Genomic DNA, 134,134 nt, shown 5'->3' with positions numbered 1-134,134 from the left:
GAGAGGGGAGGGGGAGGAAGAGGGGGAAAAAAAGGAGGGTGGGGCTGGGGCTGGGTGGGGCTGGGGTACTGGAAGGATGGCTCAATGGTTAAGAGCACTTGCTGCTTTCCCAGAAAACCTAGGTTCAAATCCCCTGAACCCACATAATGGTTCACAACTCACAACAATTTGTAACCACAACTCTGTAATTCCGATCCCAGGGGATTTGACACCCTCTTCTGGTCTCCGGGGCACCGCGCGTGCACATGATTCATAGATATGCAGACAAAGCACCCCAAATACATAAAGTAAATAAATAAAACTTTTTTGAAAGGTATGTATTAATCAACAATCAAATGGATCCCCCACCCCCAATTTCCAGGAAAGTAGTTGAGAAGGATAAAAGAAAAATCAGAGGGAAAAGATTAAAAGAAAAATTAATGACCAATCTAGGAAGGCCAACAGTCATATGCCAGAGTTCTAAAAACAGAGAACAGAGAAAATAGAGGGAGGTAAATTACCAGTGATGTAATTCAATACAATTCCCAGAAGTCAATAACTTAAATTTCCAAACTGAAAGGACCCAGTGAGTACCAAGAACAAGATTTAAAAAATAATAATTTCACAGACAGGTGGTGGTAGCATATGCCTTTGATCCCAGCACTCCAGAGGCAGAAGCAGGCAGATCTCTGAGGTTGAGGCTAGCCTGATCTACAGAGTGAACTTCAGGATACCCAAGGCTACACAGATAAATTCTCAAAAAAACAAAATAATAATGATAATAAATAATAACAATAACAATAATAGTTACTATTATTATTATTTCACAATAAGGTATGAAGTTTCAGAAAAGTAAAGACTAAGAATATTCTGTGAATTTTCAGAAAGATAAAATAAGGCATACACAAAGATTCTGACATCAAGATGCCTTAAGTCTTCTTAATTATTACTCTGGAAACACAGATAAGGGAATGATGCCTTCAAATCCTATGGGAAAAATAATTTCCGTTCTAAAATCTTCACGGAAACAAATCATCACAGGGTGTCTATTAGCTTCCCAATACTGTGACAAAATGCCTGCTGGAAGTAACTCAAGAAAGTCTTAATAGAGCTGGAGAGATGGCTCAGCAATTAAGAGGACCTGGGTTCAATTCCCAGCAACCACATGGCAGCTCACAGCTCTAATTGCAGTTTTAGGGGATCAGACATCTCATTCAGACATACATGCAGGCAAAGCAGCAATGCACATAAAGAAAGTGCTAATGATTAATCTTGTCATTTTGACGGGATTTAGAGCCACCATAGAAACCCAGCACTCAAAACGTGAATCTCTGAGTAGGTAGGTGAATCTCTGAGTTCCAGGCCAGCCTGGTCTACAGAGTGAGTTCCAGGACAACCAGGGCTGGACAGAAAAATCTTGGCTGTGACAAAATGCCTGATGGAAGTCACTCAAGAAAGTGTCAATAGGGCTGGAGAGATGACTCAGCACACTGCCTGGGGTGGGAGTCGGGGACAAAAACAAAGAAACAAAGAAAATTTCTGTCTACAATGTAAAAAATCAGGAGAAGACATTACAGGAAAGTTATTCAGAGACACAAAAGCAAATAACTGAAAACAGGTGCTGAGCCTGAAGACTGGATGAAAAGGACCAAGAAGGTCTGTTAGTTTTTCACAGGAAATATTTTATCCGTTTTGTTTGTTTGTGTTTTTGTTTTTTGAGACAAGATTTCTCTGTGTGGCCCAGGCAGTCCTGGAACTCACTGTGTAGACCAGGATGGCCTCCAACTCACAAAGATCCACCTGCCTCTTCCTTGTGGGCCACTACTCTGGAATTAAACTAGGTAAACTTTGATACAAAGTAAAACTAAACTTAAAATGAAGACAAAATGTATCAAATTCATTAGCCTCTGAGCTGATCCTGATAAAAGCCAGCACAAACTCTTCTCCCTGTGAAGGAACTTTGACCCCAAGGTCAAATGAGTCCAGTCAGGAGATTGGGTCCTAGCATCCACGGTGGGCTGAACAATAGCCCCCTCCAAGACTCCTAACAGGACCAGAGGTCACCGCCCCTCAGGTGACTCATTGTCCAGTGGGGTATCCCTACTTCAGAGGCTCCTGGCTACATGGGAGGGAGGCAGTTACCAGCCGCAAGAAGATTTGGATATCACACCCTCATGGGAAGGTAGAATCCAGTTCTCCACTGTTGTAACAAAGCGTCTGACTCAAAAAGGGAAAAGGAACTGACTCCTGTCACACAGCAAGATCCATATAGCAGGAACTGGCCCCCAGAGGGTGTCTGGTAGGAAGCACACAAGAGCTCTGTCAGAGTCCCTGAGTCCCAGCCGGGGCTGGTTGGTCTAGAGAAAATGCAGCACTCTGTAGCATCTATTTTCCCCACAAACCCCCAAATGCTCAAGCTCCTGAGTCTTATCAAAAGGACCTAGGACCAACCTTGAAGGGCCACCTGCGAGCCACAAACAGAACAATGCAGTAGAATAATTTGCCTGCCTCTGTGGACGGAGTTGTGGCTCCATCCCAGGTGGCCAGGGAAAGCTCTTAATGGAGACGAAGCAGGAGAGAAGATAGAATGTGAGGTTACTGGAGCTCAGCTACCACAGCATTTGTCTAGTGTGTACAAAGCTTGGCAGCATTTGACCCCAGGACCCCATAAGTAACCCGCATGCTGGCACATGCCTGTAATTCCAGAATTCAGGAGATAGAGGCAGAAGGGTGAAAAGTTCAAAGGCACCCGGTGTGGAGGCACACACCTTTAAATCCTAGCGCTGGAGAGGCAGAGGCGGGTGGATCTCTGAGTTCAAGGCCAGCTTGGTCTACAGAGGGAGTTCCAGGACAGCCAAGACCACACGGAGAAACCCTGCCTCAAAGAAACCAAAAAACAGAAGAAGAAGAAGAAGAAGAAGAAGAAGAAGAAGAAGAAGAAGAAGAAGAAGAAGAAGAAGAAGAAGAAGAAGAAGAAGAAGAAGAGAAGAGGAGAAGGAGAACAAGATTAAAGTCAACTTCAGATAAATAGCAGGTTTTTTTTATAAGATTTCTTTATTTATTTTATGTATGTGAGTACACTGTAGCTGTCTTCAGACACACCAGAAGAGGGCATCATATTCCATTACAGATGGTTGTGAGCCACCATGTGGGTGCTGGGAATTGAACTCAGGACCTCTGGAAGAACAGTCAGTGCTCTTAACCACTGAGCCATCTCGCCAGCCCCTAAATAACAATTTTTGTTGTTTTGTTTGTTTGGTTTTTGGTTTTGGAGTTTTTTGTTTGTTTGTTTGTTTTTTGGTTTTTCTAGACAGGATTTCTCTGTATAGCCCTGGCTGTTCTGGAACTCACTCTGTAGACCAGACTGGCCTTGAACTCAGAAATCCGCCTGCCTCTGCCTCCCAAGTGCTGGGATTAAAGGCATGCACCACCATTGCCTGACCAACACTTTTAAATATTTATTTATTTATTTATTTATTTAATCTTTTGGTTTTTTGAGACAGGGTTTCTCTGTATAGCCCTGGCTGTCCTAGAACTCACTTTGTAGACCAGGCTGGCCTCAAACACAGAGATCCGCCAGCCTCTGCCTCCCGAGTGCTGGGATTAAAGGCATGCAACACCACGCCTGGCTTTCATCCTGGTTTCTTATAGAACCCAGAACCACCACCCCAGGAATGGCACCACCCACACAATTCGCCATGCCCTCTCTAGTTGACCACTAATTAACAAAATGTTTTACAGCTGGATCTCATGGGGGCAGTTTCTCAGCAAGGCTCCTTCCTCTCTGATGACTCTAGCCTGTGTCAATTTGACACAAAAACCAGTCAGTACACCCTGTATCTGATCTATCTGCCCCAGACAAGGGAACGTCTCTCCTTTGGCCATTCATTTGTTCAGTAACTGATCCAGGCACTTAGGATACATAGGGACATGGTGCCCCTACCCATACAGAGGCAGGAAAGCAAGCAAATTATATTATGTGTTACATAGAGGTAAGCGTTGGTGCAGAAAGAATGCCGGAGAAGCAAGAGCGGGCCAGGTTGCTGTGTTCACAGGGAGTGTGAATGGATCTGGTTGACAAGATCAGGTTCAAGCTCAGGCTTGAAGGAGCTAAGGCAGTTACAGCCTTTCTGCAGAAAGGAAGCTCCAGGTGGATGTTGCAGCCAGAGCAAAGGCTGCTTGTGATACTTTGTTGTGGTTGGAAGAAAACCCAGGAGGCAGCGTGGCTGTACCAACCATCTCCATTTCTTAGGCTTTGCTCTGAAAGCACCTGGGAGAGGCCTTAAGCAGAGAAGAACTCTTTTTTTTTTTTTTTTAAACACCCACCTCAAATGGGTTTGTGTCTCTCTTTTTTTTTTTTTTTTTTTTTTTTTGGTTTTTGGAGACAGGGTTTCTCTGTGTAGCCCTGGCTGTCCTGGAACTCACTTTGTAGACCAGGCTGGCCTCGAACTCAGAAATCCACCTGCCTCTGCCTCCCGAGTGCTGGGATTAAAGGCGTGCGCCACCACGCCTGGCTTCTCTTTTTTTTCTTTTAAGATTTATCTATTTAGCCCGGCTTCTCTTTTTTTTTCTTTTAAGATTTATCTATTTAGCCCGGCTTCTCTTTTTTTTCTTTTAAGATTTATCTATTTAGCCGGGCTTCTCTTTTTTTCTTTTAAGATTTATCTATTTAGCCGGGCGTGGTGGCGCACGCCTTTAATCCCAGCACTCGGGAGGCAGAGGCAGGTGGATTTCTGAGTTCGAGGCCAGCCTGGTCTACAAAGTGAGTTCCAGGACAGCCAGGGCTACACAGAGAAACCCTGTCTCCAAAAACCAAAAAAAAAAAAAAAAAAAAAAAGATTTATCTATTTTTATTTATATGAATACACTGTAGCTGTCTGCAGGCACACACCAGAAGAGTGCATCAGACCCCATCACAGATGGTTGTGAGCCACCATGTGGTTGCTGGGAATTGAACTCAGGACCTCCGGAAGAACAGTCAGTGCTCTGAACCGCTGAGCCATCTCTCGAGCCCAGAGAAGAACTTTTTATCAGACTTGTACTTTAGAAGGCTGGCCATGTCTGTTGCATTGAGAATCTCAGATAGCCGAAAGGCCTCATGGGACAGTGGTGATGGTCAGCAGGGAGACTGACTAGGGAGGCTCTACTGTAGCAAAGGGCCTCTAGGTAGTCCCAGTCTCTCTCTGGGAGAGAGAGCTGTCTAGTCTCACCCAGCCGGAGGGGCTGGGCTGCTGAGTCCAAGTCACTGTTAGGATTTTCCCACACTCTATATAAACAATTTACAACCTGGGGCTCCCCAACTTTTCCCAAGTGAGAGGTGTCATCTGGCAGGTAGGAAGGAAGAGGGCACGATCCTCCAGACAACTCTTGAACCTCTGGGATTCATTCATTCAACTGGTGAGGCAGCAAGTCTATGCCAGCACCGAAATGGGTCAGAAGCAGGGTCAGGAGGCCCCAGAGGCCCTTAGAGGCTCAGGCATCCTGGTGGGGTAATAGCTGAGTCTGTCCAGAAATCAGGTACTAACTGTGGCTCAGGGTCCAGGGGCTGGAAATGGGCCCCGGAAATCAGAAGTCTGTCCGTGGCTCCTCAAATCTAGGGAGCCTTCAGGAGGCCTTGGTGAGAGGCTCCCATTTAGAATGCAGAAGCGAGGGAGAGTCTAAGGTCAAGTGGACTGACAACAGAGACAGAAAGTGGGATCTACACTCCACTGAGTCTTCTTGCTTGGGTGATGGAGAAGGTGATGCTTGCACAAGCAGAAAGTCCTTGCCATATTTGAGGAACAGAAAGCAGTGCTGTGTGTTTGAGTGAAGCGAGCCAGGCAGGGGGAAGCGGGAGGAGGGGAGTCTTGGCTATTACCAATCCAAATCTTGAGCCTTGAGTCCCTGCTAGGTTATTTAAAAAACCATCGTAAATAGAGGAGATACTGGGCATGAAGGTTCTGGGTCTGCTTCGTGTGTGAAGTAGATGTATGTGACGTATAGGTCCAGGGAGGGCTGGAGGGGGAGCCAGGGACCAGAGAGATGGTGCTGGATTCAGGTAGATATGGGGAGATCTGGGGGGAGGGGTTCATGGAGGAGAGTAAGGGAGGGGGAGGGGAGGATGGGGGTTCCATGATGATGGCATTCCCTGAAGTGGGGGACAATGGTAGTGGGTGGGACCCAGAGTTCTGTTCCATAAAGGTTCTGCTATGTCAGCTCGGTGCACTCGGGAAATATGGAGCAGACAACGGAAGGTAGACACCACGATGAAACTCAAGAAGAATGCTGTCACCCTGCCGATGGCCTCTGAAGCCATGAGAGAGGAGCCTCTCTGCCTTGAGACTGGAAAAATAGATCTGAACAGCGATGAGGGAGGGGACAGGGTACACTGGGGAGTCCTCACACAAGCCCAAAAGAGGGAATGGTCACCTGTGTCAAATACTGACCAGAAGACAAGCCAGGCAAGCACAGGGAATACCTATTGGACATGGCCACTTGGTGACAATGATGAGGGCGGGTCTGAGAGTGGGGGTGAGGGGTGGGAGGTACAGGGGTGAGGGGTGGGAGGTACAGTGGTGAGGGGTGGGAGGTACAGGGGTGAGGGGTGGGAGGTACAGGGGTGAGGGATGGGAGGAGCAGGGGTGAGGGGTAGGAGGTGCAGGGGTGATGGTAAGGAACTCAGGTGTGTGGTGTGCTTGTCTGTTTGGAATACACCAATGGATTGGATGGCGGCTAAAAGCGGGGGACTCACAGGTAGATCATAAACCCAGCTAGGAGGGCACAGGAACAGCTCTAGTTGGGCCCTGGAGTATCTTTCCCAGCAGCCAACCAAGATGTCTGCCACCCTCCACATTCCTGATCCCAAGACTCAAAACATCTCCATGACTCATTCCCCGTGCTGCCCATGTTGAAGGGACAGGCAGAACTGTGGGCTCACGCAGGCTAGCTTTGGCTGCTGTTCCCTTCTGGGGAGCTCATGCCTGCTCCTTGGAGGCACGAACATGACTCCCTTGTGCTCTTCTCCTTTCCCATCACCACAGCCCTGAGGCTGTCAGCGGAATCGAGCTAAGGGCAGGAAGCAGAGAAGTAGGCGTCTGAGGCCAGGTCGTGGGGCTCATTGTGGAACCCACGGTGCACACTGCCTTGCATAGGCCCCTTATCCTCTCTGAGAATAGGGAATTTCTTTCTTTATTGTTTCTATTTCCATTTTTAGATCCTGGATGGTTTTGTTCAGTTCCTTCAGCTGTTTGGTTGTGTTTTCCTGTAATTCTTTATTCTATTGGTGATGCTTGCATCTATGACTCCTGGTCTCTTTCCTAGGCTTTTCTATCTCCAGTGTTGTCTCCCTTTGTGATTTCTTTAGGGATTTCTTCCTTTTTCATCCATTTATTGTGTGTGTGTGGATGCTTTGTTTGCACATGTATTTAGACACCACATGTGTGCCAAGTGCCCGGGGCAGCTAGAAGAGGGTTTCAGATCTCCTGGAATTAGAGACGGTGATGAGTTACCTGGGTTCTAGGAATTGAGCCTAGGTCCTCTGGGAGATCAGCCAGCTCCCAGCTACTGACCGTCTCTCCAGGCAGCCTTCTCTGAGGCCCACCTAGAGTTGGGGAGATACTTGGGAGGGAGAAGGAAGGAATCAGGCCCACAAGTCTCTAAAATGGCTCTCATCATTTGTCCATGACGTTCCTTCTCATAGACAGTGAGACAGTGAGCCTCACAGCAGAGGAAGTCCAGCTTCTCAGAAAGACAGTGGAGACAGGGGCTACCACAGAGCTTGTCTCCTCTGTGGGTTCCGATTAAAATTGCCTTCGTGCTTGCAAGGCAACTTTACACCCCGGCTATCTCCCCAGGCCCTAAGCTGTTCTTTATCACACAAGCATGATTTCCCTGGGATCATGATTTCTTCCTTATGGAGTCTCTGGTTGTCTGCCAGGCAAGCTCAACTTTGCCAGATACATGAGGGAGGTAAAGAGCAGCCTCAAGGCCTCCTTCCTGCCCTCACAAGCCTGCCTGTCTGTTCCCAGCACCTGCAATCCCTGCTTAGGATCTCTGCCAGCAGGCCCCATTGACTGCATACCCTAAGCATCTACTGTGGGGGCAAGACCATGCTTGGAGGATAAGAAATAAAATTAAATAAACAGTTCAAGACTCTGCTTCACGTGGTAATACATGCCTTCAGTTGCACTTGGCAAGCAGAGGCAAGCGGTTAACTGAGTCTGAAGCCAACCTGGTCTACACAGAGTTCCAGGATGATCAGAACTATAATAGAGAGACCCGCCCCGCCACCACCATCTCAAAGACACACATACAGGCACACAACTTAAACTCAATATACTATATTGGCTACATATTGTGGAGGTCAGAAGACAGCTTGCAGGAGTTGGTCCTTTCTTTCCACCATGTGGTTCCCAGGGATTGAACTCAGGTTATGGACGTGGCAGGGAACACCCTCACCCACTGAGCTATACCCAAGGCCCATATTTAGGCCTTCGTAACACAGGGTCTGGTATGTATACAGGTGAATGTACTGTGTAGCTGAGACTGGCCTCAACCTCTGTCCAGTCTCTACTTACTGAGCTGAGATTACAGGCACACACTTATTTATTTTTATATTTGCATTTTGAGTGTTTTTTTAAAGATTTATTTATTTATTATATGTAAGTACACTGTAGCTGTCTTCAGACACCCCAGAAGAGGGCGTCAGATCTCATTACGAATGGTTGTGAGCCACCATGTGGTTTCTGGGATTTGAACTCAGGACCTTCGTAAAAGCAGTCAGTGCTCTTACCCACTGAGCCATCTCTCCAGCCCCGCTTTTTTTTTTTTTTTTTTAAGATTTATTTCATGTATATGAGTACACCGTTGCTATCTTCAGACATGCCAGAAAAGGGCATTGAATCCCATTACAGATGGTTGTGAGCCACCATGTGGTTGCTGGGAATTGAACTCAGGACCTCTGGAAGAGCAGTCAGTGCTCTTAACCACTGAGCCATCTCTCCAGCCCTTGAGTGGTTTCTAAATTTTTATTTTGTTACACATGTGAGTGGGCTGAGATGGAGAGGTCAGATGGTAACTTTTTGGGAGTCCTTTTCTTCTGCTGTGTGTTTCTGGGGATCAAACACGGGTTGTCAGATGTGAGGCGAGAGCTTCTAGCCACTAAACCATCTGGCTACCCCTGCCTTACGTTTCTTTTGGTGCTAACCCTGGTGACTTTTCTGGTTTTTTGGTAGGAACGAAGAAAGATTTGAATTTCACTGGCTTCATCTGTTTCTTGACGCTTTCCTCTTAAAAAAAATTTTTTTTTTAAAGATTCATTTCATTTTATGTGTATGAATGTTTTGCCTACACATATGTCTGTGTACCCTATGCGAGCCTGGTGCCCTCAGAGGTCAGGAGAGAGGGTTGGATCCTGAACTGCAAGAACAAGTTCTCTTGACCCCTGAGCCATCTCTCCATCAGCCCCCTTTTCAGACGATTTTATGTTATAGTCTGTGTATGAGTGATTTGCCTGCTTGTCTGTATGTGTGGACGTCAGAAGAGGAGGTAGATTTCCTTGGAACTGGAATTATCAACAGATGCGAATTGCCACTGTAGGTGCTAGAAACAGCAAATACTCATTAACTACTGAAGCATCTCTCCAAACCTTTCTTGCTGCTTTTACAGCTCAACCAAAAGGGCTCTTTGTATATTACACAGCCCCAACCTCCTCTCTGAAAAGACAGGAAACTGAGGCCCACAGAAATGGCTGTGCCCCACAGAATCTGCGCTACAGTGCTGTGCAGCACTGGAAACTATTTCCTGTCGGGACAATGCTGCCCCCTGGTGGTCATCCGCAGAAACCGGCTACCTGCACCGAGCAACTGGGCTCCTCCTTCAGACTTAGAACTTCACTCCCTTTGCCTCTCAATCCCCCAGAGGCTGCATCACCAAAAGTCTTTCTCTTCCATAAATTCCATGGCAGATTTTCTTCCCTAAGCCCCGCCTGCTAGAGATGAGCTGGTACGATCCATGACTATGAACACAGAGGTTTGAATTCTGGCTCAGTCTATTTCTATTGCTCATATTTCTTTTTGTTTGTTTGGGGTTTTGTTTTGTCTTGTTTTTGGTTTGAGGGTTTTTTGTTGGTTTTGTTTTGTTTTGCTTTGAGACAGGGTTTCTATGTATAGTCTTAGCTGTCCTGGAACTTGCTTTGTAGACTAGGCTGGCCTCTGTCTCCCAAGTGCTGAGATAAATGTTGTACACCACTACTGCCTTGAAAAACAAAACAAAACAAACAAAAGAACAAAGAAAAAGAAAGGAGAAGAAATAAGGAAGGAAGGAAAGAAAGAAGAAGAAAGAGAGAAAGGAAGGAATGAAAGAAGGAAGGAAGGAAGGAAGGAAGGAAGGAAGGAAGGAAGGAAGGAGGGAGGGAGGGAAGGAAGACAGGCACATCTTCAAGCCTTTCTCCCAGAGTTCTGAAGATAGAAGCTGTGGCTGAGGCTCAGGTATCAGGATTGTAGATAGGTTATTGTACAAGAAGCGTGGTGGCGCACACCTTTAATCCCAGCACTTGGGAGGCAGAGGCAGGCGGATTTCTGAGTTCAAGGCCAGCCTGGTCTACAGAGTGAGTTCCAGGACAGCCAGGGCTACACAGAGAAACCGTGTCTCGAAAAACCAAAAAAAAAAAAAAAAAAAAAAAAAGAAGAAGAAGCAGCAGCAGCACTGGGCTTAGTGAGAGAAACACGTGTAGCAGGTAGACTTAAGCACAGTACACAGGCAAGATAATGGGTAATTGCTTAGGAATGACATCATGGGGAAGGGGTACTAATGATGACCTGGTGTGATGGTCAAGGAGATCCTGCTAAAATAACAAGCTCAGAAGAGATCTGAAAGCAAAATGTGTGTGTGTGTGTGTGTGTACACAGACACAAAAATTTAGAGGACATCAGGTGTCCTGTTCTGTCACTCTCTGCCTTATTCTCCTGAACGTAGGAGGACTGGGCTGGTGGTCAGCAAATCTCAGTGATTCTGTCTCTGCCCTGCTCAGTGCTGTGATTACAGGTGTTCATGGCCATGATCAGCTTATGTGGGTGCTGGGGATTTGAACTTTGGTCTTCATGCTTGTGTAATAAGCACTTTATCCATCTCCCTAGTCCAACAACGGCTTATATCATATAAGCTACACCTGACTGCTTGGAGAGATTGAGAACTGCAGTCTTTATATTTTGGCATTTGGAGGAGGGATACAGTGATCAAACCCAGTGCTATATAAGTGAGTTGCATCCCAACCTGCAGTCCTTCATATTAGCCATAGATCCAGTTAAAAATTGAGATTCTTGGACTAGAGAGATGGCTCAGTGGTCAAGAGCCCTGACTGCTCTTTCAGAGTCCCTGAGTTCAATTCCCAGCAACCACATGGTGGCTCACAACTGTCTGTAACCTCTGTCTGTAACTGTCTGTAATCTGATGCCCTCTTCTGGTGTGTCTGAAGACAGCTACAGTGTCCTCATATAAATAAAATAAATCTTTTAAAAAAATGAGATTCTTGTTAGGAATAGTGCATGTTTTTCTAATCCCAGCACTTCAGAGACAGTGGTAGATGGGTCTCTGAGTTTGAGACCAATCTGTGAGGTTCAGGCCAACCAGGGCTACACAATGAGACCCCCATCTCAAAACAAAACAAAACAAAACAAAACAAAACAAAACAAAACAAAACAAGGGGCGGTGAATGGAGGGGTGAGAGGGAAGGAGAAGGAGGACCTATCTACAACAGATGATCAAGGATTGTCTCTGCCACAAAACTGTTTCTGATATCACTAGCTTTTGGTGACCTGGACTATGCTTGTATTGCTGCAGTGGTGGTCACTATCTCATGAAGTGATTTTCTTTCAAGAGTATCGATGATCAAGTCCATTCCTCTATAAGCTCCTGTCTGTGCAGGCTTCTACCACTTTAGAACCACATGCTGCAAGCTGCTGCATTTCTTCAGGGCTGTTTCCATCCCATATGCATCCTGTGCAGAAAGACAGACAGCTTTGGTAGTATTTTTTGGGATTACAGGGGGCTTTATGGAGGCTACGTGAAAGCCTGGTGCAGTCAGCAAGCCACGCAGAACCAAAGCCCATTCCAATTCTGTTGCAATCTTCTGCTATTTTATTTTCAGTTAAGCTATTCTTCTTTTGGCTAGCGCTAATCTACCATTCAACTCATCCATGTGTTTAATTTTTTGTATGTGTGTATATTTAATCTCAATCAAATATTGTTCTGAGACTTTCCTTTTGGTCTTTTTCAAATATACTTTGATGGGGTTTTTTCTTTTCTTCTTCCTCTTCTTCTTCCCCTTCTCCTCCTCCTTCCTTCTCCTCCCCTTCCCCTTCCCCTTCTTCCTCTACTCTTCCTTCTTTTCCTCCTCCTCTTCCTTCTTCTTAAGACAGAGTGTTAGGCTGCAGAGATGGCTCAGAGGTTTAGAGCACTGACTGCTCTTTTGAAGGTCCTGAGTTCAAATCCCAGCAACCACATGGTGACTTACAACCATCCGTAATGAGATCTGACACCCTCTTCTGGTGTGTCTGAAGATAGGTACATTGTACATAAATATAATAATAAATAAAGCTTTTTTGTTTTGTTTTGTTTTGTTTTTTTTGTTTTTCGAGACAGGGTTTCTCTGTGTAGCCCTGGCTGTCCTGGACCTCACTTTGTAGACCAGGCTGACCGTGAACTCAGAAATCCGCCTGCCTCTGCCTCCTGAATGCTGGGATTAAAGGCGTGCGCCAACATGACTGGCTTGGATGTCCTTCTTTGATTTCTTCAAAGTACTTGAAGGTTTCCTCTACTTCTCTGGAGTTATGAAATGCATAGGGGTTTTTTGTTTGTTTGTTTGTTTTCTTTCATTTTACTGGAGATCTAGGGAAGTCCTTCAAAGTACTGACTTGGGTGAGAACAAAGGTGGGAGACCCTTCCTCTTTTCTTTTTTTTTTTTTAATTTTTTTTTTTAAGATTTTTATTTATTTATTATATGTAAGTACACTGTAGCTGTCTTCAGACACTCCAGAAGAGGGCGCCAGATCTCGTTACGGATGGTTGTTAGCCACCATGTGGTTGCTGGGATTTGAACTCTGGACCTTTGGAAGAGCAGTCGGGTGCTCTTACCCACTGAGCCATCTCACCAGCCCCCCCTTCCTCTTTTCTTTCCATGGCTTACCAGTCTCTGTCACGCCGCTGCTTTGTGCAGACTAGGCTGGAAGCTGAGGTGGCAAACCCAGCGCAGGGTCTATCTCTGCTTCCAGAGACAACACAGTAGTGGGGAAATGGGCTATTGCAATAAATAGGTGGCCAGAAATCCACTCAAGAAAAAAAAGGGACTATGGGAATTCAAGGGAGGAGTACCCCGAGCAGCCTCTAGTCCAGGGGTTCTTAACCTTCCTAAGGCTGTGGCCCTTTAATACACCCCATGATGTGGTGACCCCCGACCATAGAATTATTAGTGTTGCTACTTCATGACTGCTGAATGCAGAGTGGAAAATTAGAAGGTAAAAGGGACTAGGCTTGGCTTGGGCAGAGGAAGAGAGCATGGGTGTGGCCATGCTATATCAAAAGCCTGGGAGATTCCCTGAAGAGAAGAGATTCTATCCTGGGAAAAAGCCAAAGGGATAACTAAATGGGACAAGACAGTTTATTTTGCAGAGCTGAGAGATGAACTGTCATATTAAACCCTTCACTGAGCACCCCAGCCCCTCAGTTCCGTTTCTACATGTTACAGGAAAAACGGGGTGACTGATCAGGAGAGAGGCCATTCCCTGAAATCCAGTGAGTAGGTAGCCAGATGCAAGGCAATGCTGGGCGGTGGCCACCTCCAGAGGGATGATAGCATTGCCAGCTTCTGGTTGAGCTTCTGAAGTTGGGCTCCTGTGATCTGCAGAGGTCAGGTCGGTAACAGCATATGGCTCGTCTCATCTGCCTCCGAAGCCCATAGACTGCTAGGGTCCAAGCTGACCACAGCTTAGCTGTCCTTGGGGGGAAACAAAAAACAAAAAAACAAAAACAAAAACAAAACCCAAAATACCAATCCAGAAACTAATCAACCCCGAAAGAGCACTCAGTGACCCAGCTGACCGCATCCGCGGTTACCAGGGAACAGGACGAGTCGCAATGTTCCATCTCAGGAAGTAAGAAGAGTGCTCCAGGAACCGCAAGCGTGTTTCCACCAGGCTCCCAGCCAGCTGTCCTTTATACGCTTGGCACAAGAACCGAAGAGGCTTAAGAATAGCAGCAGCTTGTCTGGTGCTAAACACTTCATCCTGTGATCCCTTCCGAGACACAGCATCCCCAGCAGTTTTCACTAAAAGGCTGAGCTGAAGTTCTTAATCCCAACATTGCAGACTGAAGCAGTGGAAAATGGCCACCTCCTGACTGCGTGCGGCATACACCTAGAAGCCAGACCGATGGATGGGATGAGATCACATCCCTTCAGTCACCTCATTTGGTAGTCAGTTAAAGATAACTTGAGTGTTCTCGTCTACGACACTCCTGCCACTTCCATCTGCCACTGCCCTGATATATTTATCAAAAAAAAAAAAAAAAAAAAAAAAAAAAAAGACACCGGTACATGTCCTCAATCTCCTCCAGTCTTGTCTTTGATATTTGCTATTCGGATATAACTATGATGCTTATGAGTATTTTTTGGTTTTTTTTTTTTTTTTTTTTTTTTTTTTTTTTGGTTTTTCAAGACAGGGTTTCTCTGTATAGCCCTGGCTGTCCTGGAACTCACTTTGTAGACCAGGCTGGCCTCGAACTCAGAAATCTGCCTGCCTCTGCCTCCCAAGTGCTGGGATCAAAGGTGTGTGCCACCACGCCCGGCATGAGTATTTTTGTAGATCTAATTCAGTTTCAGGTTTCTCTTGTCTAGGTGGAGGCTATGAGTCCATTGGAAGAATCCTGTGGCGAGTGAGGTGCTCTTGATGTGTCAGACTGGAGGACCCACCCATGCAGGACATGATTTCCCAGGTACTACGGCTTCCTTGTTACTTCTAATATCCCTCTATCATATTCTGTTCACTGGGATGTGAGTCACCAGCACAGTAGAGGGAAGAAATTCTTCCCAGTGAACTGATCTTAAATTACTTTCAATTCTTTACTTAAGGAAGATTCATGCCCAGCCACCCCTACTTTTGAAAACTTAAATTCAGCATGGATTTATTTTATGACCTGGGTTTAGCCACACACTATTTTTTTTTAAACGTGCTATCACATTTATTTATGTGTGTATGTGTCAGGGTGCACATGTCCCACAGTATTTTTCTGGAGGTCAAAGGACAATTTGTGCAAGCTGGCCTCTTTCCACCATGAGAGTCCCAGGGACTGAATTCAAGTCGGCAGGACACCAGTGCCTTAACTTACTTGAGCCATCTTGCCAACCCACACCAAATTTAACATTTTTAAACATTTAACTATTCATTTATTTTTATTTTCATGTATGTACCTACTTATACATCCATGTGCTACTGTCTGTGGAGATCAGAAGACGGTGTCAACTGTCCTAGACACTGAGCTGCCATGTGGATGTTAGGAATTGAAGCTGGGTCCTTTGTAAGAGCAAGTACTCTTAACTGCTGAGTCATCTTTTCAGTGCCCCCAACACTCTCCAATTTTAAAGATTTTATTTTGTGTGTGTCTGCATGCACATGTATAGGAGGGCATCAGACTCTAGAGCTGGAGATACAAGCAGCAAGGCTTCTGAGCCCCTCACACCCTCTAAATACTGTGAACTTTGGTTCTTCAGAGGAATAGCGCTATGTTCTTAACCCGAGCCATCTTTATTCCATGATTATTTTTCTCAACTTTTATTTTGAAAATTTTTTGTGTGTTTTGCCTGAATTTATTTCTGCACTCAGTATGTGTGCAGTGCCCTTGGAGGGCAGAGAGACATCAGATCCCCTGAAGCTGAAGTTGCAGACACCTGAGAGCCACCCTGGCAGGGTTGGAATTGAACCTGGGTCTTCTCAAAGAGCAGTCAGTGCTCTTAACCACTGAGCCATCTCCCCAGCCTCCATTTCAGTAAAAGGTGTAGTAGTTTATGCATCCAGACAACTCAGTATTACCCAACAAAGGAATGGGGCATGTGCACGTGTCACAATACGGATGGATCTTAGGATACTATGTCACCTGCATATGGCAGGACACTCCAGTAATCCCAGCACCGAGGGGCCAAGCAGGAAAATCCAGACCAGCCTGTGCTACATAGGGAATCCTGTCCCCCAAACCAAAAGAAAACAAAGTACAACTCAGGAATCACATATTTGGCAGTGGGCTCAAGAGAACTCAGCAGTTGAGAGTGCTTGTTGCTCTTCCAGAGGACCATGAGTTCAGTTCCCAGCACCCAGGTCAGGTGACTCACAACCACCTGGTCAGCTCCAGGCTAGCAACCTCCTCTTCCAACACACACACACACACACACACACACACACACACACACACACACACACAAGGACAAAACCAAACCGCCTTTGCCAATGTGCTAGGGGCATTTATCTGAGACAGGGTCTCAGTGTATACATAGTTCTGCCTGCCCTTGTCTCCCAAAGTGCTGGGGTTAAAAGCATGCTTCCACAACTTGCTGTTTTTGAGGCAGATTTCAAATTGTAACCCAGGATAGCCCCAGGTGGGTAGCAACCCTAACTTTACTAGGATTACATGTGAACCAAGAACAACTCTGCCAAATTACTTCTCATAATGGCTTTCTTACCTGTGTTTTAGGAATAATAGCATTTAAACGGTTTAAGACAGATCTTTATGTCTCAGTACATTGGGGGGTGGGGGGTGGGGAGCGACACAGACGGACACAGCTCAGTGGCTGAGCACTGGCTGCTCTCCCAAAGGACGCGAGTTCAATTCCCAGCACCTACATGGCAGCTCAGAACTATGTCTAACTCCAGTTCCAGGGGACTCAGCACCCTCACACTGACATACTCGAAGGCAAGACACCAATCCACATTTCAAAAGACTCAGTGCATCCATGGTGGCACATGCCTTTAATCCCAGAACTAAAGCGGCAGAGGGAGGCAGTTGGATCTATATTGAGTTCCAGGCCAGCCAGGGACACACAGTGAGGCCGTCTCAAAGAAATAGAAAAGCAAGCCCTCCCAGAACACTCAGTACCATCTGATAGCACCGTGTCCTTGGAGCTCGATGCAAGCTTTTACAAAGCAAGAACCGTTATCTGTTTTATTGCCGATGAAAATAGGACTTGGCATTTGTGGGGTGACTGAGTCTTAGGTACTTTATGTACCAATGTGGAACAACCTCAAAGAACTGCTAAGGAAAGCAACAAAAGCACAAGCTAGCCATCTTGCACAGCCGGTGTGGGGGGAAGCAGCACACCCACACAGCTTTATATATGGCTCAGGCCTGGAAGGCTCTCTTCAGCTCAGGCTACAGTTGGATCAAGATGCCCCTGCTCTGGCCCTTTAAGAACAAAACAGGAAGTTTAGGGGTGGTATGTGCCTTTAACTTCCACCTACTGGTGGAGGATGAGACAGGCAGATCTCCGTGGGCCAGCCTGATATATAGAATTTATCCCAGGACAGAACTACATTTGAAAAAAACCAAACTGGCTGCTAATTTACACCTGTAGCCCCAAAACTAGTCAAGAGAATCATTAACTTTGAGGCCAGCCTGACCTACAATGAAACCAGTCAAGAGGAATTGGCTCATGTGTAGACAATCCGAACAGCTCCACTTCTCTGGTGTTTTTATTTCCCCATGTGACCCTGGCCTAGAGGTCCCTATGTAGACCATACTGGCTTCCAACTTGTGATCCACTGGCCCCAGCCTGCTGGGATTAGTGTCCCATGATGCCTGGGTTATGAACAATTTGGAGACTGGCTAGCAGATGCCACAGAGCTGCAGCCTCAGCATCTCAGGTGCCCTTTCCCAGAAAACCAGTTTATAGAACCCAGGCTTGCCCAACCTACAGTAGAACTCGAGACAACCCGGCTATGGTCCTATATAGTCTGCAAGTCCTCTCAAACAGTATACATTTCCCTTGATGTGTACCCTGGTGACAAGAGACAACACCAGAACTGCTGGGCATGGTCACATGCACCTTCAATCTCAGCACTTGGAAGGCAGAGGCAGCGGGATCTCTTTTTAGTTTGAGACCAGCCTCATCTACATAATGAGTTTAAGGGTAGCCAGGGCTATGTTAAAACCCTGTCTCAAAAACACCTGGACAGATGGATCAGCAGGAGGACCCTGGTTCAATTCCCAACACCCACACTGACAGCTCACAACTGTCTAACTCCAGTTCCATGCCCTCACATACATGCAGGTGAAACATCAAAGTGCATAAAACACAAACACCAGAACCAAAATAGCTTACACAAAGCAATTTATTAACAGAAAATAATTTGAGAAGTCCTGTTCACAGACGGCGACCACGACGACCCCCCTTTCTTCGAGTGCTGTCAGAGGGAATGGGGGTGACATCCTCTGTGAGAAAAAAAAAAAATCATTGTAGCCACAAGTCTAACTAGCAGTAGACTTTATTTTTCCCCAAATCTATCTCCAATGGTCAACAATCACGGGGTGCCCCACCTGCCAATTTCTCATCCCAACCCCATTTGGAAATGGACACAGGCTCTGAGAAGGTGGACAATCAAAGGTGAAGGACACTGAGTTAACTCAGAGCCTACGGACTGTAGTAGAAGAGACCCTACAATGAGCAAGTGTGGCTGTTTGCTCTTTACACCAGGTGACAGGAGCCACTGTTATGAAGGTCAGCAGAGAAGAGACTGAGGGCAATCAGTGGTGTCACCTGGTAAGCCACAGAAGGCTCTGAAATCCGAGTCAGAACGTTTTTAAGTTATCCCACCATGGGGAAGAATCGTATCCATTACAGAGATAAGCCTCCCATAATGCCTTTTACATACTCCAGTAACCAGACAAAGCTAACCCATTAGGCACACTGCAGGGTTTGGAAGGGGTCAATGCTTGAAAGCAACCCCAAGTGTAACCAGAGGGGACACTTACCAATCCGCCCAATCTTCATCCCAGAGCGAGCAAGAGCTCTGAGGGCTGACTGGGCTCCAGGTCCAGGGGTCTTGGTCCTAGAAAATGAAGGATTGTTGGCCTAGTCAGCAACATTTCTAATTTTAATTCACTTCTAAATGGGGAAGCCAACAGTTAAGATACTTGAGGGAGCCATACTTAAATCTCCAACTTCACAACACAAAATCCTTTTCAAAATTGCTAAATGAGGGCCAAGAGACGGCTCAATAGTACTGCCATCTTAGCAGTGGGCCTGGACTCTTCTTCCTGCCCACTTGGTGGCTTACGACCATCTGCAACACCAGTGCCAAGAGATTCATTGCCCTTTCTGACCCCAGGTATGCACATGGTACACACACTCAGGTAATTTTTTTTCTACCTTTATTTTGGTGGTGGTAGGGAGGAGGGGACAGGGCAGAAACATGCTGGGATCCCAGGCCCCCATTTAAGTCCCCTACCACCAACTCCATACTTCCTAGTATTTACCACAGACTGAAACCATGTAACCTCCTGCATGTTGATTAAAAGCCCGAGTTTCCTGCAAAGTGAGGTGCCACCCAAGGCTATCTCAGTCTTGCTTACTACCTGGTAAGCCGTGGTTATTCAATAAACACAAAAGGACAAACACAAAGGAACACATTACCCATTTTTTTGAGGAACTGTTTAGCCCAGGCTAGCCCCAAACTCTAGCTCCTCCTAATCTATTCCCTGCTATCCCTAACTAGGAACATACATACATGCCTAAAATAGCTTGCTCTCAGACAGAACAGATGAGATCGCAAATCCACCCCTCATCTTCTGTACCTGTTTCCTCCTGTGGCCCGGAGTTTGATGTGCAGGGCGGTGATGCCCAGCTCCTTGCACCTCTGGGCCACATCTTGGGCAGCCAACATGGCTGCATACGGAGAGGACTCATCTCGGTCAGCCTTTACCTTCATCCCACCAGTCACTCGGCAGATGGTTTCCCTGGGGACAAAGGCAGAACCGTGTCATTTTTCAACAAGGGTACACAGAACACTTACTGAACCCCAATGAGCACAGTCTAACAGCATCTTGAGCATATATTCTGGGTCTGAACAAGACAGTCGTAAGTTGTGTTTACGGGGCTCAAAGACCCCTAAATAGCTAAACTCCTTTGAGTCAGCAAGCCCTGGTTGATAAAATCCCAGCAAGGGGGCAGAGACAGGAGCATCCTAAGTTCAAGTTTACTCTCAGCTTGGTAAAACACAGTGTTTTCTTATAATTTGTGGGAAATTAAGCAAAACAGTAATTCTTTAGGGCAAATCCCATCAACTGGTCCAACTGGTATACCCTTTCTTTCTAGCTCAGCCCCCCCCCCCAGTTTTATGCCTTTCTGCAGAAATACTCACTTGCCAGAAAGATCGGTAACATGGACAAAGGTATCATTGAAGGATGCAAAAATGTGGCAGACACCGAACACATTCTCTCCTTCAGCCACCTGAGGTCCCAGGCTGATGACCTGCTCTTCCTTCTTTTCCTTCCCCTTGCGAGGTGCCATTTCTAGGTGAGGAACCTCAAGGTTAGCAACAGGAAAAGGGTCCCCCCAAAACATTTTCTTTACCTACTAAGGGAAAACCTAAGTCTTGCTTCTAATAGCCTGTCTCTGTTCTTGGCATTTATCAAGTTTTAAAAGGTGCTGAACGCACCTTTAGGACGAACCCACGGTCCCAGCAACGAACCACATGCACAAGTTGCGATGTGTAACAGCATGGAAGTCAGGTCTCAAGCCTGAGTTACCACTCTAATTCTTCCCTTAAACTTGGAAGTTCTATTTGTTCAGGGTGACCCAGCAGGCAGCTGAATAGCAGACACAACTAAGTTAGGGGGTTCTCTGTCCATACACAATACTTAAACCCAACTTTCCTGGGCCTCAGATAATTTACAGTTTAGGCTCAAAGCTGCCTAAATAGACAATGTCAAAGAACTTTCCAGCTTATCCTTGCCACCAGATGCCTTCCCAACACAAGCCCTCACAGCCTGTCTAGAAGCAAATCTTTCAACTTTGTTCTAGTACCAAACATTAAAAGCAGAATGTGGTGTAACTCCAGCATGGGGGGAAGGGGTCAGAGGCAGGAACATCTATGTAACAAGTTCTAAGACAGCCCGGGCATGCCTTCCAGGAAGTCTAATGGAAAAGGGCTACACACCAGCGTTGAGATCCCCTAACTGTAGCCTGTAATCAAAGTACACTCGTGGGAACTAGGGAAAAGGCACAACAAGGAGGCTGACTTCTTTTTTCTTGCCAAAGTCCCAGGCAGTCCTTTGACTAACCTGAGGTGGAGTAGCAGAACACACTATCGCTACTTTCAGAACAAACTAGCTATTGAGCAGCACTCAAATTAAACTAGGTCATCTCCCAGCAACTAGGACTACTAAGCAGGACAGTCTAAGATACCTGCCTTGTATTCTCTTCCTGGTACCAAGATGTCCCTACTCGCCACACACACACACAAAAAGCCCCAAGCACCACAGGCCTTAGAAATAGGTTTCAAGTGTCCCTGGCATCTCTCTCTCCCTCTTGTGCCTTCCTCATAGGGTCCAATCGCCAGAAGCACAAGGGCAGGTCTCGAACGTCCAGTCACCTGATCTCATCCTCAAACTAGGCAAACATACACGATTCGGTAGGGTCTGGGCCATGATGGCTACTCAATGCATCTTCGCTCTGCTCGGTGGGAGTGAATATCCACGAGAATATAAACATATGGCATCCGTCCTACTCCACCACGGAGGAAGCCGACAGGCAAATGTGTCCGACTCGGGAGTAGCCGTCATGGGTTAGGATTAGAAGCACTCCACACAGGACCAAGGTTTTATGGTATCCCTTTTAATTTAATTTTGGTTTACAGAAAGGATCGGTACGAATCCTATTCGGGGTTTTCTCGAGAGGAACGAGGTTCGGTGCAGGCTGGCGACTGCCCGAGGTTCAGGCGACGGCCCACACGCGATCAAGGACCGGCTTCCCCGAACCACTTCGTGCGACGGCTGTGGCGAGAGGCCCAAGGCAGGACCCGCACCCATTCCCACTCCCGACTTCCTCCATCTCAGGCCAGAGGCCGCCACCGGGACACGGCGGAGCCCTGGGTCCGGATGGGTCGGGCCGGGCGGGCGCCTGCTCGTCTCCACCACGCACTTGGCTCGGCTACTGCGCACAGACCCCGGCCCCGATCCCACAGATGGCCCTGGTCAAAGGATGCCGCACGATTCTCAAGGCCCAAGCCTCCCTACCTGATCGTCGTCTCCAGACTCCTCCACCGGAAAGAGAGAGGCGGAAGGGGCGGGCGGACGGGTCACATCCGTCTTCCGGAAGTGTACCTCTGAGGTCACGGAGAGATGGGCAGGCTTCCGGAAGAAATCTCCATCACGGTTTCTAGCGAAGCTAAAACCGCCGGTACGGAAGATGGCTTATTAAAGAAGCCGATGCTACGTGTTGCTGTGACCGAATCTGCCTATGAGAACTCACGGAGCGGACACGAGTGGGAGAACAGGCGGGCTCGGCCCCAGGTCGCGGGTGCTGCTGCAGCTTGACGGACTTCCGCCATCAGAACCTCAGACTAGGCAGCCTGGAGGCGACAGCGCTCCTCGTGGTACGGAGGTGAATAACAACAACAAACGACCTTGTTATGTAACTTTACCCCGTTTTGCACACTACAGAGCAGCTTAGTAATAAATTATTCAGCACGTCCCTGTTACCCTGCATTATGCATCTTATATTTGGTGCTTCAGTTAGTGTTCACAGCATAAACTAGATTGATTTTGATTTCCATTGTACAGATGAAATGAGACCATATGTGTGTGGCAGATTTCGGGCTATGACATAAAACCCTTATATCTAATAGTCATTTCATATAACCTTCTAATAACAATACTGCAGGACATTGAATAATTGGGAAACTTTGTAGATGGAAACACGGATGTATACTTAGTAGAACTTGAAAAACATGGGTACAGTATTCACACACATACACTGGCATGTATGTACATCTCTAGATTCATATTACATACATCATGACATGTATATCTTTCAGAGCATGGCGAACAGTAGAGCTACACGTATACACTATATATTGCATATAGCTCTCTGCGTACTGGAATTGATACCATTCCAAAAGACTTAGGCTAAATTTAGGGAAAATTTATTCTTTGTTGTTGTTGTTGTTTTCGATTCAGTTTTCTCTGTATAGCCCTGGCTGTCCTGGAACTCACTCTGTAGACCAGGCTGGCTTCAAGTTGTTGTTGTTTTAGATTCAGGGTTTCACTGGGTACCACTGGCTGCCCTAGAACTCACCCTGTAGGCCAGACTGATCTCGTACTTGGAGATCTGCCTGCCTCTACTTCCTCAGTGCTGGGATGAAAGACATCGTGCACCAACACCTCCCAGTTACACTTTTATTCTTTTGAGACAGAGCCTCACCGTGTTACCATTCCTGGCCTGGAACTTGCTATGTAGACTAAGATGGCCTGGAACTCCTAGAGATCCCAGCCACCTCTGCCCCTAGACCACTAGGATCTAAGGCATGTATTACCATACCTGAGGGAAACTTTCCTTAAAAAAAAAAAAAAAAGTATTGTTTTCTTTGTGCTTTATAAAAGCAGCTACAGAAAACCTATAAAACAGACACACTAAAGGAACAAGAAAAAAAAAAAAAAAGGAAGCCAAGTGTGATATGATTTCAGCACATGGGAGGCAGAAGCAAGCAGATCTCTGTGAGTTCAAGGCCATTCTGGACTACATAGTGAATTCCAGGACAGACAGAAGTACATAGTGAATTCTCAGAAAAACAGAAGGAGAAGGAGAAGGAAAGGAAGCCTTGTCTTACCCACTATTGTTTACTTATATTTTATATTTACCTGTTGCCCTTCCCTGTATCACTTAGGGATATTCATATGGGGAAGGACTTTGGGGGAGGGAGACAAGGTCTCCTGTATCCCAGGCTAGCCTTGGCTGTGTAGGTGAGAATAACCTTGAATTCCTGACTCTTTGACCTCTGCCTCCTGAAGGCCTCCATCATACATAGCTTGCTCCTCCTTTCCTTCTTGTTTTTTTTTTTAAAGATTTATTTATTTATCTATTTTATGTATACAAGTGCTCTGTCTTTATGTACTCCAGAAGAAGGCATGAGACCCCAGATACTGTGAGCCTCTATGTAGTTGCTGGGAATTGAACTCAGGACGTTTGGAAGAGCAGCCAGTGCTCTTAACCACTGAGCCATCTCTCTGAGATGTTATCTCATGTAGTCTAGACTGGTATGAAACTTGGTGTGTAGCTCAGACTGCCATTTAGCCCCTGATCTTTAGGCTTCTACTTTCAGACTTCCTGCATTACACCACAGCCAGCAGGGTGGTTTCAAAAAGCCATGTTTATTATAGACAATTTACACAAAACAAAACAAGCTAGGAGTGGTGATGCACACCTTCTATCCCAGCATTTAAGAAGATCAAGGCGAGCCGGGTGCGGTGGCACATGCCTTTAATCCCAGCACTCGGGAGGCAGAGGCAGGTGGATTTCTGAGTTCGAGGCCAGCCTGGTCTACAAAGTGAGTTCTAGGACAGCTAGGGCTTCACAGAGAAACCCTGTCTTGAAAAAGCAAACAAACAAACAAACAAACAAAACCCCAAACCCTTGGATTTGCTCCCTAGTACTTCAAATATAAATAAGTAATAAACTCAGCTATCCCCTAGTCTCCCTCTACAGATGCCACTATTACCAGATCTCACAGTTCATTCTAGAACCTTCCTGTGTTTTTACTTGTGTTATCTATAGCTAACAGAATTCAATTTTAAACTATTTTTACTCAGCATTATTATGGACACTTTTTCCTAACACTAGATATCTTCAACATTTTAGATTTTTTTTTTTTTTTTGGTTTTTTGAGACAGGGTTTCTCTGTGTAGCCTTGGCTGTCCTGGAACTCACTTTGTAGACCAGGCTGACCTCGAACTCAGAAATCCGCCTGCCTCTGCCTCCCGAGTGCTGGGATTAAAGGCGTGCACCACCACACCCGGCCATTTTAGATTTTTTAAACGCATAATTAGTGGTGGAGCCCACCAGGTGGCTTCTGAGACTCAAACTCATGTCCTCAGGCTTACAGTAGAGTGCCTTTCTACTTGGACATTTCTCTAGCCTATGAGTTATTATTATTATTATTATTATTAAAAAATGTTTAGCTGGGTTGCACACTTTTAATACCAGCACTCAGGAGGCAGAGGCAGGTGGATCTCTGAGTTCAAAGCCAGCCAGGGCTGTCAGAGAAACCCTGTCTCAAAAAACAAAACAAGAAGTTTAGATTTATTACTTTATTTTACATATCTGAGTATTTTGCCTGCATGTGTGTACACTGCATGTGGGCCTGGTGCCTATGAGAGTCAGAAGGGGGAGTCAGAGCCCATGGAACTGGAGTTATGGATGGTTGTGAGGCACCATCTGGGTACTGGGAGCCAAACTGAGTCTCCACTAGAGCTAGAACAAGAGCAAATGCAGTAAGCGCTCTTGTTTGTTTTGTTTAAGATTTATTTATTTATTATTATCAATAAGTACACTGTAGCTGACTTCAGATGCACCAGAAGAGGGCGTCAGATCCCATGACGGATGGCTGTGAGCCACCATGTGGTTGCTGGGATTTGAACTCAAGACCTTCAGAAGGGCAGTCAGTGCTCTGAACCACTGAGCCGTCTCGACAGCCTCCCAGCCTGAGACTCTTAACCTAGATTTAAATGTAGATAGTAGAAAGCAAGGGGTTCAGAAACGGAGAGAGGAGGGGACACAGCAAGTGTGTGTGCATGGCTTCTCAGGAGTCAGTCATTTGTAGTTTGGTTTGGGTTGCATTTTGTTTTGTTTGGATGTTTGTTTAAGACAATGTCTTTTTTTTCCGTTTTTTGCTTGTTTCTTTGGTTGTTCTCTAAGTAGCCCCGCCTGCCCTGGAACTCTGTTTGTAAACCAGGCTGGCCTTGAAGTCAGAGACCCACCTGCCCCTGCCTCAGGAGTGCTGGGATTAAAGGGGCGTGCCGTCACCCACAAGGTCTGAAGTAGCTGAACTCCTCATTTTACCTCTGGCTCCCAAAGTTGTAATCGCTGCTGTCGGTCTCCTGGTCTGTAGCTGAGCCTTCTCTGTAAAGACTGGTTTATCTTGGTTTATCTGTTTTCATCTTCTCTGAGCTGTTCCTATTCTTTTTTTTTTTTTTGAGACAGGATTTCTCTGTATAGCCTTGGCTGTCTTGGAACTCACTCTGTAGACCAGGCTGGCCTCTTACTCAGAAATCCGCCTGCCTCTGCCTCCCAAGTGCTGGGATTAAAGGCATGCGCCACCACTGTCCGACTGTTCCTATTCTTTAAAGGTTAGGATTCTTTGTTCTGTAGTAGTGTGTTGCTCTGTAGAAGGAGGATGTTAACAGGGATGTGAGCCAGGGAGTGAGCTCCTGCTTTGAGTCCAAACTGAAAGCGGGCTGTAAACCTCAGGGAGAGAGAGGGGAGGCTTCCTGGAGGGAGCAGCCTACTCGGTCACCCAAAGTGGCCTCCAACTCCCACTTCTCCCGCCTCAGCTCCCTGAGAGCTGGGATCACATGCGTGCACCACTATGCTTGGTTCTTAACCTCTTCTTACTAACTAGCTGGCCATCTTGCCCACCGAGGCCACTTAACTTCCGTGTTGTCAACATTCACAACCTGTTAGTCTTCCCCAAACCACCATCACGCTCTTGGCCCCTAGACCCTGATGGAAACCAACAGGCAGGGTGTTGACTTTAACTGTCCCTTAGTGAGTGTATTCCACTTAAATGCGAAATCCGTTCTTCCCACTCTCTCCATGCTGTCCCTCGTGCCCCGACATCCCTCCAGCTTCCCAGCATGCTCAGTCGCTCTCACCATTTCCTTACTCTCACTTTCTGTTCCCTTGTCTCCTCTTTAGAAAAACCATGGCCTCCAAAATCTATGAGCTGAGGAGATAGGCAGATCTGAGGGATAGACTGCAGAGGGCCTGTCAGGGCGCCCCGGGGACTAGCATGTGGGCAGGTAAAGGTGCCATGAGATGAGTGAGTGTGTTCAGTGGGTAGTAGTGGGGACTGCTGGACTACCATCACAGCCAGTGACTTGCTTACGCATCTAATTGAACTTTCCTGGTGACTGGTAGAGGCAGGCTGTTTCAGAGTCCTCATTTTACAACTTAAGGAACACAGAAAATGCCATGAGGGTGTGGTGGCACGTGCCTGTTGGTCCAAGTACTTGGAAGGCTGAGGGAAGAGGATTGCTATGAGTCTAAGGCCAGCCTACCCTCCACGGTGAGCTCCAGGCCAGCCAGAACTACACAGCAGTCCCTGTCAGAACAATAAAAAACAAAAGAGTCTGGGGGCTGGTGAGATGGCTCAGTGGGTAAGAGCACCCGATTGCTCTTCTGAAGGTCCAGAGTTCAAATCCCAGCAACCACATGGTGGCTCACAACCATCCGTAACGAGATCTGGCGCCCTCTTCTGGAGTGTCTGAAGACAGCTACAGTGTACTTACATATGACAAATAAATAAATCTTTAAAAAAAAAAAAAAAAAAAAAAAAAAAACCAAGAGTCTTAGCTTCCCTCTGTGTTTCTGGGATTAAACATCCTGACGGGCCAGGCAGTGATCACACACACCTTTACCTTTAATCCCAACACTCAGGAGACTGAAGCAGGTGGATTTCTGAGTTTGAGGCCAGCCTGTTCTACAGAGAGAGTTCCAGGACAGGCAGGGCTACACAGAGAAACCCTGTGTCAAAAAACCAAACCAAGATAAAACAAAAACAAACAAACAAAACCAAAAGAAAAAGCAGCCCAAGGAGGAAGGGTTTATTTCAGTCTACAGTCCATAAATGTGTGGAAGTCCCAGCTGCAGGAGCTGGAAATCACAGGTCATATCGCATCTGTGTCAGGAAGCAGAAAGCAGTCAATGAACGAATGCTGCGGCTCATTCGCTCTCCGCTCTTATCCAGCCCAAGGTCCCTGAGCCCAGAGAATGAAGCCACCCTCTGAGGAGGGCTTCCCAACTAATGTAATTAAGAAATCTCACAACCAGGTCTGCTGGTGCACGCCTTTAATTCCAGCACTTGATGCGCAGAGGCAGGCAGACATGTGAGAGTTCAAGGCCAACCTGGTCTTCATGTGAGAGTCAGGCCAACTAGAACTACATAGTGAGACCCTGTCTTTAAAAAGAAAGAAAGCTTTAACAGACACTCTCTGGCCTCTCTCTCAGGTGATGCTAGGTGGTGTCAAATTGATGATTAAAACTAACCATCCCTACTCCACCCCTTATCAACCTGTCACGCTACCGTATCTCTTGTACAGATAAGCTCAAAGGTCACCTTCTAATACAAAATACACCAAGCTAAGTTCTAGAGTTCAATCATTTAATATCATAATTATTAACAGTATTAACACTTTAAAAGTCCAAAGTCTCCCGAGTTCCGATAAAATAAAGCACAAGTCACGTCCTTCCAACATTACATATCCCTACGACATAGAGAGACCCTGTCGAGAAACATTTATATTGCTGTACTTGTGTGCTTGTGGGTGCATCAGCAAATACTGTTGTGTAGATGTGGTGATCAGAGGACAGCTTGTGGGAGTTGGTTCTCTCCTCTCACCATGTGGATCCTGGGAAGTGAACTGAGGCAGTGTGGCTTCCACCTTGTCCCACTGAGCTCTCCTGTCAGCCCTAGGTTTTTCTTTAATGGTGCTAATATCTCTCCCTGTCTCTCTGTCTCTCTCTCTGTCTCTCTCTGTCTGTCTGTCTCCTCATCCCTCTCTGAGACAGATACTCACTATATAGCCCTAGCTGGCCTGGAATTTGCTATGTAAATTAGGCCAGGCTCAAACTCACAGAGAACCATCTGTCTTTCCTCTCAAGTGCTGGGATTAAAGCATGCTCCACCACACCTGGCTAATTTCTTATTTAATAGTTACAGCTGTTTTGTTGCCTACATGTACCTTGTTTGAAACGTTGAACTTACCTATGCTACATCTCCTTCTGTTGAACATATTAATTCATTACTTTTCTATTCAACTTCACTCAATTCTCAGGACATAGGCAAAATACAGTCACGGTTTTCCCCAAAACATCACACACAGATCGCCTCTCCCTCGGTTCCTGATGCCATTCCTCTTCTCCTCTGACACCTTGTGAGCCAGGAACTCACTATCCAAATTTATGTCATAAGTTTTGATGTACATTGGTATTTTCCCTGAATGTCCATCTGTGTGTATGAGATTGTCAGATCCCTTGGACCTGGAGTTACAGACAGTTGTGAACTGCCATGTGGGTACAGGGATTTGAACCTGGGTCCTCTGGAAGAGTAGCCAGTGCTCTTAACCACCCAGGCATATCTCCAGCCCTCTGTCAGTATTCATATCTTCCAGGCTTCTACCAGAGTGGTCCCCTAAGCCTTGCTTCTAGCATTAGCTGTTTTCCTAGCCCAGTGTTGCAAAATGATCCTCATTCCTCCCCCAAACAGTTCCAAAGGCCTAAAAGCCCATGAACAGGTTTATCACAATACCCACTCCTAGTACCAGTTTCTGTCTTAGTTTATTTTCCTGTTGCCATAATTAAATAACCTGACAAAGGTAATGTAAGGGAGAACAGATTCGTTTCTTCTCACAGTTCAGGTGTGGTGAAAATGTCAGGAAAGCAGGAGCTTGAAGCAACTGATCACACCAAGTCTACAGCAGGAAGCAGAGAACAATGAATATGTGCATGCTAGCCTTCAGCCCCTTCTCTACACTTAGACAACCCCAAATCCCCAAGCCTAGGGAATGGTGCCACCCACAGTAGATAAGTCTTCCCATATCAACTGGTTTAACTAAGGCATTCCCTTACAGACACTCCCAGAGGCCCTTCTTTTAAGTGACTCTAGATTGTCTCAAGTTGATGATTAAAATTAACCCCCATAAAAATAAAGCAAAACAAAATACAAATAGCTGTAAGTTGGGCACGGGATCAGATCTTTCAGTGATTGAAGATGTGAGGCCAAAGACTGGAGGTGTTGAAGACACAGAAGCAGGGCTTCTTGCAGGGCTCTTAGCTGCAACTCTGAGAGCTGCAACTCAGAGTAGTGACTCTTGTTGCTGTGTCCTGCCTAGCACCTAGGAGGTTCTGGGTTCGATCTCTGGCAACAAAACAAATAAAACCCAAAGATAGTCAATGGAGCCTGGCATAGCAGGATGTACTTGTAATCTCAGCACTTGGAAAGTAGAGGAAAGGCCAGGAGAATCAGTTCAAGGCCTGTCTGAGATACATAGTGGGCAGCTGAGGCTACATGAGATTCTGTTTCAAACAAAACAAAAGATTATCAATGAGTAGGACTGACCTAAGATTAGATGAAAGGAAGCTAGGCCATTGGGGTAGGAAAGTCCTGTTCTTACTCGAGCATCCGCTAGATGGCGCCTGGCTCCACGATGCTGGTAGTAGGACCCGGTGCTGGTTTTAGCTCTGGAGTTTGTTTATCCCACTTAAGACATGTGATGTGACCAGGGCTGTAGCAAAACTGAAGCAGTGCCCAATTTTACTTGCCAGCTTCAGAGTTGAGCAAGTGGAGACGTTTTTGCATCCGTGCCTTTGTGCACTCAGTCAAGTCATGGGCTAATTTACAAAGGAACCAGCCTCCTTTGCTCTTTCAAACGGAAGAACCACACCCATTGGGTTGTCTGTACTAGGATGTATAGCTGTATGGCGTGTTCAGTCCACATATTCAGTGAGCCCTCTTTCTGTGATGAATGACAAAGCAGTGGGTAGGGAAGTTGTACATCTCTCTCCCCGTGGAAAGAGCTGTCTAATGTGAGTGGTAACAGGGCATTGTGTAAGTGGCCTGGCGATAATCGGGTCTTTACAGATCATGGGAAGTGCTGGGAAGGAAGACGACCGAACAGGCCTGGGCCACTGTTGGAGAAGTGGACAAGGACTGCCAGGGCAAGGAAAGCCTTGCAAAAGACTTGGAAGAGGGAGTTAGGGGAGGGGGGGATCTGGGAGGGATGGCACTGAGAAAACTGAGGAGCAAACCCAGGCACTCTGCAAGAGAAACAAGTGCTCTTAATCCCCGGGCCTCTCTTCAGCCCCCTCCACCCACCCCCCAATGATATCTTTATAGGCCTGTTCTAGAGGCTGGAGGTGAAGTTCAGTAGAACGAATGCATAGAATATATGAAACCTTGGGTTGAGTCTCAAGTGGCAACATAATCCAGCCATGAAAGGGCAGGGCTGTAATCTCAGCACTTCAGAGGTGGAGGCAAGAAAAGTCTAAAGTTCATGATCACCCCTAGCTGGTAAGTTTGAGGGCAGCAAGAGGTACTTGAAACCCTGTTTCAAAAATAGATAGATAGATAGATAGACAGACAGACAATGAAGTGAATTCTGGCTCTGTTTGGAGAATGAATGTCAGTAGAAGGGGAACAAGAGTGGAGACAATAAGTGAAGAAGATGAGCTGGAGAGCACTAACTGCTCTTCCAGAGGTCCTGAGTTCAATTCCCAGCAACCACATGGTGGCTCACAATCATCTGTAATGGAATCCGATGCCCTCTTCTTTCATGAAGACATACTTGCAAATAGAGTACTCATGTACGTAAAATAAATTAATAAATCTTAAAAAAGAAAAAGAGAAGGAGGAGGAGAGAAAGATGTGAAGACAGCTGTATAAATGGGAGACCACAGTGGCTTAGACCATGACAACAGCTATGTAGAGAGAGAACAGATTTTAGGGGGAGGTAGAGGTGCCACAGTGCTTGGAGCAAACCCAGAGCCTCAGAGGCAAGTGCTCCATCATTAAGCTACAACCCCAGGGCAATATCCTTAGCTGAGACCAATTTTGGAAGCAGGCTCTAACCTTTTAAGATTAGCTGGGATGAGCTGGAGAGATGGCTCAGCAGTTAAGAGCACTCACTGATTTCTTCCAGAGGGGGCCTGAGTTCAACTCCCAGCAACCACATGGTGGCTCACAACCATCTGCAATGGGATCCAGTGCCCTCCTCTGGTGTGTCCAAGGAGAACAGCAATGTACTCACATACTTAAAATTAATAAATCTTAAAGAACAACCAAAAAAAAAAAAAGATTAGTTGGGCTACTCCAGGGCTGAGAAGGATTCAGGCTTGGATGGGCGAAGCTGGGACCTTGTGCCAAGGCGAGGAGGCCTAGGTGAGATGCTCCCTGGGTAAAGCTGTGCATTGAGCTAGGCCCTGCCATGCTTGGAGTAACTGTGACACCTTAGCAGAAAGACAGCGGCCGAGCCTTTGGAGCTTTCTGGAAAGACTAAAGCTGCTGAAGTGTGTCAGCAGCCTCCCAATTATACTCCATAGCAGGAGTACATGGTGCTGGAGGAGACCTCACTCAGTAAGTAGCAGGGGATGGCTGATATTGGTCAAGTCTGCTGGAGAGAGGAGGCTTCTTGGACAGGAAGTAGAAGGAAGCCACCCAAAGGATGTCAGAAACTCTGTGACTCTAGGGCAATGTCGGGGGTGGGGGGTGGAGGGGGGTAGCCATACTTACTCTATCTCTTTGTCTGGCTACATCTTTCTTTTTTGGTGGTACCCTTCCCCCATTGCCATATGGCAGGGCCCAGCTGCTCACAGATTCTGGGGCGGGATGGAGAGAGGGGCAGCCTCAGGGATGGGGCTATAATTTCAGCTGGAGACAAGGCTCCCGTGTCAGCCTTCTGGTTCCTGCTCTTTCCGGCATTTCTCATGCGACTCTCTGGGCTGTGGGGCTCCCACCCCCCACCCCCACCGCACCAGAAGCTTTCTTCACCTTTCTCCAAGGAGGGCCAGGCCCAGGGGGTGCCACCTGCTAACTCCCACCGGAAAGGAAGGCACTGAGTCAGGTGGCACAGTATCCCTAGGGACCAGGGGCTAATTGGAGGGGGCTGCCACATTTAATTAGTGGTTATGAGGTGTTGGTACCTGCATCTGAAAGTCCCCCCACGGTGTCTTTCATCTTCAAAACCTCCCCACCAGGTTGGATGAAAGGGCCAAGCCGAGGCCAGGTATTAATAATAATTATTAGTTTCACTAATAAAGTGAAGAAGAGGAATTATCAGCAAAGCTCCTTCCTTCTCCTCCCTGTCTTTTCTCTCCTTCCTGTTGGCTCCTCCTCCTCCTCTGCCTCTTGTTTTTCTCAACACTTGAGTTTGTTCTCTTTCTGTTTCAGGGCCTGGGGCTCTGGCTCTTGGTCTCATTAGTATTGGGGTGCGCTAGGACAAATGGAGACTACTCCTATGGTAGTCTGGGTGGTAGAACAAGAAAGTAGGAGATGTGAGGCAGAAGGATGTGTGCTTTTGAGTATCATGTTCCCGCACGCATGGGGTCCCATTGCAGGTGGTTGTGAGCCACCGTGTGGTTGCTGGGAGTTGAACTCAGGACCTCTAAGGAGGAGCAGTCAGTTCTCTTAACCGCTGAGCCACCCCTCCAACCCTCCTGCTGTTAATAGAGCTTATATGAAATAGTCCTGCTATGTGGGGCTGACTGTTACTCGCTATGCAGCCTAGGTTGGCCTTGAACTTGCCCAATCCTTCTGTTCTGCCTCCTTCCTCAGTGCTGGGATTAGGTGTGTGCCAACAGGCTCAGCCACAGTCATTAAAGGAGTAATATGCCAAGTGCTAGATTAGGCACCAGGGGACTCAGTCTGAGCAGGACAGACATGGGCTTTGCTATCCCCCGAGTTAACATTCTAGTAGGGAGAGGGGACAATAAACAGTAACTGGCAGACACAAATGATGTCATAGATCAGGATGCGTTCTCGGAAGAGAATGAAGTGCCAGGTTGTGTGGCATGGTTTGATTTGTAGTGTTTTTTCCATTTTGGGTTTTTTTTTTTGTTTTGTTTTGTTTTGTTGGTTTGGAGTTTTTTGAGATAGGGTTTCTCTGTGTAGCTCTGACTGTCCTGGAGCTCGCTCTGTAGAGCCAGGCTGGCCTTGAACTCAGAGATCCACCTGCCTCTGCCTCCTGAGTGCTGACATTAAAGGTGTGCATTGCCCGGCTTGTGTCCCGTCCCCCCCGTTCCCCCCCCCCCCCAGTTCTGAGACTTGAACTCAAGGCCTTAAGTGAATGTTAGGTAAGTACACTAATACTGAGCCAAACTCCAGGCTCTAAATAGAAATTCCAAGGAGAGCTATGTGGGTGGCTACTTTAAATTAGGGAACCATGTTGGTGACATTTAGGCAGAGTCTTGAATGATAAGAGAAATCAGTTATGGGAGGAGTAATTGGGAAAAGCGGTAGGCAAGCACTCAGCATGAGAGTGTGAGCCAGTAGCTCTCAACCTTCCTGATGCTGCGACCCTCTCATGGTATGATAACTTCCCTCCAGACCACAAAATTATTTTCTGTTGTGACTTCATAACTGCAATTTGCTACTGGTATGAATCATAATGTAAATATTTTTGGAGATAGGTTTGCCAAAGGGATGTGGACCTGAAGGTTGAGAAGTGTCCCTGTGAAAGAAGGGGGAGGGCAGGAGAGATGGCTCAGCGGTTAAGAGCAAGCACTGCTCTTTCATAGAACCAGAGTTCAGTTCCCAAGAAGTCACATGGGGCATTTCACAACCACTGATAACTTTGGCTCCAGGAATGTGATGCCTTCCTCTGGCTCATTAGGTACTTGAACACATGTTCGCACACACAAATAAAAATAAAATACTTCTTTTTGTTTGTTTGTTTTAAAGATTTTTAAGAAGTGTGTGTTGGTGGAGGCAGTGCACATTGTATCTTATAGCAGTTGTAGGTGGTTGAGTTCGTTCTAAACTTCTTAGCTTTTTGAATAAGAAAAGGCCTTTTTTCCTTTATTTTTCAGGAGTGATGATTTTGAGTTAGGGTCTCTCTCAGTAGCAGTAGCACAGGTTCACCTGATGCTTGAGTGAGATGATTTTCCTGCCTTTCTTGTGCTTGGGTTTATATACCTTATTATAGTTCCTGGCTTGAACTGGGTTCTGCAAATTACTGAGTTGGCCATAGTAGGAAAAGCTGGCAAAAGGAGTGGGTGTCCATGCATGGAAGTGTGTGGGCTAGTTGGCTGGTGTTTGATGAATGAATGAGCGAATACGTGGGTGTACACATCTAGGAGCACACACGGGAAGCTTATTTGGGAGGCTGTCAGAGGGCCACATAGACCAGAGGATGAAGCCATGTGGAGACACCGCCCCTTTTCAGTGGATCCCAAACTCTGCAACACTGTTACACATTTTTCAGGGGCTGCTACAGTGCTCGGAGGACTACATAGATCCTGCCTGAAGCAGTGCAGCAGGTAACTAGTGGGAGCCAGGTTTGCTCTAGTTATTGTCTGAGAAATGGGATAACCACTCACCACTGCCACAGGTGGTGAGGGGTAAGGGGTGGGGGGAGAAGAGCATCTCAGACAGACTCCCACCTCACAGCAGACAAATGGGGCCAGCTCTCCCACCTGCTGCTGGGTGATAGTGGCCATATCTTGGCTAAGGGGTCTGAGACTTTGTAGCAAAACAATCTTGACACCATGTAGGTGATTTATGTCTCTAAGCCTTGGTTTCTTATCTGTGAAATGGGCGGTTGGGGTGGGGGAGGGAAATGCTTGCAGTCCGAGCCTGACCACAAACTGACTTTTGATAGTTGATAGTAGCAATATTCTTGTTTGAACAGCAGAGCCGACCCTGACCCTGGTGGTGGAGGAGCAGCAGGTGGGAGAGCTGGCCCCACTTGTCTGCTGTGAGGTGGGAGTCTGTCTGAGATGCTCTTCTCCCCCCACCCCTTACCCCTCACCACCTGCGGCAGTCAGGAGAGCTGACCCCAGGGTCCTAAGAGCTGGTGAGCTGGCTGTATCCCTAGCCGGCTGCAGCACTTGGGAGGGTGGCCCTGGTGGAGAGACTGTAGGTGAGCCAGCACTGACGGCCACTCCCTCTGCTTTGAGGTGGTGTGGAGCTGGTTTGGATGCCCTCCCCTTTCCCTGCTTCCCACCTAGTCCTATGGAGAGCCGGCTGCCACAGGTGCTGCTCCTTGCCTTGGCAACACAATGGAGCCCATCCCAAGACTGTGAGAGTGGGCGAACTGGCACAGCCCCTCAGTGAGCTGCAGCACAGGGAAGGTGAGCTGGTGGCCAGCATGGGGTAGCGAGCGGGAGCAGTGCTGGAGGGCTTGTCCTGGTTGTTTGGAAAAGGGAGAGCTGGCATGCTGACCAGCTACCACCCAGGCCCAGATCCAGGGCTCTAAGTTGGCCCATGACAAAATCTATATCATCTGTGAACAGTTGGGACCTGTGAAAGGACAGTGCTGCTGATCCAAAACTACAGGGTCTCCATGACACAGGATAACAGCAGGGTAACCAGGAGGAGGTTCTGGTGAAGCCAACATTGATGGTGTCACAGAAACCAGAGATCTTGAACCAGACCATGAACACTTTACAAGTGAAGATGTGAGGACAGAGGGGTACACTGTGGGACACACTGTGACACACTGCAGCTTCCACAGTGAGATGTTTTCTATGCTTTGTTCTCTCTCTCTCTCTCTCTGTTTGTGGGGAGGTGGCAAGAGCAAAGGGTGTATATGAGGGGACAGGGAGATGAATGGGATTGGGGTACATGATGTGAGACTCACAAAAAGTCAATAAACAGTTGTTTTTGTTTTGTTTTGTTTTTTTAATTCTTGCTAGAATGTGACTCAGTTGCTAAAGATGAATGCATGAAGCCCTGGTTTAGAGGATCCAAAAAAACCTAAGTGTGGTGGCACATGTCTGTAATCCCCAGCACCTAAGTGTGGTGGCACATGTCTGTAATCCCCAGCGCTCGCTCGGGAGGAGGAAGCAGGAAGTTCAGGATCGAGATGAAACAACACAAACAAAACCACAAACAAACAAACACCAGCTATTGTTAGCCTCCAGTTTCTGGAGACTGAAGATTAACATCTATCCCTAAAGGTCTGCATAATTATGGAGAGGTCCCTCAGTCCTCCAGGTCTCACTTTCCTCTTCTGTTAGATCAAGGCTAGCACAGTCCAATCCATCTCTACTCTGATGTGGCTGAATGATCCACCATCTCACTATGAAAAGTCCACAAATGATGAACAAATGTGAGCTCCACATATGCCAGCCTCCACCCCTCCCTTTTGGGACAGGCCTTTTCCAGGTCTTGCCCACGCAGAAAGAAAGTGCCTTGCATTTCCTGTCAGCACCTAGAACTCACTCCCTCAAGCTGATAAGTGTACCTGGGGTGAGCCTCAAGCTCCAAGTCTAGAGTTGGGCAAGAAAGAGGAAGGTCCTGCAGTTGGAGGAGGGGAAGGATCAAAGGGGGGGGGGGGGTTAAGGAGCTGAAGCCAAAATCCCCAGTGGCTTTCTTCCTGCCTCTCTTTGGGGCAGGAAACAGTGGAAAGCTGCAGAGAATTAGCCTGACAAAGGGCCTACTTTGTCTCCCACATCTGCTCCCCAGAGGTGGATTTGCAGCAGCCTCCAAAACTCTTGAATCCTGAGCAGCGCCCACCATGGGCCTTGTTGATGAGGGCTCACAGACTCTCAGAGCCAGCCCAGGGTGAGGAGACACTAGCTTTGGGGTCAGGCTGGTTCAAGTGCAGTTTAGGCTGCCAAGAAGACCTCGGGTTTACTCTCTTGTGTCTCATTTTACCGTTTGAAGCATGGGGACAAACAGTCATGCCTTCTCAGCCTGGATGGCGGTGTCGCACGTCTTTAATCAGAGGATGAGGTAGGCAGAGGCAGGTGGATCTCTGTGAGTTTGGGGCTGTCCTGGTCTACAGAGCATGTTACAGGACAGCCAGGACTACACAGGTCTGTTTTCAAAAAACAGACAAACAGTCATGTCTTCTCGTAGTGCTGTGGGGAGAAATGTGTGTTCTCAGTGCTCCACAAAGCCTAATGCAGAGTAGGTGACTTAGTATCTGGTTCTTGCAAAACTGATGCTGTTCAGCAAGCTGGGAAGGAGTCTGCCTCATCTTATGTACAAGGTCAGGCCTCCCCTGCCCCCCTTTTCATTTATTTCCCCTACAGTTATGTCTTGCAGCTCGAATGCATGCAGGCATGCATTTTGTTTGCTTATTTAACTGCATGCAGGAAGTATATGGTAGCATAATGTGGCAGATGGTCTCTAAAAGGTTCCTGGAATGGTATCAGAAGTCCAGGGTCATTCTTCACTGCAAAGTGGTTTTAAAAGCCATCAGGGGCTATATAAGACCTTGTCTCAAAAAGAAAAAAAAAAAAAAAGCTATTGTAAGCTTCCAATTTCTGGAGCCCTAGGCAAACAATAGCTTCTACCTCTAATTGTCTATATATCCATGAACAAGTCACTCAAGTCACTCACATTTACTTACGGTCTGTGGGTCTAGCCCTACCCTGTACACAAGTCACTGCATAGTTTGTGCTTTAAATCTAGATATAGAGACTGCCTTCCTGGTGGACATTCTCTCCCACCCCACCCCCCACCAGCTTTCTCCCACCTCTGCTCGGTCAGAGCTCAATCCACTGAAGCCCCAAGCTGAACTGTTTTCTGTGGCCTTCCCTTCCACAGGATTTTTGTCATTTCCTCCCTGATTCTCCTGACCACAAAGAACCATCCTGAGGGTTTCCTTGCACGGGGAAGCCCAACCTGGAGGCAGCCCATGGAACATGCAGCTGTGAGCCACTCTGGACATCTGTCTCCTTAGTAACAGCGCATTAGGGTGCCTGGGAATAGAGTGGTGAACGTTTTGGGTTAGGTGCCTAGCCAAGGTCTTCCCGGTGCCTAGACTTAGTCTCTGGCCCTGAGACAAGTCCCTTGCCTCAGGGGCTCAGTTTCCCTGTCTATCAGAAGAGGGGACGTAATAAAACTCCTGAGCTGGTCCTCAGGCTGGGTTTTATCTGCAGGATGACAAGTTGTCCTGCCTGCTTTTCCTCTTGGGCATAGATGTGCACAGAAGGGACTGTGGCTAGGAAAGGCCTTGGGCCACAGAGATGGATAAAAGGCAGATGGAGAAGGTGATTCCTGCTGGCAGAGAGCCTCCTGTTCAAGCAGTCAGGTCTAGCTGCTTGCCTCCTCTAGGATGGTGACCAAGCCCTGTTGAAACTGGGCTCTGGACTCAACAGGAGCCTAGGTTAAGTCTTTAAAAACAAACAGGTATTCATTTAATGTGAGTGTACTTCTCTGCATGTATGTGTGTGCAGTGTTGGGAATTTAACTCAGTTGCTGGGCTTGGAGACAGGGCCTTTATGTGGTAAACTAGCACATCTCACCCCAACCCTGTTTCTAGATCTAGGCCTTCCCAGAGACAGGTAAGGACTTTTTTCCCTTCTCCTTTTTTTGTGTTTGTTTGTTTGTTTGTTTTGGAGACAGGGTTTCTCTGTGTAGTCCTGGCTGTCCTGGAACTCACTTTGTAGACCATGCTGGCCTTGAACTCAGAAATCCGCCTGCCTCTGTCTCTGGAGTGTTGGGATTAGAGGTGTGTGCCACCACACCCTGCTTCCTTCTCCTTTTTAATGGTCTCAGACTGTTACAAGGTATTCCAGGCTGGCCTTAAATGTGGTGTGTAATCACACCTTGAAATCATGATCTTCCTGCCAGAGCCAGGTTTACGGGTGAGTGCCACCATACCCAATATGTGCCATGTTGGGAATCAACTGCAGAGTGTCATGCATGGTTGGCTGACACATTGCCAACTGAGCTACATCCCCAACCATTTATAAACTTGGAGGGGCTGAAGAGCACTGGCTGCTCTTCCAGAGGGCATAGGCTTGGTTCCTAGCACCCACACGGCTACTCATAACCACCTCCAGGGGGTCTCCAGGTCCTCTTCTGGCCTCCACAGGCCACAGGCACCAGGCACACACAAGTCATGCACAGACATACACATAAAACGTTCATACCCAGAAAAAGTGAAAGTCTTCTCTGGGGGGGAGGCATTCAAGGCAGGGTTTCTCTGTGTAGCCTTGGCTGTCCTGGAACTCACTCTAAACCAGGCTGGCTTGGAACTCAGAGATCTCTGGCTCTCAAATGCTGGGGTTAAAGGCCTCTTGAACTTCCTCTCTTCCTGTGGAACCAGGTTTCAGAAGGACATTTCTGGGCCTGATCTGAGCATTCTGCTATAATTGAAAGCCATGTGGTCCCTAAATCCATATGTTGAAATAAATCCTAACCCCACGCTGATGGTACTCTGAGGTGTAAGCACCTGCTTGTGGGATATGGGGAGGAAAACTGAACCCTCACAACTGGAGTTAATGCCCTTGTAACATAGGCCCAAGAAACTCACTGGTCTTTTCTACCATTTGAGGGCACAGCAGAGAGTCATCTATGAAACAGGAAGTGGCTTGCGTCAGACTCAGGCTCTGCCAGAGCCTTGCTCTTAGATATCCCAGCCTCTAAAATTGGGAGAGAGATTTCTGTAGTTTCCAAGCACCTCCATCCATGAGATTTGTTCTGGCAGCCCAGACAAAGAAACACCCCAAAGCCAAGAAGGCGCTACCAGACAGCAATGTGTGTGGCCTCCCACAGCATCCTCAACACCCAGCCTTGCCCAGCTTGCTCCTTGTCCTCCCCCACAGGAAAGTGGTGATTAGAATGAGGAGCCTGGGGGCAGAGGAGACGTTGCTAAGCAGATGTTCCTTTGGGCACCGTGCAACACTCACCTTGTGCCTAACCTAGGAAAGCCCTTCTGTTCTTAGGTCTGTTACCCTATCCTCATAGTGAAAGACACAGATCCTGTGACCCTCAGAGACTCCTGACTCTGCAAGCTCCAAGGCAAGGGCCCCTGACTTCTGTCTCCCCAGGTCCCCAGACTCCAGCCTTGAACAAATGGAAGCCTAGCTCACGGTTGGGGAATTCTATCTGGGCTTAACTGACCCCAGATGCTGCCCTGAGTAGGGAGGACCCAAGGGAGGGAGCCAGGGGCATGCCTGTTTCCCACAAAGACTCAGGGCAAGAGTCTCACTTGCAGACTTCTGCACACGGATGGAGAAATGAAGAACTCCAGGGATGGCAGAGAAGCAGGGTCCCCCACGTGGAGAGGCACACCCGTGCCCTCTCCCACAGGCTGGGGCCAGATGGTGCAGGCAGCTGAGGGGAGGCTCTTTGCTCCCACCTTCCCCCATTGGCTCTCTCAGGGGCTGGATTTATTTCCACACGAGAGACATGTGGAGAAAAGCCTTCTTCACAGGCGGTTCTGGGGCTCAGGAAACATTTTTAATCCAGTAGAATCACAGTTGTAGCATTATGGAGCCTTTAGCAGGCTGCCGGATACCAGACTCTCAGAGGCCTGGCATCCTGGAATGCTAGCAAAATGAGTCACAGGATTTTAGGTTTTGAAATCATGCTCTCCAACACTGTAGCCATAGGCACATGTGGCTTCAGGGTATTTGGAATGTGACTAGCCCATGTGTTCTAAGGGGAGAACACAGGTTTCTGAAGACTTTAAAATAGCTCACTGATTATCTTTGTGTGTGTGTGTGTGTAAAATTTTCCTTTTTTCTCCCACCTAATGCTTCTCAAATCCAGAATCCAGAAAAAATTTTGTTCATGGTATCTCATCTAGAGTTTTTGTTTTGTTTTGATGTGCTTTTTTGAGGCAAACCATCTCCCCCAACTCTTTCTTTGTAACAGCCCTCACGATGTTTGAAATCCTGGGTCCATGAATCCCTCTGTGATATGTCTTCCAGAAGGCTCATCCGCCCACCTATTCACCCTCTACCGCAACGTTTCAGATGGCTTTCTGTGAGCATCAGAGATGGTCAGAACCTGACCTTGTGCTAGGTTTCAAATCTTTACATCAGATTGAGCCTTGGACACTTAATGCCTCTCATTCACAGACCCAGTCTGCCTCCTCCTCTCCAGGGAGCCACTGGTCTCCTCTCATGCACAGACCCAGTCTGCCTCCTCCTCTCCAGGGAGCCACTGGTCTCCAAACTGCAGAGCATCCCTCAACACATGTCCTCAGTGGTGGGCATCAGGAAGCCCCCATGCGGGCTTTCTGCTTCTCATGAACCTCTCTGCTGTTCTTTCCTTAGTAGAACCAGTCCCAGGATGCCAGGAAGAGGTTAGGGTACTTCAGGCCTCTTCATTCATCTATAGTCTCATTTTTTTTCTCCTTGGTAACCAGCTGGCCCTTGGGAATATCTAGAGCCTACTGGCTGCTGGCTCCAGGAAGGCCTGTGAAGACAGGTGAAGTTGGGTAAAAAATAACATTCATGAGGGCAGCTATGGCAGACAAGGTGCTAAACGTTTTCCTAATACCTCATTTACTCTCCTCAGTGATGCTATGGAGGGAACCATCATCCTTGTTCCATCAATAAACAACTGGAAGCAACGCAAATGCCTGTAGGTGAGGGCTGGCCCTGGATTCCAAAAAGAGAACCAACCACTGGGCCTCAGCGCTAAGCCCTGACTGAAGGCAGTTTGCAGGGAAAGGGTTGAGAGCTGTGGGGACTATGTATGTGCCTTGAGTGTGACTGCATCTGCCTCATGTGCTCCGTGTGGACGTCCTCGTCATGTCCCTCACTGTCCCTACCTAGTCTCCAGCCCTTACTCCATCTCACACCAACCCTGCAGAGGATTTGGGGATGACAAGAACGCTCACATTGAAGCAGGTAGGCTAAAACAAAGGGCTAACCATATTGCTAGCCCCAGGGCTAACTCTCCATCAGTGTCCACACTGCTCCCTTATGATATTTTCCCAAGGACCTAGAAATAGCATCTATACTTGACACTACTTAGTCATCAGAGAGGAAGGAGCCTCTGTTGAGGGAAGGCCTCCATGAGATCCAGCTGTAAGGCATTTTCTCAATTAGTGATCAAGCGGGGGAAGGCCCAGCTCATAGTGGGTGGTGCCATCCCTGGGCGGGTACCCTGAGTTTTATAAGAAAACAGGCTGAGAAAGCCATGTGGAGCCAGCCAGTAAGCAGAGGCCGTCCATGGCCTCTGCGTCAGCTCCTGCCTCCAGTTCCTGCTTGCGTTCCTGTCCTGATGCTTTCTCCAGTGATGAACTATAATCTGGAAGTGTGAGCCAGATAAACCCTTTCCTCCCCCATTGGCTATTTGGCCATGGTCATTCATCGCAGCAATAAAACCCTAAGACCCTAAGGTCTAAGCTCTGCTTTATGCCAGTGGTGCTCTGACGGATTCTTACCCTCCCTGGGTCTTAGTTTCTCTATTTTTTTCTTAAAAATTTTTTTTTTTGTTAGGTAGTGGTGGTGCACGCCTTTAATCCCGGCACTAAGGAGGCAGAGGCAGTTGGATCTCCAAGTTATTGGCCAGCCTGGTCTACAGATCGAGTGCCAGGACAGCTGGGCTGCACAGTGAAACCACGTCTCAAAAACCAAAAACTACCCACCCACAAAGCCTTCAATTGTATCCCATCTACAAGATATACAGGGACAAAGATGGAGCAGAGAGGGAGGGAATGGCCAACCAATGTCTGGCCCCAATTGAGACCCATCCTATGGGCAAGAACCAATCCCTGACACTATTAATGATGCTCTGTTATGTTTGCAGACAGAATCCTAGCATAACTGTCCTCTGAGAGGCTCCACAAAGCAGCCAATGGAAAGAGATGCAGAGACTCCAAGCCAAACATTAGATAGAGCTCAGGGAGCCTTGTGGGAGAGTTGGGGGAAGGATTAAGGGACCCAGAGAGGACTCCACAGGGAAACCAACAGAGTCAACTAGCCTGGACCCTTGGGGGCTCCCAGAGACTGAATTGCCAACCAAAGGGTGGCATGGGCAAGGACCTAGGCCCCCACCCCCAAACCTGTAGCAAATGTGCAGCTTGGTCTTCATGGTTCCCCAACAACAGGAGAGAGGGGCTTCCCTGACTCTGTTCTCTGCCTGTGGATCCCATTGTTCCTCTAACAGGGCTGCCTTGTCTGGCCTCAGTGGGAGAAGATGTGCCTAGTCCTGCAGTAACATGATGCCTGAGTGGGTTGATACCCAGAGGGCGGCTCCCCTTTCTCAGAAAAGAGGAGGGGGAACTGTATGAGTGGGAAACTGGGGAGGTGGTACTGGAATGTTAAGTGAATAAATTAACAAAACAAAACCAAAAAAACCAAGCCAAGCCAAAAGCCAACAAGAAGTTTATTTTATGTTATGAATGTTTTGCCTGCTTGCATCTATGTAGACCATGCCCAGTGCCCATGGAAACCTGAAGCGGGTGGGTGCAGCATCCATGGGTACTGGAACTGAACTCCAGACCTCTGCAAGAGCAGCAGGTGCTCTTACAGCAGAGCTGGCTCTCCAGCCCTCTCTGTTTCTTTAAAAGAGAGCCGGAGTAGTTCAGAAGTCAGAAACTCAGCCGCCAATAGGCTCAAGCAGAATTATGCAAATCAATGATATGAGCTGGGGTGGGGGGTGTGGCTTAGAGGCAGAGAGCCTGTCTAATGTGTGTGTGAGGCCTGGTATCCCACTCTTTAGCCCCCACTGTACAACAAAACAAAAGACATGCTAAGAACTGGAATGTTAACTCAGCTGGTAGGACGCTTGCCTAGCCTGCATCAAGCCGGGGTTCCAGGGGATTCGATTTCTCAGCAAGGCATAAACCAGGTGTGGTAGCATAGGCCACATTACCACTTAAGAGGTAGAGGAGGGAGAACCACAAGTTCAACCACACAGCTAGGTTGAGGCCAGCCAGCCTTGACTACATGAGGCCCTGGCAGCCTGCTCTCCGGTCTGCAGCCTAGATAAGAGGCTGGGCTCCTCCACCTGGCCCTGTCCTCAGGGAACCTTGAGCCACTTGCTGATAACAGTCACTTAGAAACTGCTGGCCCCTGAGAGTGTTTTTCTTTGTCTTTGTCAGATTGTAATTGGAGCATAACAATAGCAGTGTTAAAGGAGGAATTACAGGAGGAGGGCTCTCTTCTTTTCTTTTCTTTCCTCCCCTCATTTTCCATCTCAAAACAAACTTTGGTTTCCAAAACATTTCATTTCATATCCATTCTCCACTGGATTACCTGCCCATTCTACAGGGTGTCTCCATTTGCTTAGTAGGCATCAAGTTCTTCCAGTCCTTGCCATTTGAGCCTCTCTCTGTCTCTGTGTTTCTGACTCTGTCTCTGTGTCTATCTCTGTCTCTCTCCCTCTCTCTTGGGTGTGGGGTTGGGGGAGGGGAACTGTTGCGCCATGTGCCATGTGGTCAATGCTGTAATTATGGTGACCATGTTCTCCAAACCGCAGATCAGGTCACATGGTCTGACACGGGCTATTTTCTGCCTCCACTGCAGTCCAAACATGAAATCATATGTAGTTATACATTCATCAAATCACCTTTAATTTCTTTTTAAAAGGCAAATGACATGACATTCGGATTATCCTTGACAAATCCCACTATCCACAGAAAATCATTAAAACCATGATAAGGGCCTGCGCAGGCCTCTGGGAAGAACGAGGTTTCCTGGATGAGGTGCTGTGGATCTTAAGAGCTGGAGGTTTGCAGAGGGTGAAAGAAGGTGGAGAGGGTCTTTTCTGCACAGGGCCTGCTCTCCCTGCTTAGGAGAAACCCAGCTTAGGCTCTGAGGAAGCTGACCGAAGAGCCAAGGGTGCTTGCTTGTTTTTGTGAGTTTTGTTTCACTTAGTTGAGTCCAAGGATCCTCTTCCTAGCCCACTCAGACAGGGCATTGTTTCTGCCTATGTATTTGCCTGCCTCTCTTTGCAATACTGTACATTGGCCTATAAAAGGCCTTACCTTTCTTGCTCATCCCTCCTCCTTGCCAGGACTATGTAAGGAAGACTCTAAAGGAGAGAAGCCTATATGAACAAAGGCATGGACATCAGTGGGCATTCTGCAGGTAGACATGGCACTAGCCATATGCCTCGTGTTATGCCAGGCACTGATCCTCAGCAGGGTTCCAAAGTCAGTCCTACCTCCCATGACCTTGGACTAGAGAGGAGAGCTGGGTAGCTGGCAGGCACCAGGAGGGTATGAGGAAGGAATAGGAAGTGTACACCAGAAGGCCTGTGCTGTGTCAGGGGTTTAGGAAAAGCCCACTGAAGTTTAACCCGAGGCCTAGAGGATCGTCATTCTTCAGCCGGCATGTATATAGTGCTCACCACTTGACAGATACCACACGAAGGGCTTCTCATATCTAATTCTCACACAGCTCTCAAAAGCACCAACACTTATTACCCACACTGCAGAGATGAGAAAACAGTATAGACAGGTTGAGAAGATAACCTTGGCCACATAGTTTAGATGTGTCAGAACCCAGAAAGACTGGCCTTGGGACATTCCTTTAACAAAAATCAGCAGCCTGGGGGCTCGGCTTTATGGCGAATGCCTTTGATCCCAGCACTCTGGAGGCATAAACCAGCCTGGGCTATAGAGCATATTCCAGGCCAGCCAAGGCTACACAGCGAGACTGGGTCTCAAAATAAATAAATGGACAGGCAAAGTGGAAGGTGGGGCTCTGTTCACTGAGGACAAGGAGGTAGCGAACAGACACACCCAGACAAGATGCTTATCCTTGGAGGGTGGGAAACTAAGCTGGTGGTTGTTTTCAATAGGAATTGGGCACGATGGAGAGGGAAGGGTGGAGCAAGGTAGAGCTGATGCAGGAGAAAGGGTTTGGGAAAGAAAAACCACCTGGAGGCAGGGGGGACGGGAGGTCTCATAGATGAGAGGTGAGGGGAAGAGCCTGAGAGAGCCATGAGTTAGTTCAGCCTCTGCCTTGCTAAAATGGAGCAGATAAGCAGGGACAGGTAGGAGGTCTCAAGCCTGCAGTGGGGGTCCCTGGGCCTGAGGAGTGGTCATAAGGGTAGAAAGGAGTAGAATCTTGGGCACTGTTAGAACATAGATCCTAGGGCTGGAGAGATGGCTCAGTGGTTAAGAGCACTAGCTGCTCTTCCAGAGGACCTGAGTTCAAATCCCAGCGCCCACTGGGCAGCTAACAGCTGTCTGTAGTTCCAGTTCCAGATAACATGACACCTTCACACAGACATACATGCAGGCAAAGAGGGAGGGAGGGAGGCAGGCGGGCAGGCAGGAAGGAAGGAAAGAAGGAAAGAAGGAAGGAGAGAGAATGTAGGCTCTCAAAGTTGGCTGTAGTGGTGCATGCCTTTAGGCCCAGCACTCAGGATGGAGGCAGAGGTTGGTCTCTGTGAGTTCAAGGCCAGCACTGGTTACAGAGTTACACAGAAAACCTACAACAACCCATCAAAAACACAGGACACCCAGCAAGCTGGCAGGCTTCTGGCTCAGCTTAGGAAGCAGAAGTTTTGAAGATTCAGAGATGTCAGAGACACGGGGGTCACCGAACTTACAGGCTAGTCCTCCAAGCCTGCTTTGGATGTGCCCTTGACCTGACTGGCTGCCTGCCTCCCGCCTCATTTCCCATGAGAAGACTTCTCTTTACAGCAGGTCCTCAGGACTACTTCCAGCCCAGGCTGCACCCAGCCGCTCCTGAGCTCCTGACACTGTTCTGAGTCAGCCTTCCCTTCCTGTTTCCTCTGCCAGGCTCCACGCAGCTTTTCCAGAACCACTTCCACACGGTCCTGGAGAATCGTTCCTCATACTAGAAAAGCCCATCTTCCTTCCCCAGTCTCACCCGGGCTGCTGTTCTTCTGATCTAGTTTGAAGGCTGACTTCCCAGAGCCCCCCACCCCTAGGTTTCTTTGTGTAGCCCTCGCTGTCCTGTAGTTCACTCTGTAATGTAAACCAGCAGGCTGGCCTCGAACTCAAGAGATTCATCTGCCTCTCCTTCCCAATTGCTGGGATTAAATGCTTGCGCCACCACTGACCCAATATTCCTTCAATCTGAAGAAGCCATAGTCCTTGCCCTTAATGGGGGTTGGGGGTTGCTCATGCCCACTTAAACCCTTTCAACACCCTGATAACACCTTGATCCTACTGCCTCTACTTCCTGAGTGCCCTGGAATTACAGGTCTGCACCATATATGCAATGCTGGGGACCGAACCCTGGGGAGCCTGCCTTCTAAGCAACAACTCTGCCGAATCCTCAAATCATAGCTGAGCATAAACTTGTGTCCTTTTCAACCCTGCCCCTCCCACAGTTTCTAGAATACAGATCACGCTCACAGGGCTGCATGCTGATGGAGTGGACCTTCTTGACCGACCCAAGCCTCAGCCTGTTTTCAAGGACTTCACGCTGCCTGCTATGGAAACTCACATTGCCAAGAATTTGCTGGTCTATGCTGTTTTCCCTGGCCAAACTGGTAGTGGCTGCAATATGTACTTGGGTCACATCCTGTCCATACATGGCCTGCTGTAGCGGACTGTGTCCCTGTCTTCAAGTTCAGTCCCATTCGACTCTACTCCTTCCAGAGGTATAACATGGGCACACATGGAGGCAGAAAGCTGGTACTTTCTTAGCTCCTAGACCAACATCTCTTTGTGTTTAGGCCTCAGCACCTCCCCCCTACCTTCCTCCAGGAGACACAAGTAGACTAACCAGGGAGGATACCTGATCCCTCTGGAGACATTCGATGGGCCTGTCCTGATCCTAGTGCCAGCTGCCATCTCTGAACTCTCCACTTTCCTTGGAGGCTCTGTTTGATTGTTTGTTTTTTTTCAGTTAAGAGTCCTGAGCCTCTGGTGGTGTTGGAGAGTTCTGGCTGTTGTTTCTCATGGCCTTGGTTTGCCTGATAGGAGGTCCTCAGGACCTTTAAGGGCTGTTAGTACATACCCTCCCATCTTTCGCTCCCCTGCAGTTTTACTGGCAGGCTGAGGGATGGCAGGCCTCTCCGGGCCAAGAATAAATCTTAGCACTAGCTGTTAAGGGCTTTCAGTACAGTATAGGAGACTCAGTGTTCCCATCTGCTTAATGGGAGAAACCTGGTCCAACTTGCAGGGTCTTTGGGATGTCTAAGATAGAAGTGTTGAGGGTGAAGGACAGGCTAGGTGGGAGAAACTTTTGCACAAGGCCATGTACCTCTTTGTTTGCTTGCTCTATGCCACAGAGGGGACTGATTTAAGCTGGGGACAACTTGTTGAGGGAGATGACATTTTAGTACACAATAAAATCAGTACATGAATCAGATCCACACAGTAAGGGGGAATGCAAGAGTGTTCCAGTCAGAGCCAGGGCGTGTGGGTGTGGGTGTGAAGTCCTGCCCTGGAGGGGTCACAGGGACAGGTACCTGTTGTCGCTAGCCAGCCGTCTGAGGAGGCCCTGGAGGGTTGTCACCCGCAAGCGGGACAGAACCCGCAGCCCTGGGGCCCAGCCAGAGATTCCTGGCCGTAAGGCGCAGCGAGAGCGAGTCTTTGTCCCCCCTCCTTCCCTCTGTCGCCTCTCCGACCCCCAGCGCCGGTCCCTCCCTGACCCCAAATAACTTGTTGGCTTCCCCAGGGCTTTGTTTGCTCGGGGTCATCGCCTCCGGGACCCTGGCCGCGGCGCACCGCCCTCTCGGGTCCCGCGCCTGACACCCCTCGGGCCGGGGCCCCCGCCCCCTACCCGCTCCGAGACCGGGGTCAAAGGCAGCCCGCGTCACGTGGTCGCCGAACAGCACCGAATCGGCCGGGAGAGCCGAGGGAGAATCCGGGTGGAAGCGAGAGATCCAGCCCGGCTCGCGGCGCCCGGTCCCGCCCCGGCGCCCGCCGGGCCCCCGCAGCGTGCGCGCCCCGCGCCGCCGGATCGAGCCCCGCGCACGGCCACGGCGGGGGAGGTAGGCGCGGGCCGAGGGAGGCGGGCGGCCCGGCAGCCTTGTGCGCGCTCCCCACGGGCGGGGGCGCGGGCGCGGGCGCAGCGCGGCCAGCAAGGGGTTAAGCCGGCCCGCAGCCCGCCTCGCGCACGCCCGGGACCGGCGGCCGCGCGGCCACCCGCGCCGCTTCCCCCTGGCGTCCCGGCCGAGGCAGGTAAGAGGCCGGAGGGCCGGGCGGCCGGCGTCCCGGGGCCGAGCGCTCGCAACCGGGGCACGGCGTGCAGGCCGCGCGGGGGCCCGAGCGGCCCTGGTGCAAGTTTGGTGCGCGCGGGCGCCGGGCGGGTGGTGGGAGGACAAAGGGGTGGGGGCCTCGCGGGGCCGGGCGGGCCGGGGTGCGGGCCGGGCAGCGCGGCAGCTGTAGGTCACGGATAATGTCACCCACGAGGAATGCCCCCTCCCCCTCTCCGGCTCCCGAACAGGGGAAACTTTTGTCTGGCATGGGAGGGGGCTAGAGGCCGGGTCCCAGCTCCGGGAAGCGGCGAAGGCGGCCGGACCGGTTTTCTCCGGGGCCCTGAGCGGCCTGCCTGGTCCCTAACTCCCCTCCTCCCCCAGCTTCTCGGAACCCGGACTCTAGCATTTGACCAGCGTGAGGAGGGGACGCCTGTAGGACGTGGGGGTCTGAGGGCTGCCAAGAAGCTAGGACTCATCCATCACCTGGCTCTTGCGTGCCAGGATCCTTACAGATCCTACCTCCCACTGTTGGTCCTCCGTCCTGCCCCTAGGAGAGCTTGGGGGACATCCTGGAGCAGTATTACACTGTGGACTGAGGGCTAGACAGACCTCCGGTGTTCGTCGCTACCCAGCTATGTGACCTTGAGCAGGTTCCTTACTTTCCCTAGCCTCTGTTTCCTCACCTGTAAAATGGGTGCATCTGTCAGAGTTGGGATGAAGCCAGGGTGTGGGACCTCGGAAAATGTTGGCATGCTTATATTCAACAAGTGTTCAGTTGCATGTTGCCGTGTGTGCCGGGCACTGGGCTAATTCACTGCTTTACATAGTTTACAGAATTTCCCCACATTACTTTTAGGCACATTTTACAAAAGGGTAAACTGAGGCACTGGATGGAAAAGGTCAGAAAGGTAAGAAGTGGGTGCTGGGATTTGTCCCCTCTCCCAGTCTTTATATACCAAGTACAGGGCCCTACTTGGGCCTTTGATGTGACTGAGTTTATAGTTTCAGTTTTAGTTGAATCCTTGCCCCATCACCCTTCCCCCAGGTGAAGCACCCTTCTCTCTGGCACTTGCCTGGGTTAGGTCCCGTGCCCTTGTTCTGTTAGGCTGGGTAGCCGGAGCAGGAGGGGAGGTCAGTCGGAGCCTGTGATCTGAGCTTCGAGATGGTCCAAGTTCCGTTGCTGGCCAGGTCCTGGTAGGAAAGGTCTCCCTGTGTGGGTGGTGGTTTAGGGAGGAGGAGTCTGTCTCCCTGGCTCCAACTGTGGACAGCTGGTGGCTTTGTCAACAGACTTTTCCCCAGCGCCCAGGAGACCTGCAGAGCCTCTTTATCTCCCTTTAGACCTGTCACTTTCAGATCAACAGGGGGTAAAGAGGTGGGGCTCAAGAGTAGAACCCTTGGGCAGAAAGAGACCTAAGGTCAAGGGTTTATGTCCTAAATGTCTTAGCTACAGGGTCCACTGCCAAAGTGCGAGTCAGGCCTTGATACCTTAGTCTTAAAGGTCCTTGGAGCTAGTATGAAGGATGGACTTCAAGCTAACATCAAGACTGCAGAATCCTCATGGAGATACCTGTTTTTGTGTGTCCTGGAGTCCAGCTAGAGCAGAGCACCTTTTTAGAGCACTTTTTAGAGCACTGGGCACCTTTTTAGCCTCTCAGGAAAGACCCCACTAGTGACTGTGAAGACTGGCTCAGATTCCCTCTGGTTTTCCTGTGCTAGGCAGGCCCAGCCTTTTGGGGTGTTGTGGGGTAGGGTGGGGAGGGATGATATCATCTGATTACCAATCAAGCTCTGATTGGAGATTTTGAGTACTTACTTAAAAGATGGGATACGAATTGCTAATTAATGACATCTTGAAACCTTGGACCCAGGGCTAGTGTGATGGGTGCGTTGGGTGGGGTCTGGGGGGGGGTGGGGGTGGGCGGGCGGTTCTAACTGTTCCAAGGCCCTCCAGCCCAGAGTGTGGGATTTACACGATTCACGGGCTTTCCTTAGGCCCTGGGAATAGAGAGCTCTCCCCGGCTGACATCACTGTCAGCTTGTAGGAACAAGAATGGAAATTCCGCCACTTAGCCACTTAGCTCTGAAAAGCGAGGGATTAAGTCAAGGGCTGGAAGGGCTGGAAAGGGTCCCGAGGGCTGGGGCTGTCCCTTGTTATGTGGTCAGACTTAACTTGTTTGTCATTGTGATCAGAGCAGAGGCTTCTGGGAGAGTCAACAGGTAAAGAAAGTCAGCCACAGAGAGATGGCGAGGGAGAGCCTCCTGTCACAGGGGGTGTGCGAGGAGAAGGCTTCAGATTGAGAGGTCAGGAAGCCAAGAGAACAGGTGAGAGAGACAGTCTCAGCAGCCCAGTGCTCTCTCTGCCCTGGCCTTGGGGATCCACTTTGCCTCTGCTTTGGGCCCCCGCAAGGCAGAACCAGAGCCAGACTTAGAAATCTCTAGGGCTTGCTCAGACTTCTACTACGTTGGAATTTGTTTTGGGTATGGCTTGAAATAACAGGACTATTTGGAGGGCTTGGACATTCTTGACTTGAGATGGGGAGTCTGGGTAATTTTTGAAATCCGTATGGAAAATTTTCTGTGGCCGGGATGGGGGTGTGGGGTGTGTGGTGGGGGTCAGTGACAGGGGACATGAAGTAGGGGTGAAGTACTTGCTGGATCTCGACTAGAGAGGGCAGACAGGGATCAGAGAGGGATGGCCTTGAAGCAGCGTGTCACAGGGTGATCGGCAGTAGATGATGTTCTCTCAGGACAGTGGGAGGCAGAGTTTCCTGGTTGGTGATGTCAGCAAGGGTTCCTAGAGGATTCAGGCCCTCAGACAGGACAGTGGGCACCAGACTGGACTGTGGGGGCTCACAGCTCCCTGCTCCTGAGTTTGGGTTTATGCTGTAGCAGGGAAGACAGAAGGTTGTAAGCAGCTTGTTGCTCTGTGTCAGGCGTGGTGCCAGGCCCTCACAGACATCCCATTGACTCCTCACAATGCCCCGCAGAGTAGCCGCTGCCGGCCACCCCACCCTGCTCTATTTGTAGGATGGGGAAATGGAGACTCAGAGGGGGTAGTCACTTAACAGTGGCAGAATTTGAACCCAAACCATCCTGCTTCTGTGCCACCGAGTTGCCCTTCTCGGGGTCGTTTGGCCAAGGATGGTGGCAAGAGTGGCAGACAGGGTGGAGACCAGAAGATCCACGGCTTGTGACCCAGCAGAGTCAGTGTAGTCAGCTCAGGCCCACTCAGGCTGAGGCTGATGGTAGGAGAGGACCTGCAGGATCTTGTAGCTGCCTTTGGGGTCGGCCAAGGTTTGGGGGAAGGGTCCCAGCAGATTCCCTGCCTTTGAAGCCTTGGAAAGCTCCCTCAGGGCAGATGCTGTAGGCTGGTCGGCCCTGTAGGATCTCTTTTTGAGATCAGAGACAACAGAGAGGTTAGGTCCAGGGCATCTAACCTGGAAAGAGACTGCCCAAGGACAAGGGGAGAGCCTCATTACTAAGTGTCTACAGGAGGAAGAGCCTGTTGAGGATGTGGGAGGATGAACCCCCAGGGTCAGGATTGGGTGGCTGCTTTCAGTTCCCTTTTTGCCTGAGAACCCAGAAGTAGGGTAGTACTCAGCCCACTTCCAGCCCCACTGTTCTTTCTCATAGCTCTTGAAGTGGCCTTTCCTGTGCAGCTCAGGAAGTACCAATACCCACAGGCCCGCACGGCTTCTCCTAGAGTCCCTGTGCTCTGAGGACATCCAGCCCAGCTTTCTCCCAGTAATACTGGTTTTCTTTTCTTCTGTTTTCTTTTCTTTAATGTTCTCTAACTTTTGTTTCTGTTTCACGTGATATGGCTGTTCTGCCTGATTGTATGTCTGTGTACCATATGTGTGCGAGTCTTCTGGCATGGGAGTTACAGAGAGTTATCTCTGGAACCATCCAGAGCCTGGCCTGCTGAGGGCTTGACTTCCACTCCCACAGTGGGATCAGCTTCTCCATCTCCGTCTGTGAGCAGGTACTTCTTCCATCATGAGCTGGGAAAGGGGCTCCTGGGTCTGTGTGTGGGCTTAAAGGTGAGGAGTGGGGATGTTAGCAAGGTTGTCCCCCCCCCCCCCCCGCCTTGAGGCAGAGGTTAAAGGAGGATATCCCCATCCTTGAGGGCACTAGAGGATTCCATCTCCTTCCCTGGGGCCTGTTCTGATGTCTGTTCACCACCCTGGGTTCTGGAGTTTGGGACTCAGTAGAAGAGTGGATGTGTCTTAGAGCTAGACAAAAGCTCCTTCCTCTAGACGGAAGGGATCACGCACGCTAAGTTGCCTTATGACTTGTTACTTTGACATGGGCTGGGTTAATCAAAATTGAAAATGTGCATGGTGACTAACACTTGATGAGGTATGGAGGGGGCGCCTTTATGTAATGGCAGCAGTCAGTGCCCTATGTCCCATGTCCCTCAATCACCGAGCAGAACCCATTCTTTTTCCTTTCTCCAGCTGTGTCCCTCATCCCTCCCCTCGCCTCTGCTCACGGTAAGGAGGCCGTGAGGCTGTGGCTCAGGTCTTTTTCCTTCCTTCCCAGCCTCCAAACTCTCCCTGGTGAGCGGCTCCAGGGTCTCACTTCTCCGGTGTAGACATCCTGACTCTCATGGCTGCCGTTGCCTGTGCTTGCCAAGTTCAAGGGACCTGTGGGCTGGACCCTCCGGGGCCCTTTTATCCTTGGTTTGAGCTCTAGTTTGCAGAAGCACCTGGTCTTTTCCCTCTGTGTTCCAGAAGCAGAAGCTGACTGGGGCTTGGTTCCAGAGGGGCGAGCAGCTTTCTGGAGTAGAATCCAAATTTGTGGGTTCAAATCCCAGTTCTTTCACGACTAGGTTTAGCCGTTAGCTAGTTCCTAAATCTGAGCATTGGTTTCCTCAACTGCACAGCCATGATCTGGATATTCCTTTTGGGCCTGTGAGATGCCTCAACTGAATCAAGGTGTTTGCCACCGTTCCTGATGATGTGAGTTAGATCCCTGGGGTCCCACGTGGTACAAGGAGAGGACCAACTCCTACAAGTTGTCACCTGACCGCCATACATGGCACAAACATACGCACACTCCCTCCTACCCACTCTTATAGATTCTAAGTGTAAAACTAAACCAGAAATAAAACCCCAAGTTCCCCCTTTGGAAAGGATGGTTGGTTACAGCATCCAGCAGGCAGTTCAGAGTAGCAGGAGTCGCTTTTTACTGTAGAAGATTGGGAAGCGCAGGTAAGGAAACTGAGTCCCGAGTGAGTACTAGGGTGCTTGCACGGCCTGCCGTGGCCGTGGCTGTATCTTAGAAGCTGGACAGGATTTCCTCCCTGTGTTGATGCCTCTGATTTCTCTCTTCCATCCTGTCACCCAAGTTAAGGGACTCAAGTCCCATCTCCTCCCTGGTGACCATACTGAGTATTGTCTTAGCTTGGGCCAGATGAGTTGGGCAGGTAGGCTTATGGTGGCTCTCATGACCAGGGACCCGTCTCTTACTGCCTGGACTGTGGTCTTGGAGCTTCTAGTAGGGAAGGATAAAGGCTTGGTGGCGGGGAGAGGTGACAGACATGGGAAGGAGGGACTTAAGGCAGTAGTGAGGTCCACACCAAGTGAAGGCTGAAAGTAAGACTGGATACCAGACAGCCTGGGGCCAGGTTCCTGCTGTCACTTCTGTTTACAGAGCCTTGGGCCAGGAGTTCCGTTTTTCACCTGTGCAAAGGGACAGCAGCTGTCCTTTGAAGCACTTTAACTGCAGACAAGTTTTGGTTACATATGGTTGTTGAGACTTTTTTTTTTTTTTTTTTTGATATGGTCTCTCTGCAGCACTGCTGGTTGGCTTATAATGTTTCTGGTCTGGAACTTTCAGTGATCCTCCTGCCTCAGCTTTCTGAGTGTTGGGATTATGGGTATAGCCTTTTTTTTTTTTTTTTTTTTTTTTTTTTTTTTTTTTTGTGGTGGTGAGAGGCAGGGTTTCAGGTAGCCCCCCTCAAACTTGCTCTATAGCTAAGGATGATCTTGAATGTCTGACCATCCTCCCCTTTCTGCTCAGATGAGAGAGAGGCTTATGCCAACACACCGGATTCATAAGTGTTGGGAACTGAATGGACCCAGGGTTTTGTGTATGTTAGGCAAGCACTTTCCCTCTCTCTGATATCTGGGGTAGATAGTGGGTCTAATTTAGTCTAGGATGACTTTGAATTCACTGTGAAGCAGAAGCTGGCTTTGGGCTTCTGATTGTCCTGTCTCACTGCTGACATGGATGGCATCCGTCACCATGCTCAGCTCCACGCCTAACTTTAAAAAAAAAAAAAAAGATTGATTGATTGATTGATTTATTTATATATGAGTACACTGTAGCTCTCCTGATTGTTGTGAGCCATCATGTGGTTGCTGGGAATTGAATTCAGGACCTCTGCTGGCGCGCTGGTCTAAAGATTTATTTATTATTTTATCTAAGTACACTGTAGCTGTCTTCAGACACACCAGAAGAGGGCGTTAGATCTCATTACGGATGGTTGTGAGCCACAATGTGGTTGCTGGGATTTGAACTTAGGACCTTTGATGTCTAACTTTGATAGTTGTTTATCAGACACAGACGGGCAGGGTCTTATTGTGTTTCCCTCACTGGCCTCTAACTCACTATATAGACCAGTCTGGCCTCCAACTCTGCCTTCTGTGTGCTTGATTAAAGATGTGTACCACCAAGCCCGGCTTTGTAGTTACTCCTGTCTGAGGTGCTCACTTCGTTCTTATAACAGGGGTGGGAAGTGGAGTTGGCAATCAGATAGGGCAGCAAAGCCTAGAGGGACCAATGGCTCCTCATGGGGCTCCTCTGGGTACCTCCTTATCTGTGAAGCATCAATAGGTTGAAGGGTCGATGTACCAGAGGGGACCGATCTCAACTATGTATAGCATATCGCAGAAGGCCAAGATGGCAGCATTTGTTTCTGGAGGGAACAAGTACCATATTTCTGGGAGTGGATCTTAGGGCTGGAGAGATGGCTCAGCAGGTAAGAGCACACTGGCTGCTCTTCCAGAGGACCCGGGTTCAAACTCCATCAGCCACATGGTAGTATACAACTATAGCTCCAGTTCCAGGGGACCTGACACCATCTTCTAACCTTCATGTGGGCAGTGCACACAAGTAGTACAGACATACATTCAGGTAAACACTCATGCACATAATATAAAAATAAGTTTAAAAAAATTCTAGTGCTTATGTGATTCTGGTTTTTCAGACCTGAAGTCTGACCCCATGAGGGAAGGCCTGGATTCTCAGCACCCTCAGGCTGGCCAAGGTCTGGCTTGTCTGGACAGGTCTCCGGGTGGTGTAGGGTGGAGGTTTGCTGTAGTCTTTGCTCAGTGGCAGACACCTTAGCTTGTACCCTCAGCTTTGCTTGCACATAGCTACCTGCCCAGGCAGATGCCAGGCAAGAAGTGAATGCTGTCCTAGCAGGCCCTGTACTCAAGCTGTGTCCTTCTGCCTGTATGTCCTTCCTCCTGACAGTTGTGACACCCTGGCTCGTACTTTTATGGGAATGGAAGCAGTGGGTGGCTTCCCTGCCTCTCCTGCAGGTTTAGTCAGAACGTTTTAAAGCTGGGCTGTGGATTGTTGGCATCTATATCACCTGGGAACTGGTGGAATGTACAGACCATGTTCGTTTCTATCCTAGGTCATTTAAAAAAGAAATGCCTCTTTCTTTGTACTCCTGTTTCAGCATTTTCAGACATGTGGAATAACCGGGGTGGGTGGGGGGGGGTGGGTGGGGTGTTCCCAGAAAGCCTGACTTCTCTCTACTTTTTCCTTCCTCTTATTTGTTTGTTTGTTTGTTTGTTTGTTTGTTTTTGAGGGAGCCCAGCCATGCTTGTTACAAAGCCCCGGCTAGTCTGATATTGTGCAGACCAGGCTGACCTTGAGTTAATAGAGATCCACCCCTTTTGCCTCCTGACTACCACACCCACTCTACCCTGTTTCGAAAGAGTTGCCATTTTAGACTAGTGCCCTGTACCCCAAGAACCAATCTTATAAGAGCATTGGGGTACTGTCAGACTCGTATAAGAAAGAACATTGAGACAAATTGAGGAAGACGGTAGTGGGAAGGGGAAGAATGAGGGAGGAGTTGTGTTGGCGAGAATGAGTGCCAGGAGGCAGGGCAGGGTGGCACGCCTTTAATCCCAGTACTGGGGAGACAGAAACAGAGTTTCTGTGAGTTCAAGGCCAGCCTGGTCTACCTGTTGAGCTCCAGGACTGCTAGAATAACACAGACACTATCTGAACAAGGAAACAGACAAGTGGGAGCCAGGAATAAGCCAGCTGTGTTCTGGGCCTGGTCCAGGGCTGGGGTCCTGCTTTAGAGAATGGCTGTGTTAGGGATGAGTGGGCACACGCATGGGCCAGTGGCCCGATGTGCTCTGAGAAGCCTTTGCTGTCAGCAGTCCATGGTTTTAAGCATCTCAGTGATCCAGTCATGATCACAACTACTACTTATATCTATTGACAGTTTATCAGTGCTTGGTAGACATTTCTGTGTCACGTTCTCAGAAGCAATTTCCAGAACAATCCTCTAAATTAGGGAGGCACTGTAGTCCTTTCTGTTTATAGATAGAAGTACCTAGGCCATGCATAGCTTCAAGGGACTCGATTTAGGAATGTTTGTTTATTAGAGTCTCACTGTGTAGCCCTGGCTGACCTGAAAATCGCAGAGATCTGCCTGCCTCTGCCTTTGATTAAAGACATAATCCACTAAGCTCATCTTACTTGCTTTTGAAACGGGATCTCATGTGGTCCAGGCTAGCCAAAGACCTTGATTCTCCTCTTTTTCTACTTTCTAATGCTGGGAATACAGGTGTGCACTGCCATTACCTGCTTATAATGTGCTAGGAACGGAGGCTGGGGTTTTGTGTGAGCTAGGCATCACTATGAGCTGAACTGAAGTCCCAGTCTAACACAGGCTGGACTTAGCTAGAAGCTGGTCTCCAACTTCTGATCCTCTTGCCTCCACCTCCCAAGTGCTGTGCTTGCAGATGAATAGGTGTACCACTGTATCTGTAGTAGATTGAGGAGTTCTATAAGATTCTGTAGGGTTGGGGTCTCGGGAGAATGGTGGTAGGGATTGCTTGGGAGTGTTTGTGCAGCACAGCTAGAGTGGAGCCCTTGATAAAATGTTATTCTATCAAATGAGTAAGAGAAGCATGATAAGGTCATGTTGGGTGGTTGGGGATCAAGGTCCCAGCATGGGGTGAGAGGTTAAGTTTAAGAGATAAAGTGGGACGTTTGTTTGGGTTTTGTTGTTGTTGTTTGTTTTTCTTTTGGTTTTGATTAGAGAAGTGGGAGGGTTAGAATCAGTTTACAGGGGCTGTAGAGATAACTGAGCCACTAATGAGCACTTACTGTTTACTTAGTAGAGGCCCAGACTGCATAGCAGCGCCCTCACAAACACCTGTAACTTCAGTTCTAAGGGGTCTGGAGCCAGCTCCTGGTCTCTGTGAGGGCACACACGCGTGCACGCAGGCAGGCACAGAAATAAAAATTATTAAGCCAGGCGGTGGTGGCGCACGCCTTTGATCCCAGCACTCGGGAGGCAGAGGCAGGTGGATTTCTGAGTTCGAGGCCAGCCTGGTCTACAGAGTGAGTTCCAGGACAGCCAGGGCTACACAGAGAAACCCTGTCTCGAAAAACCAAAAAAAAAAAAAAATTTAAGTCTGTCTCTGATCTCCTTTGTATTTTCTTTTCTTTTTTTTAAAGCTCTCTGTATCTTATGTTTGTATCTTTTTTTAAAGATTTATTTATTTATTATACTGTACACTGTAGCTGTCTTCAGACACTCCAGAAGAGGGCATCCAATCTCATTGCAGGTGATTGTGAGCCACCATGTGGTTGCTGGGATTTGAACTCAGGACCTTTGAAAGCGCAGTTAGTGTTCTTAACCACTGAGCCATCTCTCCAGTCCCCGTTTGTATCTTTTTGTTGTTTTTACGATTTATTTACTTTATTTATATGAGTACATTGTAGCTGTAGTCATTCATACAAGAAGAGTGCATCGGATCCCATTACGGATGGTTGTGAGCCACCACGTGGTTGCTGGGAATTGAACTCAGGACCTCTGGAAGAGCAGTTAGTGTTCTTAAGTGCTGAGCCATCTCTCCAGGCCTCCTCTGTATTTTCTTGCCTGTGTTTTCAGTGCACTTTCTAGGAGCCCCAAGACTTCCCCTGGTGGTACAGGAACCCTTAATCTCACAGTCGAAGGGCTAAGCCGCAGGCTGCATAGGGTGCCAGAGTCACTGTGAGAACCAGAGCTCAGTATTGTCACTGTTCTTCCTAGCCAGGGAAAGGTCTTCTCCCTTAAACAGTCCCATTCCTGGTAGACAATGTAGCCATATCCTCTGGGTGGCCCAGGGCAATTCTGGGAAGAGAGATGAAGGTGCCCTAGGAGACAGCTGCCAAGAATGGGTGGGACAGTTTCCATGAGGAAGATCACCAAGAAACCCCAGACGGAAACCAAATGTGTTTTCTAGGTCCTGAGAGGATATTTGGAACAATGGTGATAGATGGGGGAGGCTGTGTTGGAAAAGGATTTCTTGACATCCTTAAACAAAGCTGAGTCTGTAGGTTTGACTTTTGTTTCTCTGAAGGATGTTTATGTAATTTCCCGAAGGCAAGATCCAGAGCTCTGTGAAGTTGTCAGGCCTGTTGTTTATACATCCAGCTTTGGAGCTGGGCAAGACTTCCATTAGGGAGTCTCCCCATCTGACTCGGAGACTGTGGGATGGGGCTGTCAGAACTTGGGGTCGAATGGGGTCCTCTTGGCCTTGCCACCCTCAGATCTCTTGATTTGTTGGTGGTAGCAAGGGGCATGGGTAGGTGGAGGTTGGGGCGCTTTGGAAACTCATTGCTACTGAGGGCTGGGGAAGGTTAAGTTGGTATTCAACAAGGTGGTAGGCAAAAGGCTGGATAGAGTCTTTCAAGAGAGCACCCTGTCCAGATGCTGGGCCTAGCTGTATACCGCCTACCCAGCAGCTAGGGACTATGAGTCACACTCAGTGGGGGGCACAGAGTCACTGGCCATTGTGTGTCCTGATTCATTCTGTTCTCCCAGTTTTACAGAGATGACTAGGCCCTGGCCTGGATTGTGCTCATAACTGTGGGTGAAGGGCTCAGACTCTCTACAAATATGAGAGTCCTAGAGGGCCTGCCTGTGAGCATCCATCCCTCTGCTCCTTGTCTATAGCGTACTCTGTGGTCATGATCCACATGTTCTCCCCGGTACAGGGGATTGTGAGTCCCTGACATTCAATGTGGCATTTCGAAGGCACTTCTATATACTACTTCCCTCCCCCTCTTAAATTAAAAAGTTTAAATCTATTTTATGTGTATTGGTACTTTGCTTGCGTGTATGTCTGTGCACCATATGCATGCCTGGTATTTGTGGAATGCAGAAGAGGGTGTCAGATCCACTGGAACTGAAGCTAGGGATAGTTGTGAGCCATTGTGTGGGTGCCAAGAACTGAATCTGGGTCCTCTACAGGAGCAAATGCTTTTAATCTCTAAGCCACCTCTCTAGGCTTTAATTTCTAAGCTACCTCTGTTGTGTTTCTTTAAAAAAAAAAGGAAAGAGAAAATATTATTTTATGTATGTGGGTGTTGTATGTGTGTATACATGTATCTGAACATCTGTACCGTGTCAGATTGAGAGAGTGATAGATATTCCTGTGATGAGGAAGGCCCTATGCGCTGCAGGCTAGAGAGACAGGGCCATGTCCTACTGATATTTCAAGTACGGTGCAAGCGACTTTGAGTTTCAGGCTCTTCGTGTATAAGATGGCAAACACAAGGATGTTTATCTGTTCAATCTGAATGTGCATGTGGAGGACCCCCGTCACCTGCTACAGAACTGTCACTTGAGAAGAGTCTGCTACATGGCTGTCCTTGCTCTGGTCTGTGGTTTGGCTCTGGGTCCCTTTCCCAGGGCTCACCTGGCTCCTGGGAGCTACAGGGCCAGGTTGTAGAGCTGCCATAGGTAGGCAGTGCTGTGGGTAGGCAGTACGTGTAGCCCTCCGCCTTCTGGAACTCTCAGACCAGGCCCTCCCATGCTTTGTCCTGAGGCAGGCTTATGTAACAACCTAGCCTGGCCAGGCAGGACACAGATTCTCAATCTCATTTTATCCCCTCCATTGTGTCTTCCTCTCCCTTCCCCCACGGAGCTGTTGTTGGCCGGCTTCCTCAAGCTGCAGGTCTGAAATCGGACCCCTGCTATTCTCCCATCAATTGATTTAGTCTGATTGATTTAGTCTGCAGGTCTGTGAGGCGGGCAGCCCCTCCCACCACTCAGAGCCTGTGCTTGCTTTGCCGGCTGGCAGGCACCTTGGATTTCTGAGGAAATGTTGGCTATTAGACGTCATGGGCTCCTGGTGTGACCTGCCAGCCTGTAGGGCCAAGAGGCTCCTGTTCCCTGTGGTCCCAGTTCTGTATCTGTACCTTTGCTAAACATCCCCCCCCCACCTCAACACCTCACTTCTCACCCAGCCCAGGCAGGCGGCCTTCCTGGTACAGAGAAGTTGTCTTCCTACCTGGTCTCCACAGTGCTGGTCGCACCTCCTGCCCTGAACTCTTCAGCAAACTCAACACTACGCTTTCTGTCCTTTTAGAGAGAACAGAGGTTAGAGGCTGGCGGGCCACATCTGCCCTATGGGCAGATTTTGTTTGCTCCATGCCAGATATCGAGCTAGTAGTCAGTAGATTTTACTCTATAAAATACTTCTGGCTTTGCCAGGAAAAAACAGATCTTCAAGCTGGACATAGTGGTATGTATGTGCTATTAATCCCAGAATTTGGGAGGTAGAGGTAGGATCAGGAGTTGAGCCAGCCTTAGTTATATGAGTCCCTGTCTCACAGCTTGCGCTGTTTCCATTAGAAGATTGAACACCTCAAGCCTACATTCTCCAGTGGCTCCTGCTGGGGACGAGGTCTATGCCCTTTACTGACCCCTGCCTGTCACTTCATGTGCTTCATAATTCTTTACCACAGAGGCATCGGAGTTTGCCACCCTGTCCTTAGGGCAGAGGCTGCTTTCTCTCCTGCTTGGTAATGTGCTGTCTGCCTGTCTACTGTGGCTCTTCCTGGGCAGCAAGGGTGTGCTGGGAAAAGTGCTTAGGCTCAGGACTGTGCATACAGAAGGAGTATAATAAATAATATCCTGTGGGAATGAAGGTCCCTTGGCCGCTGTGAACCAGCCTGCCCTGGGCCCCGGGGTTCTCCCTCCAGACAGGCTCGCGCTGGTGTGTGTGTGTGTTTGTTTGTTTGTTTGTTTGTTTTGAGATAGGATCTCATTAGGTAGCCCAGGCTGCCCTTGAACTCAGAGTGATCTTATTGACAGGCCTTCCCAGTAGTTATAAGCATGGACCATGTCTGGCTTTCTGATGTAGGGAGCAGTCGCTGAGAGTGTTACCTTGCAGTGGTCCATCACAAGCTCACAGAAGCTTGTGGGGCTCAGCAGTTCTCAGCTGTACCATGTATAGGTCTGTCCCTGTGCATCCTGGGGCGAAGGGGAGGGTGGGAACGCAGTGAGCACAGCTCTGGTATTTACATCACCAGGCTCTCGTGGTTGCTTCTTGATGCTTCATTTAGCCTTCAGCTCCTGTCTGTCTATTCAAGGTTTATTGGACTTGTTTTTTCTTTATTCTTTTTTTTTTTAAAGATTTATTTATTTATGTATTTATGAGTACACAACTCTTCGGACACACTAGAAGAGGGCATTGGATCCCATTACAGATGGTTGTGACCACCATTACGTGTGGTTGCTGAGAATTGAACTCAGGACCTCTGGAAGAGCAGCCAGTACTCTTAACCTCTGAGCCATCTCTCCAGCCCCCTAGTTTTGTTTGTTTGTTTTTGTTTCTTTCTGAGACAAGTTCTTAATTGTATAGCCTGGGATAGCCTAGAGCTTGCTATATAGATCAGGCTGTCCTTGAACTCACAGAAATCCACTTGCCTCTGTTCCAAAGAACTGGGATTAAGGTGTGGGCTTCCAAGCCAATGAAGATTACACTTTTTGGAAGTGGACTTTGCTAATAAATCACAATTATTCTGTGGCTATGAAAACTCTGGGAAACTCACAGAAACTGCCTATAGATTTCTGTTCCCTGCCTCTGTTCTAGGATATAGTCTTTCCCTCCCCAGAATATCCAGCCATGGAGAGCTCTTTGAGGTCAGATTACATGTTGAGCATTCACTGTGTTGTAGTACACAGAGCCCAGGGCTTGTAGAGGGCCTCAGAGTAACTTTAACAGGAACACCTCCCCCACCCCCACCCCTGGCTTCTCTTTCTCCTCTGGGCCAGCATGTAGGGCTCCTCCCTGTCTCTGTGGCTCCTCATGCTTCTTGAGCAACTCTTCAAGGATAACGCATTAGGCAGGTTTGTGAGGTGGGGTGAAGGCCCAGAGGGTTTCCCTTCCCATGGGCTGGCAGCTCAGGAGACAGGTATGCCAGGAGAGGTGTGCTTTGTCTGATCGGAAGGGGAAGAAGCTGGCAGCTTGGCTCTTAGCAGGTAAGTACTGGGCCTCTGCTCTCGGGCCTTGTAAGAAATGATTGGTGTATTGAGGTCCGGTGGCATATGGGCTGAAACATTAAGTACAAGATGGAACAAGCCATTTACAGCTGAGAGAACTGAGATTCTAAAGGGCGGAGGCGCTCTACGTGTTAGCCTGAGTATATGCAAATCTGGGCTGGAACCTCGGGTCTTCTCCTCCAAGCCGGGCATTGCTTCTGTCATTTTCCTCTGCATAGTTAGTGGCAGATCACCCAGTGGAGACAATCAGCTGATTGTCTGAGGAGGAGAAGGTTGGGGTCTGGAAGACTGAGCAGGACCACAGTATCCTGGAGGCATGAACTAGCCTGGGTATGTGAGTGACCCTTTAAATACCCTGCATCCTGTTTCTTGGTTTTCCCTTGCATTGTCTATGATGGGCCAGCTGTCTCTGTGCCCACTTCTGCCTGGCACTGGCTTTGTGCTTTCCTTTGAGAACAAAGCTAATTTCTGATAGTTTTCCTGCTGTCAGAGGAGAAGGACAGACAAGGCCCTGGTTTTCCCCTCCACCTGCTGAGAGCATTTGTGGGCTGTGGGGGGACACCAGCAGCAGCTCTGTGAGGACTCCTGCCAGTCCCAGTGTCAGGACCTTGAGCTTCTTTCCAGAGGCCCAAGGACTGGAAGCAGAGAGAAATGGAACATAGAAACCAGTGGTCACCACTGGGAATTTGGCCAGAACTGGTCACATGAAAGCCTAGAGATTTCCCTAAGGCCCGGGTGTGGTATCACCCTTCAGGGCTCAGGGACTAGATGTGTCTGACTAAGGGAGGCAGTAGTCACATTCAACACATTTTTACAAACATCTGCCTCATTCAGGCCTTTTCTAGGAACTGACACAGTACACAGACTAGACCAAGTCTCTGTTTTCATGTCACACCACCAAGGGGGCAGCGCCAGCAAAGCAGCAAACACTGTGTGCTGAGTGGTGAGGAGTACCCAGGAGAAGAGAAAAGCTGGCCTGGGGATAGCAGGGGGGCTGTCTCAGGAGGGAGGAGCATGCCAGGCAGAGGGAGCACCAAGGCACCTGGGCAGGCAGACAGTGGGAGGAAAGGAAGGAGGGTGGATGGGTGGGAAGGGCTTCTTATCCCTTAGGAGGGAGAACTTCGAGGCAAGGGGAACCTGCTAGAGGCTTGGGGTGGAGGACTCACCTGCTTAGCTTTTCATGCAGAGGGGGATCATGGGCAGGGAAGGGCAGGGGTTATGCAGGCTGTCAGGAGGTGACCATCCACCCCCACCCCCCATGAATAATGGTGGCTCAGTGGCAGGGAGGGGGGCCCACTAGGAGTTGCCTCTGGATTTATCCTGTAGGTTGAGCTGACAGATTTGCTGAGGGATTAGCTGTGGGGGTGAGAGGAGAGTGTGGCTGGCTGGCAGCACCGGAAGGACATTGTTGACACTAACTGAGAAGACAGGGAGGGCTCAGAACAAGCAGGCTTGGAGAGAGAACTGCGATTTCTGGTCAGTTTTGTTGGGGTGTAGCACACACTGGTGGAAAGTACCTGGGGCCCCCCCCTGAGAGCTGCCGGGTCGTAAGGTGTGCCTGCCCAGAATCTGTTCTGAGACAAGTAGTCTACCTCCCTCAGTTCTGTCTTCTCTTGGCAAACCTGCCTTATCCCTCCTCCCGACAGCGGGCAACAGATTGTGGTGAAGGTCTCAAATCCTCTGTCTGGCGTGCCTCTTGGGAAGGAGTTTTGCTTTTGGTGGGCCTCGGGGAGCTTGAAGGGGAGGTGGGGGCCTCAGGCTCTCTGCATTGCTCTACCCTCCTCTGTACAGCAGTGTTGTCCTGGCGTCTAGTTCCCAGGGCAGTAAGGAACGTTTGAGGAGATAGCATAGTACAGTGGTTAAGAATTTGAGTTCGACTCAGGCAAATGGACAGCGAATACTTCCTGTGCTGCTGGGCTGTGAGACTCTGGGCAAATGAAAGAACCTGTCTGATCCTCTATTTTCTCACCTGTATAAATGGTCCCATCCTAACACCTGCTTCATAGGGGGCTACTTTGAAAGTTCCTGATAGGTTTGCAGAAAATACTTCACAAAGATTCGACACCACACTCAAAAGGAGCAGTTAGCAGCAATGACCCGTGTGGTCTGTCAGGGTGATGGGTTCTGCCTACTGGGTTATGAGTGCTGTGTTGATTTTTTTTGAGCAAGAACACACTTACTTGTGTTTTAGTGGGGGGGCAGCTGGAGGTGTTGAGATCTGGGATAGTGGGGTTCTGGGGTGTGCTAGGGATTCCCTTTAATAGCTAAGTAAATTGAGGAATGGGGAGGCAAGATGCTTAAGCAAAGTACCAGAAGATCCCCTTAACCTTGTCGTCTCCTTTTGCTCTTATGAGTCTTGCTCAGAATTTCAGCAACTTCCTGTGAACTTCTGCCTCAGAGTGAGAACAGGGCTGGCCCTGGCTCTGTACCTTCCCTAGCTGAGAGTCTTTGTGGAGTTGGCATGGCAGCATAGGTCTCAGGGAAGAGGGTGGTAATTTTCCTTTTCCTAGAGATTCTTTGTCTCTGCAGTAGAGTGACCAGCCTTAGGGAAATGTGGGGGGGAGGCTTGGAGGGACAGGTGTCACTGAGGTGACTTTAAGGGCATTCCAGACATTGAGTTAGGTGTGGTGGTACATACCTGCAGTGCTAAGTACTCTAGAGGCTGAGGCAGGGGTATCACTAGCTTAAGAGTCCAAATGTGGGTACCATAGCATTTGAGGTCCACCTACGATCCATAATAAGACCTTGACACAAAACAAAACAAAACAAAACAAAACAAAACACAACAGCAACAAACCAGTCAGGGCTGTAAACAGGGCTGGCTGTGGGGCATACTGGGCTGGAGTGGCATTCCTCTGTGTACTTGGATGCGGCTGGCCTTGGCTCCTGGTCTGGGTCCAGGCAGGGTGGTGCTTGCTTCAGTGGAGCCATGGAGAGGTTGACAATGAATGGAATGTGGCCCCCTAAGGACCCACACACACTTCACTGGCCCTGGCATGCCAGTTGAACCCTGTGCTTCTGAAAGCCTTTTCCAGCAGTTAAGCTGTGCCAGGACAGCCAAGGACATTTCATAGTCCCTGGGGTGACACTGGCCAGTGCTGCTTTTCTCAGCTTCAGGGGTCTTTAGGTGCGTGGGAGAGGGCCTTGGAGACACTCCAGCCACTTCCCTTAGTACCCGAGGAAACTGATGCCCAGAGAAAGCAAGACACTTGACCAAGATCTCACACAGTCTTCCCCTCACGTCTGCCATCTCCTGTCCCTGTGTCCCTTGCTCAGACTCCTGGCCTGCTGCCCAGACAGACGTTTCCATCAGCCTCCCTCTTGTGGCTCCCCGCAAGCTTTGTTTGCCCTCCTGTTTGCCCTCCTGTTATCATCATTTTGCCGTGTCCCGCCAGGCACTCACACGACTTGGTATGTCTGACCTCTTGTCCCCTTCTAGCGTCTGCTAGCTCTGGGATCTCCTAGACTCTGGAGCCACACAGCTTGGGTTTGAACCATTCAGCTCTTTTGTTTGTGTGTAGCACAGTGATCCTGGGCCTACCAGCCCCCTGGACGCCCCAGCATCCCCTCTGTACAGTGAGATCAGCAGAGGCCTGAGTGTGCAGGGCTGCTGATGGATGATGTCAGTGAGATGACAGGTGCCATGCTGGCAAGACATGAGCTCTCCCATGTGCTCATGGCTGTCACGAAAGCCGGTTGGCTTGTTGGCTTGGCAAATTGAGGGTGTGGTGGACTCAGTTCTGCACAGGGAGGCAGAGGAGTGCGTTTTGAGTTTACCATTAGGGGAAGTTATGTGTCTTGGAGTCCAGCTTCCTCCTTCCAGGGATGGGGGAAGAAATCCCTATTATGGTTTTTTTTTTTTTTCAAAGCCGTCATGTGATTTTAAAGCAGCTGTGTGAGGAAGTGTTGCCTGTGTGTATATGGTTTTAAAATGGCAGGTAGTGGTTGGTGGCAAGGAGGACACTAACCATAGTGGTGGACAGGTGGCTAGGTGGCAGACTGGCCAGTCTGCAGAGTTCTCAGTGCCCACATAGACTCTCTGTCCACCTGTTCCCAGCCACCCTGCACTTTAGTGTCAATATTACGTACTAGGAAATCGGTGAGGTGCAAAGATCTGTGGTGTTTCTCAGGACCTGGTGGGGTTGGGATAACCCGTGGCCAGTGCCACAGTCAGAAACTAAGACCCAAGACAGGCACCAGTTTAAATGTCAGCTAAGTCTTTCCTCCACTGGGAGTTTGAGCAGTTACCATTACCTCTGTGAGCCACAGTCTCCCCCTCTGTGAAGTTAGACCCTGAAGGTACAGAGGCTAAGCAGGCAGTTGGCAGAGGGGAAACAGTAGGGTTCTGGGTTCTGGGCAGGGTGAGCTGGGAGATGTGTAGGCATGGGGGAGCCACCCTCACCCACAGAGCCAGCCTGTGCCATGTGTCAGCTGTTCCCACATCTTGCCTGCTTCATTGAGCAGAGCCCTGGGAGGAGTGTCTAAGAATCAGCTTCAGCTCTCCTGAGCCTTTGGGATACTTGGTGACACGCAGAATGCCCTGATCCCTTTCAAATGGATCCCGTCTGAAGTACGTCAGGTGCGCCCTTTGTTCTGTCTCAGCTCTCTAGAGAAGCCATCTTCCTTCACTGGCCTGTTCTACCCTCTCTGCTAGCTGTGCCTCCGAGTGACTGCACTGAGCCCCTCATGCCCCCCCACCTCCCCTGTATTGGCAGCAGGCTCTTATCATGGTGACAAGCTCCAGCAAGTTTGAAGGGACAGACTCTTTTCATGTGGGCCTTCAGGAAACGTCCTCTGTCTCAGCAGGCCCGTGCTGTGCCCACCAGGCCTCTAGGAGATTAGGGGCCTCTGCCAGAATCATTGTAGCCTCTGGCTTTCCTCTGTACTGGCCTTAGGGCCTGCAGGTTTTAGTGTCCCCAGGGCTCAGCCATCTCTTGGCCCAGCTGGCTTTAGGGTGCTCTTCTGCCTCACTGCTGCTCAGGATTTTGTTTTGTTTTCTGTAATCTAGGATGATATCCGTCTCTCTATTGTCTTCTCTCAGCCTCTCAAGTGCTGGGCAAAAAATGACTTCTTAAGAGGTGGTTAAAGCTATTTATCCCATGTAGGTGTTTCCAGGATTTATCTCTAAGTGGCAGGGCCCCTGTCATGCTTGCGGTGTGACATAAGAGACTATAAGGTTAGCCCAGTGTCCATCCTGACACCCCAAGTATGCGCACACAAGTATGCACACCCTAAGTATGCGCACACACCCTAAGTATGCGCACACAAGTGTGCACACACTATCTTACTATCTTTCTGCTTCTGCTGCCGCTCTTGGGCCTGAGCTTCTGCCATTAGGGAAAGGCTGTGGTCTTTTTCTTTTTTGGGGTCTGTGTGGGGGGTGTCTTTTAGAAAACAAGTCCAAGTCCCTTTGGTGGACACTTCTGACTGCTGGTCGCCATTGAGCCGTCCCTGCTGGCCCGACCTTTCCCAGCTTACTATGTAACCAGAGCCAAGCTGTTGCTGCTCTCTGGGCCATGGCCGCGTGAAAGCTGTGCAGCTCTAGTGTGTGTACACTCAGAGGGACTCTGACACCCTCTGTGCTTCTGCCAGTCACTTTTCTTCCTCCTCTGTGGGGCGGGACAGTGGGAAGGGCCCATCAGCTCAGCTAGGGCGGGGTCAGGAGCCAAATGCCACCGTCATGGATACTTTGACTTCCAGATGGTACCAAGACGGGGTATCGGTCTTTCCTCCTTTTCTCAGGACAGGTAGGAAAACTGAGGCTGGGTGGGGAGGGTACATGGGAAGTCAAGTGTAGCAGGAACTTGGTTACACTTGTCGATTGCAAGGCCTCCTTCTGTTCCTCTCTGCTACCTTTCCTGAGAGGGACCAGAGAAGCCAGAAGCTGCTAGGGTTGGGCCGTGCTTTTTCCTTTGTACGGAGGGTACCTCCAGGTAGCTTCTACTTGCTCTGGGGGTCCCTGTACTTTGGGAGACCTGGGAGGTCCAGGAGTCCTGGCTGGCTGCCCTGCAAGAGAGTTGAGTGAACAGGAGACTTCCTGGAACAAAGTTGTTGGCTCTGGGCGCCCTAGGACCATCTCCTTTCCTCCTCTTTTCCAGAAGGGAACTAGGCAGACCTCAATGTCTTGTCCTGGCTCTCCGATTAGGTGCAGCTGTGTGAAGTGAGTGTGGAGCCCTTGAGAGATGCAGCCAGATGCAGAGCGTCTGAGGAGCCACTGCCTGAACACCTGGTGGCCCTGTCACTCGCACCCTGGTTCCCCTGTCTTGCTGCTTACTGGTTTGCTTTTCCTGGTTTTGTTTGTTTGTTTGTTTATTTGTTTGTTTGTTTTTTGTTTTTTTCGAGACAGGGTTTCTCTGTATAGCCCTGGCTGTCCTGGAACTCACTTTGTAGACTAGGCTGGCCTCGAACTCAGAAATCTGCCTGCCTCTGCCTCCCGAGTGCTGGGATTAAAGGTGTGTGCCACCACGCCTGGCCTGAATGTGTGTTAATGTGCAGTGTGTGTGTGTGTGTGTAGACCCACATAGCTGTGCCTGTGTACAGTAGGCTCCTGAGCCTGGCTTGGAGTTCTGCCTGTCAGTAGGAGGGGGAACAGGTTCCATGCGTGTCCTGGCACCATGGGCCGTCATGGAGGGGAGTGCTGGCCTGGTGGGTTACTGAGGACGCTGAGAAAGAAGAGATGGCTTTGAGGGATGTGAAGGGGAAGGGTTTAGCTCTATAGCTTCCTGGGATAGCTGGGGAGAGGGGGCTCAACAGCAACACCTGAGGCAGGCAGGTGACTCAGGAAGACTTCCTTCAGGACCGTGGGACCCTGGGTGCTGAGGTCTAAAGTGCTAGCTGTTACACATGTAGCTTTAGCTCCATCAAACCAGAGTTGGGTGTCTTAGTCATTGTTCTATTGCTAGGAAGAGACACCATGACCAAGGTAACTCTTTATTTATTTATTTATTTATTTATTTATTTATTTTTCTTTTTGAGTCAGGGCTTCTCTGTATAGCTCTGGACTATCTTGGAACTCTCTCTCTGTAGACTAGGCTGGCCTCAAACTCAGAGATCATCTGCCTCTGTCTCCTGAGTGTTGGGATTAAAGGTGTGTGCCACCGTCAGCTAAAGGCAGCTCTTATAAAGGAAGGCACTTAATGGGGGCTTGGCTTACAGTTTCAGAGCTTAGTCCATCATCACTATGGTAGGGAGCAGGGCAGCACACATGGCGGCACACATGGCCCTGGAGAAGCCGGTGAGAGCTTTGTATCCTGATCCATGGGTAGCAGGAAGAGAGAGGGAGAAAGGGAGAGGGAAGGTGGAGGGGAAGGGAGAGGGAAAAGACAGACAGACAGACAGACAGACAGACAGACAGACAGACGGTGAGGCAGACAGGCAGACAGCAGACAGATAGACACGTAGACACTGGGCCTGGAATGGGCTTTTGAAACTTCAAAGTCCACCCCTCAGTGACACATACGTGTGCCTCCAATCCGGCCACACCTTCTCCAGCAAGGACACCACCGACTCTTAATCCTTTCATACAGTCCCACAGCCTGGTAACTAAACATTCAGATATATTATTAATCTTCAGATTTGTCAGAGAAAAAAAGTTCTACTTTTTTGGGCCAAATTTAAAGCAAGCTTTATTCAATGTTAAGTACTGACCAAGACTGAAATGGCCCCAAGACCCCTTTTGGTTTGAATAGGAATTGCACTATTTGGAGGTGTGGCCTTGCTGGAGGAAATGTCACTGTGGAGGTGGGCTTTGAGGTTTCATGTGGTCAGGCTGCACTCAGTGTGACACAGTCTTTCCTGGCTGCCTTTGAATCAAGATATACAACTGTCAGCTCAATCTCCAGCACCGTGCCTGCCTGTGCACTGCCTGCCTGTGCACTGCCTGCCTGTGCACTGTCTGCCTTGCACTGCCTGCCTGTGCACCGCCTGCCTGTGCACTGCCTGCCTGTGCACTGCCATGTTTCCCGCCATGGTGGTCATGAACTAGACCTCTGAAACTGTAAGCCAGCCCCAACTAAATGTTGCCCTTTGTAAGAGTTGTCCCTTCATAGCAAGGAAACCCTAAGACACACATGCTACAGGAATTTATAGACAAACCTATAGGCTACCGTACTTTTTTTTGTTTTGTTTTGTTTTGTTTTTTTGTTTTTCGAGACAGGGTTTCTCTGTGTAGCCCTGGCTGTCCTGGAACTCACTTTGTAGACCAGGCTGGCCTCGAACTCAGAAATCCTCCTGCCTCTGCCTCCCGAGTGCTGGGATTAAAGGCGTGCGCCACCACGCCCGGCTGCTACCGTACTTTCTAATGAGGCTTTTGTTATAGGCCAAGAACTACAACTCACAGCATTTCAGGAAGTTATGTGGTCCTTGGGAGATGGGGCTTACAGGTTAACTTGGGGCATTACATTATGAACCTATGGGGTATTTATTCAGTCCACCACACTGGCATGCCAAAGAGAAGGCCCTGGAGATCCAATTTCTTTTTTTTTTATTTTTTGGTTTCTTGAGACAGGGTTTCTCTGTGTAGCCCTGGCTGTCCTGGAACTCACTTTGTAGACCAGGCTGGCCTCGAACTCAGAAATCCACCTGCCTCTGCCTCTGCCTCTGCCTCCCCAGTGCTGGGATTAAAGGCGTGTGCCACCACGCCCGGCTGAGATCCAAGTTCTTAACTTGGGTTTTGGTAGGGACTGGTCACGACCATCCAGACTTTGTGGATCTTGGGAGAGCCTGCTGACCACTGTCATAGCTTCCCACAATAGGTCCTAAACTCCTCCTGCTGTGGTGCACACACCACGTCACAGTGTGCAGCTGGGGAAACAGGCTCGGCAGAAGGGATTACCCAGATGTCTTCCTGCTTTGCTGTTCTTCTGTTTCACCTTCTAGATGGTTGGAGGGGAGTGTGCCCTCTTATCCCCAAGTCTAACACCTGAGGAGGGAGGGCTGGGTGCTGATGTGGCTAACACATCGGCGTGTGTACTGTTTCTCAAAACCATAGGGGATGCTTGTCAGCCTGGAGTGGGAAGACAGGAGGGGATGGCATTTCCATATTCCCTGAAAGGAAGGCAGAGCAGAGACGTTCAAGGCATAGATTGATCTCTACAGGGAACACATGACAAGACGTGCTGCTTCGACCTGTATTCTTTCCCTGTTCTTTAGCATGAGGCCTCTGACTAGAGAGTGTGTGTGCATTCCCTGTTTTTCAGTAGGGCTCCTACTGGGGTGGGGGAGGACAAGGCTCCTCTGGCTGTGGACCTGGCTGAAGAATGGTGTGGAATGCTGTGTGGTGGGTGGGGGTGGGGGTGGGGGTGGGGCTCTGAGGAGTTTATGAGTGTACTTCGTAAGTGTCCTGGGAGGGCCATTCTAGCTCTGTGTCTACTCAGCTGTGTGATCTTTAAGTCAGTCACCTGTCCTTTCTATATTTAAGACAGTCACCTGTACTTTCTTTCTTTCTTTCTTTTTTTTTTTTTGGTTTTTCGAGCCGGTTTCTCTGTGTAGCCCTGGCTGTCCTGGAACTCACTTTGTAGACCAGGCTGGCCTCGAACTCAGAAATCCACCTGCCTCTGCCTCCCGAGTGCTGGGATTAAAGGCATGCGCCACCACGCCCAGCAGTACTTTCTTTCTATAAAGTACACACCTAGTGACCCCCACCTAGTGTGGTGGGCACAGCAGGGGTACTCACCATAGCTCTGATCAGTTCCCTCTGGGTTAGTGGCTGTCAGTGGGGGTGGGGGGCTTGAGAGGGTGTTATAAAGAAACACTCTTTTTCTTTAAGCTCAGATTTCTTTCTGTGATCAGAACCCAGGGAAAATAATTGGGCTGGATTTAATGGTTTTAGGCATACTGGAGTGAGCAGAGAGAGCCCTATTTTGGGGAAGGTGCCTCTGGAGCATAGCTTGTCCTGCCTTGGCTTGTTATCCACGGAGCCCATCCCCCACCCGCTGTTTGTTTGCTTGGTAAACCTTTCTTCAGAGCTGGTACAGAGATAAATTTTCAACTCAGGCCCTGCTGGGCATAAGACATTAGCCACCCACAGTCTTGGGCCTGCCTTTGCCTGCCAGGAGGAGACCCAGAACAAATTCCCAGCTAAGGAGCAGGGTGAACAGTGCGGTTTGGTGTGCTGGCTGATGGAGGGAGGGAATGTGGGACTCCTTCTACAGAGGGTCCCTGCATGTGAAACACAGTGGACAGTGCAGGAGTGGAGATGTAGCGTTTCAGGCACTGGGAAGCAGCAGTTGTCTGTGTGAATTGGGCCAGGGCTAGGTGCTGAGAGTCTCCTGAGCCTCAGTTCCTCATGTAGACTGTCAGGGAAATAGAGGTCACCGGTATGAGGGTAATCTCACCCTGTGGTTGTCCAGGAAAGGGAAGTAGCTGTAGTTAGTACAGCTGGCTGAGACTCCTGCCTCAGACTGAAGAGGAAGGTAAGGATTCCTTGCCGTGAGCACCTGCTGGAGACATGGAAGCTCTCGGCCGTGGGAGGCTTGTACAGTAGAGGAGTCCCCTCATCCATGTACCCCTGAAAGCCACCACAGCCCGTCTGAGGCCCAGCAGGACTTGGCTTTGAAGGAGGTGGGGTGGGCAAGGCTTTAGTGGATAAGAAAAGGGGTCAGGGTAGGTGGGAGCAGGGCTTTCCTGGTTGGTACAGTTCTAAGAGTCCCTTCCATTTCCTCACCCAGGCCCTCAGAGCCCTGTATACTCAACTGCGGGTGGACTATGCCCTTGTGGCCCTGTCAGTCCAAGCTAAACCACTTTGGCTAAAGGTGGCTGTGGAGTGGTGGGGTGACCGATAGGCATGTCACAGCTTGGCCACAGGCCAGTCAGAGCTGCGGGGATCATGGGGGATGGGAGTGCCACAAATTCTACCAGGAAGGGATTGCTCCTAGTCTTGGCCTCCTGGGAGAACTTAGAAAGGAACAACTCTCTCACAGCTGGGAAGTAAATGTGGAAGGGTGGGGCAGACCAGGCCGGGTGGCTGTGGGGTGTGGCTCCGCTGTAGGGTGTGTCTGGGTGGTGGGTGGTAGTGTGACTGGATGGTGGTGTGTAAAGGCTGGGAGGAACTGGGCCAGCTGTGGGGCATGGCTCTAGGTGCTTGTGAGACTAGTGTCTGGACCTGCAAATGTCACCACTCTGTCTTCCCGAGTCCTTGGCCAAGTGCTATCATGAAGACCCTTTGGAACAGCCTGCAGGGTTTTCTCTGATCTCAGAGTCTGTGCTCATGGAAGCCCACAGTGATGTCTTTTAGCATGGCTCTGTGTGAGTGAGTATGCCTGGGCATCCGCTGGAACTAGGGTGTGTGTACTGGAAGGCGAGTGCCCAGCATTGTCAGGACTGGCTCAGATTGGAAATAAAATCTGTGCTGGGCTGTGAGGACCTTCCCTCACTCACCCCATGCAGCATTACACTGGAGACCTGAGATTCCTGAAGCTCCCAGAAATCTTCCCTGAAGCTCTGGGTCACCACTGCCTCCTCAGTGCCCTGTGCTGTGCCTGGCACCTCATGGTATGTGACAGACAGACCAAGGGAACTGGCAGGTCATCGGCGTGCTTGCAGCTCCTAGGGTGATGATGTCACAGTGACACTTCCTCCTGAAGCTTCTCGGCCTGCCTTTCCTTTCTGCCTTCATCCTCTTATCTTCTAGACTGCAGATCCCGTTTTGTTTTGTTTTGTTTTGTTTTGTTTTGTTTTGTTTTGTTTTGTTTTGTTTTGTTTTGTTTTGTTTTGTTATGGGACAAGGTATTACTCTGTGGCCATGGGTGCCTTGAAAATTCTTGTAGACCAGTCTGGCCTGGAATTTACAGAGATTCGCATGCCTCTGTCTCCTTAAGATTAAAGGTGTATGCCACTGTGTCTGGCTTCATTTTTTTTAAGCTAATTTGGAGTTATTGTCTTTAATTAATTTATTTTTTGATGTTTTTATTGTTAATTTTTAAATTTATGTGAAAAGTGTTTTTCCTGCACAAATGTCTATGCACCTTGTGTGTGCCTGGTGTCTGTGGAGTCCATATATATGTTTGTACATGCACACACACACCACCTGCACACATACATATATACCTGCTTGCGCGCATGCACGTGTATACACTCACACACACACACACACACACACACACACACACACACACACACGCACGTGCCTTAAAGATCTAGAGCCTCAAACTGTCAGAAGTCCTCCTGCCTCAGCCTCTTGTGTGCTGAGATTATAGGTATAAGACACTACACCCACACATCATGTAATAGAAAAGACTGTGGCACAATTACTTTTTAAAATTTTTTGATTTATTTTTTTCAGTAGAGGAAGGGAAACCGAGGTTCAGAGAAGTTGAGAGACGTGCCTAAAGGTCACAGGCTGGTAAATAACGAAGCCAAGATCCCAGCCTGGCAGACTGCCTTCAGCCTGAGCCCTAACTGTGGCTAGCAGCCACTTTGCTTCTGTTTCTGATGGTATTGGGAAGATGATCACGGAGTGCTTTTCCGGACCTGCTGGCACATGGTGACACACTTCACCCTCAAATCTACAGCTCACCCCGTCTGTTCTGGGGGCTCTCAGCCTCAATCTTGGAGGCCCTCTTTCATCTGAGCCAAGTTCCTTGCCCCCTCTCCTGCTGCCATCTTCCGAACAGCTTGCTCTATAAGAAGTCTTTAGTTTCCTCTGGGTTCCAAGTAGGGTTGTAGAGAAACTTTGAGCTAGGGATGTAGGGAGGAGAGTGACTTTCAACTCTGGAGCAGTGGCCACATTTCCCGAAAGTGCTGGGTTGCCATGGTGTCTCCATGACAACCAGAGCATCTCATTCATTATCTCCAGCACTTTGGCAGGGAAAGCTAAGGCTAGGATTGGGAGAGTGCAGTGGAAGTCAGGCTGAGGGCTGGAGGGCTTTGTGGCTGTGGTCCCTCCCAAGCTGCACAGCTAAGGGTCCCCTGTGACTCCGGAGAACTCCTTTTCATGGGGTCTGGGTTCAAATATCAGCTGTGCAATGGTCTAGTTTTGTGATTTTTGGGCAAATGACAGTGTCTAGGCCTCATTTTTCTCATCTGTAAATGAGGATATCGACACATTAGTGTAAGGATTATATGAGATAAGGTATAAAAGGTGGCAAACACAGTGTGAGCTCATAGTAAACGCTTCACATGTGGTGACAGTACCAGTCATCATGATGATGATAATTAGAATTGTAACTTGTTGTGATTGTTATTAGAGGAATGAAAGACTAACTCAAAGTCAGGAAGAATCAAAATGGAGTGGTTTTCCCGGGACTGTAACGGACCTTCGCCTAGAACTAGTCTTCCTATGTGAAGACATCAGAATCTGAGAGAGCGTGGGTGCTTCCACGGTGACTGAGACCTCGGTCCTTACCTTTGTGTGACAGGGCAGAAGCAAAGTTTATTCTCTAGGGCTCTTTGAAGCCAGTCAGGTGGGCAGGGTCTCAGTGGGTGGCAGGTGTGGGGATGCACACCCAGTCGTTCCTGGAACATGCTGTGTGTGTGTTGTGCGTGTATAGGCGTGCAGGCGTGTTGGGCACACGGGTGAGCAAGTGCACATGTTGGCTGTGGAGCAGGGGCTGATGTCAGATGTCTTTCCTGGTTACTGTCTTCCTTGCACACTGAGGCAAGGTCTCGCTCTTGAGCCCAGAACTCTCTAGTTTGGCCTGTCAAGCCAGACACCCTGCTGGGGATCCCATCCTGGCCTCCTGAGCACTGGGATTACAGGAGGTCTGCCGTGCCCACCTGGCGTTTGTGTTGGTGCTCAGGATCTAAACTCTAGCCCTCCCTCTTACGTTTGTGACAGAGCTTTGCCCCCTGAGCCATCTCCCTAGTTCTGGGTGTGCCCTTTTGAAAGAGAACTTAGAAAGGTTCAGACCATTAGGAGACATCTCCTAAATGAAAGAAAAATGTTGTGTAAACTAGAGAACACACATCTTCCTTCTGGTTGCAGGACCGTAGTTCCCATCTTCTGGCAAGGGGTGGAAGGCACTAAGGTCTAGGCTTGGGGTAGGAATGGAGTGGTTGGGAATGACTTCAGAGAGGCTGTGACAGGAACTGGGATGTGACGGATGACTGAGTGTCTCAGGAGGTTGGGGGATGGGGACATCATGAGCTGTCTGACTAATATGGTGACTGGCTGGACAAGGCTCTGGTTTGCAGGGAAGAGCCCAGCTGGCCTCAGCTGGCCGGAAGCCTTGGTGATTCTGGAAGGAGTGGATGCTCCCCGGTTCTTTGCCCCATAGGTCCTGGTGCTCTGTCATGGAGAAGGTGAGAAGGGCTTTCAGTAGCTACTGGTGGATCATGGAGCGTGTGCAGAGGTCCCTTACCAGAAAGCTGGGCAGTCTGCTTTGTTTACAAGGGAGCAGGTTATTTTCTCCTCTCTCTGGTCTGGACTTTGCCAAGGCTTTGTCCCTCTCCTGCTGGGGAATCCCAGCCACAACCTCCGAACATAGGAATTTTTGGAGGAGGAGGAGGGAGAAAGAGGGAGAGGAGGAAGAGGAGGAAGAAGATGAGAAGATAGCTTCATGAACTGCACTGAGCTGGGCAAGGCCCCCTGGTGTATGGAGCAGGTGCCCTACTTCTGGGCTTACTTTTGCTCTCTGAAATCAGGGCTTGCCCCGGCTAGGTTCCAGGCCTGCCGGAGAGATGAGCTCTGCAGTGCTGAGTGAACTAAGCTGTTGTCCATGTTGTGAGGATCACTGTGAGCATGTTAAGGAGGCAACGGGGTCGAATGCTAACAGCAGAGGACGGCTCGGCGCGGTGTGCCATGCTGCCTCTCAGCCCGCTTTGTGTTCATAAGCCTGAGAGATAGGATGTAATCTCTTTGGCTTCTAGGTAGGAAACTGAGGCATCGAGTAGTTAAGTAAATTGTCCCAGGATTGCACAGCTCCTGGGTGATGGGGCTTGATGTGATCTGGAGCCCGCAGGTTTCTGAAGGTTTCTTAATGTAGGACTCTGGGTTCATGCTTGGACTTGGGACATGTGCTCTGAGTTCTCTGGTATTGTTGCATTTACAGTGTACGTACATGTATATTAATTTTATTTTGTATTTGAGTGTGTGGGAGTGCTAATGGGGTCTAGAAGAGCGTGTTGGATCCCCAGGCCTGGAGTTACAGGATACTGTGAGCTCCCTCCCATGGGTGGGTGGAGGGAATGAATTCAGGACCTTGGGAAGAGCTGTTCACTGCTGAACTGGCTCTCCTTTTCCCAAAGAACTTTTTTTTTTTTTTTTTTGCTTTCATGGGAAAACTGATAGAGTAGTGTTCCTTGCTGCACACACAGTGTCCCCCATTATCAGTGACACCCCCCCCCCACCGCAGCAGTGCAGTGTTACAGCTCATAAGTCTGTGCCTAACCCCAGTTTCATTTACAGCAGGGCTCACTCCTGATGTTACACATTCCGTGGGTTGGGGCACGTGTGTAAGGATAGGATTTCAGCATTGCACAGAGCCATCTCACTGGGGAAGAACCAGCTACACTCTGTCCAGTCAGCCTCCCAACCCTCACTCAACCTCTGCCAGCCATGTACAGTTTTAAAATGTGCACTTTTTTTTTGTTTTTTATCTGAAAATGCTGTCAGATTCCCATCAGAGCCCTTGACCCTCAGATGCCCGGGGCCATGAACTGCATTATTAACAAGCAGGAGGGCTGCTAATGGGACAGACTGAGGCCAGTGATACACACTTGAGCTCACTACCTCCTCTTCTGTAGGGGCTAGATGGATGGTATGGGCAGGACCATTAGGGACCCCCCCTTCCATGTCCATGGGCCCCCACTTTGTGTTCCCGTGTTGACATGGTGTAGGATCAGGCCTGGCCACAGCTGTGGCTGTAGAAAGTCTTTATCATTGGTAAGTGAGATACTGGTCATGTGAGCCTTCCTGGCTCTGTTGGGTCACCTGCCCTTTCCTCCACTGGTCTCTGGCACTGCAGGGAGTCCTGGAAAGCATCACAGTTCCTTATCTCTAGCTTGCTGCCCATGCCCTTCCTTCTCCCATGCTTGGCTCCTCCTTCTTCAGGCCTGCTCAAGTACCACTGACCCCACGAAGCCTTCCTCTTTCCTCCCCGTTTCTATAGAGGCTGAAAGCTGCTCACTTCTAGACGCCATGTTTCTCTCCCACCAGCCATGCTTGCTTGCCCCCTAGCATCGCAGATGTCTGCTTTCTGGTAGGCTGCTTCTTTCCCTACTGAAGCCTCCTCTAACAGGCAGGAAGCTCAGAGAAGGGCAGTGTATGCACCGAGTCACAGTACATCATAGCACAGGTTGAACCAACTCCTTATTGCATGACGAAGCAACATGAAAATCACCAGAGATGCCAGTGTTAACATGGGTTTGTGTGATAGTTCCTAACCTGTATGTAAAAATATTTAACAGAAATAAGGATATTCATACAGATTGTTTCAATTGTATATGTGCCAAGGGGCTGGGGAGGTAGCCCAGTCAGCAAGGTGTACGCATCTGAGTTCCCTCCTAACGATTCACGAAGAAAAGTAGCGGGTGCTTGCAATCCCAGCACCGGGGATGTGGAAACAGGCAGGTCCCTCGGGTTCATTGGCCAGGCAGCCTAGACTACCTGGTGAGTTCCAGGCCAATAAGAGATCTTACATCAGGAAAAAGACATTGTCTGAAGTATGACACCTGAGATCTTCTAGCTTCTACATGCACGCACACATACATACACACACACATACACACGCACACACGCACTTGCATCTACATCCCACCCCCCAAGTCTGTTCCAGATGTTTGTGTCCTACATTCTCTGTTTGCCTAGGATCCTCTTGTCACATTAGGATTTCCTGTTTGTTTGTTTGTTTGTTTGTCTTGAGACAGAGCCTAGCTATATAGCCCTGGTGGACTTGAACTCACTACATGTAGTGATCATCCCACCATGTCCTCTTGATGCTAAGATTTCACAGGTGCCACCATGCCTGGCTTGCAATTATGGTTTTGAGAGTCTACCCCATCTTGGACACTTGCTATTATAAGCTACACTGAGATTTGGATTCGTGTAGAGAAATATATATATTTTTTTAAGTATGTGTTTCCTTTTTATTTAAAAAGAAATTCCATCCTGTGTTTGTTTAATGGTGTGTGTGTGTGTGTGATAGTGTGTGACACAGGCCTGTTTATGCCAGAGCATCCATGTGGCGGTCAGAGAACATCTTTCCACAGTTGGCCCTCGTCTGCCATCTTTCATTTTTTGTGGCAGGGACTCTCGGGTTGTTTCTGCTGCTTTGCTGCATCCTCGAGGAGAGCTGGCACAGAGACTTCATGGAGCTTCCCCTGCCTCCCACTGTGACGCAGGGGCGCTGAGGTTATGGCTCCTACTGACGCTGCCTTCTTATGTGCGCTGTAGGGACCCACTTCAGGTGTGCTTGTCAGGCGCTCCAGTGCACTGAGCCATCTCCCTGGTCCTTTGTAGGAGCTTTAAGTTTGTAAACAAAAATGATGGCTTTCTTTATGGAATTGTATGTGAGTTTTTAATTTTATTTAAAGATTTATGGTTCTATTATGGGTGTGGGTGTTTTACCTGTATGTATGCCTTTGTACCACATGCATACCTGGTGCCCACAGAGAGGCAGAAAGGGCATTGGAACCCCTGGAACTGACGTTACAGATGGTTGTGAGCTGCCGTGTGGGTGTTGGAAGTAGAGCACAGATCCTCTGGTGGTAGAGCAGCTGCGTTCTTAACTGCTGAGCCATCTTTGCAGCCGTTGAACCTTATTTTTCTATTTGTCTCTCCGTTTCCTTCCCCCATTCCCCACCCTGTCTTGCTCCTCCCATGGGGAAATCTTTACATGCTTCTTCAGTGATTACATCCAGGATGAATTCCTAGAAGTACAACTCTTGGCTGTCTGTCTGTCATGTGGTCCCATGCTGGGCCTAGGAGGAGCTTAGAGATCTTTACCCATAAGGCCAACCCCCAGAGTCCCGGTTCCCCATCTGGTGCCTCGGCCTAGTCTCTCTCTCTTCTGTGATTTCTGGCACGGGGAGCTTCTGGCTAGCTCTGCAGGGGTGCCCCATGTGAAGTCACTGTGGTTGTCATAGGGGCGGGGGAGGGGGAAGGAGGGTGGCGGCGTCCAGGCCTGCTGTGGGAACATGGGAATTGGAGCCTTTGCACAGTGTGTGTGGTCTTTGCTCACTCTTTCCAGAGAGAGATGGGTGTTCTGGCGTGGACAATCCTGGTGGGGCTCAGGCTGGGGAAAGAGCTAGAACCTAGCGTTCTACGGCTGTCTGAGTGGGTAAGGCCCGGTTTAGAGGAGGTCCTTGCCTGTCCCATCAGTCCTCAGGTACCCACTGACCTAGGTTGCCAAGTATGTATGTGGGGAGGAGAGATTTCATGGTTGCATCTGGGCAAACTGCCCATTCTTGAGTGTCCTTGTATGAGGCCCCTTAGACACATTGGCTCCATCAACTCTCAGCCACACCCCAGCATGGAAGGACCCTCACAGGAGAGTTCACTGGTGCTTCAGAGGTAGTGACTTCCTGTAGGCTTTTGTACACAGTTCTGCCTTGGATTCCTGCTCTGGCTGCTTCTGTTACGGAAGGGGGTTGCTGGGGTCATTTAGAAGAAAGGCTGGTTGGCAAAGGATGGAAAAGCAGGAGGTAGGAAGGTTAGTGGACAGGAGGCTGTGCTGTTTGGTCCTGATACAGAATTCTGCCTCTTCCTCCCCAGTCTTGGAATTGTGTAGTGTCATATTTTGATTCTGGATTTTTTTTTATTAAAAGATGCTGTATTTGTTTTTATTGTTTGTAAATTAGCCCACATGTGTGTATGTGTGTCATGTACACGCCTTGTGCCTGTGGAAGCCAGAAAAGCTCACTGAGTTCCTTGGAACTGGAGCTTTAGATAGTGCAGAGCCTCCTCCATGTGGTGGTGGGAACTGTACCCAGGTCCTCTGCAAGAACAGCCAGTGCTCTTAACCCGAGAGCCATCTCTCTAGCCCTACATTTTTCTTGGCCTAGTCTTGGCCTAATAATAATGAAAGCCAACAGCTACCCTGATGGACGCTTCGTTACGTACATTCTTCATGATTCCTAGGCATTGCTGGCCTTCGTTTTCCGACTCCTTATGCTATGGCTGTTCTTGTTGCTTGTCCCGTCTCCCACGTGGCGAGACTGAGGTTCAGAGAGATAAAGGGGGACCAGGTCGGGTGGCAGGTCTTAAGTGTGAGCCCACCTTGTCAAGACCTGTATATCTGTGGTCAGCGGACTCTGAAAGCCCACTCAGACTCTCTGCTTTTCTCCCCAGCATCCCAGCCTTTACCCCGCGGGCCCAACGTGAGGAGTGTGAGGAGCGAGCGGCATGCGGTGCCCCCTGCCTGGCCAGGTGTCTTTTGACCTGCTGTTGACTGCTCCCAGGGGGCCCTGACGCCCTGGGGCACTTTTGCTCTGCACAGGACCACGCTGGGGTTTGCCATGGTGACATAAAGGGGCGTAGAGGAAGGAAGGAACAAGACCAGCCTGTAGACTGTGCCCCTGGCTGGGCAAAAGGGCCAGGGGCCCGGAGCCTTCCCTCCACTGCCCTCAAACGCCTCACTTCCTAAGTCTCTGCATTTCTCAGTCAGTGGACAGCTTTTGGGACTCTTGTGTGAGGACTTTGGGGGACCAGGCCAGGCTGGGCCTTTGCTGATTGAGATCTTGGGATCCAGAATGCCTGCCCTGGCGTGCCTCCGGAGGCTGTGTCGGCACCTGTCCCCACAGGCTGTCCTGTTCCTGCTGTTCGTCTTCTGCCTGTTCAGCGTCTTTGTCTCTGCCTACTACCTATATGGTTGGAACCGGGGCCTCGAGCCCTCGGCAGATGCTTCTGAGTCCGACTGTGGGGACCCGCCACCTGTTGCCCCTAGCCGCCTCCTGCCAATCAAGCCCGTGCAGGCGGTCGCCCCTTCTCGAACAGACCCACTGGTGCTGGTATTTGTGGAGAGCCTTTATTCACAGCTGGGCCAGGAGGTGGTGGCAATCCTGGAATCCAGTCGCTTCAAGTATCGGACAGAGATTGCACCGGGCAAGGGGGACATGCCCACACTCACGGACAAGGGCCGTGGCCGCTTCGCCCTCATCATCTATGAGAACATCCTCAAGTATGTCAACCTGGACGCCTGGAACCGGGAGCTGCTGGACAAGTACTGTGTAGCCTACGGCGTGGGCATCATTGGATTCTTTAAGGTACTTGGGGAGCAGGCTCATGAGCAGTCCCCAGCCCTGCCCCTGCACTCGCTAGCTAAGCACAGATCAGTTCGCAGTGTCAAATGAGTGCGGTGGTAGCACTTAGCTCCCTTGTCAGGAAGGGTAAATGGTTGCCTGCCTCCTGCTGGTGAAGGCTTACTAAGTATCTGGAGGCCCTGTCCGTGACTATGGGGCTCAGTGTACAGTAGGCCCTTGCCTGAAGGAGACTTGGGTCTGGGTGCAAGGCAGGAAAGGCACACTCTGCCCTGGCGGTCATCTCAGAGGATGGTCAAGGGAAGGACAAGAGGGTCAGGTTACCGGTCTGAGGCAGTTTGGTTTTCTAGCTGTGGGCTTCCTCCTGGAGACAGTGGAGGATGGAGTTTGTGCAGAATGAACTAAATCAGAGCCGTTTTGCACAATGAGGAAGGAGAAAGAAAACCCACTGTGCAGGCGAGGCACTGGTGTGGGCTGTGAAGTTCCCTGAGCCGCCTGTGGCATGGGGTCATTGCTGAGCGCTCGCCATGGAGGGTCTGCCCTTGAGGAGGGTGTGGGAGTGATGGATATACGGTGATGCAAGATGAATGCAAGGCCAGCTAGAGACTGGACTTGGGGGCTCTGGGGGACATTTGTTTACTGGACACTTCCAGAGTCCTGGGCCCTGTGCTAGGTACCCGTACATAGAGGAATGAATGGAAACAGGCAAGCCACAGCTGAGGTTTTAACATAGTGGGGATGGAGTGGGTGTCTGGCTGCACAGAGGCTATGTGGGTGTGATCAATCTCTTAACGGAAGGGCACAGAGAAGGGTATGCAAGAGTGGGTGGGGGGACAATGCTGGACTCTGTGGGCAGCCAGGGACGTTGTCCCCCATGAAGTGGCCTGAAGGGGCTGGGAAGGGCACAAGGCTGAAGGCAGCTATTGCATGGTGTAAGTACAGAGCCAGGGGTAGGATCCAGGCAGAAGGTACCCATGTCCCAAGCCTCCCTGTGCATTGTTTCTTTGTTCAGTGCCGGGAGAGGCTGCTTTAGCCCAGGCTCCCCACAGCATGCTCTTTCATGCACTAATACAGCAGGAGGCTCTGCCACTGCAAAGGGAGAGTGAGTCAAAAAACCAAAGGCCCTTAGAAATCCTGCAGCGGGGCGGCCCAGTGTGATTTGTTCCTCAGCCAGCTTGATCTCTTTCACAGAGCACCCTCTGGGGAACACTGGCCTGGTTTACGGGCTTCACAGAAGCAGAAAGTTGGGCTGGCTCCATTGTCTCTGTGCTTTTTTTCTTTTCCCCTGCTCTCTATACCCTTCCCTGCCACGAACTTCATTAAGGTTGACTCAGAGCCCCAGGCCTGAGAACCATCAGAACGGCAGACAGTTATTGAGAGCTCATTCAGTGCCATGTGCTGCCCGCCTGCTTCACACAAATGAACTTACCTCACACTAATAAGCCAATCTCCGAGGCAAGCAGAAGGTATGCTGATTTAAGAGAGGGGTAAACTGAGGCAGAGACAAGTTAAGAAATGTATCCGAGCTCACAAGTATTATCCAGGATTCGAGTCCAGAAAGCCCCAAGCCACATAGGCCTGGTCTTTCTGAGGTTTGAGTCCAGGAGTGAATTTGATTACTCAGTGGAACTCTGTGCCAGAAGCTCTGGGCTGTGTTCTGGACTCCAGGCCTGGAGTGTGGACATTGAGCATGCTTAAAACAACAGAGCTCAGACCCTATGTATTGCCAACTCCGTGTTGAAGGTGAACATGGATGAGGCCCACTGAAAAGCAGGGACATGCTCGCTCGGAGAGTCTCACCCGGGTCAGTAGCAAAAGCAGCTCTCCCTACTCTGTTGCCTCAAGTCAAGACTCCCGGATTTTGGGCTGAGGCTTGTGACTGTTCTGTTAGGATGTGCGCCGCCTGGTGGCTGAGGCGCATCACTGCTCTTTCTGCAGAGCCTGGCTTCGGTGCTGCTCCTTAGACTTCTCAGATTCAAGGGCCTATGCCAGAGCTCAAGTTCCAGACTCTCAAGGCAGGGTGAGATCACAAGCTTAAAAGTCCAGCCTCTGGGCCAAGTCTTTCTGAAGCTCAGAAGCAGTGTGACCTTGGTCAGGATGTTCAGCTAATGGCACCAGTTTCAGCTCCTGAGGGCCAGCACCTGGAGTCACTCTGTCAGCGGCAGCTGGGGTGGTGTGTCTATTCCCTGTGTAGTAAACACAGCGTCTCCCTTGGCCTGTGTCTCTGAGAAGTCCTTGAGGTGGGGGTTAGGTCGTCATCTGTGCCCGTTCCTAGCCCCGTTGTCTATCAGCCTCACAGAGAAGATGGGCGCCCTGCATCCAGATGCACCAGGGTTGGTGAAGGTGACCGACCGTTCAGTGCCCAGGACGTTGCTTTGCTTGCTCTGTCACATAGAGTAGGTAGGCACTTTGTTTTCAGATAACATGACAAAAAATTAAGTGGCTTTACCAGAGTGACATCGTTAGTATGCCACCCAGCCAAGATTTGACAACCCGGCTTATTGCTTCTAGCTGGATGACCTCAGAGGCCACATAGGGGCAAACTGATTAGAGACTCAGAGAAGGGATGTAGGGTTTCTCAGAGCAGATCGCCTGCTTATCAGGAAGTCGGTGCTCTGTCTCACTCCTCGCTCTGCCATTTCCTTACACCATTTAGGAGAGTGGCTGTCTCCTTAGTGCTGAGGAGTAGGAAGGAGGTCTAGTCTAGATGGACCCTGTGACAGAGCCGGCATCTCCAGTGCCTCGGCCTTCCGTCCATTCTCTTCCCTGGCTGGATCTCTTCCTGGCTGCCTGTGGTAGCTGTCGTGGCTTGGCCTCTTCCACAGTGGCTCCGCATCTAGACAAGCTATCAGCACCTCTCAGCAAGCTCAGGGCCAGGGCTTTGAAATGGGATCCCTGAGCAGCAGTGGCTCAGTGGCTTCCCGGGCCTGAGCAGTGGTAGACGGGGCCTGATAAGTCTCAGGTCCCCACGTAGGTTACACTCTGGGCCAGTGCTGACTTAGGGTGGTGAGGTCCTGGGAGCCCCAGGGAGGTTGTCTCTGTGGATGGGTCTCAAGTCTCTTGCTTCTCAGTACTGAAGCAGCCTCAGGACTTGGCAGGCATTCCGTGCATCTGGAGATCCAGTGTGGTTCCTTATCTATCACAGTTTACAAAACCAGGCCCCTGCAGAGGCTTTGCAGGACTAGAAAACCACTGACTGTTAAGATGAGTAACCAGCTCTCTCTGCACCAGGCACAAGCTCAGACTGAAACCTACTCTGTTCAGCATGGGTCCAGGCCTGGTGCTCCCCCGGGCAGCCCCACAGGTGTCCTGTGGGTAGCACTTCTTCCTTCTCCAGATGCTAGGAACCCGTGACCTCATTTATAACCCTTGCTAGCCCCAGGGACCTGGGTCTCCCTCCACGGCCTTCCTGCTGCTTTTCCTTTTTTGATCTCTCAGTGACTCCTCGTTGTTTCTTGATCCCGTTGTGCTCTCTCCTGCCTCAGGGCCTTTTCACTGGCTATTCTTAGGACTTGACCTCTACCTCCTCCTAGTTGGTCACTCATCCCGTAGCACACTCCAGAGGCCCTTTCCCCAGGAGCCTCTTGAGCCAGCTGTCTGCCCAGCACGTGCTGGTCTATAGCTCTGACCTCTTCCATGTGTGCACACTGTGTTTTATTCTTATTTTGTGGTTTCCATGGTTGTCCCTCCTTCCTGCTTGACTCTAAAGGGAGAGCCACATCTGCTTTTCTCAGTTTACACTCTGTTTCCTGTCTGTCTTTTTCCTCACTATATCTCATTAAATACTTAATGTCTGGTGCAGTACGTAGCTGCAGACTGATAATTAGCCCTGAAACACACAGCTATCAGGTGTTAGGAATTGGCAGTTGTCTGTTCCTCTTTCATTGTTAAAAATAGTTACTTATCAAATGATTGTGTGTCCCTGTTGGGTATCAGGGAGCTGAAGTAAGAAATCCAGTTTTGTTCTCAAGTAGCTTATGCTGGAAGGAGGGAGGCTCTGAACCCAGTGCAGCAGCCGAGGCTTTGTCATGATCTTAGGGAGGCCGCTGGAGGAAGCAGGTACATATGTTGGCTTTTGAAGGATAAATAGGGTTTACCAGTCCCAGGGGAGATCATTGAGCCAGTGTAGGGACAAGGGCACGTGTACCACATTTAGAGGCAGATGCTCGGAAGGGTGAGGAGGAGCGTGACAGAGTGGTGAGACGAGGAAGAGGAGATGATGTATGGGGCATGGGGGTAGCAGCAAATCCCAGGGGGGAAGGGGAGGTGGTAAAGACTGTATTGCTCTCAGTGGTGACTAGTGGGCAGGAGAGCTGCCTTTCCCTGTGGGAGGGTGGCCTTTTCATCAGGTATATGTATATGTGTTTCTGTGGGTGTGTCTGTCTGCATGTGTCTGTGTATGTCTGTGTGTATCTGTTTGTATGTGTATCTGTGTACATGTGTCTGCATGTCTTATGTGTACCTGTATCTATTTGTGCACGTGTGTGTTATGTGTATATGTCTGTGTCTGTATATCTCTGTGTGTATATATTCAGGAATATGGTAGCTCTTGTGAAGTTGTAAATATTGTTGACGTTACTGTAATCAACTGTGCCTGATAGCTGTTCTACCCCACACTGCTGTAGGCCAATGAGAACAGCCTGCTGAGTGCACAGCTCAAAGGCTTCCCTCTCTTCCTGCATTCGAACCTGGGCTTGAAAGACTGCAGCATCAACCCCAAGTCACCACTGCTCTATGTGACACGGCCCAGTGAGGTAGAGAAAGGCGTGCTGCCCGGAGAGGATTGGACTGTGTTCCAGTCCAACCATTCTACCTACGAACCAGTGCTGTTGGCCAAGACACGCTCCTCCGAGTCCATCCCACACCTGGGTGCTGATGCTGGCCTGCATGCTGCGCTGCACGCTACTGTGGTCCAGGACCTGGGCCTCCACGATGGCATCCAGCGTGTGCTCTTCGGCAACAACCTCAACTTTTGGCTGCATAAGCTTGTCTTCGTGGATGCTGTGGCCTTCCTCACAGGGAAGCGCCTCTCACTGCCTTTGGACCGATACATCCTGGTGGATATTGATGACATTTTTGTGGGCAAGGAGGGCACACGCATGAAGGTGGAGGATGTGAAGGTAAGGAGAGACTTGGAGTTCGTCATGGGGCCACATCTGGAGTGTGTCATGGAGCCACACCCATCTGTGCCTCCTGTGCTGTTATTCGCAGACCTGTTGATCCCCACTTCAGCCAATTGCTGTCTTACTATGTACAAGAGGCATCTAACATTTTGTTGAAGTATTAAATATGGAGGGATTTTGCATGTGTATTCTGGAGTTCAAGCAGAAACAAAAATGAATCTGGCAAGGTTCGTAATCGGACTTTTAACCCAGATGCGATTTTATTTTATTTTATTTTATTTTATTTATTTATTTATTTTGAGACAGGGTTTCTCTGTATAGCCCTGGCTGTCTTGGAACTCACTTTGTAGACCAGGCTGGCCTCGAACCTAGAAATCTGCCTGCCTCTGCCTCCCGAGGGCTGGGATTAAAGGCGTAGGCCACCACCGCCCTGCTGGGATTTTTAACTCTTAAAAAAAATGTTTGCTATTGTCAAAACTCCCACACGATTCTTCAGAATAAGACCCCAAGTCACATGCAGAGTGTTTTAACAGCTGTATGCCGATAGTGGGATGCTTATGTTAAATTCTGAAACAATCTATCAAATTGTTTGTGTAGGCTCTTTATAAACACAGGGCTGCACACACATGTTCGCTATCACCAAGAAAGAAGCCTGCTAGAGGCCAGTGTAAGATGCAGTTGTCTGCAGTCATCTGTCTTACTGGAGACTGCAGAGGAGACAGCATGCTGGTATAAGGGCACCAGTGTAGGTTGCCACCACAGAGGGCAAACATAACAATGAAGCAGATGGAGACAGAACAGGGGATTAAGTCCCCGAGCTGCTGCCTGCTGACTGGGTGTCCCCTCTCAGGAGATTAACAGGGCTAGGGATGTATTAGCACCAGACACAGACCTCTTTGATGCTACAAGAGGCTTTAGACAGTGTGGCAGGCACTTTCCCTGTTCAGTGCAGATCCATTGGTGGTGTCTTCCTGAACTTGAAACCTCTGGCAGGGCTGGCCCAAGGTCTGGAAGGAAGGGTCCACTGGGGTTGTGACCCTGCTCAGAAGTGAACTCTGCAAAGAGGGGTGTGGTGGATGATCTAGGGGAGTGAAGACCCAATTTTAGTCACCTAGTCCCAGTGTGACAGGTGACTTGGAGATGTCCCAACCTGTCACTGAGCCTAAAGAAAGGGGGAGTGCCAGGGAGGGGCTCGGGCTGTTTTCTGCACTAGGCTTACATAGTGGGGCCTGACCTTGGTGAGGGAGGGGCGTGTCCACATGGTCAGGATCATGGTCAGGCTCCTTCCTCCCCTACTCCCACAGCAGCTTGGGCAGTGTTGATCTGTTTTTATGGACAACGCCACTCCTGATTTTCTCTAGTGCTCTCCTGTTGTGGCTTTTAAGTTCATTCCAGTTGAGCCATCCTGCCAACGCCATCATGCAATGCCCTTACCAACCAGCAGTTGACAGTGTAGTTCTGGCTGCACAGTATCATTTAGCTAGGGTTTGGTGAATGCTGGGTTCTGTGCTCAGCTGCCTGCCTGCATTGGATCTTCACAGCAGAGGGAGCAGAGGGATGAGTGCCATCTTATGAGGAGGCCACTGTGGCTCAGAGAGATGGAGAGGCTTGCTCAGGACAGCATGGTTGGATCATGTGTCTGTCAGGCAGTGACTGACCTCTGTCAGATGCCTGAGGTAACAGTGCTGTCTGAAAGCAGGCTCTTGCAGGCATCGAAGCCCTACAAGCAGTACAGTCCTAACCCAGAGGTCAGCCCCTCCCATGGACTAGCAGAGTGCTAGATGTGTTCACACGGGGGGTGGGGGTGACATTGGCACACAGAGCACACAGAGCACGTCCTTGGAAGGGTCAGGATCCTTTGATATAGTCTTGCATTCCTCTGAGGAAGAGAAATCCTTCATGTGAAGATATTGCTGCCTGTGGTATCAGTAACTTCACCGTAAGCTCTCCTCTTCATGACTTTGCTACCACAAACCAGGTAGTGTCACAGGCCAAGTCTCACTTCTCCGAAGAGCCCCGTGAGGACAGAGATGGTCTGGTCCCCTTTGCAATTAAGGCCTAGAGAAGTTCAAGAGCTTCTCTGGCACGTGTTGCTGAGCCAGGCGGGAGCGTGGGGCTTTTCAAGCCAGATAGCGTCCGGGGTAGGAGGTGGCATGGGGCTGGCTTCTTAGGTGTGCAGCCTCTGCTCCCCTCAAGGCTTTTGCCGACACGATCCCTGTATGGCTGAGCCCTGCCGGCATCTGCTTCATGTTTAAGGGTCCAACCTTTGCATCTCGTGGCCATGCTGAAAATGGGACCCGGGCCTCAGGTGTGGAGTGAAGCAGATGCTACATCACAGAGCTAGGCTGTCGGCCCCGTGTTGGGTCCTGTGAGTCCTGTGGGTGGTCCTGTTATAGAGCAGGATACCCTTCGGTGATCAGTGGGCAGACTCTGGCCTCCTGACCTCCCCTCACTGTTGCCTCTCCTCTGTCTGTCCTAGGCCCTGTTTGATACACAGAATGAACTCCGCACACATATTCCAAACTTCACCTTCAACCTGGGCTACTCAGGGAAATTCTTCCACACAGGTACGTGGTGGACTGCCCCTACAACCACACAAGCTCTCCGGCTTCTCCCAAACTGCCCCTTTAGGTTGTTGTTACAAGAGCACCAGACAGACACTGGGTTAAGGGAAGGGTGACTCCAGAATTCATGGTCCATAAGAGAGAGCCAAGCAGAGGGCATTTGGGGACACTTAACAGCAATAAGGTTTGCATATGGCCTGGTGGCCTGGGTAACCCTAGGTGACATATCTTCCTTCTATCTCCTCACCCTTACCTTTCAAAGTGATTTTTCACTTAATAAAAGATAAGAATTGAATTAAAGTGCTTTTATAACATCCTCATTTACTGTGTGTACACATATGTTTGTATTCATGTGTCACAACATGCGTGGAGGTCAGAGGACAGCTTGGGGGTTGGTTTTCTTTCACTGTGGTTCCTGGGGATTGAACTCAGGTTGTCAGGCTTGGTCATTTCATTGCTGACGTGGCACTGCTGAGCTTTCTCAGTGGCCAGAAATGGGTCGAGTTTTAAGGATGTTATAGAAGTACATAGCGCAGAACTGGAAAGCACAAATGGCTGTCCCCACCCCCAGCATGGCCGCCCTTATCCTGTGTTTTGTTTGTAGTAGCAGGACCGAGGTTGAGGGTTCTTCCAGGTTGAGGGTTCTTCCAAGCTCTTTACATGCTGGACAAATGAATGGGAACCAGCCCTTAACGGATGGTCTGCAGTCCCCAGTGATGTTAGCCTCTGAAGTTCTAGCTAGGGCCACCATGGTCAGCAGTAGGTGCACAGAGGCCCAAAGGTACCTAGGGTGTTATGGTGGTGTCTACACTTCTGTGTTCTTAGCCCCGAGCAGATCAGAGGTGATTGTAGTTGTATCTCTGAGCCAGAGTTTTAAGCATCCTGTATCCACGCAGAACTTGTATAGGTTAGTCGGTGAGAAGGCATATATGGCCCAGTTTGGACCCTTGGAATAGGATGAGAGTAGGCATATGAGAGGCAGAAGAAACTCTTGGCATTGTTGACTTCAAACACCAAGAGCCCACAGAGGAGATGATGTGGCCAAGCTACTTACTGAGGGAAGGGCAATCTTGAGTAGGCTTGTGTTTTCCCCCAGGCCAAAGCTTAGTTGACTCTTCCACACAGCTCCTAGGTGGTCCATGGCTGAGTATTCCTCCTGCAGTCAGGGGCCAGGTTGGAGGCTGTGTGGCCAGCCAGCCATGCTGAACGCTCTGTGCTGCTGCCATAGGTACGGATGCTGAGGACGCTGGTGACGATCTGCTGCTGTCCTACGTGAAAGAGTTCTGGTGGTTCCCCCACATGTGGAGTCATATGCAACCCCACCTCTTCCACAACCAGTCTGTGCTAGCAGAGCAGATGGCCCTGAACAAGAAGTTCGCTGTCGTGAGTAAGATTCCCTATGGGACAGAACTGGAGGGGAGCAGGGGCTGGGCTGGGATTTGTTGGCCTCTCAGTGTTGTTGCGGTCCAGTTTGATAGATCTGTTTCTGTGCCAGGGCCGGGGGTGAGCTGCCTTGATAGCCACTGTCGCCTAGACACTGCAAGAGGGCAGCCTCACTTTATAAACATGAAACTAAAGTTCATGGGGCCTGGTGGTACATGCCTGGAATCCCAGCATTTGGGAGGCAGAGGCAGGAGGATCAGTTATGGCCAGCCTGGTCTACATGAAACCCTGTCTCAAAACAAAACAATAACAAAATCCAAAAACCCAAATAAAAGCAACTTAGGCTCAAGAGGTCACCTCGGGACTCATGCTGAGGCCTGTTCATTTCCTGGGCCCAAACACATGCAGAAGAAGAACTTGGGACTGGCAGAGGTACTTATGGCAAGAGTGCATCAGAAGACGAGCTTGGGCCACACTAGCCAGCCGAGGCAAGAGACGGCAGGGACGTGAGTCCTCTGGGCTAGATTCCAGGCGTATGTCCTGAATGAGAGTCGGGAGACCTGAGGTCTAGGCTTGTATCTGCCAGTCACTCATGACAGTCCAGCCCCCACCCCCCATGTCAGGCCTGAGTTTTCCCGTCTGCACCTATGGGCTTAGACCACATGCCCCATCATCCTAGCTGTTGGTTTTTTTCTTGTGTTCTAAAAAAAGAGAAACAAGATGCAAAGGGAAAGACTCCCGTTCTCATCCTGTACGGCCATCCTCTCTGCAGGAGCACGGCATCCCCACAGATATGGGCTACGCGGTGGCACCCCACCACTCCGGTGTGTACCCTGTGCACGTGCAGCTGTATGAGGCCTGGAAGCAAGTGTGGGGCATCCGCGTGACCAGCACAGAGGAGTACCCACATCTGAAGCCGGCCCGGTACCGCCGTGGCTTTATCCACAATGGCATCATGGCAAGTGGCTGGGACGGGCACGGTGGGCACTGTCAGTACAGGGTAGGAGGCGTGACTGCAGTTGTCTGGCCTAGGGGTTTGGGGCCAGTTTCTGCTGCTGTTCTGCCTCAGAGGCTCTGTCACGGGGAAGGCAGATTGTCAGCCCTTAGCTTCTGTGACAGGACTAGGAAAGCTTGCTCGCTTGTTAAAAATATATTTTTATTTTAAGTGTGTGTGTGTGTGTGTGTGCGCGTGTGTGTGCACCTGTGGGCAGGAGTGCAGATACCTGCAGGGGTCAGAGGTATCAGATCCCCTGGCATGCAATCTGATTACAGGTGGCTGTGAGGTACCTGATGTGGGTGCTGGGGATCAAGAGCAGGTCCTCTGGAAGTGCAATAAATGTTCTTCATCTCTGAGCCATCCTTCCAGCCGTGGAGAGTATTATTGGAAGGGGGTTTGATGAGGGTCAGGGCTCTATCACACTTACTTGCATGTTCAGATAATCCTCTTGAATCTTTGCTGTGTGTCTGTCCCGTTTCTAGAGGCTCGGAGACACAGAAGTGAAAAACCCAGACAAGTCTCTGACCTCATAGACCTGACACTTCTGTAGACAGAGAGGTCTACACAAGGTGGTCCCAAGTGTGGAAAGCCTACAGTTGGAAGATGATGAGAGTACCTTGGAGAGAGCCAAGCAGGGAAGGGATGCAGTTAGCAGTAACTTCCTGGGTTGAGCTATGCAGCAGAGGCCAGAGGGAAAGCATTCTAGGTGGAGGAAATAGGGAGTGAAAGGGCGCCAGGGCAGCGTGTGCTTGAGGACCATTGAGGCAGATGCAGTGGGGGTCAGAGAGGTGATGGGCTAGGTGGAAGGCTGGCCAGCGATGAACTTGTCCCTTAAGCAGAAGATGGAAAGGTTTTGAATGGAGCATGGTCTAGTCCATATTGATTCGTTTTGCCTGTCGGGTGGGGCAGTGTGTAGGATACAAAATGGAAGCAGGAGGACCAGCCAGGAGTCGGTATCAGGTCTCCACACGAGAGGTGGTAGTGCCTTGGTCACAGTGCACTCCTATATGCTGTCATATAGGAGTAGAAGGAAGAAGATGTAGAAGGTAGAGGTGAGTTGGATTGAGTGTCTAGGAAAAAAGGAGAGACCAGGGTGACTTGGTATCATGGCTTGAGACACTAGAATGATACATTGCTGCCAGCTGAGAAGGTGTAGGAAGGCAGGACTTCTGTCTGTCTGTCCACCTGCCCACCCGTCCAGCGACACCTGCCTCTGTAGTACCTGCAACTTGTTTTTTATTAAAAATATTTTATATTTATCCTATTTGTGTGTGTGTGTGTGTGTGCACATGTATGTTTGTGTATGTGTGTATGCGTGCGCATGTATGTTTGTGTGTGTAGGCAGAGGACAGACAGCGTATAGGAGTCACTTTTCCCTCCACCAGCGGGATTGAGGTCGTCAGACTTGGTGACCAGCACCCTGACCTGCTGAAGGTTCTTGCTGCCTCCACCTCCTTTTTAAATTTTTATTTATTTCTTTATTTTATTTATTAAAGAATTATTTATTTTATGTATGTGAGTACACTGTAGCTGTCTTCAGACACACCAGAAGAGAGCATCAGCTCTCATTACAGATGGTTGTGAGCCACCATGTGGTTTCTGGGAATTGAACTCAGGACCTCTGGAAGAACAGTCAATGCTCTTAGCCACTGAGCTCTCTCTCCAGCCCCTTCATTTTTTATTTTAAGGCAGGGTCTCATAGCACCATAGCTGGTGCTGGGATTCACATTAACTTTGGGCATGAGGTAGTTATGCTCATTCCCTGTTCTCAGGACCTGGTTTCCAGAAGGCAGACAGACAGCATGGGGTTAGCTGAGCTCATAGCTACTAGTTTGAGTAGCTGAGGCTCTGACATTACCTGCAGTGCTGTGTTAGAGGGTCAAAGACCCTCACTGCAAATGGTCCAAGTTCCTAGAAACTTTTATGCTACTTTTGGGCCTGTTTATTTTGTGTAGAGAATAGCAGCAAAGGATAAGGCAAGGACGATGGTTCACCTGGGTGGCACTGCAGGCTGTAGAGCCCTTGGGAAGAAGGACTCCCAGGAGTAGGGGCTGGGTGGCCTTAGAGGAGAGTATCTCCCTGAGGAGGCCCCAGCCCTTCTCCTGAGGAAGCAGCCTTCCTTTCTTGACCATGACTGGAGATACCATGGCCTCTCTCCTGCTTCTTCTCAGGTCCTCCCTCGGCAGACCTGTGGCCTCTTTACACACACCATCTTCTACAACGAGTACCCTGGAGGCTCCAGTGAGCTGGACAAGATCATCAATGGGGGCGAGCTCTTCCTCACTGTGCTCCTCAATCCTGTGAGTGCTCTACAGCCCAGGGCTGGTAGGAGGAGGGGTATTGACCTAGGAGGCTTCCCAGCCAGGGAAGAGTGAACAGGCTGGCATGGGGACCTGGCAGCCAGGAGGTCCACTGTTTACTTGTGGGTCTGGTGTCCTCTGCTGTGTGACACAGACAGAAAACCCACTGGTAGGCCTCTTGGGTAATTATGAATTCTTATAGCAATGTTAACACTTTTAGCCCAGGTTTCCTTCCGATTCTTTGTGTGTGTGTGTAGGTGCACACACGTATACATGCACTTCTTACTCTAACGATATGAAATAAGCCGTGTGTGCATTACCGTCCAGCCTCATGATCTGCATACCTCTCAGATTCTGTGTACACCCCTGTCGTGATTCACAAAACAGTACAGATAGCTCCTGCCCCAGGCCGCCTTCCTACCCTAGGCCTGTAATGGTAGCAGTCAGGGCTGAACTGAACGCAGCCCAATGTCCCACAGTTTGTTGATAGTCCCTGTGTACCTTGCCTTGGGTGTCAATGGCCAATAACAGGTAGGGGTAAGGGTGGCGTAGAAGCTGATCCTGCCCCACCTCCCCCTCCCTTCCCTGGAACAGATCAGCATCTTCATGACACACTTATCCAACTATGGAAATGACCGCCTGGGACTATACACCTTCAAGCACCTGGTGCGCTTCCTGCACTCCTGGACCAACCTGAGGCTGCAGACTCTGCCCCCCGTGCAGCTGGCCCAGAAGTACTTCCAGATCTTTTCTGAGGAGAAGGACCCGCTTTGGCAGGTGGGCAGAGTGGACAGGTGCCTCGCCACCACAGCATGCCCTTCTGTGGCATGGACTTCGGGCATGGGCTCGGGGCTAAGGCATCACAGTTGATACTCCCTCAGGAGTGTGGGCATACACGGGGGCAATGTATGCACATACTGTATATGCCCCCCTGCCCCACCCATAAACGTCTGCATACACATTCATACACAGCCAAAGAACTGGCGTGAGACTCATGCATGCAGAGTCTAGAGAGTGTCTGCCCAACAAGTGACCACTCATGCCTTCTCCTTCAGCTGGTAAGGGGGCTGAGGGAAGGCTTAGGACAGTCCTTGGGAAAATCTATACCAGGACTATTAAACACTGGAAGCGGAAGCTAGACTCGGGCCAGGGATCCACACACCTACCCGTGGGCCAAGTCTGGTTTGTGGTCTGTCTCAGTAAAGAAAGCTTTGTTGGCACCCAGTCACACTTCTTGTGTGTCTGCCTGTGCCATCTTTGTGTCAGTGCATCAGAGACCAGAAGAGTACTGTAAGCCTACCATGTTTACAAAACACTTCCCAGGAGGGCAAGTTTGCTGAGCCCTGGGTTCAGGCATAGCTTACACAGTTAAAGTCAACAAGTCCTTATGAGTTCCTGTTAGTGGTGAGCACAGAGCTGGCCATTTGCTGGGCTCGCTGGAATTATAGCATTAACCAGAAATGCTTCCTTATCTGTCACAGAGTGGCATCTGGAGGTGAGGATGTGGCCAGAGCGCAGGGTAGGTAAGAGTCACGTAACTGTGGTGTGTGCTCGTGCACGCCTCTAATACCAGCACTTGGGGGCAGAGTCAGGTAGATTTTTATGAATTTGAGTCGAAGCTGGTCTGCAGAGTGACTTCCAGGCCAGCCAGGTTTATATAGTGAGACCCTGGTTTAAAACAAACAAACCAGCAGATATGCCCACATATGGAGGGAGCTCACTCATGGGCCTCAGGCCTCCCTCACACTCTCTCCATTGCTGTTTTAGGATCCCTGTGAGGACAAACGCCACAAGGACATCTGGTCTAAGGAGAAGACATGTGACCGCTTCCCAAAGCTTCTTATCATTGGCCCCCAGAAAACAGGCAGGTCTCTCGACCCTTGACCCAGCTTCCCCCACTTGTTATCTCAGCCACAGAATTCTGGAGACCACCTTGCTCAGGTCTCAATCATATATATATATATATATTTTTTTTCTGTCTCATATATATTCTGTCTCTTTTTACCAGAAATGGGAGCAATGTGGGGATGAGTATGAATTGCCTGTCACTGTAGGGGTGGGAAGCAGAGGAGTCGTGGCATTTATTTTGAACCACAGCCTCAGAGAACACCCACTATGTCCTCTTAGGAGTCTCTGAGACAAGCCAGGAAGGATCCCTAAGTCACCTACTCCGCAAATTTAATCAGTGCCAGACAAAAGTGGGTCAGTGCAAAGAGGACTGTGATCAATTAGTCATGTCTGTCAGAAAGAAGCGCAGACAGACGGGGATGCTAAGCATTTGCTGTCCACTCTGTTCTGTAAAGACAGAACAGAGGAAAGCTCCCCGTAGTTAAGAGACTTTCTGTAACATGGTTGGGAAGTGTGATGGTTCCAGCTCTTAAGACCTGACTTCTATGACCCGGAAGCTTATATTGTTCATCACCAAACGTCAGTCTGTCTCTCTATGTGTGCTGGCTGCACAGACGCCCAGCAAATGAAGAAAGGTCCTCTCAAAGAAGAGGAAGGGACCATGACAGGGAGGCACCAGCGAGAAGGGATAGTGGACCTGGGCTTCCTGGCTTCTAGAGATTTTGATGTTGGACAGGCATGGTGTCACAGGCCTGTAAGCCCCAGCACTCAGAACGCTGAGGCAGGAGGACCATGAGTTTAACGTAGCCTGAGTTACATAACAGGACCCCACCCCGTCAAAAAGCAAAGCCAGCAAACAAAAGCAGCAATAAAGTAGAGGATAAGAGCTTCCCAAGGACAGACCTGGAGGGCTGTGCTCCTGTCTCAGGCTGTTCCAAGGCTCCATGTGGACAGAGGCCCAGAGCTAGGAAAGACCAGCAGGAAGCACCTGGTGCTGAGACTCTGAGGGGACAGTAATTAGCTGGGCTTGGAGTATTGTAGTGAGAAAGACTCTGAGGTCAAGTTGTTGTTTGGTGATAAAGAATGCTGTAATAGATTAATGGTATCTGGAAGGTTATAGGACATAACTGTGTATAGATCTTACAGTCTGGACATGACTACGTGTAGACCTTACAGCCTGCACTTAGTGTATACTTTATAACACTCATGAGGGAGCTAAGACTCCAGACGGGAAGGGGTGTTCCCAGGCCTTCCCAGTGAATATGGAAGACAGGCCCAGAGCCTGTTGTTGTCTTGTTGTTGGGGGTTGGGCTGAGGTCTCAGCTGCCCTCTCCTCTCGTAGGCACCACGGCCCTCTACCTGTTCCTGGGCATGCACCCGGACCTCAGCAGCAACTACCCCAGCTCCGAGACCTTTGAGGAGATCCAGTTTTTTAACGGCCATAACTATCACAAAGGCATCGACTGGTAAGTGGCCTTCTGTCCCCAGCCGGGCAGGGAGGCCATCATGGAGCCAGCTGGAGTGTCCAGCGTGGCCACAGCAGGAAGCAGCTGGGACTTGCTTACACTCGGCTGAGATTCCTGTAAACAGGGACAAGGCACAGTGACAGTTGAGTCATGGTGCAGTAGAGTTGTGACAAACAGAACACTGGATGAGGAAGCCCTTTGTCCAGGGTCAGCGCTAGCTGCCAGCCTCTCCCTGACTGCCATAGAGTCATCAGGGAGCGAAGGTCACACCCATGTGGCAGCAGGGTGAGAATCCAGGTGTTCTTACTGCCTGTTTCTGTGTGGCCAGCTGAGGGAGAGGAGTCTCTGTGGGCTTCGAGGACTCTCTGGGCTCGGTAGAATCCCAGTTCCCATCAGAACTTCCAAAGAGGGCACTGTGCAGGGGTTACCACGGGCTGGTGTGACTCCCCAGCTTTCCTTTCCTCTTTGTATTTTTCCCTGTCCTTGCCTCTGTAAGCCCCATGAGTACACGCTCTACCATTACGCATCATTAGTCAATGGGCTCCCTGCGTGCAGGGACTATGGGCCTGTATTTGCCTTTTGCTATATTTCCTACATTGTGTCCTTTCATTTACCATATCCTCTGTCCATGTTTATCCATCCTTCAGTCTATATTTTTAACAAGTGTGTCCTCCTACCTAAAGCCTTGTGGCCAGATGTATTAGTGCGAACCAGTGTGTTTAGAGAAAGGAAATGTGGATGAACGGTCCTTGCTGCAGCGCACCTCCCTTCCGCCTGGGCTGCAGGGTCCCCAGCTGCACACCCCATACTTAGGAAAGGAGTCTTGTGTTTTGTGAGCTTTCTTAGGTCAGGTATTACAGATGAAGAAAGTCTAAAATAAGAGATGCTGACTTCTTGACCCCATTCCCAAGACTTGGTTCTATAGGTAGATCTGGGGTGGGATGTGAAGGTCTGATAGGTCCTAGGGGTTGTGTTTAAAGGTCACCACCAAAGAAATACGCACTTTTTAACTAGGGTGTGCTTGGTTTCCCTCTTGGTATCACTGAGATGATCTGTACCATTTGAGTGGAGGTGGGGCCTAAGATGGAAAGCTGGGCTCACGCACAGCAGTCCAAAGTGCATGACCTGAGTGGCAGACAGTGACTGGGAAACACTGTCATAGTTCAGAAGCTGACCCTCTTCCTGGACTTGTCCTTTTTGGGTGGGAGTCACTTTGAGCCTAGCTTGTCCCGAGAGACAGAGAAGTCGGGGCCGTGGGATCATCTGTGCAGCTGCAGAGCTTCCCTCCTACAGCTCACATCACACACTTTAGAATCTCCAGACTCCATGACACCCACTGAGAAGAAGCGAATCTGGAATAGGAGAGCCAAGTGGTGGCTCTTCCCAGCGTCCCGCTCAGAGCCAAGTCCTTGCTGGCTGGGGCAGTGTAGCGTGCCTTGCTTGATTTTTTGAGGAAAATCCACCTACAGTGACTGTCACCCTGTTGCCCTGTATTCCTGGGGCCTCTGGCTTAGGAGACGTTGGTCTTGAGCCGTGTCTCTGGGCTTCCTGCAGGTACATGGAGTTCTTCCCTATTCCCTCCAATACCACCTCGGACTTCTACTTTGAGAAAAGTGCCAACTACTTTGATTCAGAAGTGGCACCACGGCGGGCAGCTGCACTGTTGCCCAAAGCCAAGATCCTCAGCATCCTCATCAATCCAGCCGACCGGGCTTATTCCTGGTACCAGGTGAGGTGCTGGGGCTGAGTCACCGAGGTGGGGTGGGCTCTGTCTGTTTACTCAAGCAACACGGAGCAAGAACCACTGTGCTGGACCCTGGGCACATCACCTGGGGTGTGAAGTGTGACAGTGGTCTTGCCACGGTGGTGCTTCTGGCCTGGTAATGGTGACAGGCACAATTGATGTTGAATGCCAGCCACCATCTGTCTACCCATGCTCTCCAGGCTTCACGTGGGTCCTTCCTTGGACTCTGATGGCCGTAAGAGTAGAGGGTGAGTAGACTTAGAGGCAGCCTAGATTATCCGTGCTGTGGTTTCCTACCCATAATGGGAGCGGGGACTCAGGGCAGGATGAATCCCTCCTAGGGGGTCTAAGAAGGCCGCTCCCACCTAGCCTGCAGTATGAGGTCCAGACAGAGGTCTTCTTGTTGCCATTCCTAGTGTGTCTCTGCCTGGCTTGACTTCTGCGTGCACTCCACTGGGCTCATGGGAATGCTTCTCACCCTGGCATGGGGCCAGAAGTGGGTTTCCCTCTCCTATCTTCTCGCTCTCTCTTGGGAGTGTGCCACAAGGCCAGGCTCTGTGATTAAGTGGCCTTGGTGCCTGAGGCTACTTCCTGGCCATCTGCATCAAGCCATGAGACTGGGTCTGACCTTCATGCTGTGGAACACCCGGGCCTCAGCCTGTTGTTACCTGGGAGGTACACACTGTCCTGTCTGGACAGGTTGCTTTCCTCTTCGTCACTCGTAGTGGCTCTGCCACCTTCTGAATCTAATCACCTAATGCTGTAGTGGCTGCTTCCTGGGCCCCTGTGAATCCTGTGTAGTGTGCAGGGTTCCTCTCTCCTCTCCTGGCCCCTCAGAACTCCCATGCTTAGCTGTAGTGGTAGGGAGCCCTCTTTTCTCGTTCTCCAGGATGCTGGGTTTTACTTTGTCTTTGTCTTTATGGGAGCCACAGTGCAGCAGGGAGCTTCTCTTTCCTCTGTGCTCCAGCAAAGCAGGGGTGGCTAGTGGGCAGCTCATGTGGGGACAACTAGGGATTGAGGGTGCTGTCATGGGTCCAGTCAGTGAGGTCTGGTACCCATGACAGACAGTGTGTTGCTGCCTCCCTTGAACTCCACAGCAGTTTTCTAGAAAGCAGACAAGGGTGTGTGTGTGTGTGTGTGTGTGTACACGTACACATACGTCTGTCCTTTACATAGGTCTTATGTGGTAGTATAGTAGAGTTCTCTAAAGGAACAGAACCTATTGGGTTGGCTTACATGATAGATTCTGAATCGTCTAGTCTGTGTAGTCTAGTAGTGACTGTCTCACACTGGAGTGGCTGAAAACTCAACAATCCCAGTGTGCCACTGAAGGCCTGCAGGACTCACGGAGAGCTGCTGGTCTTCACTTGACATTTGGAAGCTGGAAGAATTCTGATACGAGGGAAGGACCGCAGAATAGTGACAGTAGGCAGATGTGCCAGTGAGAGTCAAGACAGACATGTGGAAGCCAAGCTCTGTCCCTCCCCTTCTTTCTATCCACCAGAGACCTTGTCCACGTTGCGGTGGGGTGGGTCTTCCCACCTCGGATAACCCCTTCCTTGTGGTTTACCTGTTAGTTGATTATAGATTATGTCAAGTTGACAACCAAGATTCACCATCTCAGATGGCATTTTGGACACAGATCTTGTAAACCTAAGGCCTTATTCTCTTTTCTCTCCATGATCAGGGGAGTAAGTGCCATAAGGAGAGAGAGGCTGCTCCATTCTGGGAGGGTTTAAGAAAGTTCTGGGAGGAGAGGAAGGGAGCTGGTCTGTCTTCAAAAAGTCAGGAGGAACAGAGCTTACTATATATATTTATTTGCATCATTACCCAGCCTGCCCTGCCTTGAGCTGTGTGTGACCCTCAGTGGTGAGCAGGGTCAGTTAGCATGGACAAGTCCCTGGCCTCTGACCTCTGATAGCTGCTGGTTGATGATTTATAGCATTACAGGTTGGTCAACCTGGCATTTCCCCTTCTATGAATTCTGTCAGTCCATCCAGTGTCTATCAAGGACTGTCCTGTCCTTTTTTTTTTTTTTTTTTTTTTCTGAGACAGGGTTTCTCTGTGTAGCCCCAGCTGTCCTGGAACTCACTCTGTAGACCAGGCTGGCCTCAAACTCAGAAATCCACCTGCCTCTGCCTCCCAAGTGCTGGGATTAAAGGTGTGCGCCACCACGCCCGGCTTGTCCTGTCCTTTCTAAGAGGCAGTACTCTGTCTCAGCAGGGGCAGGGCACTTTCAATGTAGGGCTTGGATCTGGTATTTCCATCTAGCTGGCATTTGAGAATATGGTTGCATTATATTTATTTATCAATAGATGCATTCTATATGTAGCAACTGACTCTAGTTTTCCATTTATAGAGGTTTTCTTGTTATTTGGGTTTTAGTAACTTGTAAGAAGGAAAAATGAGGGCTGGGGCTGGGGCTTAGTTGGTAGAATGTTTGCCTAGATATACAAGGCTCTGAGTGTGATCTCTACACTGCACAAAACTAGATGTGGTGACACATGCTTGTAATCTTAGCAGTGAATCAGAAGTTCAGGGTCTCTGGGCCATTCTCAAATATATACACAGTGAATTTGAGACCAGCGTGGACTATGTGAGACTGTCTTGAGGGATGGTGGCTTGGGGGGCGGGGGGGGGGGACAGGGAGTCACTGTATTGATGTTGGTACTTGCTGGTTAGAAGGTCCCTGGAATGGCAGGAGTCTCTGAGACTGTCAGTGAAGGGCATTTGGGAAGCTGGTGTAGTACAACCGCCTACCGTGCACAGATGTGGAACTTGGGGCTCTGAGGTTGATGACTCCCTGAGGCTAAAGCAGTGAGAGGGAGAAGCAAGATAGCAGCCTAGGACACCCTCTTGCTTCTGCTCAGCCTGTGATATCCCTATCCTCTCTCTCCCCTCGCCTGCAGCACCAGCGAGCCCATGATGACCCAGTGGCCCTAAAGTACACCTTTCATGAGGTGATCACTGCTGGCCCTGATGCATCCTCAAAGCTGCGTGCCCTCCAGAACCGGTGCCTGGTCCCAGGCTGGTATGCCACTCATATTGAACGCTGGCTCAGCGCCTTTCATGCCAACCAGGTAGTTACTTGCCCAGCCTCTTTGAGAAAGCAGTGGCTTTAATTTAAAGGAACCTGGAAAGCCCTGTGGAGGATTAGGGTAGAGGAAGAAGAGGAAGAAGAGGAGGAGGAAGAGGAGGAGCCTGAGCCTGAGCCTGATTGGAGGGTTGGCAGGCTTAGATCACAGGAGGACTTTTAGAGAAGCCTTGAAATCTGGAGCAGGAGAACCGAGTGGGCTGCAGGCTTTGCAGGAGGCTTCAGGAGAGCATTGCAGGGATGTGGGGAGCAGGGGTGTGGGGAGCAGGGATGTGGGGAGCAGGGGTGTAGGGAGCAGGGGTGTAGGGAGCAGGGGTGTAGGGAGCAGGGGTGTGGGGAGCAGGGGTGTAGGGAGCAGGGGTGTAGGGAGCAGGGGTGTGGGGAGCAGGGACATGAGGGCATTGCAGGGATGTGGGGAGCAGGGGTGTAGGGAGCAGGGGTGTGGGGAGCAGGGGTGTAGGGAGCAGGGGTGTGGGGAGCAGGGACATGAGGGCATTGCAGGGGTGTGGGGAGCAGGGGCAGCTTTGCTGACAGCTTAGATTCTGGGAGAGAATAAGATGGGGAGCTGGCAGTGGGCAAGGAGTTGAGCATGTATATCCTTGGCAGAGGATGCGGAGTTGGGGTAACTCTGGATGTTTAGGGTCCTGTGTTTACAGCCAGGCTATTGCTGCAGTGGGCATGGACACTTTGCCATGGGATGAAATACATCCAGATTGCCCTTTCCCTTTCTGTCTCCAGATCTTGGTCTTGGATGGCAAACTGCTGCGAACAGAACCTGCCAAAGTCATGGACACAGTGCAGAAATTCCTCGGGGTGACCAGCACTGTTGACTACCATAAAACCTTGGCGTAAGTGTTGCCTTGGCCTTTGCATGAGTTGGTTTCCCTGGCCCCGAGTCTGGGCCAGGAAAACAAAGGTTTGATTGGCTGGGAGAGACCAAGGGTTGATTCAAGTTAGTAAGAAAACATGCACTTCTTCCCCGCGATGACTCTGTAACAGAGAAGTGAGTGTTCAGATGGCTTCAGCCACGGAAGTAAAGCTTTGGTCTTAGGAGAAGGGCGCAGTGACTCTCCTGTGCTCTCCACCTTGGAACATTCTCTTCAGTGCAAGCTGGGCTCTTGTCTAAACAAGGTAGCTACATAGTAAGCGGCAGCCTAGGCCGCAGGGGCTTGGGTCTGGGGAGGCTGCTTCCCAGTGCTGTGCCCCGACAGGTAGCATGTCCCAGGAGAGGGGAATACATTTGTCCTCATTGGCTGCTTTCCTGGGAGTTTTACCTCCTCACCGGCAAGGATATCAGAGCTGGGACAGAAGGCGGTGCTTCTTGTGGAGGCCGGAAGCCATAGCGCCCTGAGCGGAGGCCGCTCTGTTGCTGGTATTTGGTTAGGACCGAGTAGGACCATTCCGTTTGGTTTTCTTCATCGCTGAGTTCTGCAGCTTTTGACAAGTCCTCTGGGTTTTGGAGTCTCCACTTGTCACTCTGGAGGTGGGGCTAAGGAGAATTGCTCATGTTTCCGAGGATTGGATTGCTGGACTGAGTGAGAAGTGTGAGCTACTCTGGGATCCACGCCGGTTTGTAGCACATGTTCTCTATGTGGCTGCTGCCATCTTGAAATTTGGGGGTTAAAGAAATCTTGGTTTCAGGGGCTGGTGAGATGGCTCAGTGGGTAAGAGCACCCGACTGCTCTTCCGAAGGTCCGAAGTTCAAATCCCAGCAACCACATGGTGGCTCATAACCACCCGTAATGAGATCTGACTCCCTCTTCTGGTGCATCTGAAGACAGCGACAGTGTACTTACATATAATAAATAATAAATAAAGAAATCTAAAAAAAAAAAAAAGAAATCTTGGTTTCATCACAAAAGAAAACAAACAAACCCTGCTGTGTATCAAGTTAGGGACTGCTCAGCAACTGTCTCCCTAGATTATGTGGGATTGGAAAGAGTCCACAGGGATTACAGAAGGAACGGGAGCTGCGCAGCCTGGACCAGAGTGACGTAGGACATGGAGAAAGGCACGTGCCCAAGCCAGCACGAGCTACAGATGGCAAGTGTCAGGCAGCATAGTGATAGAGTGGAGGAGACCACACGCCAGAACAAGGACGTGGCCTTGAGGAGGGAGGGCAGATCGCTAACCTATAGGCTTCTGACCTCTTCAGGTTTGATCCAAAGAAGGGATTTTGGTGCCAACTGCTTGAAGGAGGAAAAACCAAGTGTCTGGGAAAAAGCAAGGGACGGAAATATCCAGAGATGGACTTGGATGTGAGTGGGGGGTATGGTCTCAAGCTGCTGGGTGGGGGGAGTCCGTATTTGGGGAGGCCTTTTCTCTTTACCCTTGAGTATGGCAGTGGCCTTGGAACTCTTACACAGCAGTCATCCTCTAGAGAAGGAGATAGGGTTGGCTATAGGGGTGGTCAGTGTTTCTTTAGCCACACAAGTGTTGGTTAATTCTAGCGTGGGTGGCACTGTGGGTGCCTCCACACGCTAGGAAGCAGAGTCTAAGACAGGGGTACCCACACATGCACTGGGCATCCTGAGCAAGGGGTGTGGGCATAGACTAGATGGGTAGAGTTAAGGGCCATACCCCAGGATTTAAACCCGGGGAAGGGAGAGATGGCCCACCCTCGCAGGGGAGAACATTGTAAGAAAGCACGTTCAGGAAGGTCACAAGTCACAGACCGATCTTGGTTTTCTTTTCTTTTTCCTTTTTGTCGTTAGCTTTGATGAATGCTCTCTTGTCTGCTGTGGGTTTTGACCTTGGGTGTTGTGTTTTGGTGCCCCTCCCACGTGAGCATCTGGAAGCATCTCTATAGGACAGAGTGTGGTGTTACGGAGGGGATCATATATTGGCATGTCACCCCTGACCTGAGCTTTCTTCCCATTGCAGTCCCGAGCCTTCCTCAAGGATTACTACCGGGACCACAACATTGAGCTCTCTAAGCTGCTGTATAAGATGGGCCAGACACTGCCCACCTGGCTGCGGGAAGACCTCCAGAACACCAGGTAGCCTTGGCCACCACAGCCAGCCAGAACGCTTGTGTTCGCAGGGATGTCCTGCCTCACACTGAGCCAGACTGACCTGCCGAGAAGGAAGCTGGGCCCAGCCAGCCAAAAGCGACGAGCAATACTCTGCTGAGGCCCCCAGGGGCCGGAAGCCCAGGCAGGTCTGCAAGCGCCTCAGAGCATCCACCGCTGGATGCGTGGCCCGTGGGACCTCTGTGGTACCTGGGGGTCCATTCCGTTCCTGCGCAGCCTCCTTGCCTGGGGAGAGCACTTCCTGTTGTTGGAAGGTCATTTCCTGGTAGGAGGAGTCCTGGAGGCTCTCTCCTGTCCCTCACCGTGTCCTACCGTTCCTGTCCTGTCCTTTGTCATCCCCCCCCCCCCCCCCCCGCTGCTCCATCAGGATGTCCCCTCAGTATTAGCTGCCATAGTTCTTCTGTCCTTCGGACAGTAAAGGGGAAGAGCGCAGCTGGGCCTTTCGCCCAACCAGGGAGGACGACTGGGCATGTCCCTGAGGGTTTTGAGCCAGGCCCTGCCAGGGTTTAGCTAGGCACCCAGATGCACTCATTAGACTGAATGTGAGGGTGGCCATCTTGAGAGGACATACGACTCTGTATTTGGGTTATTATCACATCTCATCTCCCCTTTGGGAAAAGACTCTCTGGTCCCTATTGTATCCACCTAGTGCTCATGGTCTCTTGTAGGCCCTGGGCCACTGCCATGCCACTGGGCCCAGAGACGTGGGCCTCGGCCCCGTCCTGCTCACCTGGATGTGACATGTGGTGTTTCCTGTGGTAAAGGCTGAGGCGAGTCAGGAGTCTGCCAGTGTTCATAGTCCCATGTACATAGATTATTTCACAGCTGCCGCCTCGGCCCAGCAGACATGGCAGTCAGCAAGCAGTGCTGTCCGCTGCTTTGCCTAGCAACCTGTGGCCGAGGGTCCCCAGAGACCCCCTAACCTCCCAAATACTAAGAAGCTAAAGTATTTTAATATTTTGTGTTTTTTTTTTTCTTGGTGCCAGAGTTTATACCCTGGGTGCTGGGGTCGCACTGTGTTTTATATATATATATATATATATGAAATGTGTATATATATATTATATATTTTTTTTGGTTGGGTTTGTTTTTAATTCAGTCATATACAATGATGGCAAGCCCTAGCCTCAAAGAATGTCGTATCTTAATGCTAGAGAGTGAGGTGGAAAGGAAGGTGAGTGTCTGTGAGCACCCAGGCCTCAGGGCAAAGTCTTGAAGGGTCCTTCTTCCCTCTTCTGCAGAGGGACCAGAGATGCTAAGATGGAAAGGAAGACCAGCTCTCCCAAAATAGTATGGCTTTACAAAGCCTAGTGGCCGTGGGGTGTTTGGGCCACAGGGAAAGGCTGGCCTGGGGTGGGAGACCTGGGGCCCTGAGCTGGCCTCTCCCTCCCCTGTCACATGGTGCTAGGTTGGGGTCTGCTTTGGAGTAGGGTGCCCACAGGGACCCACAGAACTGTCTCCAGTCCCTGAAGACACAGGGTCTTTGGCTGGTTTCTGTTTGGATTCTGTTTCTGTCCCCCTTTTAACAATGTGAAGTGACTGAGGTTGGATTTCCTCTTCCTGCTACCCCAAGCCCCCACATCCCTTCAACTGCCAGTCCAGTATCCACCAGCCATCCGTTCTGACATCCTGACCATGCAAGGGTCCCAAGACGGGCACAAAGTGGGTCCAGGCATGGGAGGTGGCCTTGGTCAATGTCACAGAGCTGTTGGAAGCAGTGCCAAGAGCTAAATTCAGGCCCCTGATTCTGAGCCCCGTGCTCTTCCAGTACCACACTGCCTCTGAGCCTGCCTTCGGGACCCTACTGTGTTCCAGGTCCCATCTGTCCCTCAGTCACATAGCTGTGGTCATTCCAGGACATGGGGACAAACCACTCTTTCCCAGCCAGGTGCCTTTGAGCCTTCCCTTCCAAAACCTGCACTTTTCCCGCTGTGTTCTCTTGTTTCCAGAGTCCATCCATCTTACTAGCTGGGGTCGTCTTCATTATGAGCTATTCCCTCCTGGAGTTCTCCACTGTGGTGGAGAGTGTGGGATGCTCAGAGGGACCTGCGTGCATGGTTTTGGTGTGCAGAGAGCCATGTCACATCATGTTTCTCACTGGGGTCTTGGAACCTGTGGATCTCAGTCCCTATGTGATATGCTCAAATGCCCTGTCAAGAAACTAGAACCAGACTCAGGGTTAGGTCAGCATGCATGCCCTTAGCCACACTTCCCATCTGTCAGTGAAGATGGCTCCTATATTCTGAAAGGTACTCTGAGACCCTGTGAGAGCTGAGTTAGATGGTTGGAGTGGCCTTTAGATAGCATGCAGCTCTGTTAGTCTCTGCTTCTGGCCTCCAGTGAAAGCAAGCAGGTTTGAGACCCTGGCAGAGCAGGGGAGTGGTTCTCTCTGGTCCATTTCCCTCGAAGGCCCTGGAGACTGCTGCTGTGTCCGTTTTAGTGTTGGGCTTAGAGGCTGCCACAAGTTGCAGATGTGGGGTCTTGGGAAGTAGATACGTTCATCTTAGTATCTCTCAACTACAATGTCCACTGATTGACTGGAAACGTTTGGAAAAACACAAAACAAGTTGGAAGGAAATTACTTCTGTTGTTCAGGCCACACCCTGTCCCTTCTTCAGTCTCTACCAACAGCGTTTGCCTTATGGGTGCAGCTCACCGGCAGCTGCCTCATTCATTCCAGGTTCTAGAGCTTTCTATGGGGCAGGTACCTCGGCGAGCATAGGGGATGAGGACGAAGCTAAAATGGACCTTTCAAACCTCGATGTATGAGCAGTGGGTGCTTGTGAGTCTGCTCATTTCCAGAGGAGAAGTCCTGGCCTGCCCCACCCTAGAGCCCCCCACCCCCAGGTGTGTGAGTGGCAAGAGCAATCTCAGAACCGTCTCACCGTTGGGCTGTGACTGCCAGCCACCCTTCATCTAGACTGAAGGAGGTTAGCATTTGCCAGTTTGTTTTCTCTCTATATACATGTACGTATGTTTTAAAAGTAAGTTGCAGTATCATGAGACTATTTATCCCTAGTGTTGCCCTAAGAGGTAGGGCCTTCTACCAGACCAGCCAGTGCCACAGCCAAGACAGTAGCCCTGTCCCACTAACAGCCATTGTCTAGTCTGTACCTAAGGTTGTCTCCCAACCCCCATTATACCCCATTATTTTAGTATTGGATCCAGTCAGGGCAAGAACATTGTATGTTATTAAAAAGTTTCTTTGAAAGCTAAAAAGTTTTCCCTCTGCCCAACTCATTAAAAAAAAAAAAAAAAGTTTGGTTTTTGTTTGTTTGAGACAAGGTCTCATTATATAGCCCTGGCTAGCCTGGAATTTGTTATGCAGACCAGGTTAGCCCTGGAACTCATAGAGATCCACTTGACTCTCAAAAGCTGAGATTAAATGTCTGCACTTACCCGGCCCAGTTCAAAATGGTATTTTGTTTGTGTTTTTGAGACATGGTCTCATCATGTAAATCTGGCTGTCCTGGAAAATGTTATGTGAACCAGGCTGGCTTTGAACTCAGAGATCCATCTGCCTCTGCCTCCTGAGTTCTGGGATTAAATGTGTGTGCCACTTCTCCCATCCCCCAAATGGTATTCTTTTTAAGGCAGAGGGTATGTCGTCGTCTAGAAGTCCCACATTCCAGATCTGATTGTTTCCTCTTGTAGCTAGCCCACAGGCTTTCAAGGGTCATTCTCCTTCTTGTGTGGATGTGGCATTTCCTCTTGCCTGTAGTGAGCCTCCTTCCACAGCCCCCCAAGTGAGGGCCAAACCAGCTTGGGGGAGGGGAAAGAGCTCCTCCCCAAAGAGGCAACATCACATTGGGTAGGGGTTGAGGGCTCTGTGGGGTGGGATGGTCCTGCTGGACTGACCCTGGAGGGCCAGGCTAGGCACAGCTTAGAGGAGCCCGGCTGCCCCATGCTAAGCACAGCATCGGTCTTTCTCCATCTCTTCCCTTTTCTGTCTGTGTTTTGGTTTCCCTGCTTCTGTTCTGTGGTCCTGGGGTCTTCATTCTCTAGATGGTCAGTGTGCACTGGAGCAGGGATGAGACCTCAAGCTATGACAGGGAAGGCCTAGGAGAAAGGTGTCCTCTAGGCAGAGGCCTGAGAAGAGCACTGGGTGCAGCAGGCAGTCACGTGAAGGTCTTCCTCCATAAATGGAGATGGAGGCTTCAGCAGGGGGTTTCACATCCACACAAGAGGCAGCTGTGCTCTGTGTGATCTGAGGCTAGGAGTCTGCCCCCACCCCTCCCACCCCCAGGCCTTCCATGCAGTGCTGGGGTTAGGGTTGTCTGGCTGTGGGCTTGATATCCTTGCCAGCTCTGAGTAGCCGGGCAATGACTGAGGGCCAGCGGGAAGGCCAGGGGAGACTCCCTGAAATGTTTCACCTAAGAAGCTCCCCTCAACCTCTCTCCCTGGCCTGGAGGAGGATCCCAGAGGAAAGGGTTTTCTATGACTGAGCTAGCTTTTCTTATGGGTAAGAGGGCTCTTTTTGTAATTTGTGCATGAAATTCATGTTATTTCCTGGGGAGAGAAGAGGGCCAACTGAGTGGGTGGGGGGCACATGTGGGAAGCAGGCAGAGGTTTCCTTCCCTGGAGGGGTGGGGAGGGCTCACAGAGGGCATGCTACCTAGCTCACTGAAGAGGGCTCTTGAACCAGCCGTTTTGGGTTGTGTTAAATGTGGGAACTTTCCTCCATTAATGTACAATCTTGAACTAACTGCTAATAAAATGGGATTCTGTTTGTACATGTGGGTCTCATTCTTGTGTCTGACCTTTGCCTACAAGGGAAGGTGGAGATAGGAGGTTTGTGTCATGGCCTAAGTTTGCCCAACTTGCATCCTGACTTGGCCAAGACAGACCATTTCCCCTGGGCTCTAACTTGATGCCTTTTCGAATAAGGCAGAGACCTACCCCAGGGCAGCCTCGGGGCTCTCAGATGACTAAGAGCTTTTGGGCACAGGGATCTCAGAGTGCTTGGGTGCAACCACTGTCCCCAGAGGACCCTCAGAAGCTGGACTGGGGACATGCTGCTTTTATTCTGTGATCAGTAGTTCCCTTGTCCTTTAGGATATGGAATAAGTTGGACTTAGTGGCCTCACCTAGAGTGTGTGCCTGAAATGCAGATTCCCAGGCCCTGGCTTTAGAGATTGACCTACAGCAGGGATGGACAAGGCACTTTGAACGTATCTCCTGTACACTGAATGCTCTGCTTCTAGGGACCCAGACTCAGGTGGGAGGTTCCACAGGTCCCTCACTACCCAAGAAACTCTCAGGTAAAATGAGTGATTGTTGAGCCCCCCACCCCCCACCCCCCGCACCCGCCAGCTCACTAGGGACCTGTCTGCCTCGAGATTATCCTAGCGAGGACCAGAGGCTTCCCAGCAGAGAGATTCTGTCCTGATGTCTGCAGGGCAGGAAGCTAGGCCCAATCCCAGAATCCTCTTGAGAAGTGGTTATTCTGGGAGCCTTGTCCAAACCCACTTACCCAGAACTTGTGGGAGTGAAATGGAGCAGTGTGTACTCAAGACACTCTGGAGCTCAGAAAGCTCCGGGAACCAAGCTCCTATGTATGTGCCAGGGAAGAACTCCCCCCTCCCCACCTTGAAAAGAGGAGGGCAGGCATTTTGGAAACACTTGGGAGGAGAAGAGAGCCTAGGTTCCAGGTGGGCATACAGAGCTCCCCATGTGCAGCAGCCTCTCGGCTTGGCCAGCAGCAAGTGTCGTGAGACGTCACAGCGGAAGAGCGGGAGCTTTGTTACCAGGGGCAGACACAGAAGGCTTGGTGCAGATGGGGTGCTGAGCCTGTGAAGACAGTGAGGAATAGGAAGACAGCTAAGGCTGGTGTGCTCTAGTTGGAGTGAGTGTGAGCAGCTCAGCTTATTCTCATCTGTCTGTCTGTCTATACATCATCCACCCACCCACCCATCTATCTATCTTATCATCTCCCTGTCTACCTATCTATCCTCCAACTATTCTGGAATTCTAAGATTCCTTGAAATAGAAAAACCTAGCCCAGCCGTTCGCAGCATTCTCAAGAGCTGCACAATGCTAACAGCTCAGCGAACTAAGGGTCCCTCAGTCCCTCTAGCCCCGAAGCATCCACTCAGGATACGAGTTAACCAAGTGCTCCAAGCCTCTGAAAGACACAAAGTTCCTGGAAAAGCCTTAGGGTCGTGTTCTAGTGTGGGTTCTTTGGCTTCCATAAACACTGTGACCAAAAGCAACCTGGAAGGAAATGGTTTGTCAGCGCACACCTTACAGCCCAGCACTGAGGGAAGCAGAGTCGGAACTTGAAGGAAGCAGGAACTAAAGTGGAGATGATGATAGAGCGGTGCTGCTTCCTGGCTTGCTCAGTCTACTTGTATGCTCAGGACCACTGGCCTAGCGGCAGTTCCGACAACAGGCTGTGCCCTTTTTTCCACCAAACATCAAGGAAAGGTTCCACAGGCTTGCCTACGGGCCAGTCTGAATGGGACAGTTTCTCAGTTGAGGTTCCGTTTTCTAAGGCAACTCTGGCTTGTGTCAGGTGGACAGGAGAACCAACACAGCTGACCCCTTTAAACCACGACACATAAATACATCACTCTTACATTGCAACCTCTTCTTTCTTGTCCCTAAGATGTCATGTTAATACCACAGTGTCAAACTTTAACATTTAAAAGTCCTAGAGTCTTAAAAAAAAAAAAGTTCGGTCTCTTTAAAATATCCAAAGTCTCTCAAAAAAGAGGTTCCCTCTCCTCAAGTGACTCTAGCTTGTGTCAAGTTGACAAAAAAAAAATAAATAAATAACGGCACAGGTAAAATGTTTCATAAGAGCAAAGTACCAGGAAGAGCCCTGATAGGAGGAGATCCATATGACATCAAACACTGGGACCTCAGAACCCATGTTGTTGTTTTTAAATCTGATCTTGGTGGCATATGCTTGCAATCCCATGATGTGGAAGAGGCAGGTGGCTCTCTGGACCTTGCTGAACAGTCATGCTAGCTTGCCTGACCGTCAGACAAATGAGAGAAGAGTGGCTAACAGCTATGAAACAACACTCGACAATATGTCCAGTCTCCACATGTATGGAGATACATCTGCACACACATCTGCACACATGCGCACTAATTACCGCAGTCTCCAAATCTTGGGCAGTTTCTTCGTGACTCATCCATACAGTGTGACCACTTGTGTGTTAGAGTATGTTTTCACTGAAATACAAAGGTGTGCCCCATCAAACCCACTGCCCTGGCTGTTTCTGGACGAGGGAGAGGGCAGTTAGGAGAGTTTTCTAAGGGGCCTTTAGCCTCTGCTGAGACATCAATTGCAGAATCAAAACTCCAGAGGAAGCAGAAAAGGAGGTTCAAGACAGCTTGACTTGGGATGGTGCACTGGGGAGCCAGTGCTGCCCCCACACAGCTCTCAGCCTCCTCCTAGGAAGGGTTCTGAGCAGGCCCAGGATGCTAATGGGAGACTTTGCCATGTGTCCTGAACATGTCAAGCCCCCCAGACTGAGTGCCTGACTAACTACAGGCAAGCCCCTTGGTGGTGGTCCCTCTCTCACGGTGGGGGTGGGGTGGGGTGGGGAGTTGTAATCACCAATATTGGAAAGTCTGACATTATGTGGCCCTGATGACGTGCCCCGAGGACCTAGCTTTCTACCTGTGAAATCACCAACCAAGAGGAAGACACACAACCCCATCAAGACATTTTCCCAAGTAACTATCTGAAACTCCAACAGTGGCAAAGCTAAGTAACAGCTTGGGACTGAAGAATACTGACCTGGCCTCCATTTGTCACAGACAATCCCAGAAACAAACCTGAACCATTAAATAATTAGCTATGAAGATCAATTTGTGAATCTAGACTGTACTGTCTAGGGAATAGTCTTCTCTTAGAAATCACACTCTTGGTTCTATTATCTTGGTATTTAGGAGTTGGTTGTTGTCAAGGGTACCCACACACTGAAGCAGAGTCTAGTGATTCATGCCTGTCACACCTGCACCTGCTTAGGCAGGAGGATTGCCATGAGTTTGAGGGTCTACATAGTAAGTATACACTGAAATATTTAGGGGTAACAGAGAAGAAAGCAAGCTGAATTTTGGTGTGTGTATAAGGTACAGTCTAGGATGCGCCCACCAGGCGGCGCTCTCAGCCCACTTTTTCAAAGGTTTCTCAAACTACTGGGCTTGTAGTTAATAATATGAGGCAGCGTTACCCTAAGGCAGGCAGACATTAAACACGTACGAAAAAGATGCCTTCTACATGTTGGCCAGGCACTCTGTCTGCTCCTAGGAGCTGTCCTCTGAGTATTTGTAACTAGGCCCTCTATTGGAGATCCAAAAACCTGAAGTCCAGAGATCTTAGATAATGGCCAGTGTGGCTGACAGGAGTCCCTTCTGTGATCCTGCCTCCTGGGGCCGAGGCTGGGAAATGGCTCTGGCCTTCAGAGAAGAAATGTGAAATGTCCTTAGGGACAGAGTGGGACAACTCCCTATGCTTGACTCTGTTCCTCCCAGGACTGGTCAGGCAGCTCAGGACAGGCCACCTTAGGACCTTAGAAGTATATATTTTCAGCAACCCAAAATAAAACCAGCAGAAGTTTAGCAGGGTGTACTAATGTTCATTCCCCAGAGCACTGCTTCAGCGGAAGCCACCACTGCTGGCTCTGTAGGTGTTCCCAGAATTGTTTTACATGTGTAAACAGCCAAGCAGACAGATTATTCTCTGTTGTTTTCCACAGAGCCCCTGGGCACCAGTGCAGGGCAATCTGCCGCCTTGCACTGAGGCCGGGAGAGAGGCTCCTTACCACAGTGCCTAAAGAAGATGGAGCCGTTCCTTCTCAGCCTTTATCCCATCTACTCATTCTGTGAAAGATAAGCTGCTGGCATGGCCATCAAAACATTTCAAAAGGATAGATCCGATCTCAAATCTGGGCAGGTATTGGCCATGTGGTTTGGAGCAGGTGACTTGGCTCCCCATTTGTAAAATGTGACTTGGGTAACAGAAGCCTAAACAGCCTTCTGGGAGTTATGAGGCGTCTAGACACCAAGCACTCACTGTAGAAGCCTGCTGTGTAGGAAGTGTGCCAGGCAGGCAGTCTTCTCCAGTTCTCGGTGTCCAGTCCACATAGCCCCCATCTCTGAGCCTGAAGCAGCACTGCCACATTGGTCCGAGGGCCCATCCTGCATAGAAACAGTACGTTGGATGGTTTTTCCCAGGACTGTTGGAATGGAAGGGTTTGGTGATCTGGGACTCTGAGAATGGTCCTTGATGTACAGATACAGCTGCTGACCAGCACAGAAACAAAGGGAGCTTGGGAGACCACGGGGACAGCCGCACACTAACACACTGGAGAGCTTAGGTGAAGGGGACAAATTCCTAGAGATGCCCAGAAGCCATGGGCCATCCAGTAGACAGAGCCAGGAAACACAGCCAGAGATCAAAACACTCCCAACAAGAGTCTGCCATACTGGTGCACACTCCAGAGATAGAGGCAGGAAAATTATCACTCATTTGAGGCCCACTTGGGCTAGATAGCAAGACCTCTCCCCTCCAGATCAGTCAACCAGCTGGCCACTGACCAACCCATCAGACAAACACTTGGTCTTAGCCACAAGGTGGAGAAGTGATGGTTTTGTTTTTCTTTGACACAGACTCTCATGGTTCCAGGCTGTCCTTGAGCTGTCCAGCTGAGGATGCTGTGTCCCTGTGATCTCCCCGCCTCCACCTCTCAAGCTCTGAGATCACAGGCATGCCCCATCACGCTCGGATTTTGCAGTTCTGAGGAATCAACCCAGGGCTGCACGCTATAGGAGCACTCTACCAACTGAGCCACATGCCCAGCCCACACTCTAACCGAGCAAATCAAAACACCCCAAAACTTCCCAGCAAAGAAAAGCAGAATGCTAAGGAGGCGCCATCACTGCCAGTTCTCCCCACATCACTGTCTTCAGACACACTTGAAGAGGGCATCAAATCTCATTACAGATGGTTGTGAGCCCTCCATGAGGTTGCTGGGAATTGAACTCAGGACCTCTGGAAGAGCAGTCAGTGCTCTCAACTGTTGAAGCCATCTTCCTAGCCCCTCCCTCAAACTCTTAAAAAGCTGGAAGAGGTCAGATTTCCTTCTCCCCCCCCCCTCCGCTCCCCCCATCCACTTTCTCTCCCAGGTCCCTCCTTCCCTCCCTACTTGTGATTGCTTTCTTCTCTCTCCCAAGTGTGACTGAGGTGTCCTCACTTGGGCCCTTCAGCTTGTTGACCTTTTTGAGTTCTGTGGACTGTGTCTTGGGTATTCTGTCTTTTTTTTTTTTTTTGGCTAATATCCACTTAGTAGTGAGTACATACCATACATGTCCTTTTGGGTCTGAGTTACCTCACTCAGGATGATATTTTCTAGTTCCATCCATTTGCCTGCAAAACTCAGATGTCCTCGTTCTTAATAGCTGAGTAGTATTCCATTGTGTAAATGAACCACATTTTCCACATCCATTTTTCTGTTGTGGGACATCTGGGTTGTTTCCAGCTTCTGGCTATCACAAATAAGGCTGCTATGAACATAGTGAACACGTGCCCCTGTGGCATGGTGGGGCATCTTTTGGGTATATGCCCAAGGGAGGTATAGCTGGGTCTTCAGGTAGATCTATTTCCAATTTTCTGAGGAACCTTCAGATTGATTTCCAGAGTGGTTGTACCAGTTTGCAATCCCATCAGCAATAGAGCAGTGTTCCTCTTTCTTCACATCCTCTCCAACATGTTTTGTCACCTGAGGTTTTGATCTTGGCCATTCTGACTGGTGTAAAGTGGAATCTCAGGGTCACTTTGATTTGCATTTCTCTGATCACTAAGGACTTTGAAAATTTCTTTAGGTGCTTCTCAGCCATTCGAGATTCCTCAGTTGTGAAATCTCAGCTTAGTTCGACACTCCATTTTTTGATTGGGTTGTTTGTTTTTTTTTGGTGATTAGCTTATTGTGTTCTTTATATATTTTGGATATTTGCCTGAGGGCTAATATCAGAAAGAATGGAAACAGGCAACCTTGGGAGGTAGGAGGTTGGGGGGACCCTCCAGAATGCACCAGAGACCTGGGAGGTGAGAGACTCTCAGGACTCAAAGGGAGGGACCTTAGATGAAATGCCCAACAGTAGGGAGAGGGGAACTTATAGAACCCACCTTCAGGAGGAAGACAGGGCATCAAATGAGGGAGGTGGGGCATTCCACAGTCACAACTCTGACCCATAATTGTTCCTGTCTGAAAGAATTACAGGGATGAAAATGGAGAGGAGCCTGAGGAAAAGAAGGTCCAGTGACAGACCCAAAGTGGGATCCAGCTCAAGGGGAGGTCCCAAGGCCTGACACTATTACTGAGGCTATGGAGCACTCACAAAAAGGGACCTATCATGACTGCACTCAGGAAGACCCAACAAGCAGCTGATGCAGATAGTTGCACCCAACCAATAGACAGAAGCTGCTGACCCCTGTGGTTGAGTTAGGGAAGGGTGAAAGAAGCTGAGAAGAAGGGTGATCCTGTAGGAGGACCAGAAGTCTCAATTAATCTGGACCCCTGAGATCTCTCAAACACTGGACATCCAAACAGACAGCATATACCAGCTGATATGAGGCCCCCAACACACATACAGTGGAGGACTTCCGGGTCTGTGTTCATTCAGAGATGATACACCTAACCCTCAAGAGACTGGAGGCCCCAGGGAGTTTAGAGGTCAGGTGGGATGAGGGGTGGGGACATCCACATGGAGACCGGGAGTCGGGGTGGGGAGTAGGTATGGGATGTGGAACAGTTGGAGGGTGGAGGGTGGGGAATAAACTATGGAATGTAAAAATAAATAATTTTTTTTTTACAAAGCTGCCATTTGCATAGGTCAGCACCGCTTTAATAGTGACTAGTGGAGCTGGGGATGTAGATGAGATATTAGATACAGAATTAGAATGTTGCTCAGTTATGCTTGCCCAGCAGGCACGAAGAACCCTGTCCTGTCTCCAATTTCATGGTACTTCTCTCCTCCTCCCAACACGAAACCATTCCTTCCCTCTCCTTCCTCCCCTCCCCCTCCCTCCCTCCTCCTTCTTTCCTCCCGTTTCTCTCCTGGAGACAGGGTCTGTCCTTGTAGCCCAGGTGGATTTTGAACTTGGGATTCTGCCCAAGCCTCCAGAGAACCGAGACATGTGTGCACCGCCTTGGCTAGTGCTTTCTGTGTCTGTATGTTACTGACACTTGGGCACTTCCCATGAATGGAATTCTGCATGATACAGCTTTTGTGCGTGGTTTCTTTCACTTAGGCTTTTGTGTTTGTTTTTGTTTTTCCTTACTCCTTTGGGAGTCTTTGGTGCATGATGTCTGTAAGTGAAGGCACATGCATGCCATAGCATGTATGTGGAGTAAGTGAAGGCACACGCATGCCATAGCATGTATGTGGAGTAAGTGAAGGCACACGCATGCCATAGCATGTATGTGGAGTAAGTGAAGGCACACGCATGCCATAGCATGTATGTGGAGTAAGTGAAGGCACACGCATGCCATAGCATGTATGTGGAGTAAGTGAAGGCACACGCATGCCATAGCATGTATGTGGAGTAAGTGAAGGCACACGCATGCCATAGCATGTATGTGGAGTAAGTGAAGGCACACGCATGCCATAGCATGTATGTGGAGATCAAAGTACAACCTTGGTTCTCTCCGTCCTTAGGGTCAGATTCAGGTCATCAGGCTCATGGGATAGGCATCTTTATCAAATAAGATGACATCTTGCCAGCCTTCGGCATGGTGTTTACAAAGTTCAGTTACTTTGTTGCATCTACCAAAACTTCATTTTAACATAGTTTTTAAAGCAAAGAGGTTTTTGTTGTTGTTCTTGGTTTTTATTTGTTTTTTTTTTTTTTTTTTGGCCAGGCATGGTGGAACGCATTTTTAATCCCAGCATTTGTAAGCCAGAGGTAAGGGATCTCTGTGAGTTTGAGGCCAGCCTGGTCCACACGGAGAGTTCCCAGCTAACCAGGGCTACAGAGTGAGGCCATATCTTTAAAAATACATATCTCATATTTTAAAAAAAGATTTATTTATTTATTTTATGTATATGAGTACACTGCAGTGGCTAAGAGCACTGGCTGCTCTTCCAGAGGTCCTGAGTTCAATTCCCAGCAACCACATAGTGGCTCACAACCATCTGTAATGGGATCCGATGCCCTCTTCTGGCATGTCTGAAGACAGCTATAGTGTACTCATAAAATAATTTCCCTTTTGTGAGCTACAGATATCCTAACGATGTGAAATGGGCTCTTGATGTAGTTTTGATTTGCATTTCCCCAGTTATTAATGCTCAAACTTTCATTCTTTCTTTGTTTTTCAAAACAGGGTCTCTGTGTAGCCCTGGCTATCCTGGAACTCGCTTTGTAGACCAGGTTTGCCTTAAACTCAAGAGATCTTCTTGTCTCTGCCTCTCCCAGAGTGCTGAGATTAAAGGTGCATGTCCTCACTGCCCAGCTCAAAAATTTCATTCTTTAAAAAATGGCTCTGTTGCTTTGAAATTCTCACAGAGCATAACAAAGAGCACAGGTAAATGCCAGTGGGCAGTGAATTGGCTTGTCGAGGTGTGACCTCGTTTAAGATTGTCATGGCCTCGGGCCCATCTAGAAAAGGCAGTTTTGATCTTGGAGGCAAGAGTGGAATGTACCACTCACTCCTGTCTACACCTGCCCTGTAGGATTCAGAGGGAGGAAATAGGGAGGTTACATGGCCAGACTTAGAGGAGGCGGGGTGGCTACAGGCATGCCAGGCGAGATTTAGGATGGGCTCTGCTGCTGGAGCCCAGGTCAGCTGTCTGTGATGTGGGCAGTAGGGAGGGCTCCTCTATACCCTGGGCCAGAGCACAGCCCCACTTGGACAGTTCCTGGCCTGTTCCCTGAATGAATCCTTTCTATCCATCAGGGCACCTTCTCTGGAACGGCTTCTGTGTGGGTTTTTGCTGTTGTTGATGCTATTTGACTTCACTGCCAAGGCTGGAATGCAGAGCCTCGTGCTTCTGGGTGAACACTGCATCTTTGACTCTACCTGGGCCCCCAGCTGCCCCTGCTCTGAGAGCCTTTGTATCCACTCTTGGGCTGAGTGGTCGAGAAGCTTCCAGAAGTCTCTAGCACAGAACTCAGAATGTTGAGATTGGGGGGAGGCTGTGTGAGATATCTATGTGTGTGTGTGTGGGTGGATGGGTGGGGGGATGGGGTATCCTTATCCTGGAATCCTGGCTACCTATTGAGCTTCCCAAGGACTCCCAGCACCGTCAGACCCCAAACATGGATTGACGTCCTGCTGCCTGACAGTGACTGTCCTCTGTGGTCAGATGATTTGACTTGGGCAGGAATCATGGGTCACTCTCTACCCCATAAGCCATCTGCAGAACAGAGGATCCCAAATGCCCACCAGGCCAGATGGCTCGCATCAGAACTCACCAGGCAACTGCTTTGAGAAACTCAGGTCCTGCTGGCCTGGCTCAGATGTTCCTGGTTGCTTACAAGTCAGTTAGGTTTTACCTTGCTCCCCAGGGATTCTGTTGTGTAGGCAGGATTAGGAGTTCCAGGGCTGGTGAGTGTCATTGTAGTCCAGAGCGCTTGATAAGCCTCCCCCCAGCAGTCCTAGGAGCCCCTTAACCCTCAGATCTCCCCATTACCTGCCACTAGAGCTTTTGGAGGCTTCATCTGCCTGTCACTCATAGGCCTTCTCTCTCCCTTCCTACAGGATGCCCCCCGTGGCTTGTCTTTACATGCCTTCCCATCACAGATACCCAGAGATGCTTCTATCAAAATATAATAGTAATAAGAGCAAGCAGGGTATGATGCTACATGCCTGTAATTGGGAGTACTTGGAAGGTAGAGGCAGGGAGGCCAGGGCTTAGGACCAACCTACATGAGATGCTGTCTCAAAAAGAATTAGTTTATTATGGCTTATGTTTATGTTACTAAGTTCTCATATATACCTAGTATAGTATAGACAAATAAATTGTGAGGATTTATGTCTAGGGCATTGACTTATGAATTATTCACAATGTACTAGAGCTCATGGCCAGCTAGTCTGTTCCTTCCTCTCTTCCTCGTTTTATAGACAGGTAAAACGAGGCCCCAGCACTCACGTAATGCACCTCAAGTGGCTGAGAATCATTGGCCTCCATGTTCTTCCTCTCTTGAATGTGATTTCACCCTGCTTAGCTCTCCCTGTAAGCCTGTAACTCTGGGTAGTTCATGGTCTAGGGAGGAGGCAGAGGGCATTCCTCATGGCCAGCCTCTGGTCCCAGAGTGAATGAGGGCCAGGGCCCATCTGCACAGCTGGAGTCACTTACCCAGATGTTTATGGGCCTCTGCCCGTGGTGTTTATAGTTCTGTCTTTGGATCTGCTTTGAGTCTCCAGTAATTGGAACAGTACCCCAGGAGGTGATGTGGGGTGGTGGGCGCCCACTGGATAGGAACAGTGGATTGGGCCCAAGCCCTGGCTTCTGCCTTGTCTGGTTCCAACACAGACTTCAGATCTTTTATGAAGGACTTAGGAAGGACAGCAAGATGGCGCAAATTGGAAGCAGCTGTGAGCGTATGTGCGGGGATGGGAGGGACGGCAAGGAAAAGCCTGCAAGCACAGTCTGCCGTGACTGAGTGCTTTTAGCACAGGCAACAACTTCGAGTCACATCTTTCCCTTTAAGGATATACATGCTCATGCATGTACATGTTAATTCCCAAAGTTATAAATATCCATTGTGGAAAATGTAAAACACAAGGGCGATTAAGCCAGTGCCAATGTCCCGGTTCCATGTTTCTAAGATGACCACAGTTCACCTCTCGGTCTTCTGCAGAGAATTGTTCTTGTAACATCTGCTATATTTTTTTAAATAAAGCTTTACAAAAGATTGTTTATTATTATTTATTTCTCTCTGTGTGCGTATGCATACATCTCTGCCGGTGCCCGAGGAGGCTAGAAAAGGGCATTGGATCCCCCTGGCGCTGGAGCTAGAGGATAGACCTCAGGTTGTCAGGCATGGCAGCAAGGGCTGTCACCTGCTAAGCCTTCTCAATGCCCCCCTTTACTGGACTTTGCAAGCTCCCTTTTAATCAGAATATTTATCAACATCTTTACATGCTATTAAATATTTTTCCCTGACATTTAATTATGTGATCCCCATTTCATTGTAATACAAGCTCCTGAAGGGACTACGTCAGTTCTCAATCTGAAGCATCAAGGGGGCCGGAGAGGTGTCTCAGTGGGTAAAGTGCTCACTCCGCAGCATGGAGGCCTGTTTGGATCTCCACCATCCATGTAGAAGCTGGTCATGGCTCTATGATCTGGAATCCCAGGGGAAACAGAGAGGTCCCTGGGGCTTCAGGCCAACCATCCCTGCTGAATGGGTGAATCCCAGCATCAGTGAGCAACTGTGTAACACAAACAACCACAAACACAGAAGTGGAGAGTAACCGAGGAAGACACCTGTTGTCAACCTTTGGTTTGCACACACACACACACACACACACACACACACGTTCACATGCAGTCACGTAAGTGTGCACATCCGTGAACGCACACTTTACACAAGTGATACACAATCATTGCTGACAATTCTGGAAGTTCAAGCACAAGGACAAGGAGATAAAAGTGACCCAGCGTGTGGGAATCAAGCACTGCGCACAGTGCCATGCAAATTGGGTTAGTCTATGCTTCCACGGAGTTTAGTGTGGCTGGTGTACACGCACCAACAGAACCAGCACTTCCCCCATTTTGTGGTCTCCCAACTTTTATATCTGCTAGATGTCCCATGAAGTGGCAGATCTGCCTGTAACCCCCAGAGCCTCTGCGACCCCCTCTCATCCCTATCTTTATCCTCTGCTTCCTTAATAGAATTGCCAGGGGTCAGCTCTTTCTATGAATTTTTTATTCTGCCCCTGTCCCTGGTCCCTGAGATACATTCCAGCTGTCTACTTGGTGTCATGTACCCTCCTCTCTGTGGGATTAGGCTTTGTGAAGGCACCCGGCTTTAACCATTGACTGTGTGGGGGGTTACTTTAGATGGTTCTGGATTGTAAACAAAGGCATGCTGGACATTCTTGTGGTCAAACCCTTGAGGGTGTCCACACCAGAGATAGTTTTCTTCCTGGCTGACAGATCGCATCAAGAGCCAGGCAAGTTGAGGATAACTCTGGGCCCCTGGAGAGCTGTATGTCCCCATCCTTACAGGAATACCAGGACTAGTGGGATGTCCCAAGCCATGCAGAAGAGAGTGACACATTCTCACTGAGCTTGGAGACCCCTAAGATCCTAAGAGCTAGCTGGGACTCAAGGGACATGAGCATGTCACCCACAGCTTTGGCTGCTGCTGGGTCAGAATAGGCACAAGAGAGGCCGGTCCATAAAGATGGAACAGTTCCTGCTTCTGCAGAAATGGATTCTGAAGTTGGGCTAACTCTCTGGAGCCCTGGGCTGTGCTACTAGAAAGAGAAACCTGTGGGGGCACAGAGGGACCTTACCCAGTCAGATCATCAGGTATCACACTCATGGGAGGGCTGGCTGGGCCTCTAAGGACAGTTAGCAGGGATGGAGGAGGAGCTAGTGGGGCCCTCTGAGGCCAGCTGCAGGTGTGACTAGGCCTCACAGTTAGCCAGCACAGTGGTAATTGTGGGAAGACAGAGAGTGGGGGGGGGAGTGAGGGGCTGGGGACTTTGCTGAGCCTGTGGGGTGTGAGAGGAATGGAGCCTGTACTTTCTCCCCCCACTCTGGCCCAGTAAGGGGTCATCAGTGAGATTTGAGCCTCCCAGAGCCTTTCCAGCTCATCTCCCCACTCCCGTCCACCTCAAGTGCCAGGATCCCTTTCTCTACCAGGCTGTGGGGTACCAGGAGTGAGGTGGGAAGAGAGATACAAATCCTTGGCCCTTGGGCTTGCCATGGGAAACCCTGTGCACAGAAAGGAGGCTGAGGCAGGGGTGTCAAGGAATGAAGCAGTCTATCATTGGAGGCCCACAGAAAGAGCATCCTCAGCTCTCTGAAGAACCCCCCGGGAGGAGGTGGGGATTGGGAGGGGAGACTTGATGCTCCCTGACAGGTTGTGGGTGGTCTGCAGCTGTCTTCCAGTCAATGACCGGATTGCTTTCCTTAGTCTGCTTTGTCATATGCAAGAAAGGCCAATGGTCAAGAATGCAGGATAACCCAAGACACGGGCATAACGTGGGCCTTAGTTCAGCATCTATTGAAGTGATAAAACATCACGACCAAATCCAACACCAGGAGGAAATTCCACTTACACTTTGCAGTTTATTTCACTTCTGTATCCCAGGTCCCAGTGTGTTGAGAGGAGCCAAGGCAGGACCTCAAGACAGGAACCTGGTGGCAGGAACAGAAGCAGAAACCGCATGGGAGGCTCAAAGGAATATTACTGATCAGCTCAATCCCCGGTTTGCTATGTTTGCTTTCTTGTGCAACCCAGGACTACCTGCCTAGGGGTGGCGCTGCCCACCGTGGGCTGGGCCCTCCTGAATCAGTCATTAATCAGGAAAACGCCCCACCGGCTTGAGAAGCTGATCTGATGGAGGCTTTTTCTTAAGTGACCTCCTTCTTTCCCAAGTCACTCCAGCTTGCGTCAAGCTGACAAAAGAGAACAGGGACAGCATGGGCGAAGAGTACCGCACCCAGCAGTGTTCATGGATGACAGAGGACAGTGCTCCTGTCATCAAAGCTCTGGCTGCAGCAGAGTAGGGTAGCTGGCCTGTCACCAGCTGAGGTCGCTTCTGACCAGGCTCAAGTGAATACCTTTGGAATCAAGCAGGGAGTTTCAGGGGAAGGGGCCCTGGAGCCAATGGAACCATAGATGTAACTGGATCCCCTTTGCTCACAAACACCACTTCACCTTTCAGACCTTGCTCCAAACACACTCCCCAGAGTTTATCACAGTTGTGAGTCCCCCTGCCCCTGTCCCCCAACAGGTTGGGCTGGACATGTGAAGTGCTTGCTGTGCGCCCAGTGTCCCTTCTCAGAGTCCTCACTACCCTGCCTGGAGCTCTCTTCAGTCTTCTGTGCCAGGGTGGGGCTGAGGCTTAGAGGTTTCCTGAGCTGCCTAGACGCAGACTGTGGGTGGCAGGGCTGGAGCTTCACCCCTCTGTCTGAACACAGGCCCTGGCTCGTCCCTGCTGTGCCGTACTGTGGCATTGCCCCAATCCCCCTCCCCAGCTGAGGTCTCCTTACACTTCACCCTCCCTGAGGCTGCCTACCTGGCCTGCCCCACCGTGGAGGTGAGCCCTGTGGCGCTTGCACAAGGCACTATTCATTCAGGCAGGCTACTGATTAAAACCATGTGTGGTGTGGCTGGCCCTGCTGGCGGCAGCTCCGGAAACCAGGCCTGGCCTGGGGCCTGTGGCTATAAGGGCTGGGGGGTGGGGGGGGGAAGGGGCTGGTGACCCATAGGCCTGTCAGGCCGAGTGCACTGGGACAGGCCTGGAACTCTTACCCCAACTTAACAAATACCAAAAGTACCTTGAGCCAGGCTCTTGGGTTCAGGCTGGGTTGTGGGAGACGAGGTTCTCCAGGTGATGGTGGAGACCTTGGCTTAGAATACCTCAGGACCTTGCAGGGCCCTCCTCAAACATGTCTGAAAAAGGCAGACTGTGGGCAGGCTTTGGTTCCCAGGAATGGGTGTGTGTGTGTATGCTGAGATCTTCACACAGCACCCCTGGAGCCCTTGACCTCATGAGGACTTCAGGACTTTAAAGGGCATGTTGGTGCAGTGGTTAGTACCGTGGGCTCTGGGTGCACAGGGATCCGCCCTTGTTTCTGCTTTGGCTGCTTCCAGGCTGTTTGACAAGAGACAAGCTGCTCATCTTCTTGGAGACCTCTCTTAGCACTGACCGGCATGACTGGAGCCTGTTCAAAGTGGCTGAACAAAGGAGCTACGGCTGGCTGAGAGGAAGGCTGGATGGATATTTGTGGTTATGCTCTGCTGACGTGCCAGCGCTAATCCCCAAACTCAGGACCCCCCGGTCCTGACCCGTGTGTTGTGTCAGAGAGCCCAGAGGTACTGAGTGTGTGGCATCTGGGTTGTTTGGGGGGGGGGGCAGAAGATGTGATCTGTGGGGGTCAGCGGGGGACTGGTATAAGGTGTAGCGGAATTAGCCAAGAACAGAGTGAGACATTGTTCACAGAACAGTTTCCCCAGGCGCTGAGGCCCCCACCGGAAAGGGTGGGTGGCTACGCCAGACCACAGCCTTCCCTGACCACAGGCCTGGCTGCACTGAGACCCTTCCAGTTGGGTGCTTTGCCTCAGAAGTTGCTCTGGCTTCCCAGGCATGAAGATCCTACTAAGTGACCTCCAGCCTCTGCAGCCTGAGGCCAGGCTCACAAAGTGACTTTGGATCCCGACCAGACAGGATCAGCACCTTCCATGGATGGGACTAGCCCTCAATAGGAGTTCTCTGGAACAAGAGATCTTGCATGCTCCATCATGCTCCCAAGTGTCAAAGCCAGCAGAGGAATGCCCTTCCTTACACAAGGCAAGGCCGAGGCCGGCAGGAAGGCAGTGGTGTGTCATCCAGGAGAGGGATTTTGTGTGATGTTTTCCTGTGATGAGCTGCTGAGGTGACGTGGAAGGCAGCTGGCTCTGGTGAGACAGGAACAGGCGTGAACAGGGCTCCTTATCCCTGTTGAGTAACCAAGGTGGCCACCTACCCTCTTCGAGACTCCATATCCTCTAAAGCCAGCAAGAACATCCTGCCACAGAGGGCAGTGTGATTAGAAAATGAGTCAGAGTTCCTGGAGTTGACCTGGGTTCTTCTCCAGCTCTTCTCCAAAATAGCTACATGATCCTGGACAACTCAGATTCTTCTAGAACAAAGAGCTGGGTAAACCTTCCTTGTGGGGTTGTTGGAAAAACAGATCGGTTGCTCTAGGCTTGGCACCACGCTCACACACGGTATGCTTCTGCTCCCCTCCCTCCACCTCGGTCCCCCATTTTGCATCACACACTGATGCAGATGTTGCTGTGAGGGTTCTTTTGTGGATGCGATTGAAATCCAGAATGAGTTTGCATTAGGTAAAAGACGACCCCACCTGATGGGCATGGGCCTGTCTTCATGTCTGTGTAAAGCTAAGGTTTCCCTCAAGAAGCCAGTTTGCTCGTGCATGCCAGGCTGCCTGACCTGGACCCAGCAGTCCTTGTCTGCCCCTTCCTGAGGGCCTATTTATCCCTCTGGGTTAGTTAGGCTTCTCCAGAGACAACCAGCAGGCCATGTGTATGAGCATCTATGTACATGTGTGAGTGTGCCTGTGTGCATTTGCATATTTGTATACACAAGAAAGGATTTATTATTTCTTATACAAAGAACTGGCTCGTGTGGTTAAGGAGTTTGACCATTTCCCCGATCAGCAAGCTGGAAACCGACACAGACAATGTGTTGGCTCAGATCTGAAGGTATGAAGAAACAGATAACACAGTTCCAAGGCAGCTGGGCAGGAAGCGCTCTCCTTCACTCCTGGGATGCTTCGTCTTTTTTCCCTCTTCTTATATCTGACTGGTTGGATGAACCGCCACCCACCCCAACCCTCAATGGTGAGGCCACGTGCTTCAGTCATCCCATTGATTCAGATGTGAATCCCATCCAACAACAGCCTTACAGAAAGAACAATGTTTAACAAAATATCCAGGCGCTCCTTAGCCCAGTCAAGTTGGCCCCTAAAGTTAACCATCACCCTTGCGGATTTCAGACTCGCCTTGTGTAATGGTTGGTTTTGTCAACTTGTGGTAAACCTAGACCTACTGTGGAACAGGGGGATCATAATTGAGAAAATGCCTCAGCAACATTGCCCTCAGGTAAGTTCTTAAGGCATTTTCTTGATTGATGATTGGTGTGGAAGAGCCTTGCCCACTGTGGGCTGTGTCACCCCTGGGCAGGTGGGCCTGGATGGTGTCGGAAAGTAGGCTGAGCAAGCTAGTAAGCAGCATCCCTGCATGACTTCCAGACCTACCCTGACCTCCTTCAACAATGGACTGATGAACTGCGGTTTGGAACTGTAGCTGAAATAATCCCTTTCTTCGCTGAGATGCTGAGGTCATGGGTCTTCATTGTATAATAAATAATAAATGCTTTCTTGTGTATTCAAATATGCAAACACACACACACACACACACACACACACACACACACACATAGATGCTCACACACACAGCCTGCTGGTTCTGTCTCTGGAGAAGCCTACCTAACCCAGAGGGATAGATTGGCCCTCAGGAAGGGCAGACAAGGACTGCTGAGTGCAGAGCTGAGGGAAGCGGCCATGCACAAGCAAACTGGCTTCATGAAGGAAAGCCCAGCTTTACAGAGAGATGCAGATAAGCCTCATGGGTTTGCATACAGCACACCATTGGGAAACCCAAAGAGACCTGTCTTAGAAGGAACCTAAGTCATGGCAGGTTTTTCCACAGCTCCAAAAGGGTCCAAGAAACAGCTGAACCCCCTCTGAGATGCTACCACCAGACTCACTACAAGCAGGTAGGCTTCTTTGGGTACCACATGTGCAAAAGAGGACCCCACCCTCCCACATAGCTCCATTCCATTGCAAGCCTTCTACTAAACACTTTACCAAAGGACAAACCCAGGCCTCACTCACAATAGCCCTCTGAGGTTGCTATTGTTTTCCCTCACTTCGCAGAAGGACAAAGTCACAGGGAAACTTACAATCCCATAGCCAGGAAGTGGAGAACTGTAAACTCCATCTGAGCCAGGTTGCGCAACTGTGGGCCAGCTGCTTGTAGAGAGTGTGGAGGAGGATTTCGAATGTGGGTTCTGTCTAGATTTTTCCCTCTTTACAAGATGAAGTATGGGCCACTGATGGGTGTAACTCAGGGGTGGAGCACTTAGTCAGCATGTACAAGGTTCTAGGTTCAATCCCTGGTGGAGGTAATAAAAAAAAAAAAAGATTGAGTGTGGGCCTACTTGAGCTTGGATCTCAGTTTGAATTCCAGCTTTAACTCTCTCTCTCTCTCTCTCTCTCTCTCTCTCAAGATTTGTTTTATTTTTTATCTGTAATTATATGTATGTATATGAACCTGCCATGCATTTAATGCAGGCAGCCGAGCAGGCCAGGGACAACTGAGATGTGAGATGGAGTCACAGGTAGTTGTGCGCTACCTAATGTGGATGCTGGAAACTCAGTTGAACTGAACCTGGATCCTCTGCAAGAGCAGCATGCACTTTTAACTGCTGAGCCATCTCTCCAGCCAAGAGTTGACTCTTGAATATCTGCTTCATCTGTGTGTTCTGAGTACATGGGAGTGTCTGACAAATATCAATCATCATGTTTTTTTTTTTTTTCCTTTCTGGGTCTCCACTTTCTGTTTTATGAGTATCTTAAAACTAATTTAAATTTTTTTCTTTAAAAATTACTTGTTTTTATTTTATAGATATGAGTGTAGATATGTAAGTATGTGTAGATAGGTGCTATATGCGTGCTTGGTACTCCCAGGGCCAGAAGAGGGCATTTGGAGTTGTGGATGATTGTGAGGCCACCATGTGGGTGCTGGGGACAGAAGCAGGTCCTTTCCAGGAGCCCCCAGTGCAAGTAGCTGACCAGCAAGCTCTGAGGACCTGCCTGTCTCCCATCTTGCCACTGCTGGGATTCCAAGCAAATAGTACAACACCTGGCTTTCCCATGGGTTCTGGGGAATTAGGTCTTCATGGTTTTAAGGCCAGCACTTGTGGGTGATGGTGGCATGTGCTGTGTCTTTCATTCAAGCCTGAGCAGATCCCTGTGAGTTCGAGGCCAGCCTGGTCTATGGAATGAGCTCCAGGACAGCCAGGGCTACACAGAGAATCCCTGTCTCGAAAACCAAAACCAAAACCAAACCAAAACAAACAAGGTCAGCATTTCACTGACTGGCTATTTTCATCTTTGCTGACTGGAGCATCACCCTCTTCACTAGTGACTGGGCCATCTCCCTCTTCACTAGTGGGCCATCTCCATCATTCTGTTTGTTTTCTTTTGTTTGTTTGTTTTGAGGGAAAGTCTTATTATGGAGCCCTGGTTTGGAATTCCCTATGGTGTTCAGCCTGTCTTCAGACTTGTGGGAATCCTCCTGCCTCTGTCTCCTAAGTGTCTGGATCACAGGCATGCATCATCATTTAATGTCACTTCCTTTCTTTGTCACCCACTGTGGAAAATACACTCCTCTCTTCTACTACCTTCCCCCCATCCTGGGTGGGCGGGGTCAGGGGAGAAACATCTGAAGCCAAAGAAAATGAGTGCAAAGAAGTCAGGCAGGAAGAAAGGGACAAAGAGCAGGCTGTCCCCTCTTAACCGTCTTTCTTGTCATGACATTCTCGAGATTCTGCTCAGTGGTGACGCCATGAGGGAAAAACCATTCAGATCAGAAAGGATCTGTCTTTGTTTTTTTGTTTTTTTGTTTTGTTTTGTTTTTTTCGAGACAGGGTTTCTCTGTGTAGCCCTGGCTGTCCTGGCACTCACTTCGTAGACCAGGCTGGCCTCGAACTCAGAAATCCGCCTGCCTCTGCCTCCAGAGTGCTGGGATTAAAGGCGTGCGCCACCACGCCCGGCTGAGAGGATCTGTCTTTGTACCAGGAGTATACGATGAGCGCCTTTCTTGGAAGCGTTGGAGATTGATGATTGTGTATGTGGTAGGCAAGTGTTAGACCACTGAGCTGCAGCCCTGGTTCTGACACGATCTTGTATCTAGAAAGCCACTAAACAATTAGAATGACTAAGTTCAACAAGAGTGGTGAGGCGGCTCAGCTGGTAAGAACACGTGCCTGGCAAACCTGATGACCTGAGTTGGATCCCTGGAGCCTAGGTTAAAAAGCTGGAGGCTGAGGCTTGAGTCCATAATCACAGCACTCGTATGGAGAGATGGGAGTCAGACACAGGAAGATTGGCTACAAGTGCAGCTACATAGTGCAGTGCAGGGAGCAAAAGACCCTGCCTCAAACACAAGGTGGAGAGAGAACCAACTGCCCAAAAGGTGTCCTCTGATCTCTCCACACATACCAAGGCACCCATGTGCCCACAGTCTCAGTGTCTGTCTGTCTGTCTGTCTGTCAGTCAAGTAAACAGGTAAATCTTTAAACGAATAAGTTTAACTTGAGAGGCATTTCAGGAATCAGAGGCAGGTGGATCTGTGAATTCAAGGCTAGCCTGGTCTACAGAACTAGTTCCAGGATAGCCAGGGCTTACACAGAAAAACCTTGTCTAGAAAAGCAAGACAAACAAACAAACAAACAAAGAAACAGAAAAACAAAAAAATAAATTTAACAAGTTCATATGGTACAAGATAAATATAGAAAATATGACTTGCATTGTCTGTATAGTCACAGAGAATCATCCAAGATTAAGAGAACAGTTACGCTTGCTGTGGAATTAAAGAAGAACAAAACACAGAGACATAATTTAACAGAAGAAGAACAAAACTTACAAAGCTATAAAGCATTGGAAAGAAATACCTAAATAGGTGGAAAATACCATCTGTTCATGGGCTGGAAGACACATTACTGAGGTTAAAATGACAGTACTTCTCAACCCCGTGACCTAGTGTTTCTGAGCTGAGTTTCTCATCTTTTAGCAAACAGGCAGTGAGAGGAGTTCAGCTCGTGAGCGTGGACATGCAAGATGCCTACGTGAAGTGTTTAACAGAGCTGGCCCCAGGGGCGAGCCTCGGGTGGGGTAGGGAAGCAGGGTCAAGTCATGCAAGTAAGCATTAGGGTCCCATGCTCTCCCAGGTCCCCCTTGGGGAAGGCAGGCCCGATGGAGCTTGAGTTTGCAGATTGGGTTTGGCAGAGCTCAGTGGGCTGATAATAAATGAACAGGAAAGGAGAGTCCATTACATAGGAATGTCTAGGGAGGGGGTGGGAAAGGAGTCGGCTTCCCTTCCAGCACCAGCCAGCTCTGCAGCCTTGATTGATGTGCCTTACACCACGGCAGCCTCCAGGCCTGGTGGAAGGAAGCCCCTTCGCTCACCCCTCCTGGAGCAAGGCCAGCAGCCAGATGTTCCCAGCCTTTGGGGGAACTAAGGTGGGGGGAGGGCCGGCCAGCAGCATGCCAAAGGGCAGCTGCCCAGATGCTGGGCTTCTCTGCCTTCTCTGCAACTGGGCTCAGGGAGCTTTGGCTCTGTGTCTGGTTTGGGTCAGCTGCTGGGACTACCATCCTGGGGATGGTAGTCGT

The 134,134-nt window shown here is 49.8% G+C and overlaps 2 protein-coding genes across 8 annotated transcripts; one reads left to right on the top strand and one right to left on the bottom strand.

Annotated features, from left to right (window-relative positions):
• Nucleotides 1-18,308: 18,308 nt before the first annotated feature.
• On the bottom strand, nucleotides 18,309-50,982 carry Rps14 (ribosomal protein S14). 2 transcript variants are annotated; one of them, XM_085833762.1, is made up of 5 exons: nucleotides 50,822-50,982; nucleotides 20,355-20,505; nucleotides 19,789-19,950; nucleotides 18,967-19,043; nucleotides 18,309-18,426 (listed from the first exon to the last, which is right to left on the bottom strand). In XM_085833762.1, the coding sequence occupies exons 2-5, from the start codon at nucleotides 20,501-20,503 to the stop codon at nucleotides 18,359-18,361; spliced, it is 456 nt and encodes a 151-aa protein (XP_085689888.1). In that variant the 5' UTR covers nucleotides 20,504-20,505; nucleotides 50,822-50,982; the 3' UTR covers nucleotides 18,309-18,358. The 2 variants fall into 2 exon arrangements, with proteins under 2 accessions (XP_085689888.1, XP_021006183.1); XM_021150524.3 differs by lacking the exon at nucleotides 50,822-50,982 and adding an exon at nucleotides 22,231-22,387.
• On the top strand, nucleotides 49,406-112,704 carry Ndst1 (N-deacetylase and N-sulfotransferase 1). 6 transcript variants are annotated; one of them, XM_021150970.2, is made up of 15 exons: nucleotides 49,406-49,541; nucleotides 83,513-84,426; nucleotides 89,046-89,540; nucleotides 92,023-92,110; nucleotides 93,336-93,490; nucleotides 94,263-94,448; nucleotides 96,659-96,787; nucleotides 97,382-97,564; nucleotides 98,555-98,651; nucleotides 99,978-100,101; nucleotides 101,656-101,830; nucleotides 104,755-104,925; nucleotides 105,678-105,787; nucleotides 107,095-107,197; nucleotides 107,823-112,704. In XM_021150970.2, the coding sequence occupies exons 2-15, from the start codon at nucleotides 83,914-83,916 to the stop codon at nucleotides 107,940-107,942; spliced, it is 2,649 nt and encodes an 882-aa protein (XP_021006629.1). In that variant the 5' UTR covers nucleotides 49,406-49,541; nucleotides 83,513-83,913; the 3' UTR covers nucleotides 107,943-112,704. The 6 variants fall into 6 exon arrangements, with proteins under 6 accessions (XP_021006629.1, XP_021006632.1, XP_029327579.1 ...); XM_021150973.2 differs by lacking the exon at nucleotides 49,406-49,541 and adding an exon at nucleotides 49,637-49,731; XM_029471719.2 differs by lacking the exon at nucleotides 49,406-49,541 and adding an exon at nucleotides 64,073-64,266.
• Nucleotides 112,705-134,134: the final 21,430 nt, after the last annotated feature.

This window comes from Mus caroli, unplaced genomic scaffold, assembly GCF_978045245.1.
Source record: "Mus caroli unplaced genomic scaffold, Mus_caroli_1 scaffold_19, whole genome shotgun sequence".
Taxonomy (NCBI): Eukaryota; Metazoa; Chordata; class Mammalia; order Rodentia; family Muridae; genus Mus; species Mus caroli.
This window is presented reverse-complemented; position numbering and strand designations above follow the sequence as displayed.

Excerpts from the sequence above, each read along its gene's own strand:
- Rps14 (XM_085833762.1), bottom strand. The coding sequence starts at position 20,503 with ATGGCACCTCGCAAGGGGAAGGAAAAGAAGGAAGAGCAGGTCATCAGC. Across the intron at positions 19,951-20,354 it reads GTTACCGATCTTTCTGGCAA|GGAAACCATCTGCCGAGTGA; the intron begins GTGAGTATTTCT and ends CTTTGTCCCCAG. Across the intron at positions 18,427-18,966 it reads GATGAAGATTGGGCGGATTG|AGGATGTCACCCCCATTCCC; the intron begins GTAAGTGTCCCC and ends TTTTTCTCACAG.
- Ndst1 (XM_021150970.2), top strand. The coding sequence starts at position 83,914 with ATGCCTGCCCTGGCGTGCCTCCGGAGGCTGTGTCGGCACCTGTCCCCA. Across the intron at positions 96,788-97,381 it reads TCACTGTGCTCCTCAATCCT|ATCAGCATCTTCATGACACA; the intron begins GTGAGTGCTCTA and ends TCCCTGGAACAG. Across the intron at positions 101,831-104,754 it reads GGGCTTATTCCTGGTACCAG|CACCAGCGAGCCCATGATGA; the intron begins GTGAGGTGCTGG and ends CCTCGCCTGCAG.